At 37.9% G+C, this 144,179-nt stretch overlaps 3 protein-coding genes across 7 annotated transcripts; 1 reads left to right on the top strand and 2 right to left on the bottom strand.

Annotated features, from left to right (window-relative positions):
* Window positions 1-75,456: 75,456 nt before the first annotated feature.
* irak1bp1 (interleukin-1 receptor-associated kinase 1 binding protein 1) lies at window positions 75,457-76,562 on the top strand. Its single transcript, XM_067372016.1, has 4 exons — window positions 75,457-75,752; window positions 75,835-75,900; window positions 75,977-76,107; window positions 76,200-76,562. The coding sequence occupies exons 1-4, from the start codon at window positions 75,459-75,461 to the stop codon at window positions 76,456-76,458; spliced, it is 750 nt and encodes a 249-aa protein (XP_067228117.1). The 5' UTR covers window positions 75,457-75,458; the 3' UTR covers window positions 76,459-76,562.
* A 2,866-nt stretch (window positions 76,563-79,428) lies between these two features.
* On the bottom strand, window positions 79,429-89,000 carry si:dkey-261l7.2 (uncharacterized protein LOC569751 homolog). 3 transcript variants are annotated; one of them, XM_067371914.1, is made up of 7 exons: window positions 88,736-88,964; window positions 88,501-88,631; window positions 81,298-81,387; window positions 81,126-81,217; window positions 80,830-80,993; window positions 80,616-80,732; window positions 79,429-80,489 (listed from the first exon to the last, which is right to left on the bottom strand). In XM_067371914.1, exons 2-7 carry the CDS (start codon window positions 88,623-88,625, stop codon window positions 80,394-80,396), a joined length of 684 nt encoding a protein of 227 aa, XP_067228015.1. In that variant the 5' UTR covers window positions 88,626-88,631; window positions 88,736-88,964; the 3' UTR covers window positions 79,429-80,393. The 3 variants fall into 3 exon arrangements, with proteins under 3 accessions (XP_067228015.1, XP_067228013.1, XP_067228014.1); XM_067371912.1 differs by having other exon boundaries at window positions 79,430-80,489; window positions 88,886-89,000; XM_067371913.1 differs by having other exon boundaries at window positions 79,430-80,489; window positions 88,797-88,964.
* A 3,214-nt stretch (window positions 89,001-92,214) lies between these two features.
* phip (pleckstrin homology domain interacting protein) lies at window positions 92,215-142,830 on the bottom strand. Of its 3 annotated transcripts, none has more exons than XM_067370424.1 (39): window positions 142,680-142,830; window positions 142,510-142,568; window positions 142,396-142,425; window positions 142,185-142,244; window positions 139,715-139,865; window positions 139,054-139,152; window positions 138,613-138,773; window positions 125,144-125,365; window positions 123,969-124,069; window positions 123,544-123,614; window positions 122,294-122,394; window positions 121,648-121,688; window positions 117,249-117,347; window positions 115,933-116,089; window positions 115,713-115,847; window positions 115,445-115,573; window positions 114,409-114,634; window positions 114,135-114,254; window positions 112,104-112,287; window positions 111,679-111,784; window positions 111,315-111,446; window positions 109,944-110,035; window positions 109,625-109,838; window positions 105,958-106,071; window positions 105,727-105,834; window positions 105,519-105,643; window positions 105,341-105,423; window positions 104,730-104,841; window positions 104,301-104,362; window positions 103,007-103,162; window positions 102,786-102,906; window positions 102,447-102,572; window positions 100,502-100,574; window positions 100,266-100,322; window positions 99,978-100,133; window positions 97,304-97,456; window positions 96,993-97,180; window positions 96,438-96,832; window positions 92,215-94,605 (listed from the first exon to the last, which is right to left on the bottom strand). In XM_067370424.1, the coding sequence occupies exons 1-39, from the start codon at window positions 142,717-142,719 to the stop codon at window positions 93,929-93,931; spliced, it is 5,436 nt and encodes a 1,811-aa protein (XP_067226525.1). In that variant the 5' UTR covers window positions 142,720-142,830; the 3' UTR covers window positions 92,215-93,928. The 3 variants fall into 3 exon arrangements, with proteins under 3 accessions (XP_067226525.1, XP_067226526.1, XP_067226527.1); XM_067370425.1 differs by having other exon boundaries at window positions 103,007-103,159; XM_067370426.1 differs by lacking the exons at window positions 142,185-142,244; window positions 142,396-142,425; window positions 142,510-142,568; window positions 142,680-142,830 and adding an exon at window positions 140,174-141,555.
* Window positions 142,831-144,179: the final 1,349 nt, after the last annotated feature.

Here is a 144,179-nt window from a genome sequence, read left to right as displayed (position 1 = left end):
CAAAACTCGCACACAACCGCATAACACATACACCTATGAACAACCACACATATAAATGCATCTACATTTGCATCAAAGATATTTTTCCATTCCATTTCCATAAATACACAGATGTCTTTGTGGTCTCCACTGGTTTCAAAAGGAAAATGCATTCTCAGAGTATGAAGAAAACATTAAAGAAGGAAAAAGCAGTGAAAAACAGCATAACATCTAATCTGCAAAATACATTGTTAAGCATGTCGAAAAACTATCACCGAGCGAGACACTGCAAATACCTCATCTTTTTTTCTCAATTTCACTCATGCGTCTTGTATGCGTTTTTTTTATATAATACTGCCCTTTTTCTTTCCTGTTCTCTGTTTCCTTTTCTTGCTTCCATTTTCCTTTATTGTGTGTTTGTGTGTGGAGAGAGAGAGAGAGAGAGAGAGAGAGAGAGAGAGAGAGAGCATGTGTGTATACTATGTGCTAAGTTTATTTTCTCTTGGTGCTAATGTAAATTCCTCATGAACACCTTCCATCACACACTCAATGATCCACAACACAAGTCTCCACAAGAGACCGCTTCATCACACATCTTACACACACACAAAATACATACTTCTTACACCATTTCACCTCAGGGACGACACACATGCACATATACTGCTATAAACGCTCTCAAACCGGAGTCACATCTGTTTGAACTGAACTGCAGTTTCTTAATCAGTTGCTATTTTTTTCCAGTAATATCTAATATCTAATATCCTTTTAACAAGATAAATGTAGGAGAATATATATATATATATATATATATATATATATATATATATATATATATATATATATATATATATATATATATATATATATATATATATATAAGCTTGTTTCCACCACTAAATGTTTTTTAAAGAAAGGTAATTACGACTTTTAATTTCACAATTCTGACAAGTTTGCATCTTTTATTCTCAGAATTGCGCGATTTAAACCGATTGTGACTTTTTTCTAGCAATTGCACGTTTTTAATCATGCAATTCTGACTTTATAACACGCAATTCTGACTTTTTTTCCCTCAAAATTGCATGATAAACTCGCAATGGTGTCCTATAGTCAGAACTGCGAGATATAAACTCACAATTCTGAGAAAAAACATCAGTCTTTTTTCCCCTCACAGTTGGACATTATAACACAAGTTTACATCTCACACTTCTGAGAAAAAAAGTCAGAATTGCGAGATATAAACTCGCATATATTCTATCTGAAAAGACGTCTTCTTAATATGCAATTCGGCTTCTCTTTGAAATGTATACTGTTGTAAGGATGTGTAGTTATATTACTGGAAAAAACTTGTACTTAGTTGGTCTTAAAAAGCATATATTGCACAAATATATTTTTGAGAGGTTTAAGAGTTTTTTTTAGGAGTGAAAGTTTGCAGTTTGCGTTTATTTGTACGCCTTTGACACCACATCTCCAGACAGACGCGTTAACACGGAGCTTGTGCGTCGTGTGTGGCCTGTGTGTGACCTCTGTCAGTGTGTGTATCTGCCTGTACATGACCCAAATTTAATTTACACCTGATACAATGGCTCCCAAGTTACCTGTTGCCATTCCGCTCAGAGAGACATCTGCATTGTACACACAAATGTGATTCATCTGCATTAAAGATAAAGTGTGAGTCGTGCATTCCTGTAGTGGGAGTTTGACCAGCTCTGCTCTATCACACTAAAACAACAGACCACATACACCACCTTTATTACTAGCCACAAATCACACAGCCAACTCTCTCATTCGCCTTGCCCCTTTGCCCCTTCTTATCGCCATGTCTCATTCGCTCTCTCCCACACTTTCACAGTTCTCTAGAAACCTGGTAATATCTAACAACCCAGAATTTTCGTCCATAACGCTCCCAAGATAATAACCCAGAGCCCTTTGGGAGCTTTGTTGAGTAGCCGACAAATTACTAAGACAACAAATTGCTTCATCCAAAAGATGGACTGGTTTCCTTTGTCTTTTGTTAGAGAAGATGGTATGTTCTATATGTCTATATTTAACTCGTCAAGTCAAAATGTTTTTCAAAGCAGCTTTAAAGAAAATCATGATGTTGATGTTTATAATATTCTAAAGTGCCCAAATTATGCTATATTAAACATTCCTAATTTTGTTTTTGGAGGTGTCCTACAATAGGTTTACATGCATCCAAGACAATCACCTCTTTTCTCAGTGTCTGAAACAGTTCAATAAAGGACTCGGTCTCTCCAAACTCCTCATTTCCGAGAGCCTATTCTGCTCTGATTGGTTGGATGGCCCAGTCTGTTGTGATTGGTCTACAGCTTACAACGCCTGTTGGAAACGAAACGCCCATTACAGTTTTTCTTAGTCGCTTTGGTACATTTCTCAGATCAGAATTGAAATTCTCAAAACTACCTGTTCAATTCTCACATCATTGTGTCACTTGTGCACATCAAAAAAGCAGTTTCTCATTTCTTTGAACAAGTTGCAAATGCTTTGGTACATCCATGCAAATGATTATGTACAATTCTCTGTTGTTTCCTACATTATCAGTTGCTTATGTCATGTTGATCAAAATGTATTATATTGGGTCTCTGTTGAATAGTCTCACCCCCCACAACATTTAGGCACAAGCTCATAGCATAAGTCTTTACATGCAAAATGGTTGAACAAGTTATCATAATATGTCAAGCATATTTCTATACTTTCTATATTTCCATTAGACTTTTTTCTAAATCTGTCCTGAATTGGTAAATTGCTCCCAGGTGAATCTTGACGACATGACATAACTCAATAACGACATGACTCAATGACTCAATGACATGTTCTGTCAATAAAATACAGTACAAACAGTAAGAGAGTAAATTTGAATATTTTCCATTCTCTTGCAATTACACTCACACATACACTAAGATGTAACTTATAATTGACAATAATTGTCATCAAAACTTTAGCCATAGTTTCCATCAGAACGTCCCTCCAGAGTAAACGGTTATATTGAGAACATGACTAAACAATTTGACTGTCTTATCCGTACACAATGACACAAGGACTTGTCATTCTGATGGCACTGACATGTTCATTGACACAGATATTTACTTTTGAGAGATGAACTAAGGATTTTGAGTAAGAGAGTGGCTTTTGCAGGTTATCCATGGTGTTTTGCTATTTGTACAAATTGTTTTGAGAAATGCACTTACTGTTTTGCAAATTGTGAGTTTGATTCGAGAAATGTACCAAAGCGACTGAGAAAAACTGTAACATATCTGAATTTCAGCTCCGGAGACTTCCTCAGTGCCTATGTACACAGTGATAAGAACAGTAACGATGCCATCAGTTTTAACATATCAATCCGAGCCCGAGTCCTCATCCTTTGGAAAAGCATGCAAAGTTGGTTTGCTTTCGCAGTGGAAACGAAGCAAACTCTTCCAGGCCTCAGCTTCAACTACACTGTTTAAGGGCGGGTCAAAGTATACATTGTTCGCAGGCAGCCAATGAAGATCATAGACTGGCATTATGCAAATGTGTTACAAATCTACGAAGGTTTATAACAGGAAGTGAGACTTGAATTGCTGAAGACTTGTTTCAGAAATGATTCTTTCTTTTAGGAGACCATAAGTTTGTTTGATCTTTAAAATTTTGCAGACCTTTTACATTCACAAACTGTAATATTACACACTACATGAAAGGTAATATTCAAAAAAGGATTATAGGGGCACTTTATTTATCATGTCTTATAGTCACATTTAGAAGATTAGAGCTGGGCGATAATATAGTTTACATTTTGTGACAATACAAGCAATCAAACCATTGAAATATTCTATAGAGTATATATCGCCTAACACAAGTATACTGTATGTATGGATAAAGTTGGATATCTAACTTTATATAAAGAGCTGTCTGAAAATACAGTTACATTTTGCGACAAAATAAAAGTCAACAGTTGAGATTTGCTATATGTTGTGTATATGTATTTATACATACATATGTTTGTCTATGTGTCCAGTGCCAACAGAAGGGGACGTTTGATGGACTCTGAGGTTTGTCCATAAAGAGCCACATGTTCGGGTCCTTCATAAAGCGTAATGACAGATTGGGAGGTTTGCGCTGCATTGTTACCACATACATCATGTCATTACAGCAGATCTGAGCACTGTGGTGGAAGATATTTACAATCAGGCAGTTTTTAGATGCCCTCAACCAAACTTAGAGCTTTAACTACCCAGACCCTGCATGGCTAGAGTAGCTAATTTAATCTAGAGAGGAGAGGAATGCTTAAAATACACACGTACAAAACACATCAGAGAAACATAACACACTTCAGTTCCTCAAGCTGGCTGAAAAGGCAGTGTCAGCAATGTTTACACCTGAAAGCTCACGAACAAATGTGTAAAAAACATGGGGAGTATGTGTGTGTATTTGTGCGGGTGGGCGTTCAACGCAGCCCACTATTTTCAAGTGAAGAAATAAGCGAGACAGTGCTGACACCACATGGTGAGCTCTGAGGTCAAAGAATAAAGGTCAGGGCACGAGCAGTGGGTTGCTCTGTTAGGAACATGTATTTACATCAAGGAGTAACCTGCCAGACTTTCCTCAGGTTAAAATAATGACAACAGCAGTCAAGGTCAGTCTATATTCTTCTCTTCTTAAAAAGGATTTATAATTACACAATACTAAAACTGAAACATTTTTACTTGTGGATTTTGATCTTTTACAATTTCTAAAAGTACTTATCCTTATTCGTGTCTGATTATATTTAAACCTAAGGTTTAAACTTTTGCATGTAACCCATTGGCATGACAACATCTAGTATATTTCTTTACCAGCAATATCTTTCTGCATTTGTAAATATAGAGTTATGAGTGAATTTTGATGCATTTGGATTTAGTGAGCAGCATTTATCATCACCGTTTAAATTCCACACATATTACGTTAAAAGGTGCAATATGTAGGATTTCGGTCCGCTAGCGGTCGCTAGAGGCCTATTCAAAACAAAAGCGTAGCTTGATGACGGCAAGTTTGTGTGCGGAATCTTGGGACATGTGGTCTTCACTTCACAGCCGGTGCAAAAGAATAGGGATAGGACTCTGGAAGAAATCGTGTTCATGGATGCGATTATTAACGTTACTGTAGTATGAAGCAGAGCAGGACCGAGTGTTGTGGGAGCTGATCGAGGTCGCTGGAGCGATTGCGCAACACACGCCTCACGAGCAGCGGAACTTTTATTATGACACAGTCGCCAGCGCTGCTTCCGCTTTTCCAGTCATGAGTATGAAGTAACGCAGCTCTGTTTATCATATTAGATACATTTGAGTGTTGAAAATGATGTTATAACGTTACTCTGTGTGTTCGCTCGGCGGCTGAGACACTTGTTTGAGACACACTGCAGTAAGCTAGATCGATTTTAGAATATCATATTAAATGCTGGATGGCTTGTGTTGATCAATGAAATCCAATTAATTTTAAAACGTATTGTATGATGGAGGAAATTCTGTATTACTGTTACTAAAAATAAAGCTGCATCTGATTATGCTATGTTAGCTACTTGACAATATAGTGTTTTTCTCTGAGGCATGGTAAAGCATGGTACTCGCAAAAAAAAAAAAAAGTCAAGAAAATTAGATTTAAAAATAAGACTAAACATGTTGAGCTATATAACAATAATTAGTTTTCTGTCTAAAAATGTAACCAAACAGTTGTTCCCTTGCCAATTAAAACATGTAATATATTAAAGCGTCTTTGGTGTTTCCATGGTTTCTACAAAATAAAACCGGAAACCGAGGGTAACGCGGGTATGACGCAACTGACAGGCGACTCCTCACACGTCCCGGAGCCTTTGTTAAAATTGCAATTTTCTCACGATTTACAAACAGTTGGAAACATTTAGGTTATATCGTAAGTACTCAAGTGAACAAAATATATAACACTGGCCTAGTGGTTTTTGGATATTTTACTGCAAAATTCATGCTGTAAAATAAATGCTGTTCTATTGATCTTTCTATCCATTTAATCATGAAAAAATATATAATGTTTTCCACATAAATATTAAGCAGCACAACTGTTTTCCACATTGAAAATATTAGAATGATATAAAATCCAAATTTCTATACACTGTACATTAAATATTATATATGTTTTCCCATACATTTCTCTCCTATTCACACTCTTTTTTCAGACTCAAATTCTCATTGTTCACTTTCTCTCTTTCTTGATCTCCATATACTATGTTTGCTCTATCTGTCATCAGGCCCACCTCCTATCACACGTTCACAGAAAGGAAAACAGAGTCTCCCTCCATCCCTTTATATGTTTCTCCTGCCATTCCTTCATCCATCTCAGAAACTCTGGACTAGTCAAAATAATGCTATCGCTAAGGAAAACACTACCATGAGGTGCCGCCACGGCTATGGCCGATGACAGCGTCTGCTCGCACATTCCACCCGGGAACTATCAAGGGGGACCATCTTCACACACACAAACACATCACTGAAGACCGAAGTACACAAACAGTACCGCTTCAGTAATACCCTTCAAAGGAATAAATCTAATCAAATGACATATTATTTCAAAAAGGGAAGCGGTTTCAAATGTTAACATCACAAAGAAACTGAATGTCTGAAAGGCAGTATGTGTTTGCATTGTTTATCAGTGTGTATGTGTGTATGGAAGATCAGAGATCAGGAATGTTGCCATCTGAAAATTGATAAACTATAACAGTGTTGATCTGAAACAGGATTGGTATCTCTCCATACTCTAAAAGGATTCAGTCACACTAACAACCTCAAAAACCAACATAATCTGACCTCACTCAGCAAAACAGGTTGAGGTTTCATCCTACAATCACATTTAACACAAGCAAAATAGTAAAATGTCACAGAATCTTAAAGGTGCCATCGAATTGAAAATTGAATTTACCTCGGCATAGCTGAATAACAAGAGTTCAGTACATGGAAATGACATACAGTGAGTCTCAAACTCCATTGTTTCCTCCTTCTTATATAAATCTCATTTGTTTAAAAGACCTCCGAAGAACAGGCGAATCTCAACATAACACTGACTGTTATGTAACAGTCGGGATCATTAATATGTACGCCCCCAATATTTGCATATGCCAGCCCATGTTCAAAGCATTACGCCTGTTTCACACATAATCCGTCTGCAGTGCATGTGCGGTCCGTATGCAGTGCGTATGTGTTGCTGAAGCAGGAAGCGGCCATTGTGCTTTCACACAGCACACGTTTGCAGTGCGTAAAGTTATATTCATTACGCTTATATATTGACAGTTGCTGGAGTAGTTTAGTACACGTAAACATGACACAAAGATTTGAAAACTTACTGTCGACACCAACAGTCAACGAAACTGCTTCCCAAGCCTTTTCCTTCGCATTCAAATATTTATACAATACATTCTGCGGGTCACACAGAATTTTATGTTTTTCCACCTCAACGATGAGACGAGTGTCATCCATGTCACCTTGTTTTTGAATAGGTTGGTTTAGGTCCGCCTGTCACGTACTTGGGTAAAGTTGGTTTTATATTCGCACATTCGGACTTCTGATAAATTCAGACTTTCCAATAAATGTGCAATAAATTAAATGTTTGCGAATTTTAAGCAGCGACATGATATTGACAACCAACGATTGTCAACTTACAACATTTTTTCACAGTCGATCAAAATAGTCAAGTATTGTTTTAATGGCATATTTACTTGTGAATGTCCACTGAATGTCCAATGTAGTGTGATTAACAAGGCTACTGAATACGGATGTCCGAATGTGTGAATATAAAACCAACTTTACCCAAGTCACGTCATTGCCTGCTGGGATGCGAGTTTCCCTCCAACGATGGGGAAAAACATATCTGATCGCATTATGCAAGTAAACACTGTTCATTTTTTTAAAAATAAAATTATTGTTTTGAAATGATACAACTGAACTGTGTATCCAACAATCCATGTTCAATTGAAATGTTTCCTTTTGGCATGAATATAGCTTGTTGCTGGCATGGCGTTAAATCAAAAAAAAAAAAAAAAAAAATCCTTTATGTAATGTACTAAATATACAAAGTAGTTTAAATGTGCATAATTTCTTTTTTTTTTTACAATTTCAGGTCAATCCATGTTCATTTTGCCCACACACAATCTGCTGTGCTGCACTTGCAGTACAGCAAAAATAGACTCGGTACGTAAACGATCGCTGCACTGCTGCAGACGCACCGCTCCTGGAACGCAATGACGGACCGCAACCGCGTGCAGTGTGAACGCTCTAATACGTTAACATGGGTGCGTAAAAAAATACGCAACGCATACGCACTGCAGACGGATAATGTGTGAAACAGGCGTTAGACAAGGGCAGCCAGTATTAACGTCTGGATCTGTGCACAGCTGAATCATCAGACTAGGTAAGCAAGCAAGAACAATAGCAAAAAATGGCAGATGGAGCAATAATAACTGACATGATCCATGATTACATGATATTTTTAGTGATATTTGTAAATTGTCTTTCTAAATGTTTTGTTAGCATGTTGCTAATGCACTGTTAAATGTGGGTAAAGTTACCATCGTTTCTTACTGTATTCACGGAGACAAGACTGTCGTTATTTTCATTTTTAAACACTTGCAGTCTGTATAATTCATAAACACAACTTCATTCTTTATAAATCTCTCCAACAGTGTGTAATGTTAGCTTTAGCCACGGAGCACTATCAAACTCATTCAGAATCAAATGTAAACATCCAAATAAATACCATACTTACGCGATTAGACATGTTGCATGATGAACACTTTGTAAAGATCCATTTTGAGGGTTATATTAGCTGTGTGAACTTTGTTTATGCTGTTTAAGGCAAGTGTGAGCTCCGTGGGCAGGGAGCATGAGCATTTAAAGGGGCAGCAACATGAATCGGCACATTTTTAACTATGCCCCAAAATAGGCAGTTAAAAAAATGTATTAAAAAAATCTATGGGGTATTTTGAGCTGAAACTTCACAGACACATTCAGGGGACACCTTAGACTTATATTACATCTTTTAAAAATACGTTCTGTGGCACCTTTAAGAATGTACTTAATTAAAGGGACAGTTCATCAATTACGCACTCTCAAGTTGTTTCAAATCTGTATGAGTTCAAAAAAAGAAGATATTTTAAAGGATGTTGATAATCAGAGTTGACGACAGCCGTTGACTTCCATAGTAGGAAAAAAAATACTATAGAAGTCAATGGCTACCATCAAATGTCTTGAATTAGGATACATTTATTTGTCATTATTGAGAGAGGTATAGAAAATTAAGAGTTATTGGCACCATTTAATCAACATTTTTTTCATGACACATATTGGGCTCAAAATAAATATTGTGTAGCTAAATCTCAAATTAACACATAAAAAAATCCACTTTGACAGATGATGTCTAAAAATATCTTAATTGATAAGTAAACTGGTTGAAAAATCTATCATCAGAGATCACAAACACATAAAAGCATTATTATTGTTTTTAATTGAACATGCACTCTGATTGCATAATAAATATCACTGACATTTATGAGATCTCTCAACTTAAAGACATCAACAATCTCTCTCTTTCAGAGAACGGCTGAAAGAAAACCACTTCAAAGAACGGCCAATATTAAGTAACGCCTGGAGTTTGTTAGAAGCTAATTGACAAAACCTGAAAAGGTTTAAAAGAAAACTTTGTGGTCCGATGAGTCTAAAGTTCAACTCTATATCAGGAAAGCAAAGCACTATGTTTGACATACACAAAATACAGATACCCAGGAAACACCATCGCTACTGTCAGACATCATGCTCTGGAGTTGCTCTTCAGCATCTTCAAGAACAACACTAATGAAGGTAGAAAAAAAATTCTGTGTTTCAAATCCCATGACTGGGGTGGCCTTTATAAAACACTTATTTTATGTTCCTAGAAACCATTTCTGTGATATAATCTTGCTGAAAGGTCCAATCTGTGGCCAAGTCTGAACCTCCTGGCAGAGGCAAGCAGGTTTTGGGCAATTGTGGTAAAACTTACTAAAAAGAAAATATATTGCCAACGTTTAAGGCATTATGGGATGTCATTTTGGACGCTGTATGTTTTATAGGACATAACCATATAATATTTAATGTTAATATAACATATTTGAACAACTTAGGGTAAAATATACTGATAGTGATAGCCACCATAGTAAAAGTGGTAAAACAGAAAGCCACATGATGACTTAAAATTCATCAAAGCTGGGCTTTCTCTGAACAGAGGCTAATACAAATGCACAAAAAAGAAGTGTTACCCATCAAAGGGTAAAATTCCATCAGGGTAAAGGCCCTTCAACACTTAGAACGATGATTATAAAGATATTAGCGTCCACACCAGCGAACAATATCTTCTGTTTATTCTAAGCTTGTGCTTGTCTGTCACTTTAAATGCTCAAGCTCGTTATAGCAGGGTGGATTCTGATTGGCTGTCAATGTTTTTAGCAGCTGGATAAAATCATTCTGAAAGCAATTCAAACAAGACAAGGTTTCTCTGTGTCATTATCGTTATAGCTGCATGGTGTGAACTTAGCTATTCTTTAATATTGCGAACGATTTTTAGAACTGTATCTTTAATGTTAGCTATATAATATCAATGATATTATACATGGGCAAAAAGGTCATTTTTGGTGTCATCTGACCACAAGACACAATTCCAGTTGAAATATAACTCCTGGCAAAGGCAAAGTTCAGACGCAGCAGTTTGTGGTTTGTGCTCAGTAATGGCTTCATTTGTGCATCCTTTCCTAAGCACTTGTTGACATTGATTTGTCATCTAACAGCTGATTTTGAAGTGTGGAATTCGAAAACTATGACCCCAGTCTCTCTCACTCAGTGTGGGGGCAAAATCCCCATGCATAATTTTCTGGCAAATCTGCAGTTGTTTCAGACTTCTGAAAGGTTTTGATTTTAGCCTTTGTGCTTAGCGGTATTTTCAACTGTTTATGTATTCTTTTATATCTGTTACCTGATCTGAGCCGTTCAACAATCATCTGTCACTTTTCTGCTGAAAGCTCTGCGGTTTAACCCATGGTGATGGACAAAGGTATTTTACATGCGTGCAAACTCATATTTATACCCCAGGGAAATGAGTATTGGAGAAATGCAGCAATATAGTTCTTGGAAATGGAGACCAACTGTAAAGCGTAGGATTTCATAACAGCCGCCACTTTGTTTGGCTTTAAATATTCTTTGAGAGTGCCAATAGTTCTGAACCCATATTTTAGAGCAATAAAAAAAAACATACTATGCAATAAAATACAACTTTCAAAAATTGTAAACAAAACAAAGATTATTAGAGTGTTTTACAAGAAAATGGTATTTCAGTTTTCTCAAAATTTCACATTTAATTCAATCCATTTTTTTATAGTTATTTGTGAAATTTACCAACTTTCTTTCAGTGTACTTGAAATATATTGTGTTCAAAAATATGTTTCTATCTAAAATGTGTTGCTTATTGTTACATTTATAGATACCTAGCATTGATTTAATGAATGACTTCATTCTATGTCCATAGGCACCTGAACTCATGAAATGCAAAGAGACTTGCAGTTTCCCTCTCCTCCCCTTTGTTTAGGGCCAGGTTTTTGGAGACAGCATGGTTCTCCCTGTCATTTCGTCCTCCATCAGCGGAGGTTGTGGCTTTGCACTTCTCTCTCTCTCCTCATCACTCTCTCGGCATAAAGAGGTCCAGATGGAGCAGCCCAGCAGCAGCTGCTAATTGAATGGCACATAAAACAATTTTGCCATTGTCTCAGGAAGTAACCAAATCAACAGCACATTTATGACCACTGATGACCAGTTAAACATACAGGGAGCGCGAGAGAGAGAAACTAATTAGCTGAGCTTACAAAAACACTCTTGATATCCTGGAGAGAGAGCGAGGTCGGTATTTTGTCTGTGGTTGTGGTAGGTAGGAGGTTTTTCTCCAGATTTAATGAGGCTGAGATAGGGAGGTCATGACTGGAGAGAAATGTAATGGCTGCCTGTTTGGAAGCACCTGGATTAACGCTACAATAATGTCCTGAGGTTTATTAGCTGAAGCATAACACATAAAAGTCTGTAAGGATATCAAGAGAACAGCACACATATGTACATAAAACACATGCACCCAACGATAAACACAAACATTTGCATTATCCACAACTCCCACTGAATTTACATGAACACAAGCAAAGGTCAAACATATTGCTTTAATATTAGATCAAAGAAAACATTTCACATGTCTAAAAGTTTAAAAAATACTTAAATAGAAACCCATATTTATGCGATCAATTACATGTGCACGCTCTTGCCCCTTGGCACTGGGTTTTAGAGTGGCATGTGTGTATATAATGATTGTTGTTGCCTGACCATCTACCAACTCAGTTAAAAAACCACTAGTAGAGAAACTGATTAAAGGGAGTAACAATCTGTTTCTGATTGTGAGCTCTAGCAATACAATTAAAATCAATAGGGGTTAAGATGTGATTAACAGATAGAGATGCCTTAAAGGATTAGTTCATTTAAATTACCCCAAGATTTACTCACTCTCAAGCCATCCTAGGTGTATATGACTTTTTCTCTTTCAACTGGAGTTATATTAATAAATATCCTGATGCGTCCAAGCTTTATAATGGCAGTGAACGGGGGCAACGAGTTTGAAGCAGAGAAGCACCGATTGCAATTTTCTTGGCTGATTCCGATTTCCGATTTTTTGTTAGTGAGATCGGCCGATACCGATTTTTGCAGATTCCGATTTTCTTTCTAAGAACTATAACTGACAACATATACAAACAAAAATCTACTTTTCTTCAATGCAGTTTTATTTTCATTAAAAAAAAAACAACAACAAGTAAAACAGCTCAAATAAATGCAATAGAATAAAGAGAGCTATGAAAGTTTTTCAGGTTAACTGGGTTTTTATTCAGGTAAGAAATACTACAGAAATTAATCAAATGTAAAATGACACATTCAGTGTTATTTTACATTGGTTACCTTAATTTCTGTAGTCTTTTTGTAAACATTAATACAGATCTATTCTTACCATTAAAGTTATAAAGCATTCAATCAAGAGCTGAAAGTGTTTTTCTTTGTCTTTTGTTCTTTGATTAACATGGCAGACAGCAGCAGGAATATTGGACTGCTGTCCCTTTAAGAGTTTATGAACGGTGTTCAATGGACCCAATACTGTAACACACAACATGGGTTCACTTTCTTAGCTATTTAACGATTCAAAACTGACTGTGTTTCTCTGTATACTCGCCAAGATTGCCTGTGCCGCTGGTTTTGACATACGTTTGTGTGTATTTGACAGTTTAAGCGCAGTAAGCCTAAGCCACTAATTTTGGTACTTGTGACTCTGTTTGACTTCTCTCTCTGTTTGAGACTGAGCGTGGCTTGATCGAAAGCCTATGCATTTTTCCCATAGACTTTTGGAAAATCGCAGAAAATAAGCTCTGTGTTTAACAAAGGGTTATGACACTTACACGTTTTTTCTATCAAGATAATCTTTACAAGTTAACACAACATTTATAGATTTTGAAGCCTAAATAAAGTCGTCAGATATAAAAGGCTAATAGTAGGCTATAAACGGACTACAGCACACCATGGTCGCGGATCAACGTCGTCACCACCAAGCTTCCTCAAACTGTATTTAAAAAACAACTCTATTTAAAAACATGCTCACTGATTATGATCTGTGCTGTTATGAATACTTTTCCACTTTTTCATGAGAAATGCTGTCCAAATGTCCCGTTTTTAATGATGACGTCTAAAGTCCCCGCCAAAGGAAGTAGTCCCTTTTAGCAATTTGTTAGCAACCGCCGATTTTAAGACACAGTAAAAGTTTAAAAACTCACAAGTTGGTTATATCTGGTGTGTTTTATGTCATAGATCAAAACGTGAAAGTATTTAGAGGCTTTGTTAACCACAGACCTTATTTCAGGCGATTTAGCAAAAACTCATTCAAAAAACCCATAGACTTGACAGCGTTGGAACCGGAACTCCTAAAATGCTAACTCGCTTCCAGGTTTTTCCTACAAAAACTCGTCATCCCTGGGGCACTCTATAGACAAATCCGGCGAAACACGGAAGTAAAGCAGCGCCGCCATTACTGCGTGCCTTGTAGCAGAAGTAGCGTGCTGGTCCCGTTACCCCGTAGGCTGTAGTAGATGTTAGCTATATAGTTTTTTTAGTTCGTATGCTGTCCAGTGATGCCGGGAAGAGCGTGTTGTGTGGTTGGTTGTTTTAACAACAGCACAAAACTACAGGCCTGGAATAAAACCGTTTGTGTAATCCACGAACCTTTGTTGCACATTGACTGCCCATGTTTACGGCCATACGGATTGCACAGAGTTCCTGGTCGAGCGGAGGACCAAGATGTGCGTCAAAAGTGGATGAAACACATAACCGAGATGCTCATCGCATGCCAGATGATTAATAAAATAATCTTGAATACCTGTAAGAACATGTATTTTATTGCTACAACTGGTCGTGGCTAAGGCCATCCTTAAAAATATTTTGGTTTGCCGTAACAGCCAAAAAAAAAAAATGGTTGGTAGGTCGTAAAAAATGTAAATATTTTTATTATTACATCACAATAAGTGTATTGTGATTGTCAAAACATTTTAGTAACTAAGCTGAATTTTATTAGGTTTAGTGACATGTTACAATGTTTACATGGTAGGCTACAATTTCTGGTAAGCTACACTTTTTTTATTATTTTAATTCAATTATTATTATTTAATTATTATTGTGATTTGATTTAATAACTCATTTGGATAAATATTAGGTAGGCTACACAAGGTAGGCATTCATTCAGTATTTATTGTTTGAATTTCGTAATAAATTTGACAGAATCTGAGAGCTGAGATTTTTTTCTATCATAAGTAACCTGCTCTGTCTAGTCTGTCGGTCTCTCTGTCCTCTTCGCGATTTTTTGTGCGTGAGAAAATGGATATGTGGCGTGAGAGCGTGTGAAAAGCGTCAATTGCGTGTGTCTCACATTTTATTGCATTTGTATTAGCTGTTTGAAGAGTAAAAAAAATAAATCCGTGGGTCTTAACGCAATTACAATCGGCAAGTCAGTCGGACTAAAAGGGGGAAAAATAATTAATTTGGTCGGTCCTAAATTGACAGGGTCGGTCGGGTTATAGCAAACAAGAATATTTTTAAGGATGGCCTAATAATTATTTGAAACTTGTGAAGCTTTTGAACATATTAGCAACACAGCTAGTAATTACAGCGTTCGGTTTTATTGTTGTCATCAATTAATACACTTCTTAATTACATTACATTTTTACATTATTACATTATGTTGTCAATAAATTACCTTTATCGGTAAGTTTTGGCCACTGCCTGACATCATCTACCCATGTTCCCTTTCACCAGACATTTTCTTTAATGAGCAGGATGCGCTTTTCATTGAAATGTCATTAAAGGGCACCGGCAAGTGTCACACCGTCACACTTCGCAGGCACGCAGTAATGGCGGCAGGCAAGATGGCGGCGCCCATAGAGTTTGCGGCGGATTTGTGTATACAAACACAATTTAATCGGAGTGAGTGAGGCGAGTGTGAGAGAGGAGGCGCCCGCGCGGGTTAGGGATGGGACGAAATATCGTTTGACAAAATATCACGATACAAAACGTGACGAAACGCATCGAGGTCGGAAAAAATGGATCGCGAAATAAAGATGGCACTGCTGCATGATTTGCGTAGTATATAAATAATTTAGTGTATTACATTTGTGTGTATGTATATGGGGCAGACATACAGTCTATGGTGGCAGGGTAAAAAAACTAAATGAAAAAAAAAAAATTATATCCGGGGAACGGTGCGGTACGTCGTAACGTCAAGACAGGGCATGTTGCAATAACAACACTGCAGCGAGCTAACAAATATTATTAGCATTAGCACCAACTGCCTTGCCCCCAAACAGCCGACCATGGAGTCAAATGAGGTCGAAATTGAGGACACTCCACCTGGATAGTACAAGTCATATGTCTGGCAGTATTTTGGCTTTCTCATTAAAAAAAGACAAAGACGGCAATAGAGTAACTGACAAGACTAAGACTGTGTGTAAGCTATGCCATGCTGTCATTCCGTACACCACATCCAACACAACAAACATGAACCACCACCTTCAACGTCACCATAAAAATGTGAAGACGGCCCCGGAGAAAACGAGCCTACCGAAGGGACAGCTGACCATGAAACAAGCGCTGACACCAACTCTACCTCCGTCAAGTCCGCTTGCAAAACAGATAACCAGGCTCATTGGCGAATTCATAGCGGACTATAAGGCTCCATTTAACATGGTAGTGAAACAAAAATAAATAAGTTGTTGTTATACAGTAATATTTTCTTCTTTTATTTTCTTTTTTGATATCGTATTGTGACGTATCGTATCGTGACCCTGGCATATCGAGGTGCATCGTATCGTGAGTTTAAGTGTATCGTCCCATCCCTAACGCGGGTGTGTGTCACTTCACCGTGACAGAGAAGAAGAGAGCAAGAACGAGCAGCTGACGTTGTTGCCTGTGCCACTGGTAACAAAACGGATCGGCTTGGAATCGGTAAGAAGTGAGACTGATCGGCCGATCATCGATCCGGGCTGATTATGAGGGAAATCTCTAGTTTGAAGTTCAAGAAAGTGCTTCCATCCATCATAAACGTACTCCACACGGCTCCAGGGGTTAATAAAGAGCCTTCTGAATCTGAAGCGAAGTTATGCAATTTTGTAAGAAAATTATCCATATTTAACAAGTTATAAAGTAAAATATATAGCTTCCGCCAGACCGCCTTCCATATTCAACATATTCAAGCTAGATATTTTACTTTATAACTTGCTAAATATGGATATTTTTTTACACAAACGCATCACTTCACTTCAGAAGGCCTTTATTAACCCCCCGGAGCTGTGTGGAATATGTTTATGATGGATGGATGCACGAGAACTTCAAACTCGTTGGTCCTGTTCACTGCCATTATGAAGCTTGGACGCGTCAGGATATTATTAATATAACTCCAAGAAGAAAGTCATATACACCTAGGATGGCTTGAGGATGAGTAAATCTTGGGGTAATTTTAATTTTAAAGTGAACTAATCCTTTAAAGTTGACATAAAATGGAAATTCGCCCCATCTTTGTTCTAGATCTGATTATCAACGATTCATATATTCATTATGTTTATTTTATTTTTTTTAAATTGACATCATAATGTTTAATCAAAATGTCATAAGTTGATCTTTCGAGTGAAAAAGACTTCTACCAAACTTCTCCAATCATTTAGTCCACTTAAACCCCGCCCCTTTCTTACAATCAACTGCAAGCTCACATTCAGTTTTGAGTGCGACAGCCACAGGTCAAAATCCAATCAAGAACCGATGGACGGAACCAGCTCTCTATCCTACCTTTTTTGATAATTTGTTACACTTGGATATATGTCTAAAGATTGAAATTCTGTTGTTCCCATTCAGTCGGTCACGTTCGACGTACGTCGGACAGACCGACGAATAGGAATCTCGCCAGAGAAGCCAATCTACTTCGAGTGTAACTAAACGAGCCAATGCACATTGGCATGCAATCATCTGCATCAGCTGCTCACCTCGCAGCGCGGGTATATAATGAGCAGCAGGTGCGTTGCATCTTCAGCTTTTCGCTTCGGAGCAGAACTACTGCAAACACGGTGGTTTCTACGAGCGAGTGTTTGAAGAACGGACTTCAACGAGCCAGCTCTCTCTCTGACTGCTCTTCTCGTCCGGTGCAGGAGGAACAGCACAGCAGCGGGGCCGATTTTTTCTTCTTTGCTTTGTGTTTTGCCTTTTTTATTTGAGCAAATTAAGCTGTGTATCAGCATAAAGGCCGTTTTCACAGCTGGTGACGGTGCGCTTTAAGAGCGCTAAAAAGCTGTTCTCACAGCTGGTAAGAGCAGCGTCTGCAAAGAGAGTGCACACGACAGGCTGCACATTCCCTGTCTGTGCTGCAGCGGCTATTCCCCTGCGTGCTTCAGCACCTAAAAGAGTCAGTCCTTGAAAGAGCTTACACGAGTAGTTCGCGTCTTTTTAAAGATGTCGTTCTACTCGTGTGCTGCTGGATGTGGTCGTTACCTGGCGCCCCGGGATGGTCACCAACGCTGTATCGCGTGCTTGGGCTTAAGGCACGCTGAGGCGGCGTTTGTGGACGAGTCATGTACCCATTGTGGGATGATGACCGTCGCGGAGTTGCGGTCTAGACTCCAGTTCCTGCAAAGGGGCGGAGTCCCGGTGCCGTTGCCTCGTTCCAATCCTCCTCAGAGGGTTGCTTCGGGCAGGGGCACTGGTGACCTGAGGATCACGGTGAGCGCGCTTCCTTCGGGGAACCAACCCCCTAGGAACCCTCATCCCTCCTGCACTCCGCAGCCAGTAGAGCTGCCGGGGGAGCGCGGTGGACCACCCCAGAGGTGTGTACCATTCGTATCCTTCGGAGCTCCCCAGGATGACTGGATGTCGATCGCTGCATCGGAGGGTGAGCCTGATACTTCCGCGGATGACGATTCGGCGCAGCTGCCTCCCTCGGGAGTGACAACTGTGCCCGATTCAGACCCGGAAATGATGGCTATGCTTTCCCGGGCCGCCAACAGGGTCGGGCTCGTGTGGAATCCTCCACCGTGTCCCGAACCCTCGAGGTTGGACGATTGGTATCTCGGGGTGGCAAGGGCTGGTTCTCAGCCCCCCACCCCAGTGCCTTTCTTCCCGGAGGTGCATGAAGAGCTCACTGGCACGTGGACGGCACCTTTTACTGCCCGAAACCGTGTCGGTGGGTCCTCCTCCCTCACCACCCTTGACGGCGGGGCAGCGAAGGGTTATACGCGCATACACCCTGTGGAACGGGCCGTTGCTATGCAACTGTGCCCTAACTCCACCTGGCGGGGGGAGCCGTTTCTCCCTTCCCGGGCCTGTAAGCACTCGTCGGATCTTACCGGCAAGGCTTACCAGGCCTGTGGGGAAGCTGCCTCTGCCCTACACGCTATGGCGTTGTTACAGGTCCATCAGGCCGAGGCACTGAGGGATCTGCACGAGGGTGGTCATGACCCACAAGTTCTTCAGGAACTTCGTGCCACGACGGACCTCGCGCTTCGTGCGACGAAGGTTACGGCGCGGTCAGTGGGTCGTGCGATGTCCACACTTGTGGTCCAGGAGCGCCATCTCTGGCTGTGTCTCGCGGACATGAGGGATACCGACAAGGTCAGGTTTCTTAATTCCCCCGTGTCCCAGACCGGCCTCTTCGGCGACGCGGTCGAGAACTTTGCCCAACAGTTCTCGACTGTACAAAAGCAGTCTGAGGCCATCAGTCATATCCTGCCGAGGCGGTCAGCTGCTGCTCCACCACCGCCCGCAGCACCTCAGACTGCTCGTCGCCGAGGGCGCCCCCCTGCGGCCGCCCCCCTGCGGCCGCCCCCGCTCCCGCGCCCCAGCAGCAGCAGCCTCCGGCTAAGCGGCGCCGTGGAGCCGGTCGCGGTCGGGGCGCCCAGCCCGTCCCGCCACCCCCCAAGAACTACCGTTCAAGATGCTCACGAAGAAACGCATTTTCGAATGCGTCCGTCCCCGGGATTGGTTTGCAGCGATCGACCTGAAGGACGCGTACTTTCATGTCTCGATCCTTCCGCGACACAGGCCTTTCCTGCGGTTCGCGTTCGAAGGTCGGGCATATCAGTACAGAGTCCTACCCTTCGGGCTGGCCCTGTCTCCCCGCGTCTTCACGAAGGTCGTGGAGGGAGCCCTTGTTCCCATGAGAGAACAGGGTGTTCGCATTCTCAACTATCTCGACGACTGGCTCATTTTAGCACAGTCCCGGGATCAGTTGTGCGAACACAGGGATTTGGTGCTCAGACACCTCAGCCAGTTGGGGCTTCAGGTCAACTGGGAAAAGAGCAAACTCGCCCCGGTGCAGAGGATCTCTTTTCTCGGTATGGAGTTGGATTCGGTCGAGCAGATAGCACGCCTCACAGAGGAACGTGCTCGGTCAGTGTTGAACTGCCTGAATACGTTCAACGGCAGGACAGCGGTCCCACTGAAATTCTTTCAGAGGCTCCTGGGGCATATGGCGGCTGCTGCGGCTGTAACACCGCTCGGTCTGCTTCATATGAGACCGCTTCAGCACTGGCTTCACGGCCGAGTCCCGAGATGGGCGTGGCAGCGCGGCACGTTCCGGGTGTCAATCACTCAGGACTGCCGCCGAACCTTCAGTCCGTGGTCGGACCCCTTGTTTCTTCGGGCAGGAGTGCCCTTAGAACAGGTGTCCCGGCATGCTCTGGTGTTCACAGATGCTTCTGCCACCGGCTGGGGTGCCACGTACAACGGGCATGCAGTGTCAGGGGTTTGGACGGGACCCCATCTGCATTGGCACATCAACTGCCTCGAGTTGCTGGCAGTACGCCTTGCTCTGAGCCGCCTCAAAGGCCTGCTACGGGGCAAGCATGTACTGGTCCGTACAGACAACACTGCGACCGTTGCGTACATCAACCATCAAGGTGGTCTACGCTCCCGTCGCATGTCGCAACTCGCCCGCCATCTCCTCCTGTGGAGTCGGAAGTTTCTGAGGTCGCTTCGCGCCATTCATGTCCCCGGTGTGCTCAACCGTGTGGCCGACGAGCTATCACGAGCTGCGCTGCCAGGAGAATGGCGACTCCACCCCCAGGTGGTTCAGCTGATCTGGAGAGAGTTCGGAGAGGCTCAGGTAGACCTGTTTGCCTCACCAGAAACCTCCCACTGCCAGTTGTTTTACTCTCTGACCGGGGGAACACTCGGGACAGACGCACTGGCACACAGCTGGCCCCGGGGCCTGCGCAAATATGCGTTTCCCCCAGTGAGCCTACTTGCACAGACTCTGTGCAAAGTCAGGGAGGACGAGGAGCAGGTCTTGCTGATTGCGCCTTACTGGCCCAACCGGACCTGGTTCCCAGAACTCTCACTCCTCGCGACAGCCCCTCCCTGGCCCATTCCTCTGAGGAACGACCTTCTTTCTCAGAGACGGGGCACTCTTTGGCACCCGCGTCCAGACCTCTGGAAACTCCATGTCTGGTCCCTGGACGGGACGCGGAGGTTCTAGGTGACTTACCCCCCGAGGTACTTAACACCATCACTTCGGCTCGCGCACTGTCTACGAGACGTGCTTACGCCTCGAAGTGGAATCTGTTCGTCGAGTGGTGCTCTTCTCGCCGGGAAGACCCCCGAAGATGCTCGATCGGTGTCGTGCTTTCCTTCTTGCAGCAGGGGTTGGAGCGTAGGCTGTCCCCCTCCACCCTCAAAGTCCATTCTGCTGCTATCTCCGCTTACCACGACCACATAGATGGCAAATCTGTTGGTCAGCACGACCTGGTCGTCAGGTTCCTTAGGGGGGAGACGGTTAAATCCTCCTCGTCCCCCTCCATACCCTCTTGGGACCTTACTCTGGTGCTCAGAGCACTTCAGATTGCTCCCTTTGAGCCTTTGCTGTCAGCAGACTTAAAGATTCTGTCTATGAAGACTTTGCTGCTGGTGGCATTGGCCTCCGTCAAGAGGGTAGGGGACCTGCAGTCATTTTCGGTCGACGAATCGTGCCTATAGTTCGGGCCGGGTGATAGCCATGTGGTACTAAGACCCCGGCCTGGCTATGTGCCCAAGGTTCCTACCACTCCCTTCAGGGACCAGGTAGTGAGCCTGCAAGCGCTGCCCTCGGAGGAGGCAGACCCAGCCCTGGCTTTGCTCTGTCCAGTTCGCGCCTTGCGACTGTACATAGACAGAACTCGAAGCTTCAGGACCTCAGACCAGCTCTTTGTCTGTTACGGAGGCCAGCAGAAGGGAAAGGCTGTCTCCAAGCAGAGGATGGCCCACTGGATAGCGGATGCCATCGCCCTGGCTTACCAAGCTCAGGGCGTGCCCTGCCCGCTCAGGTTACATGCTCACTCCACGAGAGGTGTGGCATCCTCCTGGGCGCTGGCTCGTGGCGCCTCGCTAACAGACATTTGTAGAGCTGCGGGCTGGGCGACACCTAACACGTTCGCTAGATACTATAGCCTTCGTGTCGAGCCGGTCTCCTCCCGTGTTCTCGCCTCAGGTCAGAGGCACGGAGAGGCCCCGGCTTAGTGTCGTCTTGCTGCGCTACATGCGCGTTCTATTCTCCAGAGAGTCCCTACGGGCAGACCCTGTTGAGTTACCCTTCGGCAGCCGACGTGGCGGAGCGTCTGGCTAGGCCTATACTCCGTTGTATCCTTGAGAACCGGATTTAGGCTGGGTTCCATATGTGTGACCCTACGGGGATCCCATATGGCTTTTCCACGGCTGCTCTTAAACGAAGCCCGTGTCTTTCCCTCTGGGAGAACCCATCTCTATCGAGTTGGAGTCACCCCAGTTCTTCCATATGTAGCACAGCCCTACAGGGTTAGTCCATATGTACTTCTCCACATAACTCCTTCGGGGAAGGATGTGGCTTCCGCAGCGTTCCTTCAAACGAAGGTTACGCTTTCCCAGCGTTATCCAATAGTCTCACTGAATGGGTTTTGGAACAACAGTGATCGACCCTCTCTGTGTGTTAGCCCTGTCCCACCGTCCGCAGGCAAGGGGGTTCAGGTGGCTTACAACAGAGCGCTGGAGGAGGGCAGCTCCTGTGGCGCTTTGGTAGGGATTCCTATTCGTCGGTCTGTCCGACGTACGTCGAACGTGACCGACTGAATGGGAACGTCTCGGTTACAAAGGTAACCCTCGTTCCCTGAAGGAGGGAACGGAGACGTACGTCCCGTCGCCACAGTTGTTGTCCTGCTGTGCTGCCGCCTGCTTGGTTCGGCTCCTCAGCGAAAACCTGAAGATGCAACGCACCTGCTGCTCATTATATACCCGCGCTGCGAGGTGAGCAGCTGATGCAGATGATTGCATGCCAATGTGCATTGGCTCGTTTAGTTACACTCGAAGTACATTGGCTTCTCTGGCGAGATTCCTATTCGTCGGTCTGTCCGACGTACGTCTCCGTTCCCTCCTTCAGGGAACGAGGGTTACCTTTGTAACCGAGACGTTTCCTGCACCCTTGTGTCATTCTTCATGCCACAGGCCTGCAAGCTTCAAAAAGTACCCAAAGCACCATAAAAGAGGTCCATATTTCAAGTCTTCTGAAATCTTACGATAGCTTTATGTGACAAAAAGACAGAACTTTAAGTCAACATGAAGTGGAAGTTGTGCTACACTCTAAAAAATGCTGGGTTAAAAACAACCCAAGTTGGGTTGAAAATGGACAAACCCAGCGGTTGGGTTAAATGTTCATATTTGTTTATTTAACTCGGCTATTTTTAAAAAATTGCTGTATTACTTGCAAAGTGTGATGGAAATTAACATTTATTAATATGTTTAATAAATGAACATTTATTATTACATTTAATGAATAATAATTAAACAATAAACATTTATTACATTGCTTATTTATAAATGTTCACCTTTTGATTATTATTGTTGCTTCTAGTAATTGTGTGTCTGATTTTTAATTTCCAACATATTTTGGGTTCATTTTAAGCCAGCCATATAATAATTTTTGAACAATAGTTGGGTTAAAACAACCCAATCGCTAGGTTTGTCCGTTTTCAACCCAACTCAGGTTGTTTTTAACCCAACATTTTTTAGAGTGTAGTCTTTTCTCCCTTATTATGATGTATATCTGAATGAAAAGGCTTCTCAAACAAGAAAAAATGTGTGGCGGGACTTCGTTGATCGGGAATTGATTGGATCATTGGATTGCTATTGCTGTGATGTCATGTGACTGACAGGTAAGAAGAGATGTTGCAAGTGGGAGGGGAAGTTATTTTGTTTAAAGATTACGTGGGCATATGAATTTAAAAAAATAAAATAATGAAGCCCAAGGATTTATTTATAATAAATACTGGAACATTCCATAAAAAAACATGATGGTGAGTGAAAGCGAAGTTGTTCACGATAACTCAGACTGTCACAAACACTGTGGCTATGGATAGAATAAAATAAATTTGATCAGACTACTTAGGATTCAATATAATTATTGTATTAATTAATATAATTAATTTAAACTTGTGTTAATTTGCCCGGAAACAAATACATACAGATTATAATGTAATTCTGCCAAACAAAAGCAGCAAATTACTTTACATTTTCCCACCTACGCTACTGCCGAAAGATTTTTTTTAAAGAAATTAATATTTGAATTCAACAAGGACACATTAAACAAAAGTGACAGTAAAGACTTTTACATTACTACAAAAGATTTTATTTTAAATAAACGCTTTTCTTTTGAACTTTTTTTAAAAAAAGTATCACGGTTTCCACAAAAATATTATGCAGAACAACTGTTTTCACCATTGATAATTAAAATATTTTTTTCTGAGCACAAAATCAGCATATTAGAATGATTTCTGAAGGATCATGTGACACTGAAGACTGGAGTAATGATTGCTGAAAGTTCAGTCTCAGGAATGAATTATATTTTAAAATATATTCAAATAGAAAAAAAAAAAATTAATTATAATAATATTCTCAAAATTATTGCTTTCACGTCTGAGGAGCAAGTGTATTGGAGGCCAAAGGGGACCACAACTTTTTTTAAACTATAGACTAATTTATTACAAACACAAACTCAACAGCTCTCTATCACAGATCATACACACACCAGATCATGTACTCCCATCCTTTCTTTCCATCTCTTTCTAACTTTCTCTCATAAACATCATCTTCCCTTTCTCCTCCCCTTTCCATCTGTCTGCAGGGAAGACATCTCTATCTTCCTCTGATAAGTGGAGAGGGAAGCAGTGGCGATAATTTATGACATCATGAGACACGAGAACATTCTCTCAGACAGCTGTCCCCATGGCAACGTGCCAAATGTGGGCGGGGCCTCAGGGAATACAACAGGAACTCTGAGCAAAACACATGCAAAAGATAATTGGGATCAACCAAAAAAACAAAGTACGGGAAAAAATAGCAGGAGCCAGTGATAGAGTGATAAGATGGAGGAATAAGCTGACGCCTTCGTTCTTCCATGAATCACATTTATGGCATTTCGTTTGCTGATAGCAGCGGCCCCTCCTACCTTTTCAGACATCGTTACACGAAAAATATGGGATGGCGAACCTTTGTAGTGTGAGCGTTATGTCCGCAGGCAGGCCGGAGGTTATTTATTGGCCGGCAGAGGAGAGGAAAGGGGGAGAGGGAGAGCGAAGGATGGGGAAAGAGAAAAATGAGTGAGTGTGTGATCGGCTGCGGCCTTATTAGTGTGATTTACAGCAGAGCCACATTAGTTCAGCTTCATAAGAGCCCCAACCCACAAACACACACACACACACAGACATTACATACATGAAAAACATCGTTACCACTGTACGTCTGAGTCCAACATGATGGAATTCATTATTTTACCATTTTAAGGCAAATTAAATTAAGCATGAAGATGTCACACACACAAACTTTCAGAGGAAAGCATTTCTTGAAATGTTTCTCATGAACCATAATGACACAGCATGTTTTAGTCTGAATCTCTGTAGGGGGAAACATGGCACAGTATTGACCATATTATCCACACAGAGTCAGTCTCTGAATCTACTTCAGGCAGAGTAAATATGGCCATTTGTGGGTTTGTGTGAAAGAAAAAGCCAAAGGATGAATGGAGAGACAGTGACAGAGAAATAGAGAGGGGAAAGTGTGTGAGAGCTGTTTTCATGCTCGTGTTCTAAAAGGCATCAGGCGCTAATAAAGAGCTCAGACCGAGCGGTTGGTGTTTAACATCTGTGAAAGCTATCAAGAAACAAAGAGGTGGTCTTTGACTTTCGCTCACTCTTTCTCTCGCTCTGTTTTATTTAATTTTTCGGCTCATATTGGCTTCTCACTTGCCAAAGCATTTACAGACTGTGAAAAGCATGAAGAAAATGAGCAAAAGCAAGAAAAATGAAATGACCTCTGCAAACCACTGAGTTAGGTCATTGCTGTTATGAAGTACATTTTCATGTCTCCATCATATATGGTCTAGTACAGAGGTTTTCACACTTTTTGATGCCACTGACTCCTAAATATGACCATCCCCTGGCAAAGCATATATAAATGGTCCAGTTATCAAACTTTTGAATGGTACTGTGAGGCAGCTAAATCTTTTCACGTATGCAGAACCATTTATACTTTAAAAATAAATAAATATTATAAATATGTCCATTGCTATTAAATTTAAACTGTATACAGTTCTATTAGATAACCCTAAAAAGAAACCTAAAACTAGGGATTTTAATATAATAATAAATCACAATTTATCCATTCAAAAAATATTGTTTATTATAAAATTGAAACTTTAGAAAGCAGAATGAAACAATAATGATGCCAAATTTAGTAAATTATATAATAATAGTAAATAACAACACTCTTTCGGTTTGAGCATTTCTCATAATTTTTGCCATGACCACAGACGCTATGCATTAACATACAAATAAATATTGTGGCTTTGTATCAAAGTCCCTTTAAGACAAGTCATTTCACTCGGCGGCCATCTTTGAAACGCCTCTCGGGCATCCTGGGCATCATGCAGCTCCTATCTCTTTGAATGGGGAAACATAAGATTCTCCAAAACTGTTCGTCAACCTTACGATTAAATTTGATATGTGAAATCACCAATGAAATCTAACAACAACCGGCTCATAAATTTAGTTTCTAAACGCTTGAATCATGACAAAAAAAAAAAAAATTTCAGGCTGGATCAAGCTAATGCGCATGCGCAGACTCTTCGGAGGCGCGCGTCTGACTGTTGATTCTAACGGCCGCTGAAGTGACGCGATGACTTTACCACTCGGTCATTGGCTCTTGGCTTTAGAAGGCGGGACTTATTCCGCCATATTGCGCGTTACACTTTCTCCCATTCAAAACAATACGAGTGACACGTCTTGTGTAATTCTATAGTCTTTGTTTGTATCCACCTTATTCCAACACGCTTTGCGCAAATTATGGGTGTAACTTCCGTTAAGCTGCAAACAATCAGTGAAAGTCTCGCTCAATGAACGCAATAATTAGGGCCCTATAATTTCCGCGATCACGGAATCGCGGAATCCGTTCATAAAAACGGAATTTACTATATAATGCGGAATGTCACGGAATGTGTCAAATTTTTGATGAATGAATTAAAAGCAGGTCAGTGCACTTAAATTAAATCGCGATATAGACTAGTGTGTGTGAATATTAAACCGCAAAAAGTCTATTTAAACATGAATCCTGCATGCCTGTGTGACTCTGAAATGAATGATGCGGAAGCACAGTTTCATTTACCTCACACACACTCGTGCGGGGGCGCACGCACCGGGTGTGTCTCATACGTTCTGAAAAGTGAAGCCACGGGCTCTTTGATCGCCCCCTGGAGGCTGGATGCAGTACAGGTCATAAACCCCGCCCTCTCAATGCAGTCGAATGAGACTTCAGTGAAAACTTAAAAATAAATTCTGCTTCAAATAAAACTTTCTGAAAGATGGTTTTGGTCATTTAAGGTAGTTGTTATCACACTGATATATATTCAATTGTTCGTTTTTGTGATGATTTAGATTTTAGCTAGCAATTTGATTCTATAAAAACGGGGCGTGTCGTCATGATTCGAAGTTGATTGACAGGTTGTCTGAGGACTGTCGGAGCTTCGAGGGGAGATTGAAAATGTATTAACTAACTGCTAATTTTCGATTTCTTTGTCACTAACACCAACAAAATGAGTTGTTCAGCAGTAAACTGTACTAACCGACCTACAGGATCTGACGGATCACTGAACTTTTTTTCTGTAACATCAAATATGGGCGTTATAAGCTAATTAATAAATGTTATTAGTTAAGATAACACACCTAATGTTAACCATGTCGGGAAAAAGCAGGTGATCGTTATCTGGCAGTTACTTATTATTTTTATGGGTATAAAATAATAATTAGCAGGACAAAACTAATGATAGCTTACTCTAATTACAGCAATCGATCTCCTGTAACGTTAGTTGAACTTGATTTAAAATGGCAGGACCGTTTCTGATGATTTAGAGTTGTTTCTAGTGGCATATTATATTGATTTTATCAACTGAATTTGCTGTTTCAAAAATATTATTGCTCTAGAAACAGAATAGCCTATTATTTTATAGGTAGACTTTTAAATTGTGTATAATTTTTATAGTCTATTTAAAATACTAGAATGATGACGCAGTCGTCTGGGCGGAAGTTTGATATCGCGACTCCGCCTCCGGCTCAACTGACGATTCCTTCTGCGCATGCCCAGGCTCCAAACTTTTTTTTTTTTTTGACGTATTGCGTAACGTGTCAGCGCCCATTCATCAGCCCATTTTGGCTTCAGTTCAATACAATGGAAGGAAGCGACGTTGCGTCGTCCATCTTTTTTTACAGTCTATGGCACGCACGCTGAAGCACGTGCGACGCTCGCGGTGGTTTCGTCCTCTGTCGCCTCACTCTATGAACGCACAAATTCATCTCCAGAGCTGCTCTAAAGTCACTTCATCAGCATTTAACCGCTTCGTTTGAGAAAACTACCATCATAAACGCAGAGAAACTAAAGCTCTAGGCAAACCGTCAAAATAAAAGTTCGATTTAACTTGACAGAAACATATTACTGTTGTACAGTAGAATTTAGATAATTTAACAATAAATTATTAAAATATATTTTTAAACAATAATCTCAGTGTTTCTTCCATGTTTTAATTTTAACATTAAAGTGCAGCACATTGTTTAACAAAAAAGTTTAATTTCATGATTAAAATATAAATGAAATGATATGTGTTAATTTGATTGCCAGAAAAATTTAAATACACAACAGAACTTCTGAAAAGAAAATCATAAAAAAAAATTTTATAAATAAAAAATATTGTTGTTTTTAAGAAATCAATTAATTAGACATGCTTTTTGATTATTAAAATGGAATTAAACCACCAAAATTTGAGGGGAAAGAATAAAACGTTTATCATAGGGCCATAAAAAAATATTTTTTTTTGTTAAACTTTTATTAAATTGATGACAAATTGGACAAGATTCATTATTTCAATTAATTAGACATGCTTTTTGATTACTAAAATTTAATTCAACTATTAAAATGGAGTCAAAAAATAAATAAAACGGAAAAAACGCAATCCAGAAAAATTAAAACGGAATTTGGGAAAAAATTTAATTAAATTTCATAGGGCCCTAAATAATAAGTTTTTTTAAACTGGGTACAATGAGATGACATTATTCTACTCACCCTTCAGCCATTGAACATTAAAAGGACATTTGTAAGTGTAAAAGCATCAACAAGGTACTTTCAACAGACTGTGAATAACCCCCAAAGTGTGATTCTTTCTACAGTAACAACAGACAAGTTAAAAAAAAAAATCACTGTAGTAATATCTGTATTATGTGACATACGTTGCCTTAATCAAAAACGTTCATTAACTTCATTATTGGATGATACTATTTCAAAGTGATTTCCGTCATTTTGACAGAAAATAAATTGTATTTATCTGTGAAAACAAACCTGGAAAGAGACGTGAGGATTTGAGGAGAAAAACGAGAGATTATTCGTGTATTCCAGTGAATTATTAATGGGGTATATTGTAAATTATATCGGGAGAACAGACCACAAATGTGCAGTATATGTTGTCCTTTTTCATACTATTACAGCGGAATGCAAAGGGGAAAAAGAAAATAATCATGAGGAAAAGTATCCAGCGACTGAAAAGAGCTCTTGCCATAGATATTCTCGTTATAATATGTCACGTTAAAAATACCAAGCGTTACGTTATTTTCGTGATGTCTGAAAATAAAACAGCTCATTCAGTCAAACTGACAGATAAGCTTTATTTGTAGGGCAATCTTGATTTGAAATTATTTGTTTCAGTCTTTTTGAATAGAAGTTCCCTAAACCGGAAGTGCCACCCATAATTCAAAACACAGAAGGAATTATGTGGATTAAGAATAATACAGTTTTTACTTTTTCCTCATCTCTTCACCTCCTGTAAAGTCCACATCCAGATAAAAAAAAAAAGAACATCATTGACATCATTCTTCATCAACATGAGTGTAATAATAGAGTAGAATAATGACACAGTGTTAATGCTATTGTCTTCTCTCTCCCTGTATAACACGCAGACAATTCCTCATTTACTCTGAACCCTCTTAAGTCTTTCAGCAGGAATCTCATGTGTCACACACACACTCAGTGAGGTCAACAACCACATTAACACACACCGATGCAAGTGCCTCAGTGTCATCAGACAGAAAGAGCGGCGTACAGTATCGTCTTTGCTCTATGAAAGAAAGCAGCACTCACTCTGTGCTATCAGCCCCGTGACTCTGACTCGTCTATATGCGATAACTCTACACTTGAACGTCTCCAGACAGCCTCGAAACATATGTATGTCACCCTTTTTTATCTATCTTTATGTGATGGGATGCCAGGAGATGTCCCCCATTATCACATCCACAAAAAAGAAGACTGCATCCATATCACTGCATTGCTGGTTTCTATCACAAACACATCATAAGAACACAACTAGCATTATGAACTTGCTACACAGATTATCACATGATTCTATATGTTAATGTTAAGTGATTCTGCTAGGATAGGTCACTGATATATGCTTAGATATATACAGTAGCTAATACAGTTTGATTGCTTGTGTTGCGTTCTTGCTAATTAATGGGTTATTTATAGGTCAGTTGCTCCATATTGTTCCCACACAAGATTTTAGTGGAAAACCAAACTGTTTGCATAAGTGTATTTAAGTGTGTATTCTCTGTCTCCTTCCCTTTCTCCATATCTGACATGGTTCTTTCAGTCTCCTACAGACAAACAGAGATATTTCATTGAAACGGAGACAGAGGGGAATAAGTAATTAAATGGGGCGCCTGAGAAGCTCAAAACTGTATATTTTTGTGCAGCATAAGTTATCCTTATCATTAGTGTGGAAAACAGTATCCCTCATGCTCTAAACACACACACACACACACACACACACACACACACACACACACACACACACACACAGATAAGTAACGCACATGAAGGTCTATCCACTCTGGCTTACAGTATTTCTCTGTATAATAAAATAATGTGAACGGAGCTTTGAAGATACATAACCAGGTGGAATTTGTCAAGTGGACTGAAACTCCTACATCTGAAGGTCATGAACAGCTTCTGAGTAATCTTTCATACTTTTACTGATGTTCTAGATTATTTAGGGTAACAAATAATCTAGAACCATTAAGGAAATTCTAAAATGCTTGATATTTTTGTTTTTCCATAAAGATGAAGTCTAACAATCCTCTGAACCTTGATGCCCCCTTTGATTTGATGAGTATAACACATAAAAAGATACAGTAGTTCACCCAAAAATAAAAATTATCCCATGATTTAATCACCCTCAAGCCATTCTAGGTGCATATGACTATATCCTTTAAGATGAACACAATCAGAGATATTTTTTTTTAAGTATCCTGGCTCTTTGAAGCTTTATAATGCTATTGAACGGGGGGCGTGTTTTGAAGCCCCCCAGAAATGCATCCATCCATCATAAATATAATCCATATGGCTCCAGGAGGTTAATGAGGGCCTTCTGAAGTGAAGCAGTGCATTTTTGTAAGAAAAATATCCATATTTAAAACTTTATAAACTAAAATACAGTGCACAGCATAAATGAGTACACCCCTCTCAACAAATACAAATTATGGATTTTCTATATGATCACTAATACAATTCATGGAACGATGGCAAAACTAAAGTGTATTAAACATATACATAATAAAAACTGAAATATATGTCATTAATAGCCATAAAATAAGTAAATTAGCCAATTTTGTTTACATTAAGGATTGCAGAAATGAGTACACCCTAGATTTAATTCAACAAATGTATGATATTCTTGCACTTAGTATGCCCTCCATAATTTTGAATATACTGCTCTGACCCCAAGTTCATGACAAATTGTCACATCTGTCCTGTTTAACTCCTGGATGATGAGCTCCTTAAATGCCCCGATCTTTAATGGGGAGTGTTGCTCAGAATCCCCCACAGGCGCTCAAGAGTGTTTAAATTGAGTATAATACATTTCCACAAAAGGTTTTTCACCTTGGGAGAATGCATATCCTCATTGTCATGTTGAAAAAATGCCCAACAATGCAGGGAATGAGGAAAGGGTAACATCTTCTGTTTCAAGTTTGATAAAGCACAACTCCATCACACCTTCAGCACTCATACATCCCTATATAAGAGCTTTACTACCACTGAACTTTACTGTGGGAAGCAGGCACTTCTCACTGTACTCCTCCTCTAGCAACACCATAAAATTTTGGATGCTGTTAGATCCAGAATGATTGATTTGGTCTCATGAGAACAGAGTATTGATTCCCAGAATCTATATTTTGTAAATATGGGCTTTGGAAATGGCTAACTGACTTTAGGTAGTTCCAGTGAGAACAACAACCATGCATGTCATTTCTACAGGCTGCATCTTACTCTGTGAGATAAACAGTCAGTCTTTTCATAGCTTTTGCTGGCTCTGAGACACTCACTTGGTATTTCTCCTGCTCTTTGACTAGCAAAAAAATCCCTCATCACTAAATGAAAGCTTAAAATGAAGGCTTGATTATTTCATTGGCCTTGTCAAAAGTCCACTGTTTTTCAATTTCTGTGTTACTTTTGCTATATTTTCACACTTAAAACAATGATTTGGTAATCCTCTTGTACCACTGTCCTCTTTTGTGCTAAGAAATAAGTCTCCTGACAGTTCTCTCACCAAGTGGTGCCATTGTTGTCAGCATTAAGTCTGAGAATGATTCAGTGGGCTATACTGTATAACACTTTTAATGGTCAAGAAATTACTTCTCTTTAAATGTTTTGGTTCAACATATTTACCTGTTGATCAAACATTGCCTTAAACTTACACCAGAAAATGTTTATTTAGTTTTATTTAGTAACTTTTAGGAGGGTGTACTCATTTTTGGTACACAACAATTTATCATCTTTGGTAATTGATCAAGCAGACTTGCTGGAACATTATATCTCTAAAGAACCCCAACATGTCTTCTAAGTAATTGAGTAATTGCTGACTTTCAGAAGTTTCAGAGGGGGTGTACTCATTTATGCTGTGCACTGTAACAATTTTCTTCAGACAACTGTACAATACTGCGCAAGTCGACTTGCGCCAAATGAGTAACCCCTGATGTGATGTATGACGCAGGATGTTGGAGTATTGTAAGCTTAGACGTCAAACAAATAGGACTGTGTAACAATCTGAAGCTCCTCTTCTCTTATATCAAGATCCTCTGACATTCTCTTTAAAATTTCTCATTTTAGACTTTTAATTTGTGACCGGTGTTTTGTTTTGCTCTATCCTCCGAGCTCCCGTGTCATGAGTCGGGTCAGGGGTTACTCTTCTGCCACAAATCGATGCGTATGGCCGTCTGCAGGAAACTAATTATTATAGTTAATAAAGTTTTAAATATGGCTATTTTTCTTACAAAAATCCATTGCTTCGCTTCAGAATGCCTTTATTAACCCCCTGGATTTGTATGGATTTTATTTATGATGGATGGATGCATTTTTTTGGGGGGCTTCAAAACACACACCCCATTCACTACCATTATAAACCTTGGAAGAGAACAATAATGTTAACAAAAGCACATGTGAGATAAAAACGCATTTACTAAGGCAACCATGCCATTCAGCTTTTTTATTGTGTAATCACGGGACTCATACAGAGCGTTCTGCATCGTAAGTGCATCATAAGCTATACATTTGGAGCTGGTTATATTATAGCCTACAAACATCAAAATGTATTAGTTTACAAATCATCAATTGAATTCATGCTGAATTTGATTACTTGGAAGTGTAAATAAGATTTGAGAGCTACAGCAGAAAGATAACTAACTTTATAACTTAAAAACAACACCGTGAAAATCTCATCAGCATTAATAAAAGTGGATGGAAATTTGACTTGTGCAGATGTTTCTTTGATTCTTTGTTCTCTGCAAACTACTAATTTCAAGACACTTTGTTTTGAGGTATTACAATGGAAACATGTATGATTGGATTACTTATAAAACAGTGGAAAGGATTTTTATATGCAAACGTTCTCCATCAACACACACACACACACACACACGCACACGAGCAGAGGCAGACGCACACATTCCTGTTCTGAAACAGTGCAAAGCCTGCATTTCCCTTTTTAAGATTTTAATTGCATCCGCAGGGAAAAGACTTCTTTTGACACGTTAGCGTTTCTATTCTAAACCAGAGAGAGAGAGAGAGAGAGGGAGAGAGGTGGCATTTGTTAATGGCACAATGCCTGTGTTACCAAGTTTATACATCAAAATAACCAGGCAGATTATAAAGTGGAACAGTGACCACATAAAGACACCAGAAATGTGCAGTAAAGAGAGGCCTATTATGGATTTCATTAGTAAAAAACTCATGCACCCACTTACTTATGCCCTTCTCTTTTCTCTGTCTGTGTGTGTACATGTTGTGACATATCAGCCTCTCAAATGCCTCGTGATGCACAGATGGCCTTCACAAAAGTGTTTCTATGAGCCTGTGATAGGCACAATTCTTCTGAGAAGATGTTTTGAAGTTTGCTATGAAGTTTTGGAGTTTAAAGGCAGGGTTAGGGTTATGCCACAATTGAAGCTGGATACGGTAATACAGTACAGAAAAGTGTTAAATGAATTAATTAATACATTTATTCATACTTAAGTAGGCTACAGACTAGGGCTGGGTAAAAAACATTGATTTCTCGATTTTAATCGATTCTCATTTTTACGAACCCATATCGATTAGTCTAGTCTGTTTTCAGTTGATGAATGAGCAGAATATGTAGCGCTTCCCATCCAATAAATCGCAATAATCTTTACTTTGCTACTTTTGATATGAAGCAAAGTCTCAGATTTCAAATGACGTCCATCTTATTATGAGATTCAAAAAATGAACCGTTTTGGCGCTGTTAAATGTCACGTGACAGATCGCGGTAGCACGAGCGCATGTGAACATCTCAACTGCTTTAATTCCAGTTACAGCGCGAAATAAACATGAATAAACATCTGAAGGTACGTTAAAAGTACAACTTACCAAAATCCGTATCATGTCTCGTGTAATAGCTCAATCAGTGTTTCAACCGCGGATAGACGTCAAAAAAACAGCTTGTAAACAATGTCACGTAACGTCACATTTACCTCAGAAAACATATTGTGACCATAAACTCATTAGACAGCTAGAAAAGTGTGCTCTAGAAAGCAACATTCTGATAAATACAGCTATGCACCATTACATATTCATTATCATTTTTAATGTTCTTCAATATTTAATGCATGTTTGAATAAATCATTTATGACAGCTGCAATTTAAATGTTTATATTTAAAAAAAAAAAGGAATTGGAGTAGAAATATGATCATGTAATTCTAAACTTTATTTATAATAAAAATATAATTGAGTGTAATTTAATTGTTTGTATATAAATAAGTTAATTCAACCTTCAATATTATTATAGTAGTACCAACTGACTTATATGGTTTTGTACAGCATTAGTTGAGAGATTTTTTTTCCTCTAGAAAATTTGCCATGTAGGCCTACTGTAACTGAAATACTACTTCCAAAATAAACGAATCGAAATCGTAATTGAATCAGAAGCATGTGAATAGTATTTGAATCGAATCATAAAAATTGTGTCAAAACCCAGCCCTAGTACAGACTCCACTGTATATACACACATAAGAAAATTGCCATACATTAAGCAACTGTTAAAACTGTTGTTTTTTTGGAGTTGTAAATACAACTAAGATTATTTGAGCAAATATTATAAGAAAATACTATTTTAGTCTTTCTAGATTTAATTCAATGTATTATTGTGTGCTGTTTCTTTGTAATTTTTTATGGAATTTACAAGCAATTTCTGAGTAAAAATGATTTCAAAGTAAAACCTACACCAATTTTTTTCAGTGTAGGTGGTGTGCTATGGTATGTGTGCAAATAGGAGGGTGTGAAACCCATTAAGCAGCTAATTAAGGCTTGTCTTGTATCACCCCTTCACCCCCCTGTAGAGTGTCACCCACTGTCACTCTCCTCTGATGGCTTTACCATCTCAGTCATGCCAGAAAAGACCACACAAGTTCAAACAAAACTGCACACAGACACATTCACAACTAAATTCCATAATCTTTATCACTTCCATTTAAAAGGAAATGAGCATTAGGGAGAGAGTGTTTGGTCCATGACTGAAGGTGCTGATTAAGTTCAAAAGCAGTTAGATCTTCCAGAGAACTCACCCTTCTACAACAAAACCAGATTAAAGCCCAAAAATGACATCATTTGGCCTGTACTAGTTTCAACCTTATTTTTTTCTTCATTCTTTTTGTCATCTGCAAATCATCTACAATCACCCTCAATGCACCCACCAGATTACCATTATCACTATTACAACATTCCCCTCTGCTGCCTGGAGACAGAAACAATCCTCTAACATCCAGTCGGCTCTAGTTCATTGGGCACAGGGGGGAGCTGATGATATTAGCTGCTCTTACATACACATCCCAGAGAAAGAGTTTACAAACTCGACAGCTAATTATGTCCTTGAGGGACCCTTTCATATAATCCTTTTCTCTGAATTAGCCTGCTCTTAACTTCATGCACAGTTGATGTAGTTATATAGCTAAACAAGATAGGAAAAGGAGGAGGGGGAAAAAAACTTGATGTAGCATCTTATTACCAAATCCTGAAAACGTATTAAGTATTAAGAAAAGATATTAAAGGGTTAGTTCACACAAAAATGAAAAGTACTCACCCTCATTTTGTTCCAAACCCATAAGACCTTCGTTCATGTTCGCAACACAAATTAAGATATTTTTGATAAAATCCACAGACAGCAATGCAATTACCAATTTTAAGGCCCAGAAAGGTAGTAAAGACATCGTTAAAATAGTCAGCGTGACTACAGTGGTTCAACCTTTATTTTATAAAGGGACGAGAATACTTTGTGTGCAAAAAAGCAAAAATAATGACTTTATTCAACAATTTCTTCTCTTCTGTCAGTCTCAGACACTGTTCATGCCAGCCAATAATGAGTCGCAGTTTTGACGTAGAATCCGGAAGCACTGCACTGTGTTTACTATGTGAAAAGCATCAAAGACCGACCTTGAAGAGAAGAAATTGTTGAATAAAGTCATTATTTTTGTTTTTTGTTTCTTGCGCACAAAAAGTATTCTCATTGCTTCATAACATTAAAGGGATAGTTCACTCAAAAATGAAAAGTTGATGTTCATCTGCTTACCCCCAGTGCATCCAAGATGTAAGTGACTTTGTTTCTTCAGTAGAACACAAATGATAATTTTTAACTCCAACCGTTGCTGTCTATCAGTCATATAATGCGTGTGAATAGGAACTCCATCTATAAGAATCAAAAAAACATGCACAGACAAATCCAAATTAAACCCTGCAGCTCGTGACGACACATTGATATCCTAAGACACGAAATGATCGGTTTGTGCGAGAAACCGAACAGTGTTTATATCATTTTTTACCTCTAATACACCACTATGTCCAACTGCCTTGAGCATCCGGTGTGTGAGGTCTGAATGCACTCTGACACCGGAAGTGATCTCTCACGCGTATACGTCAATGATTGCGAGAGATCACTTCCGGTGTCAGAGTGCATTCAGACCTCACACACCGGATGCTCAAGGCAGTTGGACATAGTGGTGTATTAGAGGTAAAAAATGATATAAATACTGTTCGGTTTCTTGCACAAACTGATTGTTTTATATCTATTTTAACGATGTCTTTAGTACCTTTCTGGGCCTTGAAAGTGGTAATTGCTTTGCATTCTATGGGGGATCAGAAAGCTCTCAGATTTCATCAAAAGATATCTTAATTTGTGTTCTGAAGATGAACAAAGGTCTTACGGGTTAGGAACGACATGAAGGTGAGTAATTAATGCCAGAATTTTGCGTGAACTAACCCTTTTAAGTATATTTTTCTATATATGTATTTTTTTTATTCATTTTGTCCTATTAATAAATAAAACAAATACTTATTACTTGCAAGTATTTGTTTTAGCACCCAATATGAAATAAAAATGCAATATTTTTTGTTTTTTATTTAATTAAAACAATGTATTGTTATAATTTAAATACCCTTTCAAAAAGTACTAATATGTACACTTCAGAAAATAATACCTTTAAGTTACTAATATGCACCCTTTATGTGTAAATAAGGTGTACCCTTTGAAAGGGTACGGCCTTACAGCTTTTGTACCTTTTTTTCTGAGAGTTTATGTCATGTTAATATTTTTTCATATTGTTGGGCCTATGCAGTTCATAATAATAATTTGCAATGTTCAATTTTAATGATATTTTTGTTTGTTTGATCAGCACCATTCAATGTCACCATTCAATGTCCAATGTAAAAAAAAAAAAGGTCCTGAAGCAATTCCCCAGTTGGGAATGACTGCTGTAATATTCTACAAAACAGATCTAAATGCATTTGCATAGTTCAGATTGTAAACTCCCAGTTAGTTCTCTATTTGTGATGTATTTTTCAGCAGAGATGGACAGTGTGAGAGTAAAGAGAGCAGCTGATTTGGTGGCTTGCATTGTGGGCTGTGGAAAGGTATTTATGATGCTGTCTGCAGGTATAACATCAATACCTTCCCCATAAAGTCAACAGCTCAGAAATGTTTTTATGTTTTCCATTGTGTGTGTGCAATGCATATGACTGATCTCTTCCCCTCAATAAAGCAGATCCCGCTGACCCACTGCAGCCTGACTCTGGCTCTGAGTCATATACTATCACAGATAGAAAGAAAGAGATAAAGAGAAGAGATTATGTCTGAGGACATATCCTGGGGAGTTTGGGGAAATGTTTGGTAATCTGTGATCTGAACATCAGCCCTTAAGAGATTAGTTCACCCAAAAATGATAGTTCAATTAAAAATTAAAAGTTTTTGCTCATGTCATTTCAAAACCTGCATGACTATTCTGTAGAAAAAAAAAGAAAAAGAAGAAAAAATGTTTTTTGGTCAGTGTTTTTTATGTCAGGATTTTTCTTTCTCTATTAAAAAGAATGGGAACTGAAGAATTCAAGAAAAAAAGTAAGAATTCAAGAAAAAAAGTAAGAATTCAAGAATAAAAGTGATCCATGAGAGTAGATCTATGTGAGAAAGAGACCAAAATATAAGTTGTTATTCACTGAAAATCTACCCTAGCATGTTCATGAGATGTTCTATTTGATCTGGTTCAAACTGATCTGAGTGATTCATTTCATCAGACTGATCTGCTCAATTCACTGATTCAATGTTCCTATCACAGTGAATAATCACTTAAATTTTAATCCGTTCCTCACACAAAATTTACAGAATATAGTGCTGAAGTCATACACAGTACCGGCTTTATTTTTTATCTTTAGCGTCCCGCCAGTTTTCTTTGTGTACCGGGACTTCCAACATGTTGCACGTATACGGAGGCCCGCCATGCCTTCCCTTCTTGAGGAACACATTCTGAACCGAGCATTGGGAGTACCGGCTCTTTTATTTTTCCATTTCAAGCACAGCATATGGGCCACTTTTATATGGTACTTTTGCGTCCTTTTAATTTTTCTTCCATTTATTGTAATTGCATGGAAATGTGAAAGTTTTCCTTCTGTGTTCAATGAAAGAACTTAATTCATACAGCTTTGGAACAACATGAGGGTGAGCAAAAGATGACAGAATTTACATTTTTGGATGGATTATCCCTTTAATCTTATGCTTATATGATCTGTCATGGCTAAAAAATGCATGTACATTTAGTCAGACACAATAAGCATCCAGAAATAGCCTATTTTAAGTCATCCAGAGACCGGTGTGTGTATGTATGTATGCGCTCTCACCCTGTCTCTCCAATCCTGTCTGTCCAATATTTGTTATTTAGTCTGTGGCTTTGACAAATCTGCACACCACACACATACACGCTCCCTCTTTCTCTGCACACACACAGGATGTCCAAACAGCCCTGCAGGGCTTTGCGGGCCAGTGTATACCCAGCTCTGTCCAGATAAAGGAGGGAGAGGCCTGACTGAGGGGCAAACAGGACATTAGATTCCTTTGGACAGGATAATTGACAATGATGAACTATTTTCATACATGACTATCAAAAATTTTCATGCATTTCATATATGATTTACCAAAACTAACTTAAAGTGACTGTGTGGAGAATTGATTTGAGATTTAACTCTCTCTCTTGATAAGAAAATCCTATTTGAATCTTAAAAAGATGAATCAACAAAATAACATTGGGCAAAAGGACAGATAAGAACAAAAAAAAGCAGAAAAAAGCAGAAGGCCTGGATGATATTTCAATCTGTGATCTGCATTCTGCAAACAGTCTGTTTATTTTTAAAGGAAATTTGGCAGATCTGTAATTATTCATTATCCATGAACAGCTAATTACAAAAAAAAAAAAAAAAAAAAAAAACCTTACTAGATGAAATGAACTGTTTTTAGAGCGGAGCTTTAAAAAGAATTGATTGACATTTTGTTCCTGATTTTATGATTAGCATGATTATGTTTCCATGTTTTTGCAAATGTTTGATTTCTCTACGGGTCGAAAGCTTTCCATAGAATGTGGCTTTTGGTTGAGGGTATTTTTGAATCCAACGCAGTGAAAAGTATCCCAAACATTTTAACAGTCTTTCTTCAAACGCAACCTCATGTTCCTTTCAGTCTTTTTTAAACCGCCTACATTTAATGAAGTTTCAGATGAAGGAGATCCCTTTTGTGCTTGTTGGATTGTACAACCGTGTTTCCTGGTATAAAAGAAACAGGCAAAGGAAATGCTTTATATTCATTAAATCCCAAAGCAAACTGTAAATCTCAGATGTTTATTAACTCTGTGGTAATTTAAGACAGTAATAAGATGACTGAATTTCCTAATGTCCTCAAACAAACAAAATATATAAAACTACTTAATTAATTAATTAAATAATTATTCAAACTGTTAAACCACTGCACAAGTGTCAAAAACCAAATGCAAGGGCCTTCACGTACTGGCTATTACAGCTTAATATGTTAAATAAGTAAATTCTTTCCAGTATAGTCCACAGTAATGTTTAATACATGTAAATGAATGTAATGCTGCCAATCCACAGGGTATCTGTACCAAGAGTCTATTTGTGAATAAGAGAGAAAGACGGAGACAATGGTGCTTGGCTCCCCCTAGTGTTTCGATATGAAATTTTACCTTCAATTGTTGATAACTGGCACAGCTGGTCTCAAAACTATCAGAGATAAATTATTGTTGTTCATATAGACTATAACCAAAACTATATAGACACCTACATACCATTATTTACTAAAGCAACCTACAAGTATGCTCATACTTCACATTTGTGACAATTAGGCCTACATATAATTCTTCCAGAACACATATTCCTGACATTTTTACACATCATGCTATTCTGAACTCATCTGACATTTTGAACACAAAAGGAGGAATTCATAAGATGGTGCTGTTCTTTCTTTTCAGATAAAGTTTTCAAGCTTCATAAATGACACACCACCAAAAGTGGTCAATATGACTCATATACCAGTTATCTGAAGCCATACAATAACTTACGGAATTTACAAAATATACATATAAAAAGACAGAAACATACAGGCTTTCATTACTAATAATAATATTAATAACAACACTACTTTTATGTTAGTTCACACAGCAAAATCCCCAGAGTTAAATCAGCTCTGCTCAGAGAACATATCTCTATACATAGAGTTAAAACAACACTGAAGCAAAGTTAAAGTTAATGAGATAATATGCTGTTTGTGGAGTTGTTTTATCAGATCTTGAAATTTAATGTCTTTTTTCTTCAGTTGATTTAATCTAAGGCTGTTGCTGGAAGTCCTTTGTAGTTATTGTGTTTCTCTTCAGTGATTATGCTTGTTAACAGCAGGTGTTCATCACTAATGCTCAATCATAACTTAAAGTTAGGTAGTTTAAAACATGATTAAAATAGTCAACGTGACTACAGTGGTTCAACCTTGTTATGAAGCGACGAGAATACTTATTGTGCACAAAAACAAAACAAAATAACGACCTTATTCAACAATTTGAACTGCTGTCATACATAGTGAACTTCCTTGTTTAAGTCCTAATGCCAACTCAGTATTGGCCAAAGCTGGACATGTGATGCAGACACAGGATCCATTTTGTTTTTGCACACAAAAAGTATTCTTGTCGCTTCATAAGATTAAGGTTGAACCACTGTAGTCACGCTGACTATTTTAACCATGTTTTATACCTTTCTGGATGTCAAAAGGTGCAATGACGTTGCAGGCAATGTGTCTCATTCATGAAACATTCGTAAATATACGAGTAAATATGTGAGTGATTTGCGCGTAAACAGACTTTCCCGAAAACTCTCCTTCTGATTCACAAATACTTCGTAAACGTCAGAAGTGATAGTGAAATGTGTGTGTGTTAATGAATTCCAATCAGTCGTAAATGGGACGCGCGTGCACACACATTCTCAATTACCATAAATCCCGCCCATTAAATCCGACTGACAACTATATATGGGCATCATATTATGACCCCAAATGAAGGATTTTGGCCATTTTATAGGAAACAAGTTCCATAGTTTGCCCAGCCCTATTGAAATCAATTCATTATTTGATTAAAGTGCTCCGTTTGCAGATGCTATAGGTGCGTTCACGCAGCCTCGTAATTCCTGTAGTTACAAGATTCTAGCTTGTAAAAAGCGTTCACGTCTTCGTAGAGTTCGTAATTACAGTTTGTAAGCTGGGAGTTTTCTGAAAGCTCCCACATGTAACATGTGGCCGCTGTACCACCTGACCGCTGTAGGCGTTGATAGTGGTGCCATGGAAACGCATAATTTCCAGTCCAAGGACCAAAAGGACGTGAACAGCTCCGAATATAACGTCATTTCAAGATAGCGGTAAATACAAGGTGACGTGAACGCAGCTTATTACTGGCTCTCACAACAAAAGTAAAAAGAAAAAACGTATGTAATTACTATATATAATATTTTTTTCAAAATGCTGTAAATATGTACCTTATTATGGTGAATTAAAATGCAGCCTTATTAATGAACAAAACGTTCGGATGTTAAACGCACTATTTACGCGTGACTGGGAGCAGGTGTAGATTTCTAACATTTGGAAAATACGACATTTTAATGAATCCGAAAATTTACACCAGAACCACTTTACACACGATTTACACAAAAATTCGTTCTGCTCTTGTTTCATGAATGAGACCCAATGTGTGGAACAGATACTCTCGTATTTCATCAAAAATATCTTAATTTGTGTTCTGAAGATGAACAAAGGTCTGACTTATGGGTGTGGAACAACATGAGGGCGAGTAATTAATGACAGAATATTCATTTTTGGGTGAACTAACCCTTTAAAGCTTAAAAGACCTTGTTCACTGTAATTTAATGTGAAAATTTCCAATGATGATAGTAAGTCACACGGGTTTGAAATGTCACGAGGGTGAGCAAATTATCATTTTCAGCTAAACTATCCCTTTTAGCAGGCAACTATAAAAGCCAGCTATTTAATAAAAGGTCACATATTACATTTCAAATCAATTATGTTCCATTAAGATACATACATTTCAATACTATTCCAAACTCTACATTATTTCATCAAAACCGATGCAGCAGACGTGTATGAGTGTAATAGTATTTCAAGTTCCAGGTGTGTGTTAGTTGACCAGATCTCCCTGATTACGGTTCCTCTGGGCTTGGTCACACACATGATATCTCCATCATATTTATATTAAATCCCTTCTGTCTCTCTTACTGTTCCTCTTCAGGAGAGAGACAGAGAGGGAAAAGTGGCCGCTCCTATAAAGTTTCCTCCCAGAGGGGAAAGCTGATCTGGTAAATTTTGACTCCATACATGTCAATGTCACTGACTGTAGCAGTTAACCGTGTGTGTTTGAGCGTGAAAGAATGGTCCGCACATCACAGGATCTGATCGACAGCACAGGAACAACAGCCTTTCAGCACTGCACCCTTGAATGCAAAGTCACATAACCCATTACGGCAGCACAAGTTACATGAGGTCTCATATATTGCAAATGGATTTAAGGCAACAGGAGCCCTGGAGCGTGTAAATGGCTTAACAGGCAAACAGGTATCAAGATGCAAATAAACACACAGAAACACTCAAACTGCAAACAGGAGCTACAACGGAGATAAGAGCTTCTATACTTAAATGAGAAATCTCAAAAACCTTTTGTCAGGATTATGTTTCAATAACATTTTGGTAACACTTTACAATTAGGACAAATGTGTTAACATTTAGATTTTGCATTAGATATCATTAAATAACAATGAACAATATTTCTACAGCGTTTATTAAGCCTAATAAGAATATGTACTACACACACACACACATTATATAATATATATATATATATATATATATATATATATATATATATATATATATATATATATATATATATATATATATATATATATGGTATGATAGATACTGCAGATGGGATTTCTAAGCCACCATATTGACCATTACAATTTCTCTCATTTACTTTTCAACAAGTATATCGTCCCTTCCTCTTTAGATTGTCTTTGGCTTAAGAGCAGCACAACTTTAGAACTCATCAATCAGTATCAAACCAATACTGCGTAACAGTGGCAATGATATCTCCTCAGCAGCTGGAATGAGTGTGTGTGTGTGTGTGTGTGTATAAATTCCATCCAAAGGTCAAGGGTCAAATGTCAGGCTCTTACACATATGTCTTCTCAACAGGAGCCTCTCAACTCCTCTCAGATGATCACACACATACACACAAACACAGTTTCTGAGAATGATTTGCTGACAAGTCCAATTTCAACTTGAAAACAAAAGCTTTTTTGAGGCAGTCATGTAGCTCTTTGTTTCACATATAAGAGAGTTGCATGTTTGGGAGGTCAAGTGGAGCGTGCGTGTCAAGCCCTCAGGTGCGTTTGTCCACCTGCAACATTAATTGGTTGGATGCTCACTCACACATACATTCGTACAAACTTTCCTTTTGTGATCTTTTCAGCCCCTGCAGACAAGGATCCAAGAACCATGTGTGTGTGTGTCTGAGTGTGTATGTGTGTATGTAGGTAGTTATGCGAGTGGTTAGCGGCAAATTGAAATTCCATTCATCCCCTTTACCCCTAGCCCAGTCCAGCACAGCACAGCTGAAAGTCAAAGTGTGCCCTTTTCTCTCTCTCCTTCCACGCTCTCTTTAAAGCGTTTCTTATCCAAACAGGAAGTTGCCTCCTGACCTGCAGGATGTAAGAGAACACCAGTGGAAATTTCATTAGACTGCACTGATCGCTCGTGGACGAATTAACACACCAATTACCCGCCTCACTGCACCTGTAAAACTTTACTATGTGTCACTCTGACCAAGCCTGGCCACACCGACTCTATATGTGTGAGTGTGTGTGTGTGTGTGTGTGTGAGGTACTGGGAGAGTGCTCATGTCTGGATGATCCGTTTCTTACTTTAGATTATATTATTTTTGTGTGTGTTGTTCTAAAATAGCAATGGGAATCATGAAGAACTGGACGATTCCAGTTACTTAATGGTTCCAATAATGATTATTTTAATACTGTTAAAGATTACACAGACTATTTATTGACTTTTCATTAATGCAATCCAGTAATTAAACAAATATGGTGTAATATAATATAATAATATATTTATTGTTTTTATATAATAATATAAAAATATATTTCACTCATTCATATATATTTATATAATACTTCTGACATAATGAATAATGTGTTATAGTTAGTTACAGTGACATATCACAGTTATCTGTCTGTGTTTGATTCACTAACAAGAACTGACTTATTAAAAATCATTTGTTTGGGAATCGGACTACACTGGTGACGCTGCGTGTTTCTGATTCGCTCAAAAGAACCGGCACATAAGAGTCATTTGTTTGGGAATCGGACTACACTGGTGGCTCTGCATGTTTCTGATTCACTCAAAACAACCGCACATAAGAGTCATTTGTTTGGGAATCGGAGTATACTGGTGGCACTGCGTGTTTCTGATTCACTCAAAAGAGGCGGCACATAAGAGTCATTTGTTCTGGAATCGGACTACACTGGTGGTGCTGCGTGTTTCTGATTCACTCAAAAGAACCGCACATAAGAGTCATTTGTTTGGGAATCGGACTACACTGGTGGCGCTGCGTGTTTCTGATTCACTCAAAAGAACCGGCACATAAGAGTCATTTGTTTGGGAATCGGACTACACTGGTGGTGCTGCGTGTTTCTGATTCGCTCAAAAGAACCAGTACATAAGAGTCGTTTGTTCTGGAATCGGACTACACTGGTGGCGCTGCGTGTTTCTGATTCACTCAAAAGAACCGGCACATAAGAGTCATTTGTTTGGGAATCGGACTACACTGGTGGTGCTGCGTGTTTCTGATTCACTCAAAAGAACCGGCACATAAGAGTCATTTGTTTGGGAATCGGACTACACTGGTGGCGCTGCGTGTTTCTGATTCACTCAAAAGAGGCGGCACATAAGAGTCATTTGTTCTGGAATCGGACTACACTGGTGGTGCTGCGTGTTTCTGATTCACTCAAAAGAACCGGCACATAAGAGTCATTTGTTTGGGAATCGGACTACACTGGTGGCGCTGCGTGTTTCTGATTCACTCAAAAGAACCGGCACATAAGAGTCATTTGTTTGGGAATCGGACTACACTGGTGGCTCTGCGTGTTTCTGATTCGCTCAAAAAAACTGGCACATAAGAGTCATTTGTTTGGGAATCGGACTACACTGGTGGCGCTGCGTGTTTCTGATTCACTCAAAAGAACCGGCACATAAGAGTCATTTGTTTGGGAATCGGACTACACTGGTGGCGCTGCATGTTTCTGATTCACTCAAAAGAACCGGCACATAAGAGTCATTTGTTTGGGAATCGGACTACACTGGTGGCGCTGCATGTTTCTGATTCGCTCAAAAGAGGCGGCACATAAGAGTCATTTTTTCAGGAATCGGACTACACTGGTGGCGCTGCGTGTTTCTGATTCACTCAAAAGAGGCGGCACATAAGAGTCATTTGTTTGGGAATCAGACTACACTGGTGAAGATAAAAGTGTTTGAATGATAAACAACCAAAATGTAAACTTGATGGAATTTATTAACAGTGCACGATCATTCGTTAGTGGTCATTTGATTCTGCACCACTTCTGAATAAGAACCTTTTCTTGTCCCCAACCCTAGAATAATGCCAGAGTAAAGCATCTGTTGTTGTCAAATAATACCCGGGCTGCTACAGGAAAGCATGGACTGCTACAGAATACTTTGCAAAGGTGTTAATCTGTCCTCAGATCTAGCTAGAATATATAAGAGTTTGTGCGTGTTTGCAGCAAGCCATAAGATAATATTGCTAACTGACCGATTCGGTCCAGTTCCTCTAATAACTAGCTAACCATGACCATTGTTCAACACTAGACAGCATGGCACAGACATACAAACATATAGAAGCATCTAATAGACAAATGGCGTTGATTATATTACAATTTGCAACAATAGATCTGTTATATATAACAAATGCATAAAAAATACACAACTTAAAAGCCATTCATAAAGCCATGGATTGGGCTTACATTATAATATAATATAATATAATATAATATAATATAATATAATATAATATAATATAATATAATATAATATAATCAATGTTCAACTGTCCTGAATCAAGGTCAGAGCAGAATACGGCGGGACTGTAGTGAATAGCGTTGAGTCAGAGGTGAAGTATAGTGTTGTTCTGCTGGGTCAGCGGTCTCTCTCTATGCTTCTATTCATCTGCACTGTGCCTTTGAAGCCGACTCACTTTACCCGGTTGAAAAGGGCTGATGTGCAAATGAGGAATGATCAGAGAGCCCAAAACTTTAATATTGTTATTGTAGGAGCCCATCGAGGTTTGCTGAATTTCTCGCCATTTGAGTCTCATTCTCTTCCTGTCTCCACGGAACACACTATCTCAAATACACACTGCGCTATTTTTCTCCTAATCTTTTCACTCTGAGAGGATTGTATGTAAAAATTTGGGGTTTATGTGTGTATGTGTGTTTTCAGGGTTCTTGGAGTGTGAATTTGTAATGTATTTGTGCTGGAGTTGTGCAGCGATGTTGGGAAATGACTATAAATACACTCAGGCTTTTAAAACCTGCCGCTCACCACCGGCCTGGGGCCCGCAGCCTGTTGGCCAAACAGAAGTGTTGCCCAGGGAGTGAAATCTAAGTAAGAGCGGCGGGATTCGCTTATGCTTTTATCCCACCAACGCTCGGAAGTCCAGCAGGAATGTCCCGGAATCCTGCAGTGATAAAATAATCTCTGCATCCTGCTGAGAAACCGCAGATTGCCTGTGTGTGTGTTTGAGAGGGTGTGTAAAACCGAGAGAGAGCGAACATGGCCTAACCCCTCACACTCGCGTCACCCACCTGTAGATGTGAGAGCTGCTGTTAGCTTCTCATTTCTCTTATCTACTAGCATGTAGAAACATAATCTCACCCTTAAAGATGCCAAATGCTAATGTGTCAGGGTGGACTAATGATCTAACCAAACAAATGCTGCATTTTTTAAACTCATCCTTTTTAGCACCGCAATACTGCAACTAGAGTTGGGGGTAACGCATTACAAGTCACTCGAGTAAAGCCGGGGACGTAATTAACGATTGTAAGGCTGATTATGAATGTAAATTGATACGTTGCTCAAACGCGTCCAGTCAGAGCCATTTGCGTTCAGACGGCGATTACAGTTGGTGTTCAAATTCCATGTGTAAGTATTTAAATCTGCTTCAGTCGCAGGAAACAATCGCTGTATGTTGAGCACAGTCTAAGAATGTTTTAGGTAGTCGTTAAATGTGTGCCCGGGTTAACGTAATCAGGTTATTTTTTTCAATTAAGTAACGTATTACTTTTTCCATTTACAGCAAAATATTTAAGTTACTTTTTTTCACATTTATTGACCAAAAGCTCTCCTGTCCCCATGTTGAGAGAAATAAAGTGCAGAGGTGTTGTGTGCGCTGTGTGAACATGATGGTTATTGTAGTTCTAGACTAAATGTGAACATGTTTTTACTCATCTCACTTGCACGAAAATATTCAGTATTCCAAAAATGAATAAAAACAGTGAATCTCAGAATTTTATGTAAACCTGTAATAATGAAATATATTAAATTACACAAATATACTTTATGTATTTAATCTCACTTTATTATGTCTTTGCTGCTGACCTTCAATGATCCAATTCAACCATACTAATAAGCAAAAATTACTTTATTTTAGATTTAGAAATAAGAATGTTTAAAGGTGAACTCAGTACTATTTCAAACACACTGTTTGGAAGTTAGTTAGGTGACACCAACAAATGTCTAACCAATCAGCATCAGGGGCGTATGACGGTCGAGGAAAGAGAAAGAGCAAGAGGGAGATTTGAAAATAAGAAAAAAAAAAAGAAAAAGAAAAACAATTGATGGGACACAATAAAAAACTCAAAAGAATAACACTGGAATGAATGTTTATGACTGGGCAAGTGCTTAAGAACCCACGTGTATATTAGAAAAGCTTTCCAGCGCTGGAGAGAGCTAAGTGGGAAGGCCTGAAAACAGACGCGGAGGCTGCTTTGATTCCTTCTCATGTAAGTAACACTGGGTTTTGATTGTCTGGAGCTGCTGTGCTGTTGGTGATTAAAGGGTTAGTTCACCCAAAAATGAAAATTCTGTCATTTATTACTCACCCTCATGTCGTTCTACACCCGTAAGACCTTCGCTGATCTTTGGAACACAAATTAAGATATTTTAGTTGAAATCCGATGGCTCCGTGAGGCCTCAATAGGGAGCAATGGACACTTCCTCTCTCAAGATCCATAAAGGTACTAAAAACACATCTAAATCAGTTCATGTTCATTCAGTAGTTCAATATTAATATTATAAAGCGACGAGAATATTTTTGGTGTGCCAAAAAAACAAAATAAAGACTTATATAGTATTGGCTGATTTTAAAACACTGCTTCATGAAAATTCGGATCATAAATGAATCAGTGTGTCGAATCTGCTGTTCGGAGCGTCAAAGTGATATGATTTCAGCCGTTTGGCAGTTTGACACACGATCCGAATCATGATTCGATACACTGATTCATTTATGATCCGAAGCTTCATGAAGCAGTGTTTTAAAATCGGCCATCACTAAATAAGTCGTTATTTTGTTTTTTGGCGCACCAAAAATATTCTTGTCGCTTTATAATATTAATATTTAACTACTGAACGAACATGAACTGATTTAAATATGTTTTTAGTACCTTTATGGATCTTGAGATAGTGTCCATTGCTCCCTATGAAGGCCTCACTGAGCCATCGGATTTGAACTAAAATATCTTAATTTGTGTTCTGAAGATCAACAAAGGTCTTAAAGGTATGGAATGGCATGAGGGTGAGTAATAAATGACAGAATTTTCATTTTTGGGTGAACTAACCCTTTAACAACAAACTCTTGTTTGTATTTACTTGTGTGTATTGTACGTTCATTTTAAAAAAAAAAACAAACAAGCAAGCCCAGCCCAGGTGAGAAAAAGTAATGCAAAAAGTAATGTAACGCATTACTTTTCATAAAAAGTAACTAACGCAATTAGTTACTTTTTTAGGGAGTTACACAATATTGTAATGCATTACTTTCCCCAACACTGACTACAACTATCAAATCAGCGCTTTCACTCAATGTTTTAAACAATAATTCAGGAAAATTACTGCTGGACCTCAAATTACCAGCTATGAGAAATGTCTTATGCTAGTTTTTATCATTGAAGGTGTTGTCATATTTACCATTGCTTGGCAGAATTTCACAGCCAAAATCATTTCAATAGAAATCCATGTGAAAAAGTTCTCGAAGCAGATTTGGTTACGCAAATTCGTCGTGCTGACCAACAGTTGCTTGGTTTGAAAGTGACATGTGTGAGCTGTGATTCATACATTTCTATGCTATTGACAATGGACCTGTTTTTGTACGCAAAATTTCACTGATGTGAACTTTACGCAATTTCCCGCAAAAACCATCCTACTAGGTCTACAATATAAACACTACATTTTGTTCATTAAATTTGAACCAAAAAAAGTTACATAGTGGACCTTTTGATTACTAAAAACTATTTTGGTTACATTTCATTTTAAGGTCACATTGTACTTACTCAAGATCCATTTTGAGGGTTATATTAGCTGTGTGAACTTTGTTTATGCTGGTTAAAGCAAGAACGAGCTCCGGGGGAGGGGCGCACAAGATTTAAAGGGGCCGCAGCCTGAATCAGTGCATATTTAATGATGCCCAAAATAGGCAATTAAAAAAATGAATTAAAAAAAAAATCTATGGGGTATTTTGAGCTGAAACTTCACAGACACATTCAGGGGACACCTTAAACTTATATTACATCTTTTAAAAAGAAGTTCTACGGCACATTTAACTACGTGTACTTACTATAGAGTTTTGGATTAGGGTTAGTTACATGTAATGATGCATAATTTACTGTAATTAAGCATAATTTACCGTTATTAATATAATAAGTACATGTTGTAACATTAACACCTTAAAATAAAATGTTACCACAAATTGTAATAGTTTTTTAGTTAACAATAACAACACTAGAACACCAACAAATCAAATACATGCACCTCTTTTAAATAAGTTAAAAGAGGTGTATGCATTTTATCATTCAATTGGTATGGCGACAAACTTGTCCAAGTATCTGACATTTCTCTGCTGCACTTTAAACCAATTCTTTTGCCGTTGTTAAAGAGGTTTTGTGTGATCTGAGAGCCAGCAGAGGTCTACCCTGCCCTGAGGAGAGGGTTCCAATCACACGTTTTATTTCACATTTTTCCTTTTATTTTCAACCTCCCTCAATTTTCTCCATATGTCTAACAGCCGCAACTGCCGCTGGAGGGGTATGTGCAGGGTGGAAGGAAAGAAAGGAGGACAAAATGAGTGTTAGAGAGACGGAGAACGCAAGGCCTGTCTGAGCCAAATATGACCCATCAACACCTCGGTCATCTGGATCTGTGGAAAACTGGAGAGTGCGTTAAGTGTAATTTATATATTTGATAATCTAAAACTCATAGCATTTAAATGCTGAGATAAAGCTAAATGATTAAACCAAACCAGGGTTTAAAAGAAATGACACATTTGTCTAAGACATATGCATAGATTTGAACTGAATTACATTATTACGGTTTGCAAAAATCGAGAGAGTTTGTATTTATGATAGCATTTACAATAATACAGCATTCTAACACAGAAGTAGGGTTGGGAAACGAGTTCAGTTCTCAGAGGTGTAAAGAGTGCCTGAAAACCACACTTAAATAAAAGTACAGATACCTTACAGTGAAAATGACTCCACTACAAGTTACAAGACACCAATTCCAATATGACTTGAGTAAAAGTATCTGCTTTTAACAGTACTGAAGTATGATTGAACATTAATTGAACACCTCAATATTGCAATGAATCAAGGTTGACATAACAGCCTCTTAAACGTCTACAAACACTTAAATGCTAAGTTCAAGTGTTAAAAAATGGGCATAAACCAAAAACCTTCAAAAAGGTCTCATCAGTATAACATAAAATAATGTTAAGTAAAATTAAATAGTGAAAGTACTTGCACTGGACATGCTGGTTTTAGCCTCATGTCATCTCATATATATGAAACACCAGCGCTTTAGTAACATTCTGCTAATGTACTCACATTTGTGTAAAGTAGCCTTGTTGACAAGTTTGGGTGAGTAAGGGCAAAACGCGGAAGATATAGTACCTTCAATGCCCTGTAGATGGTGATATCGCTTCTTTATAGCAGAAATAAACTGGTGCAGAAAAAGTTAGGTGCCACCAAAGAGTATAGAACCCAAGAGGCGACACTCTGATACTTTTTGGGTAACAGCCACTAGATGGCGCTCCGGTAGCGCGGCCGCCATTATGGGGTGAAAATACTAACTGGACCATAGAATCCTTCACATCTTATGCACCCAAATTCGGTGAATTTCACTGCCAAATCAGAAGCGCAATAGAACATTTTTTAAATGAAATCATCAGTAAATTGTATGGCTCCTACAGTAAATGTGTAGTAAATGGACTGCGAGTCGCTTTCACCCCAAATTGCGGAAACGCAGGGCCGCTGCTGTTCTATATATTCTTTGGTGCCACTGCATTACTTATTACAAATGTATTGGAGTAAAGAGTACATATACTTGTTCAAAAATGTAGTCAAGTATAGAGTAAAAGTGTCTTTTATACTCATGTAAAACTACAAAGCAGCCAAACAAATTCTTAAAGGGTTAGTTCACCCAAAAATGAAAATTCTGTCATAAATTACCCACCCTTGTGCATGTCGTTCCAAACCCGTAAGACCTTCGTTCATCTTCGGAACACAGAATAAGATATTTTGATGAAATCCGAGAGGTATAGGACTATAGGACTATAGGTATAGCAATATAACCACCACTTTTAAGGTGCAGAAAGGCACATCATTAAAACAAAAGTGGTTGCAGTGGTTCAATCTTAATTTGTGAAGCGACGAGAATACTTTGTGCACAAAAACAAAACAAAAATAACGACTTTTTTTAACAATCTCTTTTCTTCCTGTCATTATCCTTACGCAGGTGATGCAGTATTGGCCAAAGCTGATCATGTGAACAGCACAAGGCATGCGTGTGATGCTGACGCAGGAGCTGGCCAATAACGAGTCGCCATTCTGATGTAGAACATGGAAGCAATGGATGTAAACAACGTATGAGAATGACACAAGAGAAGATATTGTTGCATAAAGTTATTATTTTTGTTTTGTTTTTGTGCACAAAATATTGTCGTCGCTTCAAAAATTAAGGTTGAACCACTGCAGTCACTTCGTTTAACGATGTCCTTGAAAGTGGTTGTTATATTGCTGTCTATGGACGAGTCATACCTCTCAGATTTCATCAAAAATATCCTAATTTGTGTTCTGAAGATGAAAGAAGGTCTTACGGGTTTGGAACGACATGAGGGTGAGTAATTAATGACAGACTTTTCATTTTTGGGTGAACTAACCCTTTAAGTACAGTAACTAATTACATTTACTCAAATACTTTACACCACTGTCAGTTCTTATTCAGGATCGATTCCATTTAAAAGAAAATCGAATGATGTTTGGTTGCATTAACGATTCTAAAATTGGTGGACGGAACACAGTCTAGTTAAAATACTCTGCCAGTGTTTCCTGCAATACTTATTCAGTGGCACTGCAACACCACTACTGAATCTACAGTGTGATACAGACCAGTGAAGTCTAATTCTGGAATAAATGACTCTCATGAGTCAGTTCATTTTAGTGAATCAAAAACATACTGTACAACTAGTGTAATCAGATTCCGAAACAAATTACTCTTATAAGCCGGATCCCTTTAGCGAATAAAAACAAAGCACAACCAATGTAGTTCAATTCCAAATGTTTCGCATTAATCAATCAAAACCATACAGTGTGACCAATTAAGTCTGATTTCAGAACAAATGACTCTCATGAGCCAGTTCCTTCTAATGAACCAAATACAAACAGCTTACCGCTAACTGTGAGACACTGAAATATTAAAAAGTGACTTTGAAATATGATACTACTTTTTGGTTCAGTGGTTGGATTGCATTTATGCCACTAGGGGAAAAAAAGACTGTCGAAAGATAATTGTTTTAAATATATCATCATTTGACTGATGATTTTTTTCCATTTCCTCATTTTTTCCTTAAAAGTATTGAATGATTAGCGTCGCACACCTGTAGGTGATAGATAGGTGCGTAGGGAAGAAGACTAATAAAGTCAAAATATGAAAAAACAAAAAAATGAATCCCGCACACTATCAACTTGCAAAACAATAAGAAAGACACTTTATTAGCAACGTTTCGATCGTAAGATCTTCATCAGGCATAAACATTGTATTCAAACTCCATTGTATTTAAAACATCATGAATCACAAAGAATCATCAATATCCAATCAAGATCAGTGATTAAATAATCATTAACACCACATCACATTATTAACTCAACAATTATATAATAAAATGGAATATATATATATATATAATAAGTCTGTGATATCATTAATAATACTCCTTTACATCTAATGATCATATTTCATAACATCACATTAAACAATGCTTCATCATTCATACCCCTAGGTGATAAAGTCTGAAGAGTAAAAATCCAGAACAATTCACGTTTCTGTAAGAGCAATTCAATATCGCCGCCTCTAGGTGGCACATTCACTTTTTCAATCCCACAGAAGCGTAAGGAAGAAACATCAAGATTAAAAGATAAAAAATGGGCAGCGACTGGATAGTTAACATGGGATTCGTTCTGTTATCACTTGTACGTCTACACACGTTGTTTATCTGATTCGGTGTCCTTGTGGTTTGGGCTATGTGGGAAAAACTTCACGTCAATTGAAACAAAGAATCAGCGAACATAAAAGTTCTATCAGAAGAAAAGATGTTAACTATCCAGTCGCTGCCCATTTTTTATCTTTTAATCTTGATGTTTCTTCCTTACGCTTCTGTGGGATTGAAAAAGTGAATGTGCCACCTAGAGGCGGCGATATTGAATTGCTCTTACAGAAACGTGAATTGTTCTGGATTTTTACTCTTCAGACTTTATCACCTAGGGGTATGAATGATGAAGCATTGTTTAATGTGATGTTATGAAATATGATCATTAGATGTAAAGGAGTATTATTAATGATATCACAGACTTATTATATATATATATATATTCCATTTTATTATATAATTGTTGAGTTAATAATGTGATGTGGTGTTAATGATTATTTAATCACTGATCTTGATTGGATATTGATGATTCTTTGTGATTCATGATGTTTTAAATACAATGGAGTTTGAATACAATGTTTATGCCTGATGAAGATCTTACGATCGAAACGTTGCTAATAAAGTGTCTTTCTTATTGTTTTGCAAGTTGATAGTGTGCGGGATTCATTTTTTTGTTTTTTCCTTAAAAGTATTAAAATGAATTGTCAATAGTAGTGTCAAGGAACTGCAACTGTTAAATTCTTCATGGTTTTCAAATATTAAAGGGATTGAAACACAAATGCTAATGGTGTACCTAAAATAAAATTTCATTATTTTCATCTCATCATTTACTCAACCTCATATAATTTCAAACCCATATGAGTTTTTCTGAAAAAAAAAAAAAAACATGAATAAGATATGAGACCTATGATGGAGGGCAAGATTTCAAATCTTCACAAATAACTTAAATGTTGGTCTTTTCCTCACACAAAGCTATAGTATGGCCTCTTGGAATATAGTATTGGACATTTTAACAGTACAATTTTTGTTTTTTTTGGAAATTTACAACCTCTGGTCACTGTTAATCTTTGTTGCATGGACAAGAGCAGCCATGACATACTCTCTATTCACCTTCCACAAAAGAAAGAAAGTCATACAAGTTTGGAATGACATTCATGTTAACTATCGCTTTAAACTAACTTGCTCCTTTTCAGCTTTTATTTTCCCGTAGCCTCCCTCCTCTGTGTACTTTCCTCCATTTGGTCTGCCGTTCCCACACTCTGTATAGTGAAGCTGTCAGTAAGTCTCTCTCTCATAAACTCGTTGGGTATAGGGTGAGTATGTGAGGATTTTGTGTGTTCGGTGGACCGTGGCAAGCCCTGCACCAGCCATGTGCTTAATCATCAGGGTGTGCCCTACATTTCTCCCAGCCTCCCTCGCTCGCTCCCTCTCCCTCTCCAGGTGTTTTAATGGTATTTGATTTTATATCTGTAGCCAATATAACGGGACCCGTTCTGTATCCATGGCAATCACACGCACACACTGAGGCCATATGTAAAGTTGAAAGAGTGTGCGAGAGTGCACGTGTGTGTGCACGTATGTGCATGTGCCCCGCTGTTCTCCGTCTCTGTGAAGACAGCGAGGCCCTCTTCTGGCGGCGCGTCAAAGCCTGCTATCACCACGGGAGCCGTGGGTATGTTTACAAGGAAGTGAGTGTAAGCTCTAAAAACATCCAACACAATCAGATCAGAGCCGGAGCGCGAGTATGTGTGTGTGTTTGTGAACACTGAGCTTGACTTTACCTCCCTCCGATTTCCCTGGTATAATATATCAAAGCTTCCCTTTATGTGTGTGTCTGTATGTTCGTCTTTCTCTTCAGATCGCCATTCGCTCTTACACACCTGCCACCGTACTCGCCAAAGCATAACCACACAAACTCAGACCCTCATCAGAGTCTGAACACATAGTGAGTGCACAAATCCACACTATTTCAGATACAAGATTTCATTTATTTTACAAGATGTAATATAAGTCTAAGGTGTCCCCTGAATGTGTCTGAAGTTTCAGCTCAAAATACCCCATAGATTTTTTTTTATTAATTTTTTTAACTGCCTATTTTGGGGCATCATTAACTATGAGCCGATTTATGCTACTGCCCCTTTAATTCTCGTGCTCCACGCCCACGGAGCTCACGCTTGCCTTGAACAGTGCCTAAACAAAGTTTACTCAGCTAATATAACCCTCAAATGGATCTTTACAAAGTGTTCGTCATGCATACGGCATGCATGCATCGGATTATGTGAGTATTGTATACTGTTATATTGTTTACATTTGATTCTGAATGAGTTTGAGGCTGTGCTCTGTGGCTAACGGCTAATGCTACACTGTTGATTTATAAAGAATGAAGTTATGTTTATGAATTATACAGACTGCAAGTGTTTAATAATGAAAATAGCGACGGCTCTTGTCTCCGTGAATACAGTAAGAAACTATGGTAACTTTAACCACATTTAACAGTACATTAGCAACATGCTAACAAAACATTTAGAAAGACAATTTACAAATATCACTAAAAATATCATGTAATCATGGATCATGTCAGTTATTATTGCTCCATCTGCCATTTTTCGCTGTTGTTCTTGCTTGCTTACCTAGTCTGATGAAGTCTGTGCTTTGAGGCTGTATGATAAATAGGAATAAAACACAATTATTAAATTGGCGATTTAACTAAATATGCTGCATGTTTCAGAGTGAAAAAACTAGACAATTTAACATTTGGAAACAAATTAAGACAGCCGCAAATAATAGGTCATTTTAATTATAGCTCATTATAGTCTTATTAAAGGTGCTCTAAGCGATGTCACGCGTTTTTAGGCCAAAACATTTTTTGTCACATACAGCAAACATCTCCTCACTATCCGCTAGCTGCCTGTCCCCTAAACACACTGTAAAAAAACGCGGTCTCTGTAGTCGCCACAAGCTCCAAAAACGGCAATAAAAACAAACTGGTGCAGCCTGGACCACAAAACATAATAAACATGCTCCAGCCAATAACCGACAAGAATGATTTTAAATGCGCGTTCATGACTGTTTCAGGAAGCACGGAGGGGAGGGGAGGAGGAGGGAGGGTCTAGCTAGCCTCTGTTTTGTTTGAAAACACTTCGAACGTCAACAGGAAGTTACTCCACCCAGGATCGCTTAGAGCACCTTTAATATACAAAATCACAAAAATTTATATATAAAATCACAATTTTTGGGCCAAATTGATCCGACCTACAAACAAGCACAGAAAATCTAGAGTATTTTTAGTGCATTTTAAAACGCAATTACAGTTTTTAATGAGAATTTTATATTTTCCTTAAATCCTGCAGCCTGGAAGTCAACAATCATCTCATTTGTGTCTATTTTTATTCCTCCAAAGGAATAATAAGAGAACATATGAAACAATGTTGAAACTTTGATAAAACATAACCAGTAATGACTCCTGAGCTATGAAAAAACTACTTCTGGGGCATTAATTGTGATTATCAATGTCTCTATAGCCTATTTATATGGATTCCTCTGTAAAATATTTTTCAAGAGTCTGTGTGTGTCCAAGCATTGAGACCTCCAGTACACCAGCACCAAATGGTGTGGATAGCTGAGGTCATAGGTCATCCAGGAAGACCTAAAGGGCACACAGAAACAAATGGCAGCTCTAGTGGCAGAGTAAGAATTTGCTTGTAATGAGACCTTCCTCCTCAGATGCTGGATGCTTGTTAAATCAGATGTCTGAAGTTGTTTAGCACGGTTTCTTTGAAGCATTTGAAGCATCTTTTGCTGAAGCAGGGGAGATAAGAATAACTAATGCTCAATAAATGTCAAAAACTTAATACAACAAACTCCCTGTGGACATATAAGATATGCACACCCACCACAATTCAATCTTTAAAAATCCCAGAATAACAGACTATTTCAGTTACAGACGTTTTTAAAAGTATTATTCAAATCAAATCCATCCTTCAATATGTATGTTTGCATGTTGTTTCTGGGCCTGATGAACAACTACACAGTCTCACTAATAAAGTCATTGATATTAAAATATGTGTGCTGTGTACAAACTAACATTATGCAGAAAATATAAAATAAAAATGCAACTTAATACAAATTATTCCCACTATATCACATATCACCATTACTATTATATAGCATGGACGAGACATCAGCCTTTCACTGCATCCGAATTTAAGATAGGTAATGACTGCTACTATGTCAAAGATGTTTGAGGAAATTTAACAGAACTGTACTGTATGCTGAACATTTTCTAAATAAAAGAGCAAAAACCAAAAAGTGTTATAATTATCTTTGCTCTCCTTATTTATATTTACATGTCTGATCCTGCATTAAATTACCACTAACTGTCTTTTAGTTAAAGTCCATAAAAAATATTATTTCTGCTGTGTGCCGATTCTCACTGGATATGTGTGTAAAAGCTCATTGATGTGTGTGTTTGAGTAGCGTTCACTCTGAAGAGGTGTTGTGTGGTCAAAATCGAGAATGACAGGACAAGAGGAAGCAGGGGGCGAGTCAACTTCCTACACAGAATGACAGAACCAATCACTATCTCAGACCACACACACTCACAGACGTACATATTTATCAGGTCACAGAATCCCAATAGAGATGGGAATTTCTTTATGAAAAAGAGAAAAACACGAATAACTTAGTTTGACTTAGTGTTTATAAATAAAACCCGTTATAAATTAGTCAACAACAAAAAATGTCTCCAATTTTTCATTCAACCGTTCTCCATCATTTATTAAATACAGTTGGAGACTCAATGTCCTCATTTCTTTCAGTTGACCAGTCTCACCGAGAGAAGCTGAAGGAAACAGATGATTTGAAGCTCAATGTTGAAAATTTGAGTGAGGTGGACCGTAACGAGAAACAGATGCTCGAGCCGCTCTCGTTCCTCCCTGTTTCTCTTTCTTTCTTACTCCACTCCTTCCTCTGGCTACAGATTCAATCTCAAACTGTCTTATTTAACATTCAATTAGATGAAAATATAATGTCTGGACATTAGAAGGAAAATAATAACAGCCAAATTTGTTATTGTAGCCAATGACATTTATATATTAGTACCATTAGTAGTTTTCTGGATGTTTTATATGATAGATAGATAGATAGATAGATAGATAGATAGATAGATAGATAGATAGATAGATAGATAGATAGATAGATAGATAGATAGATAGATAGATAGATAGATAGATAGATAGATAGATAGATAGATAGATAGATAGATAGATAGATAGATAGATAGATAGATAGATAGATAGATAGATAGATAGATAGATAGATAGATAGATAGATAGATAGATAGATAGATAGATAGATAGATAGATAGATAGATAGATAGATAGATAGATAGATAGATAGATAGTTAGTTAGTTAGTTAGTTAGTTAGTTAGTTAGTTAGTTAGTTAGTTAGTTAGTTAGTTAGTTAGTTAGTTAGTTAGTTAGTTAGTTAGTAGTGGCCATGTCCGTGCCTATTTGCAAGTGATGTCCGGCCTATTTAGATCTTTACCCTTTATTAAAAATGTGTTAAAGATTTTGTAAGCATACTGCAAGTTACGCTGGGAATCAAATGATATTTTTATAATATTGCAACGAAACATGCCAAACTGTGGGGACACAATTGCTGACTGTCATACAAAGAAATTATGAACACATGCAAAAACGAGAGAACCAGCGAAATCTTAATAACTGATTATGTTGGTAATGTATGCTTTTTTGCCAAATAATTTTGTCTCATATTTAAAATATTTTAAAAAGATTATCATATTTTGTTGGTTTAATCGAACTTGTATACTCAAAAAAAAAGTGTAAGCCTTTTTTTAAGATTCACACAATTTATTTAATAATAACATTCCATCAAATTTAATTGAATAATCCTTATGTATTTTAATTGAATAATTGATTAAGAATTGTTCAATTATTTCAATTAAAATACGTAAGGATTATTCAATTAAATTTCATGGAAGGTCCCACTTTATATTAAGTGGCCTTAACTACTATGTACTTACAATTAAATTAATCATTTGATACAATGCACTTATTGTGTACATAAATGTTTTTACATTGTATTTATGGTTTAAAAACACCTGCATGTAATTACATCTGTAATTAATTTCTGTAATTACATTTATAATTACACTGTTGACTCATCCCTTAACCCTTATCCCTACCCTAAACCTACACTCTAAAAAATGCTGGGTTAAGTTGGGTTGAAAATGGACAAACCCAGCAATTGGGTTGTTTTAACCCAACTGTTGGGTTAAATGTTTGCCCAACCTGCTGTGTAGTTTTATTTAACCCAACTATTGTTTGAAAATGACTATATGGCTGACTTAAAATGAATCTAAAATGAAATTAAAATGTTCATTTATTTAACATATTAATAAATGTTAATTTTCAAGATATTTTGGGTTCATTTTAATTAAGCAATACTGTAATTTTTAAACAATAGTTGAGTTAAGTAAAATTACCCAGCAGGTTGGGCAAACATTTAACCCAACTGCTGGGATAAAACAACCCAATCGCTGGGTTTGTCGATTTTCAATCCAACTTGGGTTGTTTTTAACCCAGCATTTTTTAGAGTGTACCCATACCACCAAACCTGTCCCTAACCTTACCCGTATCCACCTCAATAGCAGCAAAAGTGTTTTGCAATTCAATATGAACCCAATAAGTACATTGTACCTATTTTTTGATGTAAGTACATAGTAGTTAAGGCCACTTAATGTAAAGTGGGACCGTATATATATATATATATTATATATATATATTATATATATAATATATATATATATATATATATATATATATATATATATATATATATATATATATATATATATATATATATATATATATATATATATATATATATATATATATATATATATATATATATATATATATATATATATATATATATATATATATATATATATATATATATATATATATATGTTATGTTTTCCAGTGAAAGCAAATTTAAAAGAGCTTAAGTTCATGGTTGAAACAAGGAAAACTATTTGGCAATAAAAAATATATTTAATGTAAAATACATTGCCATACACAATTTAGATAATATATAAATTATCTTGTATTAATCTTAATTTTACTTTAAAGCAAGTAAAGATTTTGTATACTTTGTAGACATTGTTGGTAGTCTCAGACAAGGCAGCATGCAAAACCTGGTGTGCATTTCCTGCGATTCAACCAAAATATACAGGACAGGCACAGCTGCTCCAACTAAGCTCAGACAAATCTGCCAAACGGTTATCAAATTAAACCAAATTAGTGAGATAACAGCTCCCCACAATACACATATACTTTCAAACTGACTTGAGAACCCCGAAAAGGCTCTTCAAATAAACCTGCGACAAATCAAAACACACACGTCCGTCTGAGGGGGGATGTGTGCTGTCAGCGAGGAGTCATGGGGAATACTGCATTAAAAGAACAGAAGAGGAAAGTGAAAATTGACACATTATTGTTGTGGGGGGGGGGGGGTGACGTGAAGAAACAAAAAAAGAGAGAGCAAGGAGGAGACGAACCCCAGGTCTAATCGATTCCATCCTTGCTTGTTAAGATACGCTGCTTTTCTTCTGCTGACACATAAAATAAAGAGAGCTGGTAATGCTATCTCTGAAAAGTCCACTCCACCAAGATCTCGCTAAAACAGGCACAGCTGTTAAATGGATTTTCTCTTAATGTAAAGCCAAAGTAAGACATCACTGTAAAAAGAGAGAGAGGGAGGCGGATGATATCATCCATCTTTCACCCCCTCCTCCTCCTATTCCTCGTTCGGCTAATTTAATTGTCAAGGTGAAAACGGGAAGTTCTGTCGTTTCGCTTCATAAACATCGACCAGTCATCGGCTAGTGTGTATTAGCAGAGGCTTATCTCCGGCTTGTTGCGGATGATGATGAATGCGTGTCTCCCTGAGGTCCTGTAGAGAATACGTGTGAGCGAGAGAGCGTGTGTGTTTTTTGTGTATGACGGATGGTGTAACGAGTGTTTATGGTGCATGTCGTGTGGTCTTCAGTATTAGGAAAAGAGTTTGCAGGAGGTAGGGTCTTCTCCAGGGGGCGATCACGGCAATCCATGCCTTTTCCGGCCACAGAAACTCATGTAGGAAGGTTCACTGGAAAACCAGAGGAGTCTAGAATATGACTTCACTGTTTTTGAAGAGAGACGAATCATTTCAAAGTAACGCACAAGTAATTAGAAACAAGCGAGGGCCAGAGAGAATGATGCCAAAGGCATGAGTGCGTAGGTAAGTCATTCATTCTCACAGTGTTTTACGAACACAAGGTCCAATTAGAGCATTGTAAAGATGTGAGGTCTTTAATGTGCCGGCTGCAGGTGTATTTGCACGTAGTGAAAATGTTAAGATAAAACACAGAGGGTTTCTGCACTCACTTTACAAAAAGGGAACACATGGAGTGTGTCAGTGGGATCAGTAAGGTGCTCAGTTTCAAGCTTTATGGTAGTCGGAGTTGACCAGAGGCATATGCTTCATTAAGTGTTGCAACAATGCTTGAAAATAATATTCTGGGTTCAGTATGAATTAAGATCAACTGACAGCATTAGTGGCCTAATGTTGATTACCACAAAAAACTATTTCCAACTGTCCTTGCATTGCTTTAAAAAAAGAAAAGAAAAAAAAAAAGCTAAATTTGGAAATACAGTGTGACACTTATAATGGAAATGAATGCCACCAATAACATGGCTTTATAGTGTGAAAAAAAAAAAATCACTTACTAACCTTCTCTGTGAAACACCACTGTATATACAATTTCACAACTTTGTTGCCATGATAAAAATACGGAAGAGGATTAAGGGCCAAGCAATAATAAAAAAATAAGACCATCTCGAGATTAAAGTTGTTAAATTTCGAGAAAAAAGTCGAGATAAAATGTTGAGAATAAACTCAATGAGTTTATTCTCAACATTTTATCTCGAAATTTAACTACATTTTTCTCATTACTTAACCAATTTGTTCTCGTAATTTAACGACTTTTTTCTCGTAATTTAATTAGTTTATTCTCAACATTTTATCTCAACATTTTTCTTGAAATTTAACAACTTTTTTCTCATAATTTAATGAGTTTATTCTCAACATTTTATTTTGACCTTTTTCTTGAAATGTAACGAGTTTTTTCTCGAAATTTAACAACTTTAATCTCGAGATGGTTTTATTTGTTTATTATTGCTTGGCCCTAATCCTCTTCCGTATAAAAATGTGTAAATTGACTGTAAAAAAAAAAAGTAGTTCAATGTCTTCACAGCTCAAATAATACAGAAATCAATGCAAGTTCTTTTTTAAAATTATAAGCATCATATTTCTGCTTTTAAATCCATTTTTTCTATCCAAGTTTAAAGGATTAGTTCACTTTCAAATTAAAATTTCCTGATAATTTTCTCACCCCCATGTCATCCAAGATGTTCATGTCTTTCTTTCTTCAGTCGAAAAGAAATGAAGGTTTTTGATGAAAACATTCCAGGATTTTTCTCCATATAGTGGACTTCAATTCACACCAAACGATTGAAGTTAAAATCATTTTCAGTGCAGCTTCAAAGTGTTCTACACGATCCCAGACGAGGAATAAGGGTCTTATCTAGAGAAACCATCGCTTATTTTCTAAAAAAAAAAAATAATAATTTTAAACATTTTAACCATAAATGCTCACCTTGAACTAGCTCTCTTCTTCTTCTCTATTTGAATTCCAGCAGTGTAGACACTGCTAAGTGTATTACTGCCCTCAACAGGTCAAAGTTTGAACTAATTGTTATATACTTGCACTAGCATATTGTATATGACAATTTAGTTCAAACTTTGACCTTTGGAGGGCAGAAATACACTTAGCAGTGTCTACACTGCTGGAATTCAAATAGAGAAGAAGAGAGCTAGTTCAAGATGAGCATTTATTGTTAAAACGTACATAATTTTTTTTTTTTTTAATATATATATTTTTTTTTAGAAAATGAGTGATGGTTTCTCTAGATAAGACCCTTATTCCTCGTTTGGTATCGTTTAAAGCCCTTTGAAGCTGCACTGAAACTGTAATTTTGATCTTCAACCGTTTGAAGGCCAGTGAAGTCCTTCAATAGTGGAGAATGATCCTGGAATGTTTTCATTAAAAACCTTAATTTCTTTTTGACTGAAGAAAGAAGCACATGGACATCTTGGATGACATGGGGGAGAGTAAATTATCAGGAAATTTTAATTTGAAAGTGAACTAATCCTTTAATAGTCTATAAGCAAACCATCTATTGATTGATTTCCCCAAAAAGTGCAAACACTGAGGCTCTCTTTGGCAACAATAATTTTGTGACCAGCCTGACACATCAACACAGACTCAACCAATGGTGTGATTTTGGAGGTGGGACTACTTATTAATGTGACCAGTGGCAAAAAGGGTGTGTTTTTTTTTTTTCAGTTCGGGTTGATGACGGATTCTTCAAATGTTTTTATGAGGGCTCTGTGCCACTACCCAAAGTGAAATTACACATATAACATTTAAAAAGTATATACAGTCATATAAATAAACTCTTTTACAGTCCACAACACGGTTTATTCCTCTATTTCTTCCAAAAACAGAGATCAAGATTTTTGTGTTTGTACCTTTCATCTACGTTTGTTGCTTTACTGTCAATAATGAGGTCTTAAACCACTCGGTCTGTGGTGAAAACAAAACAAAGAGCCATAGTTTCCTCTCTTTTGTCTTTTTATGCTCGCATTTTCCGACTGCATTCGGTGACCGTGTGTTTTCCCCCTCTCTTCTCTTCCCTCTTATTGTTGCTGTAAATCCGAAGGGCCCTTTTGCAGTTTTACTGGAACAGAGAGTCATTAAATGGTTGATTTCAGATGGCAGAGTGTGAATGTTTTAAATTAACTTTATTGATCTGCTAGTCCGCCAGTCAGCCAAGGAAAAATTGACACCCGCTTGGCGCATGGGCAGTAGATTTGCACCTCGGCCGTTTAAAACGCCTGCTTAGCGAGGCTGGCCGTGCTCCATGCACTCACACTCGGTGTGGTTTGGTGAATACAACCACACTTTTTAAGGACATTTGAGGAGATTGGCATCAAATAAAAAAGTTAATTGGTATGGATGCTGTTCCTTTAGGAAGCAACAGGTTAACAGAATTTTTTCTGGGTTCAAAATGGATGTCTTCTTGATAGCACCACATAGCCACAAGTGTTTAAAATTCATGGGAAAATCAACCTACAAATGGCTTTAGAGTTGTCTTTGCATAAATAGAAGAAAGTATGAAAAGTTAAAAAAATAAGAAGAAAAAAGTAGCCTAAATTTACACGCTTTGGAAACTTACAATAACCCTCATATAACCATTTTATCATAGTATTTTCAATAATCTCCTGCATTTGCCCGGTGTTTTTCTTGTCCTGGCCCCAACTGCTTTTAATTCAGCCCCAGCATCTGACTGCCAATCACTCTTTTGGGGGGCGGCTTCAGTTGGGGTCAGCTGACACTTAAGGGTTCAAAGACCAGAGGGAGGAGAACTCATTTTGATAGGTAGAACACTAGGTGTGTATTGGGGGAGAAGGCATTTCTGTCAACACCTGATTGGTCTCCTCACAGGAGAATATTCTTACCACACACACACACACACACACACACACCACTCTCTTATTTATAACCAGTTCCATTTTTTAAATAGCGGAATAATGTTTGGTTCCATTAACGGTTCCCATACATGTGGAATAGTGGAATACAGCACTAAAAAATAATCTGAGTTTCCTGCACTATTTATTTAACGGCACCACAACATCAACACTCACACTACAGCATGAAACAGAAAGCATGGTCAGTATAGTCTGATTACAGAACAAATGTTTTTTATGAGGCAGTTCTTATTAGCGAATCAAAAACATACAGGATAACCAGTGTAAACCATGGTGTAAACCGACTCCTCAATCAGACGCCCATAACTAATCAGTGATGTTATTGACTGTTTTTTATATGACAATATATATTTTTTGTTTGTTTAATATTGATGTTTAATACATATTTAGGCCAATTAGTGGAGAGCGTTTTTTTGGCATTAAACATTATTACTTCATTTCATATATATATATATATATATATATATTTAAGAAATATATTTAAACCTTAAAGTTGCAATGAAATGGAAGTAGAGAAAAAAAACATTCTTATGTATTTTGAGTACATTTGAGTGAAACTAATTATTGAAAAAGAAAAAATATATAGGGTGGGACATGGTTTTATCCATCAGATGTTGATGGATGGAGGCAAATCTGAATGTGAGCTTGCAGTCAATTGTCAGAAAGAAGCGGACTAAGGTCTCTATTGAACTGTATTTGTACCAAGGTTGGTACAGTGGAACACTAACAGGTTAAGCAGAGTAAATGATTGAAATCTGTCGTTTCATCAGAAGATCAAGTTATGACAATGATAATTTGATTAAGAATTACGAGGTAAAAAAAAAAAAAAAAAACATATGCAAGGATGAATTTTTGCCTTATAACAGAAAATAGATAGGGTTAATTTCTATTTCATGCCAACTTTAAATGCACTAAAAGAGCCATAAAATAGAAGAATTAAGGATCTGGAATCATTAAAAGGAACCTGAATCATTAAATTCTCTGCGATTCCCATCATTAAACACTATAATATTCCCACTAACTCCTTGACATTCACAAACACTACTGTACGCATGTAAACAGATAAATTTTAGCAGCACTTTTATCCAGAAACCAACCTAAACATCTCCGCCAACCCATCTAAAATACGCCACTCATTCACTGCAACCTCACCAGTCACAAAGTACACACACACACACAAGGCCATTTTCCTGTCTACTCGGTCTCCTGTGTGTCCTGGATGTGAATAGGTACTTCATTAATTTCATCTGTTCGAAGCTGAAGCCCAGAGAGCTGACTCCATCATTACACCAATAACTCCACACATTAATCTCTCTCCTAGACTGCCACAATTTACCCAAACACACACACTCCCATTCCACTCTCCTCAATCTGTGGGCAGAAATATCACGACTCATCCTCTAAATTTCGCCACGATCCATTACAAAATACCGGGCCTGTTTAAATGAGACCCCAGTAGAGGCTCAGTTCTACTGCAGGGGCGCCATGTTGGCTTGGGGAGTCTGGGCTAAAGCTTCACCGTGTCCCAGAGCAGCGCTGTGTTGGCTCGACTTTGCTGTGGCAGTTTCCTGTAGATCATGGAGGTCTGGGTTTTAGAACTGGCATGTACTGCCCTGTAGAGCCAATTGCTCAGTGAGGCTAAACCCAAAGCATTTAAATGAGTGAGAACTGGACGTTTTTAGCCATGCTGAAACAAGGGAAGGATATGTGCGGTTGAGAAACGAACATTAACTTGTGAATGAGCACTTGGGACATCACTTAGGATGGTTTTGCAATGATAATTTAACATGTATGTTTATAGAGTTTGGAAATACTGCAAGTGTTACTTGTGAAAATGCCACCTAAAACTTGAAAAGGTTTACTTTATATGACAAGTTACACAATTAAAAAAAAGAATAACGTAATAAAAAATATATATATATATATATATATATATATATATATATATATATATATATATATATATATATATATATATATATATATATATATATATAAAATAAAAAAATAATATGATGAAAACTGCCAAATAATACAGAAAACAAACAAAATAACTGGCAAAAAAGTTAATCATCAAAATAAATGTTTGAATTTACAAACAAGTTCAAATTTATATAAGTTTAAAAAACAATATATTAAAATATTATAATAATAATACAAGTGAAAAAAATTAAACCTGCCAAATAATGCTGAAAAAAAAAATGTATAAAATATTTTTAAAGGACAAAAAAAAAAAAAAGACTAAAACAATCCTGACAACAAGAATAAGATGATTATGACCTTGAATCACCCTACAAGGGTTATTTTGCCAAAATGACCAGCTGATTGCTCATTCTGTCCTCTTTATTACTTGGTTACTTACCCAATAATAAATAAATGAACATTAAAAATTGCTTTAAGTCTAAAATTATTTCATTGTGTAACAAAAAAGAGATCATGAAGTGATACAAGAGACTAGCACAATGCCAAAAATTGGTTGTCAGGGTCATTATACAAACACATTTGAACACAGAATGCAACAAATGACCAATCCAGAATCAAGTATTCAAGTAATCAGAATAAAGTGTAGATAATAAATCAATACAACTCTTACTGGATATTTTGCTATAGCGAGTGAAAATGCAAATGTACCAAAATCTCCTTAGTTGGTCAAATAAATTCTGGCATTAAAAATGGCCCAGTCCAAAAGAGAAGTCCAGAAGTTCATTCCTCTCAGCCCAGATGGTCTCACATGTGTATTTTCCTCTCTAACATTTTATTTTTATATTTAATAATCACATAAAAAAGCTTAGTGTGGTGAACCAGTCTTATGAGGTTACGGGGACGGAGAATCTCAAAACGGCCTCTTTAATTCCATTCCTCACTCAGCAGGTCACGCTCAATTTTTCCCAATAGAATCGCGGCCAGCCAGATCACACGGTTCTCATCTTATCATCCTCCAAGACGGCTGCCAAATAATCACAAGGCCTCTGTAAAAGTGTTTATTTATTTGTTTGTGCCGTTCTGGAGCAATAATTCGCTCTTGTTATTGATGGGCAGTGGAATAATATACTGCTTAACTATTAATGGATCTCCTACCGCAACACTCACAGGATTCCGTCTGTGGTTCAAATGTATCAAAAAGAAAGATGGAGTCCTGCAAAGATTTTCCATTATCAAAAGGATTTACAACTTCAGTCTATCAGCAGAACAGAAGAGAGACAGAGTCAGATGGGGGACATGGTGAAAGAACTATTTAAAGATTGACAGATCATCAAGTGAAAGAAAAAAATGATTACGATCTATAAAACGGTTCCTTTATCCACACAATACTGCATCAAAACACATTCATATACGGGTGCCACAGGCCACAGGGTGGGAGGTGGGGGGTGCAGCTGGCTCTCTCTCATTAGCCGAGTGTTTGGATCAGGAGTAGCTCTTGTTACAGCAGTAAACTGCAGCTTTGAACTTTTAATAGAGCTCTGAAATCCAAGCAGCCTTTAAAATACACATTTCTGCATAACAGAAAGAGATTGAAAGAAAGACTGAGAGAACGAGGGCGACAGAGATGGAGAAAGCACAAGGGAGAGCTAAACGTACGAGGGACAGAAAGCTGAGAGCTTACTAAAAGAGATTTCATAGATCTTAAACCACTTGAATACTCAGTAGTCAGAAGTCCCAACAGCACATCAGCGGTCTGCCCAGATGTGACTCAGCAGCGGCCCTCGATAAAGAGCCCTGTGGGTCAGAACCAAAGGTGAGGCCTTAACAAACCAGTTCTAATGAGGCAGAACTGGATAAACAATGTAGTTATCATGATTGACAGGTTGACATGATTGACATGATACTGCGAAAGATGCAAAGAGATTATGTTTCTTTCATTTCACATACTGACAAGCAAAACTTTTTTATGGTTGATTTTTTAAAAACTACACCAAGCTTAAAATATGTATGCGTAAAATAATAAATAAAATAATTTCTGAGCTTTAGCATGAATTAGGTTGGGTTATAATGTATGGGAAGTCAACAAGCCTGTTTAGGGGTAAAAATACAATGTATATATATAATATTTATTTATTTTTCTAAAGGGGAAGCAGAAAAGCAGTTCTGCCATTTGTACAATCTAAAAAATGCTTGGTTAAAAACAACCCAAGTTGGGTTGAAAATGGACAAACCCAGCTATTTGGCTGTTTTAACCCAGTGGTTGGGTTAAATGTTTGCCCAACCTGCTTTAACCCAACTGTTGTTTAAAAATTACTATAGGCTGGCTTAAATAGAAACCAAAATAGGTTAAAAATTAAAAATCAGACATATAATTACTTCACTCTAAAAAATGCTGGGTTAAAAATTGACAAACCCAGCGACTGGGTTGTTTTAACCCAGCAGTTGGGTTAAATGTTTGCCCATCCTGCTGGATAGTTTTATTTAACCCAAATATTGTTTAAACATTACTGCATTCCTTGCTGAAAATGAACCCAAAGTATGTTAAAAATGAACATTTATTCAATAATTCATGTTTAATAAATTAATATTTATTATAAAAAGTTTAATGAATAATTATATTAACATTTATTAAATTGCTTATTAATAAATGTTCATCTTTTGATTATTATTGTTGCCTCTAGTAATTATGTGTCTGATTTTTTTTAAGTTCATTTTAAGCCAGCAATACAGTAAATTTTAAACAATAGTTGGGCTAAATAAAACTACCCAGCAGGTTGGGCAAACATTTAAGCCAAATGTTGGGTTAGTACATTTTCAACCCAACTTGGGTTGTTCATTTTTAGAGTGTATTCACCGTGTCATTCACTTCCAGTTATTTTGGCTGTATAAACGGTCCATTATGCTGCTTTATATTGCACACTGATTTTTATCATCATATTATTTGAAATTATTATCATAACCATACACTCTAAAAAATGCTGGGTTAAAAACAACCCAAGTTGGGTTGAAAATGGACCCAGCAATTGGGTTGTTTTAACCCAGCGGTAGGGTTAAATGTTTGCCCAACCTGCTGGGTAGTTTTATTTAACTCAACTATTGTTTAAAAATTACTGTATTGCTTAATTAAAATTAACCCAAAGTATGTTGGAAATGAACATTTATTAATGTTCAATGAATAATTATTAAACAATAAACATTTATTAAATTGCTTATTAATAAATTTAGATTAATAAACTATTAAATGTATATTAATAAAATATTAAAGCTTATTAATAAACATTCACCTTTTGTCTATTATTGTTGCCTCTAATTGCATCTGGTTTTTAATTTCCCAACTATTTTGGGTTCATTTTAAGCTAGCCATATAGCAATTTTTGAACAATAGTTGGTTTAAATAAAACTACCCAGCAGGTTGGGCAAACATTTAACCCAATCGCTGGGTTTGTCCATTTTCAACCCAACTTGAGTTGTTTTTAACCCAGCATTTTTTTTAGAGTGTAAACACACTGGTTTGTAGCACAAACAGTTTTACTGTTACTGCACTTTGTTTTTGTTAGTTGTTCACCTATAGTGTTTGATGAATCAGAAGTCTTGCACATTCAAAGAAACTAGCTTACTATCATGTTACAAAATAAGGTGGATAATGTGGTGTATGAAGTTTAATAACTCCAACATGTATTCTCGTAACCCATCATTACAAAATTAACAAATATTATGTAGAACAATATAGGACTTTGATCTGAATTTGATATCTTGAGGTAATATGTATATTGCAAAGTTTTTAATGTATACAAAGACTGTCATTCACACATCTGAAGATGTAAACAAAAAAATGGGGCGAAAATTGAAAGCTTGACCAAATGACATGCTCCACTGAACAGTGTGAAAGTTTGTTTATTTGAACTAATAATGTAGGATATACAGGCCATTGAGAAAAAGCTATAAGCTACAAATGTTGTGATTTTCAAGCAGAACTCATTTGATATATTTTCTAGCCTGTATAGTCTCTAAATACAAGATAAAGGTGTTTTTTTCTAATTTTATCTTCTAAGGTAAGACATAATATTTATGTAAATGCCAAAATCTGCATCTTATAAAATTCAGATTTATAAACTTTAGCTTAATTTGACACTGTCCAAACAAGTAGGATTTTAGAGCTTCCCAATGTCACTGACATATCCGAGTTAAACTGGAGCGCCACAGGGCTAACACATGGGAAAAGACACACAAATACATATACATTCATGCCCTCGGGCAGACGCAGCACCCCCTCTCCCCTGCTGAAGTCTCTAATCATGTCCAGGAACACGAAAGACAAGTCAAAACGCATTTTCCCAGGGTTCACAGCAAGCGAGACCAACCACTGCCAATCAGTGAGACAGAGGTCAGGTGGACGGAGGTGTCACATGACATCACAGACAGGTGATCTCTGATGAAAATTAAACGACTGACAATGGTTTCTATTTTCCTTATTTATAATATAATACTACTGAGCTACATAAATTCACCAACAAAAATAACAGCAAAATAAATGCAATGCAGTGCAATAAAATTAAATTTGAATATTAAGATGTTAAAGCCTTAAATAGCACACATTCACTATGACCGACACTGAGGTCATTCCTTTTAACTCCATGTAGGCCACAGAGAGAGAGGGATAAAGAGTTTATGTTATTTTTCATTTCCTGGGAATTGGCCTTGTTTCCTTGTTTCCACAGCTCGACTGCTGTGCTTCCGTACGCAACTTATCGGATCGCTTATCAGTCCGTTTGAAGAGCTCAGTGTCTCCAAACCCCACGCCTGCACCCACGATCCCAGCTTGAACATTAAATATTCCTTCCTTCAACAGAATGGCGGAGATCCAGAGTCAAAGCCTACACGGCTAAGCAAATAAAAGAAGCCATTGCATGTATCTTGGCAAAGACACATCATCAGATAAACAGTTTCAAAAAGCCAACATAGAACTATGCGCAACCCGAGACAATATCAACAAATACGTCCTGCACATTTTCAGAGTGGGATTAGACAGAGGGCTTCACGGTTTAATACAAACAAACAGACGGGCCTTGCTTGAATTGTAGTAGTCTGCCTTTAATTCTCTCTAATATGTATAATATATATTATATATATATATATATATATAATTTATTTGGTGTCACAATTAAATATATTTTTAAAAAATGTGCATAATAATACAAACATTTATGAAATATCTTTCGAATTTGTGTATGCATTTTGAAATGAGTAAACTATTAAAGGTAGATATAGGCAAACTGTTAGGTCAAATGAAAAGGTTATTTCTAAAGGTGTTTTAGAAATAAATAAATCAATAAATAAGCTATAAAACAAACAACATTTGCAAACAATTGCAATCTTAAAAATAACAGCCTACAATGTCCATATGTCCAGTAACAATTTTTTTTTTTTTTTATAAATATATATTTTTATACATACATACAAACACACACACACACACACACGTATTATTATTAACACAAATCAAAATAACAGTTATGGTATACTTGATCATAAAAAGGATGATGAAACTGTTAAGAGATGCACTGCTGTAAAATTATTAAATATATTTCTAAAACTAAACAGGTCAGTCTAAATTAAAATGTATTGACTTTTTATAGTTGAATAATAATAATTACTTATTATTATTATTATTATTATTAATTATTATTATTAGGGCCTCACTCTAAAAAATGCTGGGTTGTTTCAACCCAAGTTTGGGTCAAAAATGGACAAACCCAACCATTGGGTTAAATTTTTAAATGCATTTTTTAACCCAACGGTTTGGTTTGTCCATATTTGACCCAAATTTGAGTTGAAACAACCCAGCATTTTTTATTATCATTATTATTATTATGCATACATTTTCCTATGGTGATAATAATCACATACTAAGCGCTTACTTTTTACACATCTAAATTAATTCAATCGAAGCTTTCATTCTTTCATTTTATTTAATTTTATTAAAGTTTTTATTATTATAATCTTCCTTATATTATTATTATTATTATTATTATTATTATTATTATTATTATTATTATTATGCATGCATTTTCCTATGGTGAAATCACAAGTGTTTACTATTGACACATCTAAATCATAAATCAATTCATTTGAAACTTTAATTTCAAATAATATAGTGCTTTGTAATTGACTAATTTTTAAATGTTTTATGTAACAAAATGAGGTCTATCTGTCTCTGTGCAAACAGTCCGTCTATGTGTAGAGTCAAGCCAGTTTGTTGATCTGTGCTGCCCTCTGCTGGTCAGTTCTCGAGAAATAACTTGATTTCACAATCTATGAGAGTAAATGAAGCATCTTAAACTATTCGAACGATTCTAAGTATTTGGAAATAAACAGATTTAAGTAAGTTTGTGCCAACACAAAATCTTCAGACATTGCTGTTGTGACGTATAAAAAGCGACTACAACGACATTTCCCGACATGCACTGATCAAGTTGCCATAGCGCCACGTTGGTTTACCAACAAATATGGCGCACAGCCCGTCTCGTGTCTTCACTGCAGTTTCAATGACTGCTGGTGATGTTTACCGAGACGAAAACGAATCGGTGCTCAATCGGGGCCGCAAGCAAACACCTTTACACATTCAAAGCAGCGTAAGAGTGGTTCAGGTGACGGGCTGTGCGGAGTTATCGTGTCCTCCGGACCGCGCGACCGTGACCATCAGCGTCAAAAACAGTAAAGAAAATGTTAACGACGTGACTAACAGCGTTACGCGAAGACTTGAATACATCCTACAGACTGCAAGACAGCATGATGTCAAGGTGCTAACTGATTAAAAGGTGTGTATTTCTAAACAAAAAATGTATAAAGAACGAGTAATTCCAGTATCTTCTTTCCAAACAGGAAGAAAACATCACTGTGGCCAAGCATTTACAAAGAGAGGAGGAGCTCTTCCACATGCAAGCCGAGGTAAGATGGATAGAGGTGTCCTATAATGTAAGGTTATGATACGTTTACTCTTTATTTATCTGCTTTGTCTCTGCAGGTGCTTGTTGTGTTTTCAGACTTTGAGAAGATGCAGAGCGCACGCTCAGTTTTGATTGAAAAACTAGACAAAAGCGTGTGTGTTGGTGACCCTTACTACAGTCACAGTGCTGAAAGCCTCAATTTGTTAAGGTAAACAATATCCGTCTTCATGTAAATCTCCAGACCAGCCATCTTCCGTATAAAATAAATTGATATACCTGTTTGTAATGGTTTGAATGCAGGCGGCGAGTATGTTTGGAAGCTGTGGACAACGCTCGGCTAAAAGCCAGTGAGGCGTGTGGCATTCTGGGACAAGCTCTGGGACGCCCGCTGCTTGTACGCGAGGAGGAATCACGAGAGTGGACCAGCGGCCAGCATGAAGTCACTGGCTCTCCTTTATCACTACATCAGAGGACTGGGGTTACATTAGCCTCTGCCTCTTCACGTGTGTTTGTGACCTTTGAATTGCGACCAAAGGACAACAACAGGAGGAAATTTTGAAGTTTTTGTGTAGCAATTAAAAAAATAATCAACATGTAATTTTATTTCAAGTATCTGCTGAGTAAACCTGTTAAAGGGATAGTTCACCCAAAAATGAAAATTTGATGTTTATCTGCTTACCCCCAGTGCATCCAAGATGTAGAGGACTTTTTTTCTTCAGTCGAACACAAATTATGATTTTTAACTGCAACCGCTGCCGTCTGTCAGTCAAATAATAGCAGTGATTGGGAACTTGAACAATAAGAGTCGAAAAAACTTCCATAGACAAATCCAAATTAAACCCTGCAGCTCGTGACGGCACATTGATGTCCTAAGACACGAAACGATCGGTTTGTGCGAGAAACCGAACATTATTTATATAATTTTTACCTCTAATACACCACTATGTCCAACTCCGTTCAGCTTCCGGTTAGTGAGGTCTGATCGCGCTCTTACAGCGGAAGTGATGTCTCGCGCTCATTGAAGTATATGGGCGAGACATCACTTCCGTCATCACAACGTGTTTTTTGACCTCACTAGCCGGAAGCTGAACGAAGTTGGACATAGTGGTGTATTAGAGGTAAAAATTATATAAATAATGTTCGGTTTCTCGCACAAACCGATCGTTTCGTGTCTTAGGACATCAATGTGTCGTCACGAGCCGCAGGTTTTAATTTTGATTTGTCTAAGCAAGTTTTTTTTACTGTTATAGTTGAAGTTCCCATCTACTGCTATTATTTGACTGACAGACGGCAGCGGTTGCAGTTAAAAATCATCATTTGTGTTCGACTGAAGAAAAAAAGTCACCTACATCTTGGATGCACTGGGGGTAAGCAGATAAACATCAAATTTTCATTTTTGGGTGAACTATCCCTTTAATACTTAGTCCTATGAAGTGAGCACCATGACCACCAGTATCACAAAAGTGCCTAAGATAAAGATACCACATGTTTCTACTGATGTTTTAACAGACTAAATACATTTTCCAACCCAGTATATGGAATTGCACTGTGTGCAACTCAAAAGATAATGCTAAAAACTTTTGGTCCAAGCCAATTAATCGAGCAGTACTCAAGCATACTGGTAAAATCACATTTGCATGTTAGAAAACACTTTTGAAATCTGAAAGTCTAATAAACGAGTTAGATGAGACATTGGATGACATACTTGTTTGGTTATTAAATTAAATAATTGTTCTCATATCCTGAGTTTGGGGAGGTGGATGGATACTGAAACAGCTGAGACTGAAGAGAGGTAAGCAGCTGCTTATATACTCTGGCTGTTGATTGGAAGATTAGATGGGCTCGCTCCTACCTAAATTACGTTTAGGAACTTCACTTATAACTCTATTAGCATGATGGGCAGACTTCTTTGCCCCTATGTTGCTTGTTATAGCTGGTAAAATAATGAAAATACTAATTTCTGTAATGCTTGATCTGTCTTCATATTCTATTTCACTTGTCAGACGATCTGTCTTCATGACACTGAACAAGACACTCATACCTTGCTCTGCCTCCTTTAAAATATGAAGAGTGTTTACTATCTGCCATTGTAATAAATGTCCATTCTTGCATGATTAGTTTTGGGCTTTGTGAAAATCCATTAGGAGAAAAAGCTGGATAAAAAAAAAAAAGTAGGGTTTGTGGCTATTCTCTAGATAGAAGAGGAAATAAACTAATGGCAAAGAGGTCTGCATAGAGAGAAGAGCAGACCTTATGATTGTAAGTAAGGTCTCAGTTATTTGATTTGGAGTAAGTTAAGAAACAAGGTATCTTTATTCAATTAAAGGCACAATATATTTTTTTCACCGCTAGGAGTTGCTAACCTCTTCAAAACAACAAAGCCGTAGATTGATGACGCAGTGAATGAGCGTGGAATCATGGAACTTGTCGTCATGCCAATGGATCTAATAATGTTTATGGGGAAATAATGTTTATGGATGAATGAATGCATGATCATGTTCTTAACATGATCATGATATGATGCAGGACGTGTCCCAGGGGATAAGGAATGAGGACATTTCATTCTACCAAACTAACGTTACTCGCAAAGCTGAAATACTAATACAGGTCAATTTATTTGACTAATTAAAATTGTGAGGTAAAGCAGCACTGTTTCATTTGATCTCATGTTACACTACCATACTAAACTGCATTTGAGTATGTTGAAAATTGTAATATTCTATGTATTAGATTGTTGGTTGTATGAGACTAACAGTAAGCTAGATCAACACTGGAATATAATACTGATGATATTCTAAAATTTCATCATGTTATAATGTTAGCTATAGGCTACAACATTAATTTGTCTTATGTAGGCTACATTTCACATTACCTGTCTCAACGTGCAAGAGCAGCGTCGAGTTCTGTCGAGTCAAAGTTGCCGGAAAGAGCTCACCATTTCGGAAATGCCTTGCCGATATTGATCCTCGTTTTATTTCTCATTTTGTCCCAAAGTTTGCTTGCCATGATCCATAATGTATGAACGAAACAACAACAGCTTGCCACTAGACGATACGCAACTGAAAACCAGGGATAACGCAGATATTACGTAATTGCCAGGCGACAAGTGACAAGGGAGGGACGGGCACTATTTAAAATTGTGAATTTCTCTGATTTTACAATTCTTGGAAACATTTAGGATAATGTAAGCACACAATTGAACGAAATATATAACTGTGAAAGTGATTTTTTGGATATTAAAAATCTTACATATTGTGCCTTTAACTTAACTGTCTAAAAGAAAAAAAAAACGCAAAAAGAAAAGCCTAAACTCAAGCTATTCAAACAAATTAATAATCAATTAAATTATTAAATAACCCACACAGCTGGCAGGTAGGCCTATGTCAAAAAGCATGAGCACAAAATCAGGATATTAGCTAATAACGAACAGTAAATATATCAAAACAGCAGACAACAGGCTTGGGTGCTGAAAATAAAAGACTAAAATAAGGGATTTAAAACACAATACAAGCCGATGAATATATACAGGTGAAGTAGCCTACAAAAAAAGGGCCTACGAGCGTTTTGAACCTAGCGTACAACTGTAATCGAATCTGTGCTTGCTTGGGCGACAAACAGCGAGATACTGACAACCATCTGCTCTTAGCGTTTGAAATCAACACAGGATCATAACGAGCGACCACATTACTCTTATGACTGCCATTTCTGATCCATCACTCCAAAAACATCTCACTTGAAGGAAAAAAAGACGCCACATACCTGTAACTGCCGAGCAAGTGACGATCGGTTCGGTTCACCTCTTATCATTTGCTTTTTCATGTGGCGAAAATATCTCGATGAATTATTATTAGGGGTTCAAGCACGAAGTGCTGAAAACCTATTGTAATTATTATTATCATCATTATTATTATGTGTTTTAGAGCACTGTCTTAACACACTCTCGGTGTCTCTCAAGGTATTATGGGAATGACACAGACTGATGGACACAACATTTCGAGAAGGCATATTTTAAATAAATTAAACTTTATTAAGAAATAATGTTTGTATTTATGGCTTTACTTTGAACACTGTTTTTATCACATTCTCAATACTGTTTTATACAACAAATCCTTCTGTTTTATTCTAAATAAATAGGCTATATCATATTGATATCTGAATTCATTCATCCTGGAACACATTTGAGTCAGATCAACATGCAGTCTATAATTTTTCTTTGACATCACAAATAATTATGTTCATAATTTTACATATCCCTTGCAACATCTTTAAGATGTTAAAAAATATAAATGTGATGAGGGTTTTTTAGTTCTTTGGTTTAATAACTGAAATTGCTCAGTGTATATGCATATGGGGGTATGTGAACAAGATATATCTCTCAAATTTACTTGCCTCCTTTTTTTCATGGCTTTAAAAGAATCAATACTGTCAATGAAGAATAGCAGGCATCTTGTCTGTGATTCCAGGTGTTTTAAAACCCCTCGTTTTTTTACTCCTTCAGTCGTGAGGGTAGATTTCTTGCAACCATTCCTCCATAACAAACTTTTCCCCATCGAAGTGTGAAAAATAGCGCTCTAGAGTAGGAATGTCCGGCTATGGCACAAGACAGACACAAACACTGATTAAGATTAAGACTGATAAAGTCCAAACAACCTTGAAGACAAGGTTAACACAAAAGTAAAAAATATAGGGGGGAAAAAACAAAGGATTTCTCTGCACCTCAAAGCCTTGAAAGAGCTTCAAGTTAAACTGGGGTATGTATCCGATCAGTATTGATGAGGAATCAGGCCCCATGAACAGAATTCTGTAATGAGGAGTGTCCTTGGCTCTCTCCAGCTAAACACAAATACACCTTTTTAATGGACTACTGTCATATTCCTGTGGTTTCAGGTTATGACATTTATGACAAACAGCGATTATCGGTTTAACAAACCTCTGAATCCGAGAATTTCTTTCTCTTGGTCCACTCTGGGGGAGCTCGGAGTCCTGCATCCCAGCCCACTATCACCCCAATCATTTTATTCTGCGTCTCCATGATAACTTGACCTACACGGTGCAGCACGTATGCTGGCCGGGGGCTTCGCACCTCCTTGGAGACTGATCACATAGAAACACATCTGTTATGTTCTGTTACTTCTATTTTTTCCCCTAATCAAACCAACTTTAAATGCCAGATTACATGAATATATTATCTAAATGACTGCTGTGAGATAATTCAGAGACATGTACCTCCAAAGTACCCTTGCTCATTATCATGCATCAGCATCTCGATTGCGAACGCTTCTTCCAGAGTATAGTGTTCCTCTTCCTCTCCGAAAGACCTGTAAATTCACACAACATCCCACTTCAGCATTTAAGTACATTTAGAATGACTTTAAAAAAAGAAATCGCATACACTTACGGTAGTTTGGGAATCCAGGTATTTAGCCAGTCGACCCAAGCAGTCGTGCTCAAGTAGGATTTTCTCATGGAGTCCCACATGTCAAGGATACTGAATATGCAATATAGAATGGGATATTTTAAAGAGCAGCATATACTGTGACATGTGACACTCTATACTATTAAACACTCTGTCTCTTTAATTAAGAGACTATGAAGTACAGTACCAGTCACACTTTTGGACATGCTGTTACTGTAGCTCTAAAAGCTTAAGCTTTAATGCTTGAAATTTCTTTTGTAGACAAATATAATTTTTTTTTAAGAATTTCTTTTCAAACCTCTAGTAATGCATTTGTAGTCTCACTCCACACGACCATTTAAATATATTGGAAAAGAAGCTAAAAGTTGATTAAAAATAGTTAAAAACATAAAAGATTTGGTGACCAGACCTGTCATACAGACATTTGACCATGCCCATGAAATCATTTTCAGGTTCTTTCTCGTGTTACGCAGCACGTTTGAGCTTCCATAAGAACCAATGAGGTTCTTTCTTGTGTTACGCAGCACGTTTAAGCTTCCGTAAGGAACAATGAGGTTCATTCTCGTGTGTTATGCAGCACGTTTGAGCTTCCGTAAGAACCAATGAGGTTCTTTCTTGTGTTATGCAGCACGTTTGAGCTTCCGTAAGAACCAATGAGGTTCTTTCTTGTGTTATGCAGCACGTTTGAGCTTCCGTAAGAACCAATGAGGTTCTTTCTTGTGTTATGCAGCACGTTTGAGCTTCCGTAAGAAACAATGAGGTTCTTTCTCGTGTTACGCAGCACGTTTGAGCTTCCGTAAGGACCAATGAGGTTCTTTCTCGTGTTACGCAGCACATTTGAGCTTCCGTGAGGACCATTGAGGTTCATTCTCGTGTTACGCAGCACATTTGAGCTTCCGTGAGGACCATTGAGGTTCTTTCTCGTGTTACGCAGCACATTTGAGCTTCCGTGAGGACCATTGAGGTTCTTTCTCGTGTTACGCAGCATGTTTGAGCTTCCGTAAGAACCAATGAGGTTCTTTCTTGTGTTATGCAGCACGTTTGAGCTTAATTCCGCAAGGACCAATGAGTTTCTTTCTCGTGTTACGCAGCACGTTTGAGCTTCCGCTAGGACCAATGAGGTTCATTCTCGTGTTACGCAGCACGTTTGAGCTTCCGCTAGGACCAATGAGGTTCTTTCTCGTGTTACGCAGCACGTTTGAGCTTCCGTAAGGACCATTGAGGTTCTTTCTCGTGTTACGTAGCACGTTTGAGCTTCCGTGAGGACCGGTGAGGTTCTTTCTCGTGTTACTCAGCACGTTTGAGCTTCCGTGAGGACCGTTGAGGTCCTTTCTCGTGTTACGCAGCACGTTTGAGCTTAATTCCGCAAGGACCAATGAGGTTCATTCTCGTGTTACGCAGCATGTTTGAGCTTCCGCTAGGACCAATGAGGTTCTTTCTCGTGTTACGCAGCATGTTTGAGCTTCCGTAAGGACCACTGAGGTTCTTTCTCGTGTTACGCAGCACGTTTGAGCTTCCGTTAGGACCAATGAGGTTCATTCTCGTGTTACGCAGCACATTTGAGCTTCCGTGAGGACCATTGAGGTTCTTTCTCGTGTTACGCAGCACGTTTGAGCTTCCGTGAGGACCGTTGAGGTTCATTCTCGTGTTACGCAGCACGTTTGAGCTTCCGTGAGGACCGTTGAGGTTCTTTCTCGTGTTACACAGTACGTTTAAGCTTCCGTAAGGAACAATGAGGTTCATTCTCGTTTTATGCAGCACGTTTGAGCTTCCTTAAGGAACAATGAGGTTCTTTCTCGTGTTACGCAGCACGTTTGAGCTTCCGTAAGGACCAATGAGTTTCTTTCTCGTCTTACGCAGCACGTTTGAGCTTCCGTAAGGACCAATGAGGTTCTTTCTCATGTTACGCAGCACGTTTGAGCTTCCGTTAGGACCATTGAGGTTCTTTCTCATGTTACGCAGCATGTTTGAGCTTCCTTAAGGACCAATGAGGTTCATTCTCGTGTTACGCAGCACGTTTGAGCTTCCGTGAGGACCGTTGAGGTTCATTCTCGTGTTACGCAGCACGTTTGAGCTTCCGTGAGGACCGTTGAGGTTCATTCTCGTTTTACGCAGCACGTTTGAGCTTCCGTGAGGACCGTTGAGGTTCTTTCTCGTGTTACGCAGCACGTTTGAGCTTCAGCAAGAACCTATGAGGTTCATTCTCGTGTTACGCAGCACGTTTGAGCTTCCGTGAGGACCGTTGAGGTTCTTTCTCGTGTTACGCAGCACGTTTGAGCTTCCGTGTGGACCGTTGAGGTTCTTTCTCGTGTTACGCAGCACGTTTGAGCTTCCGTGAGGACCGTTGAGGTTCATTCTCAAGTGTTACGCAGCACGTTTGAGCTTCCGTGAGGACCGTTGAGGTTCATTCTCAAGTGTTACGCAGCACGTTTGAGCTTCCGCTAGGACCAATGAGGTTCATTCTCATGTTACGCAGCACGTTTGAGCTTCAGCAAGAACCTATGAGGTTCATTCTCGTGTTACACAGCATGTTTGAGCTTCCGTGAGGACAGTTTAGGTTCATTCTCGTGTTACGCAGCACGTTTGAGCTTCCATGAGGACCGTTGAGGTTCTTTCTCGTGTTACGCAGCATGTTTGAGCTTCAGCAAGAACCAATGAGGTTCATTCTCGTGTTACGCAGCACGTTTGAGCTTCAGCAAGAACCTATGAGGTTCATTCTCGTGTTACGCAGCACGTTTGAGCTTCAGCAAGAACCTATGAGGTTCATTCTCGTGTTACGCAGCACGTTTGAGCTTCAGCAAGAACCTATGAGGTTCATTCTCGTGTTACGCAGCACGTTTGAGCTTAATTCCGCAAGGACCAATGAGGTTCATTCTCGTGTTACGCAGCATGTTTGAGCTTCCGCTAGGACCAATGAGGTTCATTCTCGTGTTACGCAGCACGTTTGAGCTTCCGCTAGGACCAATGAGGTTCTTTCTCGTGTTACGCAGCACGTTTGAGCTTCCGTAAGGACCATTGAGGTTCTTTCTCGTGTTACGTAGCACGTTTGAGCTTCCGTGAGGACCGGTGAGGTTCTTTCTCGTGTTACTCAGCACGTTTGAGCTTCCGTGAGGACCGTTGAGGTCCTTTCTCGTGTTACGCAGCACGTTTGAGCTTAATTCCGCAAGGACCAATGAGGTTCATTCTCGTGTTACGCAGCATGTTTGAGCTTCCGCTAGGACCAATGAGGTTCTTTCTCGTGTTACGCAGCATGTTTGAGCTTCCGTAAGGACCACTGAGGTTCTTTCTCGTGTTACGTAGCACGTTTGAGCTTCCGTGAGGACCGGTGAGGTTCTTTCTCGTGTTACGCAGCACGTTTGAGCTTCCGTGAGGACCGTTGAGGTTCTTTCTCGTGTTACGCAGCACGTTTGAGCTTCCGCAAGGGCCAATGAAGCTCATTCTCGTGTGTTACGCAGCACGTTTGAGCTTCCGTGAGGACCGTTGAGGTTCTTTCTCGTGTTACGCAGCATGTTTGAGCTTCAGCAAGAACCAATGAGGTTTATTCTTGTGTTACGCAGCACGTTTGAGCTTCAGCAAGAACCTATGAGGTTCATTTTCGTGTTACGCAGCACGTTTGAGCTTCCGTGAGGACCGTTGAGGTTCTTTCTCGTGTTACGCAGCACGTTTGAGCTTCCGTGTGGACCGTTGAGGTTCTTTCTCGTGTTACGCAGCACGTTTGAGCTTAATTCCGCAAGGACCAATGAGGTTCATTCTCGTGTTACGCAGCATGTTTGAGCTTCCGCTAGGACCAATGAGGTTCATTCTCGTGTTACGCAGCACGTTTGAGCTTCCGTAAGGACCATTGAGGTTCTTTCTCGTGTTACGCAGCACGTTTGAGCTTCCGTAAGGACCATTGAGGTTCTTTCTCGTGTTACGCAGCACGTTTGAGCTTCCGCTAGGACCAATGAGGTTCTTTCTCGTGTTACGCAGCACGTTTGAGCTTCCGTAAGGACCATTGAGGTTCTTTCTCGTGTTACGTAGCACGTTTGAGCTTCCGTGAGGACCGGTGAGGTTCTTTCTCGTGTTACGCAGCACGTTTGAGCTTCCGTGAGGACCGTTGAGGTTCTTTCTCGTGTTACGCAGCACGTTTGAGCTTCCGCAAGGGCCAATGAAGTTCATTCTCGTGTGTTACGCAGCACGTTTGAGCTTCCGTAAGGACCAGTGAGGTTCTTTCTCGTGTTACACAGCACGCTTGAGCTTCCGCTAGGACCATTGAGGTTCTTTCTCGTGTTACGCAGCACGTTTGAGTTTCCGCAAGGACCAATGAGGTTCTTTCTCGTGTTACGCAGCATGTTTGAGCTTCCGTAAGTCCAATGAGGTTAATTCTCGTGTTACGCAGCACGTTTGAGCTTCCGTGAGGACCGTTGAGGTTCTTTCTCGTGTTACGCAGCACATTTGAGCTTCCGTGAGGACCGTTGAGGTTCATTCTCGTGTTACGCAGCACGCTTGAGCTTCCGTGAGGACCGTTGAGGTTCATTCTCATGTTACGCAGCACGTTTGAGCTTCAGCAAGAACCTATGAGGTTCATTCTCGTGTTACGCAGCACGTTTGAGCTTCTGTGAGGACCGTTGAGGTTCTTTCTCGTGTTACGCAGCACGTTTGAGTTTAATTCCGCAAGGACCAATGAGGTTCATTCTCGTGTTACGCAGCACGTTTGAGCTTCCGCTAGGACCAATGAGGTTCATTCTCGTGTGTTACGCAGCACGTTTGAGCTTCCGCTAGGACCAATGAGGTTCTTTCTCGTGTTACGCAGCACGTTTGAGCTTCCGTAAGGACCAGTGAGGTTCATTCTTGTGTTACGCAGCACGTTTGAGCTTCCATGAGGACCGTTGAGGTTCTTTCTCGTGTTACGCAGCACGTTTGAGCTTCCGTGAGGACCAGTGAGGTTCTTTCTCGTGTTACGCAGCACATTTGAGCTTCCGCTAGGACCAATGAGGTTCATTCTCGTGTTACGCAGCACGTTTGAGCTTCCGCGAGAACCAATGAAGTTTAATTCTTATGTGTTATGCAGCACATTTGAGCTTCTACAAGAACCAATGAGGTTCATTCTCAAGTGTTACGCAGCACGTTTGAGCTTCCGTAAGGACCAATGAGGTTCATTCTCGTGTTACGCAGCATGTTAGAACCAATGAGGTTCATTCTTGTGTTGCGCGGTAAGTTTGAGCTTCCGTAAGGACCAATGAGGTTCATTCTCGTGTTACACAGCACATTTGAGCTTCTGCAAGAACCAGTGAGGTTCATTCTCAAGTGTTACACAGCACGTCTGAGATTCTTCAAGAACCAATGAGGCTCATTCTCGTGTTACACAGCACATTTGAGCTTCTGCAAGAACCAGTGAGGTTCATTCTCAAGTGTTACACAGCACGTTTGAGCTTCTGTAAGAACCAATGAGGTTCATTCTCGTGTTACGCAGCATGTTTGAGCTTCCGCAAGGACCAATGAGGTTCATTCTCGTGTTACGCAGCACGTTTGAGCTTCCGTAAGGACCAATGAGGTTCATTCTCGTGTGTTATGCAGCACATTTGAGCTTCTGCAAGAACCAATGAGGTTCATTCTCATGTTACGCAGCACGTTTGAGCTTCCGTAAGAACCAATGACGTTCATTCTTGTGTTACACAGCACACTTGAGCTTCCATAAGGACCAATGAGGTTTGTTTTCATGTGTTATGCAGCGCGTTTGAGCTTCAGCTAGAACCAGTGAGGTTCATTCTCGTGTTACGCAGCACGTTTGAGCTTCCGTAAGGACCAATGAGGCTCATTCTCGTGTTACGCAGCACATTTGAGCTTCCGCAAAGGCCAATGAAGTTCATTCTCGTGTTACACAGCACGTTTGAGCTTCAGCAAGAACCAGCGAGGTTCATTCTCAAGTGTTACACAGCACATTTGAGCCTCAGCAAGAACCAATGAGGTTCATTCTCGTGTGTTACTCAGCACGTTTGAGCTTCTGCGAGAACCAATGAGGTTCATTCTTGTGTTACGCAGCACATTTGAGCTTCAGCAAGAACCAATGAAGTTCATTCTCACGTGTTATGCAGCACATTTGAGCATCTGTGAGAACCAATGAGGTTCATTCTTGTGTTACGCAGCGCGTTTGAGCTTTCGCGAGAACCAATGAGGTTCATTCTCATGTGTTATGCAGCGCGTTTGAGCTTCCGCAAGAACCAATGAGGTTCATTCTCGTGTTACGCAGCACGTTTGAGCTTCAGCAAGAACCAGTGAGGTTTATTCTCGTGTTACGCAGCACGTTTGAGCTTCAGCAAGAACCAATAAGGTTCATTCTTGTGTTACGCAGCACATTTGAGCTTCAGCAAGAACCAATGAGGTTCATTCTCGTGTTACGCAGCACGTTTGAGCTTCCGCAAGAACCAATAAGGTTCATTCTTGTGTTACGCAGCACGTTTGAGCTTCAGCAAGAACCAATAAGGTTCATTCTTGTGTTACGCAGCACGTTTGAGGCTTGTTCTTGCGCATCAAGCAGGTTCAGTTGAGCTTGTTTATGTTCACTGATCAATGTTTATTTGTGAATAAAAGGCTAAATTCAATATGTTCATCATATAAAGCGATCGAGTCTCTTCAGAAAATTTGGACTAAACCACTCAATTCATATGGATTAGTTTTATGATCACTTTATGTACTTTTTGAAGCATCAAAGTGTCAGTTGTGAAGGCAGTCTATGGAGGGACAGAAAGCTCTCTGATTTCATCAAAAAATTGTGTTCTGAAGATGAACGAAAATCTTAAGGGTTTGGAGCAATATGAGGGTGAGTAATTAATGACAAATTTTTGGGTGAACTATGCCTTTAAGATTAAAATTTATATGAATACATTAACATTCAAAATTTTACAGTTGGTAAGATTTTTTAACGTTTTTGACAGAAGAACTTATGCTCACCAAGGCTACATTTATTTGATCAAAAATACTATGAAAACAGTAATACTGTGAAATATTATTACAATTTGAAATAACTGTATTTTCAGCATCATTACTCTAGTCATCAGTGTCACATGATCCTTCAAAAATCATTCTAATATGCAGATTTGGTGCTCAAGAAATGTTTATTATTATTATCAATGTTGAAATTTTTTGATACATTTTTTCAGGATTCTTTGATGAATAGAAAAAAAAAAAGTTTGTGTTTGTGTTTACCTCTGAGTGGCGATGTGTCGTTGTGCTGCGGTGCCGCTTGTCCATCTGGAGATGAGATACTGCGCAGGTAAAGCGGACAGCAGCAGCGTCAGCTGCATGATCACACCTGACGTGATTTGAGGCATCGCTGCCTGTACATTTAACATGACAGAGATTTCAATTCAGTACCCGAGCATAGAATGTTACTGTTGTAGTTTTAAAATGTTTTTAAAAAAGTATAAAATAGCCTATGTACATTATATTTAGGCTCCGATATTTCTTCAACACACTGCAGAGTTAAAAGTTGGCTACCTTACCTTGTGCAAGAACTTCAGTGAATAAGCACTGAGTTCACTATTGTCAGAGATAGGCTACTATTTTTAACTTGATAACAGGAAGAGCTCACCGAAACTCTTAGCTTGTTATGCGTTGTGTAAGCATTGCCTTGAAAACTGAATTTGAAATTTACATGCCGACAGTTTCGGTTTGGCACCTGCGCCTCTAAGTTGAACATTATTAGACAGTGCGCGTCCAATAGCGGCTGCCCACGAGAGGAGGTGTGTGTACGCGTCTCGCGCCGCCACGTCAGGAAAGGACACCGCGCGCGCATGTTTGTTTTTTTAAGCCAAATATCCTGAACCATAACGACATTTCAGAAAATAAACACATTTTCAAAACTATGAACACCGTTTGTAGTAGACATTCGCTTTCACAAGTCAGGTTTGTAGCATAGCCTACAGCTGATTTAGTAGCCTATATTTCATTCTGAGAAATGTGTTAGGTATCTTAGCAGTAGTTTTTCTTAAGATTTGATATGTTTATAATATTCATATATGTAATATAAAAATCATCAGGAATAGTCATACAACTATGTAGCCTATATCAGCACATTATAAAATATTTTTTTAAAAAATGAAGACAGCCTGTGTCAAGTGAGCCTGATCTTTAACATTTTATTACAAAAAAAAAAAATTATATCTAATATATATCAGTTTTGTTACTTTTTTAATCTCAATATATACTTTTTAATACACATTTATCATCATTAGCCTTGTACATTTTCTTATCAATAAAAATGAGTGATTATTTCACGCGCAGTCGAATCCAAATAATGCACGATAGAGGGCGCTGCTCTCCACGAAATGATTTATTATCCACCATTCAATGGTTTTAAATAGTATCTTACCCTTCATAAAGTTCAATTTTGTTTATTTTTAGTTGTCATAATTTAGGAATTTTCATATAATATCAATCTGATGCATGCAAGGTACAAATCCTACTATTATATTTATATTATATTTCACTCAATACAGTAACGGAAGAAACGCTGTAGTTAAGTTCTAAATTCACAACAGAAATGTATTCATTTCTATGGCTTTTTCAGGCCTAGAAATCAGTTTAAAATTTTGCCAGATACTGCAGGTTTGTGAAAGAATGAAAGAACAAGAGTTTGTGGAAACACAAATGTTTATTTCCTTAAAATATCAGTATGAACTAATGTGACAGCAGTACACCCTACACATACATTCTATTTAACATCTTTATTTACACTTTTTTTCCTTTATATAAAAGTATACAAACTAACATAGAAAGACCTCTCAGTCTGAGGATATAAGACCGGAGAGGGGGAAAAAAGACCCTGACCCCACAAACATGACTGTACCTTCAGATTTAAAAGACCGGAGATTATACTAACATGCATCCATCTTTGATCTCCCCTCTAAAACCTGTCAATCAGTCCGTACGATGTCACTTCCTGTGCAGTATGATGGTAATAGAGGGGTCGTGAGTCAGATATAATACAGATTTCATGTAGCAACAGATTATAAACACCAGCTCAATAAAACATGGGGCTTGTACATAAACACAAATACAGAAATGGACTCAGACATGCGTCAACTGCATATAAAACAGCCACATACATACCCACCAAACAAACAGTCTCGTACATAAACTTCCACAACCAGACACATTCAAAGGCTTTGGTTCAGCAAACCAGTTTTAAAGCTATGGGCTGGATTAGCTCTGTCGTAATGGATCACCCAGACCACAACTGCTGAGAGTACGCAAGAACCTACAAAATCACATGGCAAAAAACCAGACTGAATGTCTCCCTTATAAAAGAGACTACGCTGCATATGTGAGTCCGGACTTTAAGGTGGGATACAATACCTTAATTCTTTAGTTGTACATCACACAGACACGTACAAACACACAAAAAGTCAAGGCACATTCAAAACACAGAATACGACATGCACACTGCCTCTTGTGTGATTCGCTGCCCTGTGGTATCTACTGAGTCAATGCATCAGAATGGGAAATATCAAACACAGTGTTCCAATGTGATCAGGCAAAAAAAATAAATGCTAATGAAATGAGCAGTTCCACAGTAATTCAATGACTTTTAAAAGAGGCCTGCTCTCCGGGCTAGATGAAACGACAGGTAGAGTGTTGAAAAGGTGAGGCAACGAACGTCGCTACACACACGTATTAATAACTCTGTCAATAGTGGTTTGTAAGAGTATACAGTGGCATCAAAAGTATTTGGGCACTTGAGAAACATCCAAAAATGTATTAATGACATTGAAATATCAAACTAAGTGGGATCTATTTTAAAAGAAAGCAAATGGAGATTTTCTGGTTGTTTAATATGTTGGTAGTTAATGACTGTAGTTATTCTGCTAGGACACCTGAGTGAACATCCACTAAAAATCACCTCAAAGTAGGGCTGTCATTTAGATTAAAGATGAATTGTAATTTTATTCAATTTAATTTAATCACATTTTCCAATGAATTAATCACAATTAACTGTACACTGCTGTTCAAAGGTTTGGGTCAGTCATTTTTTTTTCTTCCAATAAATGCTGGTCTTTTTAATCTAACTTTAAGAATCCTGATAAAACGCTGTATTACGCATGCATGACAAGTAGATGGCGATGTCACTTTGTAAAGAAAGATTACGCTATTGCCTATCCACCTTATTTTTATAGTTTACTGCACTTTGATATTGTTCTCATAATTTCCCTGTAGCGGCTAATAAATTGGAAGTCTCGCATATTCACAGAAACACCTTATTTTCGCGTGGACAAATAAGGTGGATAGACTAAACACGTAATACGCATGTGCATGTCGCCACCGTTTTCACAGATTCACGTTTTTGCAGTTTACACGATGACGACAACGGTATTGTTTTCAAATACTTGCACTTTGGTACGTTCTCCGTCTTAAAACGGAGAAGTTTTTCATTTGAGATTTCCGCGTAGAGACGGCACCGTTGTCAATAAAATTCCCATTCACACGAATCCGTGAAAATTACTAAAAAAGCTGTATTTTTGCATCTTATTTCAGAGGCTGCGTCCTCCGGAGGACGCATTTGAAGGCTGCATACATCTTATATAAGGAAAGTAATAAAATTGACTGTTATTCCTCTTGAAGTGTAAAATTAGGGCTGCACGATATATCGCATGAGATTGTCACGCGCATTTCGTCAGTAAAGCCGGTTCCCTGATTACCGCTAAATCGCCATCACCTGCTTTCAAATGGAGCGGCATTTAATAGACAGAGCCGTAGTTCACTGACAAGACACGCAATATCGCGTTCATTATCGCAGATGAATCGCCTTCGATAATGAACGGGATATTGCGTGGCTTGTTAGTGATCTACGGCTCTGTCTATTAAATGCCGCTCCATTTGAAAGCAGGTGATGGCGATTTAGCGGTAATCAGGGAACCGGCTTTACTGACGAAATGCGCGTGACAATCTCATGCGATATATCGTGCAGCCCTAAAACGCTGCAATTTCTTTCTTACTTTGCAACCTAACGGTTACTTTTCTTAAATGAGACCGCCTCGATGACGTATGCAGCTTTAAATGCGATCTCTGGAGAACGCAACTACTATAGACCATAGACTGAACATGTAATACGCAAGTGCAAGGCGTCATCGTTTTCACAGATACGCGTTTTTTTGTTTACACGGAGATAGTTTTCAAAAACTTGCACTTTGAAACCCGTTTTCAGGCCACCAAAACGCTGTTTTCGTGTAAATGAATGGCTAAAACGCATAAAAAGTTTTCAGTTTTGGTTGAAAATGGCGTCATGTAAACAGCCCCGAATTCTTGAAGGATCATGTGACACTGAAGACTGGAGTAATTAAGCTGAAAATTCAGCTTTGCCATCACAGAAATAAAATTACATTTTATAATCTATTAAAATTGTAATAATATTTCACAACATTACTGTTTTTACTGTATTTTTGGACAAATACATGTAGCCTTAATGAGCATAAAAGACTTTTCAAAAACATGAAAAAAAATCTTACGGATTCCAAACTTTAGAAAAAAGTATTGTTTACTGTATATTAATATTTGTTGAGAAAAGCCTCAAAATGAAGGTGTTGCTTGTTTTAAGACCTTAATACCTTGATTTGTTTGCAGATGCCCTCTGATTTGTATTTCATTCTCTAATGCAATGACATTCAGACATTTTAAAACTGTGGCTTAAGTGCCAAAACAATTTGTGGTCACTGTATTTATCTAGTTAGGGATCACAGTGCATTCTGGGAGCCCGATAAAACAGGCACGGAGTGATGTCAATATTATAACAACTGCATGAACTCAATACACACGCACACACACACACACACAGTGGTCATGTGGAGATATGCTGCTCACTAATCTCTATCATAACAACAGATCATTAACACACATTTGTACTGAATTAATCAATACGTTAAAGCATCAAACACACACAAATTGGGGAGTACAAAGGAGCCATAATGTATTGAACGTATGAAAAGGCACAAGGTATTGCTAATTATATAAAAACATGCGTGAATTACCACTGCCACTGATCTTGACTTGCAGAGAAAGACGTTAAAAAGACAACACGGGCAATTTATGAGGTCCTTCTCTGCACTCCACTGCAGCTTTACAGCCACTTACACAATGATCTGTTAAAAATAGATTTTTTTTGAACAAGTGTTTGATTTGTTGCCCTTAGCAACAACGGTGTAAAAATAATGCATAAAATTAACAGTTTAAAGAAACAAGACTCAAGTTATTTCACACTCTCACACACACACACACACACACTCAACCATCCTCACATAAGTGCTTTCTTGAGAGATGAAATCAGGTATTTGGATTCATAAGACTGTGTAAGTACCTTTTCTTCACTGGCATTCAAATATAGTGCATATGAAAATCAGTATTTAACTGCATTTGTGATTTATCTGTGGAAGAAAATGTATAAGTTGGGGGATTTCAAGGGGCTGTGACTCTTGAAGTCACCAAAAGAGTCAAAGATTCAAAACTTGATAATCAATTTAGAAAGTCAGAATGAAAGATTCAGATAATCATGACAGTCTGATAGCAGCAGGAATGGTTCCCCCTCCCCAGCGGGGCGAGGATAAGGGGGTTGTGTCGCATAGGACATGCAAAGTTGGCATTGTTACCAGCCAATAAGGTTGGCTTTGGCCTTCTCGGTGAGCTTGCGGACTCTCCCCTTGCTTGACGTGCCAAAAGTAATGGAGGCGTCCTCAAACAAAAGCTGTCTTTGCTCTTCCTCTGAGTCTTCTTCGTTATAGAAAGCTGTCCTTCGGCCCTGGTTACGCGTTCTCATCTGCCCTTTCGAGCTCCCATCCTCTCCCATATAAATTTCAGGCTCCTCCCTTAGGGCAGGGCCTGGCGTAGGGGCCGTGGTCTCCTCATTTCCACGCCGACTGCTCCTTCGGAGAGTTTTGGGGCTTGAAGGAGGTGGAGTATCTGTCGTTCTGGTGATTCGTGGTCTGCCTCGCGGTTTCGGACACTCTGGAGTCACTACCCCTGAATCTGAAAGACTACTGTCCTGGGCTGTAGAAGAAGCCCCGCCCTCATCACCTGTAGACAGAAGCATCTCGTCCTCATGGTCGGAGTCTCTTCGTAGGGAGTCCAGGTCTTTCTTGCTTTTCCTCCCTCTCTTTTTTCCAGAGGCCTGGGGCAATGGGGGTGGCGGTACCACTACTGGCGTCTGTATTTGTGCGTCTAATCTGGGTCTGCCCCGGCCTCTTCGTACCACTCCCACAGTCACCTGACTATGACCATTCAAATGCAAACTGTTCTGAGGAGGAGAGTTGTGATCGACTGGACCTAAGAAAGAACAAACATTTACATTTTCATTTAATATATGCTTTTCCCCCAAAGTGACTAACAATGCATTTATGATTTAGATGTACATTTTTTCAATCAGCATGTGTTCACATGGGAATCAATCCCATGGCCCATGGAAAGATCCACAGATTTCCGCGGTTGACATGTTTGTTTGTTAAATTGAATTGACTCATTTTATTATATTTTTAGCTATATTTAAAGAGTGTAAAGCTTGGTTTATACTTGCTGCATTGAGTGCACGAGACCCCATTGCCAGCAGCCATATCACCCTGAAGCCCAAGACTGGTTGCCCACTGAAGCTAAGCAGGGCTGAGCCTGGGTAGTACCTGGATACGTACCTGGGCGATTTCAAAACAATGCTTCAAAGCTTTTGTTTCGAATCAGCGGTTCAGATGCTGAAATCACGTGACTTTGGTGCTCCGAACCACTGATTCGAAACAAAAAATTTGTAAAGCTTCATGAAGCAGTGTTTTGAAATCGCTAGATATTGTTGAAAAGTCATTATTTTGTTTTTTTGGCTCACAAAAAGTATTCTCGTCACTTTATAATATTAAGATAGAACCACTGAACGCACATGAACTGTTTCAAATATGTTTTTTAGTACCTTTATAGATCTTGAGAGGTTCGGTGGCTTTGCTCTCAATAGAGGCCTCATAAAGTCATCGGTATTTCATCAAAAATATCTTAATTTGTGTTCCGAAGATGAATGAAGGTCTTACGGGGGTGTAACGACATGAGGGTGAGTAATTAATAACATAATTTTCATTTTTGGGTGAACCAACCCTTTAAACCAACGTTCTGACACTCATTAAAAATCCTAGGATGTCCTTCGAAAAAGAGTAGGGGTTTACCCTGGCATCCTGGTCAAATGTTCCCATTGGCCTCTGTCCATTATGGCCTCCTAACCATCCCCATATACTGATTGGCTTAATCACTCTATCTCCTCTCCACCAATAAGCTGGTGTGTGGTGGGCGTCACATTATCCAGGTGGATGCTGCACACTGGTGGCGGTTGAGGAGATTCCCCCACCTCCACGTAAAGGGCTTTAAGTACCCTGAAAAGCGCTGTAACGAATTATTATTATTATTATTATTATTATTTCACATGGCGGTGTGCACAGCAGTTTTTTGTAACTTTGCACGCGGCTCTACTTCTGAAGATGCTCGACTTTGAGCCAATTCTGGCAGAGCAGGTACGTCCGTACCAGCATCTTGTCTAAATTAAGAGCTTACATTTACAAAATGAGCCTGAAATATGTCTGTTTGGGGAGGACAGTGCGCAGTCAGCGGAGGCTCACGGTTCGGTACCAGGCGAAAATATAAACAAGGCGTGATACACAGCACATTTTTATCAAATTTAAAGCACAGTTCAGCACATTTTACCATGTTTAAATCTAGACAAATCCACAGATTTTCCCTAACATTAGTGCAGAAAATGAAAATAAATAAACAAATACTAAAAAATTATTAAATTAAATCTTTCCAGATTTTTTTTTTTTTTTTAAATACACAGCAGTACCTTCAGTTTGTTTAAATCTATATAAACCAACCAATGTTTTTCCAAATCATTGCAGAAAATTAAAGAAAAAAAGTTTAAATCCATTCAAAAATCAATGCAGAAAAAAGAAAAAATTCATGTAGGAAAATGTTTAAATCTACAGAAAAAAAAAGATCCCTGATAACTTTGGGCCTGCAGAAGAGCTTCGGTGTTTGTGATTTGATTTACAGAAAACACTCAAAACTCAAAATCCCCTTCCATGTAATAACATCAGTTTTAAGAAAAATAAAATCTTTTACCATCTGTTACTGACCTGGTGTGAGTTTAACAGGTGTCCGAAGCTTCCTGCGAGACTCTCTGGCTCCGCCCTCATTGCTGTGGGAAACCGCAGAGCGCTCTGATTCCCTAGAGACACCAATGGAGTGAGAGTTCTGTGTGCGCAGGACTCTGGAGGAGGGCTCTGCCACCTTACTGTGGGCAGCGGGAGGGGGAGGAGCTGACTGTGCAGAGGGTGCATCTGTGAGTTGTGTTCCAAAACGGGCCGAGCTGCGGGTTCGACCAGGGACAACAGGAGGCTCAGCCTTGCCGTTGATTTGTGGATGTGTTTGCCGTAAAGAAGGAGCCCGGGAAGGTCCAGCAGGAGTGGGCGGTGCTGTATTGTCCGATCGAGGAGCAGAGCGTGAGGAGACCCGCCGCTTCCTTTCTGGACTGCAAATCAGAAAAGAAAGCAAATGTTTTATTGTTTTGGTTTTGCTGTAATCAAGTAAAATGTTTTACTTTTCTGAAGAAAAGTGTATGCAAAGTTTAGAAACAGTGAAAAATTCTGTAACATAATATCCTGCAATGAGCAATAAGATGCTGTCTGTACCTAGAGGCGGAGCTTGAAGGTGAAGAGCTCCTTCTCCTCTTCACAGACTGTCTGGTCAAGCGCTCCGTGTGCAGACGCTGACGGGTGAATCGCTCACTCTGCAGACTTTGAGCAGCTTTAAAATCAGTCAGGATCGAACTGATATGTTCTTCAAACAGAGCGGACAATCGCAGACTCATGCTGTAGATCTGCATACAAAACAACACACAAGCAAACAAAAACAGGCATGTATTAAATAAAGTAGATGAACTGGTTTGACTACTGAGATTACAATATGTTTTAAAAAAAAATATTTGGACATGATCTCATACCCTGGACTTTTTGCTGGGTGTGTAGGCTTTGGAGTTGCTGAAGATGAGACGTACATCTTTACAAAGATCCATAGGAGTGTCATACTCTCCTGCTAACAGGCGGTTCAAGACAGTCCCAAAGTCCATAGGAGTGTCCACAATGTCCAAGTAGTCCTGAGAGAGGTATTTTTGATGAACAGGGGATATAAGCAGACAGTGCACTGCAAAAAATCATTTTCTTAATCAGTATTTCTGTCTCGTTTTCCAGTACAAATTACTAAACATCATTAAAAACTAGATGTTTGTTACACTCCTGTTTCTGAAAAGTCTCTTATGCTCAAAAAGGCTGAATTTATTTGATCAAAAATACAGTAAAAGTAATAATGTGACATTAAAATAGAAAACTGTTACTTTAAAATAGAAATATAATTTAAAATGTAATTTAATCATGTGATGCAAAGCCAAATTTTCAGCATCATTACTCGTCTTCAGTGTCACATGATCCTTCAGAAATCATTGTAATATATTGATTTGTTCCTCAAGAAACATTTCCTAATATTATATCAATGTTGAAAACAGTTGTGTTGCTTTATATTATTTTCCTGTTCAGAAGAAAAGCATTTTTTGAAATAGAAAACAAATGTTTTTAGTCACTTTTGATCAATTTGTGTTATAAATGCATTAATTTATTTCTGACCCCAAACTTCTGAATGCTCATGTACAGGTGCTGTTCATATAATTAGAATATCATCAAAAAGTTGATTTATTTCATTAATTCCATTCAAAAAGTGAAACTTGTATATTATATTCATTCATTACACACAGACTGATATATTTCAAATGTTTATTTCTTTTAATTTTGATGATTATAACTGACAACTAAGGAAAATCCCAAATTCAGTATCTCAGAAAATTAGAATATTGTGAAAAGGTTCAATATTGAAGACACCTGGTGCCACACTCTAATCAGCTAATTAACTCAAAACACCTGCAAAGGCCTTTAAATGGTCTCTCAGTCTAGTTCTGTAGGCTACACAATCATGGGGAAGACTGCTGACTTGACAGTTGTCCAGAAGACTACCATTGACACCTTGCACAAGGAGGCCAAGACACAAAAGGTCATTGCAAAAGAGGCTGGCTGTTCACAGAGCTCTGTGTCCAAGCACATTAATAGAGAGGCGAAGGGAAGGAAAAAATGTGGTAGATAAAAGTGTACAAGCAATAGGGATAACCGCACCCTGGAGAGGATTGTGAAACAAAACCCATTCAAAAATGTGGGGGAGATTCACAAAGAGTGGACTGCAGCTGGAGTCAGTGCTTCAAGAACCACTACGCACAACGTATGCAAGACATGGGTTTCAGCTGTCGCATTCCTTGTGTCAAGCCACTCTTGAACAACAGACAGCGTCAGAAGCGTCTAAAGACAAAAACTACTGCTGCTGAGTGGTCCAAAGTTATGTTCTCTGAATAAAGTAAATTTTGCATTTCCTTTGGAAATCAGGGTCCCAGAGTCTGGAGGAAGAGAGGAGAGGCACATAATCCACATTGCTTGAGGTCCAGTGTAAAGTTTCCACAGTCAGTGATGGTTTGGGGTGCCATGTCATCTGCTGGTGTTGGTCCACTGTGTTTTCTGAGGTCTAAGGTCAACGCAGCCGTATACCAGGAAGTTTTAGAGCACTTCATGCTTCCTGCTGCTGACCAACTTTATGGAGATGCAGATTTCATTTTCCAACAGGATTTGGCACCTGTACACAGTGCCAAAGCTACCAGTACCTGGTCTAAGGACCATATCCCTGTTCTTAACTGGCCAGCAAACTCGCCTGACCTTAGAAAATCTATGGGGTATTGTGAAGAGGAAGATGTGATATGCCAGACTCAACAATGCAGAAGTGCTGAAGGCCACTATCAGAGCAACCTGGGCTCTCATAACACCTGAGCAGTGCCACAGACTGATCGACTCCATGCCACGCCACATTGCTGCAGTAATTCAGGCAAAAGGAGCCCCAACTAAGTATTGAGTGCTGTACATGCTCATACTTTTCATGTTCATACTTTTCAGTTGACCTTCTAAAAATCCTTTCTTTGTATTGATCTTAAGTAATATTCTAATTTTCTAAGATACTGAATTTGGGATTTTCCTTAGTTGTCAGTTATAATCATCAAAATTAAAAGAAATAAACATTTGAAATGTATCAGTCTGTGTGTAGTTTCACTTTTTGAATGGAATTAATGAAATAAATCAACTTTTTGATGATATTCTAATTATATGAACAGCACCTGTATATAAAATTAAGATAAGACTTTTTAAGAAATATATCTGCAGTTTTTTCCCACTATCTCACTGCAATTTTGTTTTCTGGTTTATGATTAAAAAATTATTTACCAAATATTATCTTATTAATTTAATTTGTTTTAAGGATGTTTCAATATTTTCGCTGGACAACGAGACAAAAATACTGATCAAACTAGATTTTTGTAGTCTGTGTGTGTGTAAACACATTGTGTGTATGTGTAGTTGTGTTACAGTATTTCAGAAATCCCTGAAAAAATTGCAGAAATTGTATACTTTGTCATGAGAATTTATGAAGAATTTATGAATTTATGAGACTATGGCACCCTTCATAATTCCCACCCGATGCTACAGATAAGAAGTACAGTTCTGTGTGTATGCATTTTCTCCATGTGTCTGTGTTACCGGATAGTCCTCCAGATCCACAGGTTGTCTGAAAGGCTCTGAATCTTCACATTGAAAGATGAGCTCCAGTAGCTCTCTGCAGCGCCCCTTCCAGGCCTGGGGGTCTGATGAAGGTTTACTGCGCAGACTCCTCAGCATGGGCTGCTGCCGCTGCCTCTGAATCAGAAATACACTCTCAATTAGCCATGATGTGCATGTATGTTATTGCCAGACATAAACAGTTCTTGCATACAAAATCCTCTTTTCTCTGGCATGGTTAGAAAGGTAAATGATCACTTAAATGTATACCTTCTTATTTCTGCTAGATGTACAAGGTGCTTCATGCTCTTCGTCCTCATCTTCATCCTGAGTTGGGAAAGAAAAGTGTCAAAGCATGTTACGCAATGACATATAAATATACACTTTTACTGAATACCAAGTGCTTGCAAGGCAGCAAAAGAACAGTTGTTAAAAGTACTGAAATAATGTATTAAATTTTGTTCAATATGAGTGATTATGAGTGTGTGCGTTTCAATGACACTTACATCACTTGAATCTGAGAAAGCGGTTTTCTTCATACTGTTATATAGTGGAATAATATCTGTACAACTTTGGTCCCTAAAGAACATAGACATAGAAACAGGTAATCAAAAAGCATGCATGACTTTAAATGCTAGAGACGCACTGATATTAAAACTAATAAAATGGCAGATATTAAAATGTATACTACTTTGAAAAAAAAAACAAAAACAAAATAACAGTATAATAAAAAAATAATTTTATCCTATCTATTTAAATGCTACATGTAAGCAATAAGGCACGAGAGGCTGTGCTGTATCGTGAATAAGTCACGGCTGAAGGGCGTTGTTAGGCACGACGCGAAAATGGTTACCACACAATACAAATATTAAAGTAAAAAAATATATATCTATCAATGCAACTTGCAATGCAATGCAACTAGATGGCGGCAAAGACTGTCTTTATGAATTGTTGTGAACACGGAACAAGACGCAACTGACAAATGCTTTGACTAGCGACTGTCAGTCACAGAAAACCCCTTAACTGTTAAAAGGACAAGAGAATACATTGGACATTTAAACAGGCTTTTTATTATGAAAATAGGACTGACCTGAAGGAAAATGCTAAATATGAATGCAGGTAATAAACTCGCTCAATCGATCACTTTCTCACAATACTCTTCTACATAATACAGTAAGCTTCAATGAACAATATCAATTGTAGTGATGGGTCGTTCGCGAACGAGCCGACTCTAAGAGCCGGCTCTTTTATGTGAACGTCGGGAGCCGGCTCACATATCTGAAGAGCCGACTCTATTTTTCAAAATATAGCCTATAGAAATTAAATCATTATGTAATGAATGACTTTAATTTTATTTAAAACAATAGACTAATAATTCAAAGAACAACACAAAAATTATAATTAGGCTATGTAAGCCTAGGCACACACACTCTTTCGTTTCGACTGTCTGATCAGCCTCACGGTCTGTAGTCGAAACTCGGAGGAGAGGAAAAACAGCATTTCTGAATGCAAATCTTTCATAAAATAAAAATATGGCCAGCAGTGTGTGTGTGTGTGTTCATTATGAATAATATATCCTAACTAGTGAGAGCTCATATGGCAATAAAAAAAGAGAAAAAGAGGGACCAGTTTAATCCTTTCAGTTATTTATTTTTCTTTAATATTTAATATGGGTTCTATTATGTTGTTCAGATTTTATTTGTTTTGAATGTTGGTTCTATACATTAAAAAGTTGTAATTTAAATACAAATGTTTAATAGTATTCTTTTTTATAACAAATCAATGCATTTTTAAAGAAATTGTGAGACATTGTGAGTATGAGTTCATTTAATAATTTAATTAGAACTGTTTTCACACCTATCATAATCAAAGTCATAGTTAAAACATGTATTATTTAAAGAGCCGTTTGTGAGCCAAAAGAGCCGGCTCTTTTCCGGGAGCTGAGTCAAACGAGCCGGCTCACGAAAAAGAGCCGGAATGCCCATCACTAATAAATTGAAAAACGGTTTATGTTGCTAAGAGTGGTTGCTAAGGGTGTTGTGTAGTGATACGCAGAACTGTTGGGTGAAGCGGTCAAAGCCGTGTTTTATCGTGAATAAAACTAAGCTATTGACCAATCAGAATCAAGGACAGGAACTAACCGTTTTATAAGTGAATTTAAGCATCACAGCATTTTAATATAATGTGAATAATGGATATTCATTTTGAGACTTCTTAAATAATAAATTTAACAGTGTTAAATCATTAGTGTTTTAAGGATTAAAGTGAGCATTAGATGATGCAAAAGCAATATAAATGTAAAAATACAGAAAATATGCATGCATGCATAATTGAATATCCAATATCGGACATTACAGATTAATTAAAATAATAATGACCATTAATCGATATGCTACCGATATATTGTAAATCCCAATGAAATATCATTGGTTTTATTTGTGACAGACTTACTTGATGAATTGTAGCATGAGGTCAGATACGAATTTGGCAGTTCTGACAATGAAAGCTCCTGGTTCATTGAAGGTTTGAGCATTGTGTTCAATGTAGCGTACCTCCCACATCAACGACGACATTCGCCTGTCCAAAAAAAAAAAAAAAACACCAGAAAACAAACACACATAAATTCAATATCATCTACATTAGTGTACATTGATTTTTTTGGAATTAATCCTTGATTGATATTATTTCAATCCAAATAATATCAATCAATAATATTTTGCTTAAAATTACTTGTATATTTGATTCATTTTATGGATTTAATTGTCATGTCTATTCAGAGTTTGTGCTGACCTATAGAAACGGTTCTCTAGTCTTTGTCGGATGGTGCTCAGATCTGTGACGTAAGCAACCACGGTGCAGTACGTAGGATATGCCTGCAAGTCCACTGGCAATTCAAATGGTACAGCCACGTCTGGAGGAGAAAAAGAGCCTTGTTTATATCCCTTCAGTTTCGGACACAGCCATAGTAAGGCTTCTCAGTTATCATGTAATGCTAAATGATAACATCATACCCAAAGTGCAAAGCTGGTCGATGCCCCTGATGACGCGTTCACACTCTTCGTCACGTGTGCGTGAGCCCCACTCTCCCTCTAGGGGCTTGTACAACAAGGCCTTCTGCTCCTCCTCAGTTAGAGGCACACTCAGGCCTAACTCGTCAGGAAATACTGCTGCAGACAGACGGAGAAAATGAGATGGAGGAAAAGAAGAGACAGACAATCACAGCTCAGTTTGTATTTGTTATTAAAATAATGCCAGCTGGACATCAGAACAGTTGATACTCTCGATCCCATAGTTGCCATGACGACGACCATGTTTGTGTGTGTGTAGGTCATGTTTTGCCATGATGGACCAAATGTCTTCACAAGGACAGTAAAAAAACCTGAAACCTCCAACATTGTGGGGACCAGTCAACAGTTCCCAATATGAAAAGTATGTTCAAATAAACATACTCAATGCTTATGTGCTTGCTTTTATTAGTGCTGTGAAAATTAATGTGCTATGAGATTAATTAAATATTTAGCATCATTAAATTTAACATTTAAATGCATTTACCTAATGTGAACTTACAGCAGTTTCATTCCGTTTTGTGAGATTTCTAAAGACTAATTAGGAAAAAATTATTTAGCACGTTTCAATACATACCCAAAACAATATTTTATTTGTAAATGATGGGAAAAGAAATGGCAAATTATACACTAATGTTTAAAAGTTTGTGGTCAGTAAATTTGTTTTTAGTGTTTTTGAAAGAAGTCTCTTATGCTCACCTGCATTTATTTGATCAAAAATACAGTAAAAATAGTCATTTGCAAAATATTATAACAATGTAAAAGAATTGCTTTCTATTTAATGTTGAATTTCCAGCATCATTACTCCAGTCTTCAGTGTCACTTCAGAAATCATTCTAATATGCTGATTTGCTGCTCAAGAAATATTTCTTATTATCAATGTTAAAAACAGTTGTGCTTATTAATATTTTTGTGGAAACCGTGATATAGTTTTTCCCAAGATTCTTAGTGAATACAATGTTTAAACGGCATTTATTTGAAACAGAAATCTTTTGTAACAATGTATAAGTGTTAACTGTCACTTTTGATCAATTTAATGCAACCTTACTAAATTAAAATATTAATTTCTTTTAAAAAAAATCTAGGCAAATTAAAGCAAGTTTAATTTAATCATGGTAACTACAGAAAAATCTTAAAATATTAACTGAATCCTAAATAGACTAATCAAAGTTATTTTTTTCCATTGACAGCTGTGGTGTTTATAAAAAAATACAAAAATAAATAAATAAAAACACCATACCTTCATTGGGAATCTCTTCCATGTCCCATGGGCTCATCTTTTCTGTATCTCCATTATCCCAGCTGCATCACACAATAACACAAAGCTGTCAACATTATGTCATCTACTATTACCAAAAAACAAACAACACAACAACAACAACTACTACAACAACATGTAAAACCACACTATGCTCACAAAAGATTAATTTATAAGCCTCCATGTAAACTATTGTTAGTCTTAAACATAAAAATCAAAGAGGGAGTGAAGTTATGGAGCAATTAAAGCCAGAAAGATTTGTAGGTTTCACTATTTGTTAATGTAGTTAAAGCATCACACAATAGAGGTAACATAGAATCAATATGGTGTATTGATTTGTGGCCACAATGTAACAATAATTGAATTACTCTATAATGTGTAAAAATGTGTAGATGGACACTGAGAACTGACCAGACGTTGTAGCATTGGAACAGAGAGTCCGGATATTCAGCCTGATAAGGCTCCTGACTCTCAATCGTACCAAACCACCAGGCGTCATCTATCACTGACCGGAAACGATCACCTGACAAAATAAATGCATGTCAAATCAGACACAATTACACATGCTCATCAACTCTGTATCAAGAAGAAGCCGTCATTAATAGAAAGCAAAAAATTCATTTGTTTTTTAAATGTACTTTTAAATAAACAAGTCATTTAGACAATTACTTGAATAAACCTTTTATTAAAAATGTGTAAAAGTGATGCAACTCAAATTTCATATATAATAGAAAATATCACAGAAAGGACCCCTGTGATCCCTTATGACTGTGTGACTGTGAAGTGGTCAGTAAGTTTTTTTTTTACGATTTTTTTTTTTTTTTTACGATTTTTTTAATGAAAGAGCAAGGTTAAATTAGGTCAAATGGTGTGTGTGAACAATCATGTCTGTTCAAGGTCTAAGGAAAATATTTGAATACTTTTACTTAACGCATGCAACTAAGATGAACACAAAGATGTCATTTCTAAGAATTTAGCACTTACATTTTGAACTAGATTTTCCACTCAATTCACACACTAACCTATCATCCAGTTCCTCTGTCTTGCATTATCGAACTGCTGCCGAAGTACAAGGAAGTCAATGACATCAGGCATGTCGTGGTATCTAAGACAACAATAGAAATGCGAGTCACAGGTTAAAAGCCACTCAGCAAAGATCATCATGAGTAAGTCACCGTGACACACGCAGACAGCACTCACTTCATAGAGAAGGAGCCGCCCGTCAGTTTGCCAGTGTCTGGGTCCAGGAAGGCCAGCTTCAGACAGCACAGAGTTGGCAAACCGACCTCATATTTGAGGCCCACTACCTTCAACAGCTCCTGCTCCTGTAGGCACACAATCACAAATCATTTTTTTTTTCATGTATAAAAATACTGTGAAGTTAAAGTTTGTTTCATTGAAGACTTACCCTAAGTTCTAACTTGTGCCATGGCTGTTTTTTAGGATTTATACTGAAGATCTTGTTTTTTTTGGCCATCTCCACGTAAGCTTCATGGCCTTGACGGAAATAATATACCTGTTCACAAACACAACAAGCAACTTAATATGACAAGTATGTTTCCACACAACACATAAATTAAAATATTCCACATTTTAATTATTCTCAGACAGATTATTTCCCTGAGGAATGTGTTTTTACCTCATCGCCCATCTGTGGGGTGAAGGGGCATCTCCGTGGCATGGTGTCAGTGATCCAGGGTGAGGGCAGCCATTCCTCTAATGTCAAACCCTTGTTCTGCAGTTCAGGTATCCTCTGAACGTATAAATACACATTTAAGTTTAGGGTAACTTTAAAACAGATCAGCACTCTCACATACATCTGAAAGTGAACTGAGGGAATTTACAGAGAGTTATGTTATGATCCACTGGTTGATCTTTATTAACTAAAATCAAACAGATTTCAACATCAATTCATTTTTTCTACTTTTTAAAAGCAATTTATCTATAGATTTTCTTGTTGCACCCTTTTCCCACATGTAGACTTTCATCCCCATCCCTGATGTGTATGACTTTCTTTCTTCAGATAAACACAAATGAAAATGTGTTTCATTGAATAGGTGGTGATCGGTTGAAATTTGAAAAACAACACACAGCGATCATGATTTGTGACTGTAATCCATATGACCCCGGTTGATAAATTAATGTCTTCTGAAGTGAACTGATAGATGTGTGTGAACTTTTTTAAAATATAAATCATTGCTTCGGTCTACTGTCAAATGAGTGTTGATGAGAAAGACGCTGAGACACATGACGCGAGTGCATTGTGAAGCTCATCGGAGAAGTGGCGGTCCACTGGGCTTCCGCATTACTTCACCACACACTTACGTTTATGTCAAGCTGAACTTGTGAATGAGGGGGGGGGGGGGGTCTAATGCTATTTCATGCAATCTGACTTATTTACACTGATAAAGAGTTGGATTCTCATGCTAAACATGGCCAAAGTTTCAAAACACGAGTTGGACGTATGACGAAGTATTTCTGTGCCAAATATACTACTTCTGGTTATGGACATGTCTTGCAGAATTTTTTGTCCCTTTATCACATAAGTAGGGGCACTTCTCCCTGATAACATTCGTGCTTCGTTTGGGTTATGGAAGCAGAGAGATGTTTCAACAATGGCTTTGTCCCAATTCAGGGGCTGCACCCTTTGAAGGCCGCATTTGAAGGCTGCATATACATCATCAAGGTAGTCTTATTTAAGAAAAATAACCATAAGATTGCAAATGGATATCAGTCAATTTTATTACTGTTACTTTTCTTAAATATGACATCCTTGATGAAGTATTCAGCCTTCAAATGCGACCTCCGGAGGACGCAGCCTCCAAAATGAGATGCAGCTCGTGTCACCTAAGGAGTGTGTTTTTGGTTGTGAGGGAAAGATTACTTTTTCAACTTCCCAAAGAATCCAGCGTTAAGAGAACAGTGGATGAAGTTTGGTTTTTTTGGGGCAGCAACAGAGTTGCACACGTGTTTGTTTGTTCCCGGAATTTCGTTGATGAATACTTTGTAAACAAGTCCCAGTTCAGCACTGGATTTTCAGATCGCGGGCGGTGACTAAAAACTGCATCAAATGTCTGTGTTTTGTTGGCAATCGGTGCGCAAGTGCATAAAATGTAAACAACACAAACGTTTTTGTTCCCTTTATTTATAATGATGTTGCAGCTTGCAGACGATCTCTACGCTCGTGACTCTTTAGCTCTGCCCACAACAACGCCTCCAGGAGCTCTGCTTTTTTCAGAAAGACTCGGCATAGCGCATCTATCTTTTATAAATATGATAAAACTAAAGACTTTTTTGAGATATAAAGGATACAATACTACTCTACAGGTACTCAAGATTAACATGAGATTGGTAGAAACTGTGTGTGTTACCTACCCTTTTAAAAGTTAATATTAGTATTTTTCTTACACACACCTATCGTTTCACTTTAGAAGACATTGATTCATCCACTGGAGTCATATTGATTACCGTTACAATCGCTGTGTGTGGTTTTTCAAGCATCACCTGAGTGGCACCCATTCAATTACATTATATGGACTCAAAGAGAAAGAAAGTGTTTGAAGAAAGAAAGAAAGTCTGAAGAAAAAGTTATATACACTGCTCAAAAAAAATAAAGGAACACTTTTTTCAGAGCATCAAGTCAGTTAAACTCCTGGGATATTGATCAGGTCAGTTAAGTAGCAGAGGGGGTTGTTAATCAGTTTCAGCTGCTTTGGTGTTAATGAAATTAACAACAGGTACACTAGATGGGCAAAAATGAGACGACCCCCAAAACAGGAATGGTTTTACAGGTTTTTCCCTGCTCATCTTTTCTGACTGTTTTTCACTAGTTTTGCATTTGGCTAGGGTCAGTGTCACTACTGGTAGCATGAGGTCATACTTGGACCCTACAGTAGGTTGCACAGGCAACTCCAACTCCTCCAGGATAGCACATCAATAAGTGCCATTGCCAGAAGGTTTGCTGTGTCTCCCAGCACAGTCTCAAGAGCATGGAGGAGATTCCATGAGACAGGCAGTTACTCTAGGAGAGCTGGACAGGGCTGTAGAAGGTCCTTAGCTCATCAGACGGCCCTTCTACGGCCCTGTCCAGCTCTCCTAGAGTAACTGCCTGTCTCCTGGAATCTCCTCCATGCTCTTGAGACTGTGCTGGGAGACACAGCAAACATTCAGGCGATTCTGGCATTCACACCAGTGAATGTCTCTGACCAAACAATCAGAAACAGACTTCATGGGGGTGGCCTGAGGGCCAGACGTCCTCTAGTGGACCCTGTGCTCACTGCCCGGCACCGTGGAGCTCGATTGGCATTTGCCATTGAACACCAGAATTGTGCTTTTCACAGATGAGAGCAGGTTCACCCTGAGAACGTGACAGACGTGAAAGGGTCTGGAGAAGCCGTGGAGTATGCTGCCTGTAACATCGTTCAGCATGACTGGTTTGATGGTGGGTCAGTGATGGTCTGGAGAGGCATATCCATGGAGGGACACACAGACCTCTAGACAATGGCACCCTGACTGCCATTAGGTATCGGGATGAAATCCTTGGACCCATTGTCAGACCCTACGCTGGTGCAGCGGGACCTGGGTTCCTCCTGGTGCACGACAATGCCCGACCTCATGTGGTGAGAGTATGCAGGCAGTTCCTGGAGGATGAAGGAATTGATGCCATTGAATGCCCCCTACGCTTGCCTGACCTAAATCCAATAGAACACCTCTGGGACATTGTTTCGGTCCATTCGACGATGCCAGGTTGTACCTCAGACTATCCAAGAGCTCAGTGCCCTGGTCTAGATCTGGGAGGAAATACCCCAGGACACAATCCGTCATCTCATTAGGAGCATGCCCCGACATTGTCAGGCATGCATACAAGCACGTGGGGGCCATACAAACTACTGAGTACCAATGAGTTGCTGCAATGGAATTTCAGTAAAATGGACTAGCCTGCTGCATCATTTTTTCACTTTGATTTTCAGGCTGTCTTTGAATTCAGTCCTCTGTAGGTTGATCATTTCCATTTCCATCAAACGATGTGGTATCCTTTCGTTTCCTAACACATTACCCAGTCCATATCAGTAGAGATATTCAGCATGATATTTTCCCCATTGAGATCTGATGTGTTTTCAAAGTGTTTTTTTGAGCAGTGTACATCATGGATGGCAAGAGGGTGAGTAAATAATGAGAGAATTTTCATTTTTGGATGAACTACCCCTTTAATAATATTTGTGCACTTGAATGGAGACAACAGTGTCAGTGAAAAGTTTCAATACTAAAAGTGTCCATATTAAAATAACACAGAATGGACCACTGACCTTCCGTTTCTCCTTTGGCTTCTTCTTCTTTGGTAGAGCTCCATCTTTGTCCTGCTTTTCTTTCCTCCTCTCCTTCTTGGAGTCTTTTTTCTTCTCTCCATCTTCTTCTGAGCTGCTGGTATTCTTCTTCTTTTTCTTCACACTGGTCTTCTTGGGCGGTTCGAGGTTTATGCCAGCATCTGCTGTCCAGTCCGAGTAATCGCTGGAGTAATCACTGCAAATATAAACAGACCCGGTATATACGTGTGGATCTAACTTAACTGAAGTATGTGTTTAAGGACTATGTCAGATACAGGGTTTGAGGGTGATGAACATTTACCTGGAGCTGCTGTTATCATCAGGCCAGGGTTCTTTTTCTTCTCTCTCTTCATCTGATGATTCTCTGCTCGGAGGTCTTGCTTCAGTCTCTCCCTAAAAACCAACAGGTACAAAGAGACTGAGGATTACCACACTCTTTTTATGCCATTCCCTAAACACACCAATGGTTCTAACATAAAATTGTAACATAGTTCAAGGGATAAAAATGTGGGTTTGAATTCAACAGCAAGTCTGATGTCACTACTCTGCAAATCTCTTGCTATATTACTGATCGAGAAAGTATAAAATATTCACAAACTTTTTTTTTTCTTTTCTGACATCAAACCAAACTGACCATTGACTGCTTTGAACCCCAAGTTAAAAACAACAGATCTTCACAGTACAATATTTCTGTTGCAGAGTGGAGTTCCTTTCATTTTAATGCATGATTTCCATGGTGAAAATTATGATTTGGTGTTAGTTGGCTGAGAGTATGAATCTGTATTACTTGTTCTATAGATTGAGAAACCTGCTTTGGATGCTACACTGACACTACAAATGGACCACTCACACTTCTAACAGGGATTTTAACACTACAGATGGAACAATAACACTTTAGACACAACGGCAATAAAAAAGACAATCCCCACAATAAATACAAAAATTTCAGTTTTAAATGTTCAAGTCAACATGAACTCAAAATTGACCTCATGTAGTTTCATAACACACATTCCTGTATAGTGAATGATTAATATATGGCAGTCATATGGCAGTTTTTTAACAAAAGGTAATAACTTGCACTGCCTCTGAAATGACTTTCCTTTTCAATCGGTGTCACCAGACCCTTTTAGTTTTCAACCACCTGTCTTACAGAAACCACTTTTCATTATTCAATTCCTGATGACAGTCAAATACATTACTTTTTTTCTCTCAGTGAATATTGTTTCTCTCTTAAATCATCCACATGTACACTACCATTCAAAAGATCGGGGTCAGTAAGATGATTTTTTTTTCTAAAATATATTAATACTTTTATTCAGCAAGGCTACATTAAATGGATCAAAAGTGACAGTAAAACATTTTACATAGTTACAAAAGATTTCTATTTCAAATAAATCCTTTCTATTCATCAAAGAATCCTGAAAAAAAATGTATTACGGTTTAGACAAAAGATATTAAGTAATGGCTGCTGAAATATCATCACAGGAATAAATTACGTTTTAAAATATATTAAAATTATATTCATTCATTATTATATTCATTCATATTATATTCAAAATATTACATAAAAAAAAAAAAATACAAAAAAAATCATACAGACCCCAAACATTATTATGGGAGGTTACATTGCCTTTACTATTCCTTAAAGGGACACTGCATGTTTAAACATTACCTCAGAGGCACTGTGTTCTTCCTCATTTTGTTCACTCTGACGACTCGTTTCCTCCACGGCCAATCGTGTATGGTAGTTATGCTGGTTACCCTGGTAACGGCGCCCCTCCTCCACAGCATTTTCTATAGCATGCTGGTATGAGAAATACAGACTTCACTACACATACTGCATTTAATTTGCATGTTAAACAGCAAAAATTGCTTTAGCAACATGTCATCAAGACACAATTAGCTGGATGTAAAGGTTTTGCAGTGTATGATGCTGCACACATACAGTATATTTCATTCAACCGCTGACTAATCAATTAGTGAGGATGACAAGCTTATCTACATTTTCAAATTGATGTTCAGATATGACGATTTACCCGGTTTTCTCTGTGGTACTGGCTGTGTAAGCTACGTCTCCTCCTCTCTGATCTGTAGATGTTGATCTCCTCCTCCCCTTTAGCTGTACGCCAGTTCTCCTGCTTACTACATTTGCAAACAGACACACACAAGTGTCACAAACACCTCATCTAACTGGAACAACATGCTAAGTTAGACTGCTAACATGTCTAACTGGAACAAACTGCATTATATTGAAAAAAACTATAGAAAGACATGAGGTCTTGAGTACCAGGTGTCTATCAAAATAACAGACATCTGTATAATGAAGTGGAAACAGTCATAAAGGTTTTTTTTTTTTTCCTTTTTCTTCTTGTTTTATTCCAGGTTTAAATTAGGTTTTAAAAGCCAGATTTGCAGTGTGGTCTCAAACTTTTGGAAACAACTGTATTTGTGTGTGTTTTACCAAGCTATGGCTGGTGATAGTTCAGGAACGAGGACCCGTCGACTCCACGCCACCAGGTCTCTCTCGGTAGCGATTTCACTGCGTGGAGCGTTACTGTGCATCTGTCGAACACCTTCGATCTGTCCACTCCGTCTCAGACCCACGTTAGGTGGAGAAGAGACTTCTGTGGGAGAACTGACAGATCCTACAAACACACAAACCAGACATGCAACCTGCATCAGCATTACTGTGAACACAATAACAATCACCACCCACCAGTTTATAGAGATCATCTGATGACATTTTTAGATTTTACAGTAGCGATAACGTCATCTTGCTCACTGGGGGTTTGTAAGGCACTATTCATTGTCAAGTCACTTTGGAACAACATGGACTGTGAAAAATGCATGGTTTTAACTGTAGACTGTTGAATGTATATGTATAATGCAATAATTTATATTTTACATTTTGATTACTTTGGTATTTTCTTTAAAGGGATAGTTCACCCAAAAATGAAAATTCTGTTATCTGACAGTTTCTTTCTTCTCTTGAACACAAAGGAAGATATTTTGAAGAATGTTGGTAACAGACGGTTGACAGCAGCCATTGACTTCCATACTATTGACTTCCATACTATGGAAGTCAATGGCTACCATCAACTGTCCGTTACCAACATTCTTCAAAATATCTTCCTTTCTGTTCAACAGAAGAAACTCATGCAAGTTTGGAACAACATAAAGGTGAGCAAATAACAGAATTGTAATTTTTGTGTGAACTATCCATTTAAAGGGGTCATATGATACTTTTTAATGTTTTCCTTTTCCTTTAGTGTGTAATGTATTGGTTTGTTCATGTATACGATCTGTTTGTTCATGTATACGATCTGCCTTGGAAGCTGAATCTCACATTTATGGTAAGGGGTGTTACATTTCTGACACATGCTTGAGGTGGTTGAAAAACTTTAAGCACAGTTTGCTATTATAATTTGTTATAATTTAGTTTAATTTTAGGGCTGGACGATTAATCGTTAAGTAATCGAAACCGAAAATCAGAACCTCTAACCGACGTAATTTTCCCATGTTGGTTATTTTGTTTTTTTAATCCTGTTAATACATACCACTTACTTAAAAACATACTACCGCGTGTGTAGCCACGTGACTCCGCCCCGTCCAGTCACCACGCATGTGAACGCTGAGTCAACACACAGACACGGCACTTTGTCAGTTGTATGTGTTGTAAGGTTTGTCAGTTTGGACATTCAAGCGATTTTAGACGATCGATTGTGTATTATATCGATTTATATGTATTATATCGAGCTACCGTGCTCGCGCAGCTGCATTGTGGCACGAACACTCATTCAAAGTAGCTGTGCAAAATGTGAAGATCGCGTGCACAGAGAGGAGCAGAAACTAGTTGTCAGCGTTGTCCTGTGATTTATCACTAAAGTAGCTTACAAACTCAAAACTTATTATAACATGTATCAAAAAATACCCCACCTTTAATAGTCAAGCATATTTACAGTACAAACCTAGTAAGTGAACTATAGGGGCAAAAAAACAACAACAACAACCACCCAAAAACATAATCATTCATTAGTCGCAATAGAGGTAAAATGTTTAATTAATCGAGGTTTCGATTTTAGGTCATAATCGTCCAGCCCTATTTAATTTAATTTGAACTAAAACTATTAAAAAAGTTTTTGGTAACTGAAAGCTAAAATAAAATATAAACAGATTTAAAAAAAAAAATGAATGAAACTAAAATTAGAAAAAGTATATAATGTATAAATAATAGATAACTGTATTCTGCTTGCTGCCAATTACACAAACGCGCACACAAAACTGTTGAATAAGTATTTTAACTTGCAAAATTTCATGGTTGAAGCACAATACAAGGGCAATCGCAGGCTTCATTGCACAGGATATGCGCAGAGCGAAATGTGATCTGTGCTTGACAATGTGTAGCCGTTTCAGCTGAACCTGTTAACTGAATTGAGAAATACCTGGAGACTACTTCACAAAAAACAAACTAAAAACTGAGAGTGTGCATTACCTCTGTTGGATCTGGTGTCAGACCCCAGTCTCTGGTCCTGCTCTTGCTGTAGTCTCTGGATCATACTATCAAGAGGACTAGAGCCTTCTGCAGCCTGTTGACTAACCACTTGATTCAGTCCTGAGTGAGGAAATAAGAAACAAATACACCTTCTTAGTGTTCAGTGACAGATTAGGTGTATGTTTGTGAAAGCTGTGAGTATAAACAAGTGGCCAAAAATTACTTTAAGTAATAAAAACACAGAAAGGATACAAAGAGAAACTGCATTTCTTACCCGATGACGTAAGTCCCATCTGGGGTATGAGCTGTTCCTCTCTACAGTTCTCTCTGCCGGGAACCAGTCTCTGGTATCGTGGAGGGTGAGGGTTCCCATCCACGTCCACCAGGAACGGTGGGGGCATGAGGTGGGGTGCTTGCTGGGTCTGTTCGTCCAGCACGAAGTTATGGGCATCACGGATCAGCGGCCGATAATCAGTGTGGAAGAACATCTGATCTGCTATCTGAAGAAAGAATTAATAGATACATTCAAGATACATTTTATGGTATTTGAAATAAAACAAACAAAAATAAATAAATAAATAAATAAAAATAAAATAATAATATATATATATATATAATGTTTTTTTTGTTTTTTTTTGGACACGCTCAAGTTCACAGAGACGGACATGGCAGAAAGTGCATCCTGTTGCTTTATTTTACAATGGCACAACATTTTCCTGTTATTGTGAGTTTACACTAATAAAAGTACACTCTTTGCAGTTTCAAAATATGTATTACTCTTATCTGTATGACCAACAATATTTGGAGCATATAGTAGAGTAATATAGTAGAGCAGAGAATATAGTAGAGTATTTCAAGTTGTTTCCACTGTTATCAGGAAAAAATGCAAGTGACCGCACCTGTAAGCAGTAAGCGTGCTATACTTTAGTTTCCACACTCTGCACAAACACTTGGATATTTATTGGGTATTGGACATTTATCTAGTTTAACAATAGAGCTTGCAGCAATGTTAGAGCAAACAGCCAATGTTTCAATTAATAAGCCATATTACCAAAAGAACCGCAGTAAATGATCTGTCCCTCACGGACTGCGTGACTTTGCCACAACTTTTTTACTATTACATTTTTTGGTCGTCTAAGCCTCTTCTAGTCATCTAGTCAACTAACGATTAGTCAAATATTAGGAGGCGGCCCTAGAAATCACAGACTGAATTAAACAAGCAACGTGATGACAACAATGTAGCATGTTATTCAATCTAAATTTATTTTATTCTGAACATAGTGTCAGAGACAGACATAGGCTTACAGTACCTTATCGTATCTGCTGCTAGAGCCAAAGCCGAAGATGAGCAGGTGACCGTGAGAGTCAGTGCAAGCAAAGTGCTGCCCGTCTGGAGAACACTTACAGTCAAAGACCGCACCGTGTCCCTGCCCCTCGATCTACACAAACACACATCAAAGTAGACAAACAGTATGTGAGACACAATAAACACCAATAAATCAATAGATTTGCATATTAATTTAGGTCAAATGTGATAGGATCTGATAAAACAAATGGAAGTGCAGCTGGTTGGTTTACCATATTGAAGTAAGAGCGTATTTTGACTCCTCTTGCCAGATCCCAGACAATTGCATTCCCGTCGTGACCAGCAGAGAAAAGCACTCTTGAATCAAATGGATGTGGCTCCAACACAAACACCTCATCCTCGTGGCCCTGTGAGTGAAGGGTCATGATGACAACATGATTCATCACATATTGTCTTCTTACAATCATTCTGGAGAGATCTTCACACTCTTACCATCAATACATGAATAAGGTTCCCTGTGTAAGAGTTCCACACTTTCAATGTCAAGTTGTTTGCAGCGGTGATGACCGTGTTGTCATTGCAATCCCAGGCCACCATAGTCACCTTCAGTTTGGTAACTTTGTCTTCTAAAGGTGGAGGGTTGTACTTGCTAAAAAAGACAAATAAAAGTTTTTAAAAGGAACAAATAGGAATGGCATTTCTAACTTTGCTTTGCAGCTGGCCTACTTTTAAAGAGCAAAGCATTGAGAGACCGACTAATAAAAAGAAAGACAAACTAAATGCTTCTATTTTTCTAATTTATGAAACATGTATACAAATGACATTATCAGCATAACAATTTGAGTAAAATTTTTAATTGAAATTTAACATGAATATTCTTAATAGAAATTCTGGGATTGTAAATGTCATTTAAAGCTGAAATATATAAATATATAAAATGTTGGCAAAACATCAAACTTTCTGCTTAATTCCAGCTTTAAATTTCATTTGAACTTTTGAACATTCAACTTTTGTGCCCCACTGTAATTTGACAAAAGCTGCCAAACTAAGTAAACAAGACAACATGCAAATGATTAAATATGTTCATGTTACTACAGATAGATAGGACCTTTAGAACTAAATGATAGAGATAAGTGCATAAAAAGGCATCAAATGGTATGTTTGCTTATCCGCTTGTTAAGTGGTGATGAAAGAAATGCCATTTCTGGGTCCAAGCCCCGGCTCGTTTCACTTGAGAATGCAATCTCGACGGCCGTTTATGAGCACTATTGATTCATATTAAACATTTAACATTTTAAAAAGTTAAACATTTAAAATACTTACAGTCTACACAACAGTCTCCGTGCTCACAGTGTCACAGACATTAATATATTAACGATTTATAAGATGAATCACTGTCTGACCATCTGGGATTTTGGTATGGAGATAAAGGTTATTATTATAATTTTTTGGTAGTATTACACCACATCGTGTGTGTATATTAGCACAGTTTGTTGTTTTCTTGTGGTATGACATAGAGCGTTAGGACCCGGAAGCGCTTAACAACCGAATTGTTTTGTCTTGTTTTATTAAGAAGATAATTGGCTTTCGAAATTGAATATGTATCCATTGGTGGAGTTGGATGGTGATTCTGTTGTTGGCTTTACATTGTTGCATCTCAGTCGCTGCTGTGTGGTCAGAATCAATTGATCTCGCGGGACTCCAAAGTAATTATGTTACAAACGATCAATTGTTTAGCAAACAAAATGTAACATTAATGCACAATTAATTGAGCCATACTTTTAAACCATGATTAATGTTTATCATACCCAGGTAATTTGGTGGCCATGTCCAGGAGAATGCTCCGCCAGTCTTGCTGCTGCAGCTGCCATATCCGTGCTGTGCCATCTCTACTGCCGCTCACAAACCTACACACAATTTATGGATTTAGGTTTGTGTTCAAAAATCTCATCTAAAAGAATACATACTCTGAAGCTTCATGAAAAGGAGGCACACTGTAATAAACTTGTAATCCACTAAAATGTTTCAAGCATTTAGTAAGCTTTACAACTTGCAGTGATAAATTCATTCCACCTTTTCTACCATTATACATTTATTTTGAAGGAAAATTAGTTGAAACTGAAAACTTGTCAAATTAAGTTAAGAAGAGAAAACTTATGGGTTAGTCTGGAGGGGCCTATGTGACAGCGAGTATATTTAATATGGTCCCAGTGCTTTTCAAAATGGACACAATGTTTTCCACCCACCACAGGACTGATTTTGTAAAGTTCATTTCTATTACACTGATCCCATTTGGCTTGCCATTCCTTTAGCATATGCGTTCATAATGGGTTTTACTGAATGGCTTTTGTTTTATGTGCAATGAACGTAACTTGTATTGTTGACTATGTATACACAAGGCAGTGGTGTGTTAAGAGGCCACAATTTTTATCTGTTTATTTTCCCCGAGATAAAACAAAAAAAAACCTATCAGTCAAGGTTTTTACCATTAAAATTATATGGGCCATTTTTGCTACTGTGTCTTTAAGACTTCTTTGTAAACATGATTTGCATATAAAATAAGTGAAAGCAGAAGTATTGAAATGACAGTATTTATATTTACATAATGTTTGTGTATGTGTATTGCACTATAAAACAGTGAGGTTTATTGAGGTTTAGGTGTCCTGTATTGTGAATTACACAGCAAAAAAATATTTTCTTAAACAGTAGTCTTATTTTCCAGTAACAGCATCTAAACATCTTTAAAACAAGTAGAGAAGGAAAATTTCATTATATATTATGTTTTGTTTTCAGAGAATATATACTAAATTACACCATGGTCTGTCTGAATACTCAATTCTGATTGGCTAGAAGGTAGTTCCAAGCCAGTTTAATCACCACTCAAAATGTATGTGCTGCTTTCATTGAAGCACACGTCACACACACAAAGAGATCGAGATCGTGCTGCACACACAGAAACAGGAACAACAGCTGCCCTGTGATTTTTATTAATAAATTAAATTCACTACCGAATTGCTACATTATATTACTCACAAATAGGGTTGCAAAATTCCGGGAATTTTCAAAGCTGGAAACTTTCCATGGGAATTAACGGGAATATATGGGAATTAACGGGAATATACGGGAATTAATGGGAATAAACAGAAAATTTGCAAAATTCCTGGTTAGTCTATGACAGGGTACTTAAATGGAGTTGAAAAGAACATCTTGCAACATAATTTTGGTTAAAACAACCATATTTAATATAATTTTAGTTGAATTCTTACCCTGAGATTCACACAGCACACTACTTACTGCTGGGCCATTGAGGCCACGCCCCCTGCATGCACTGTGCATTCTCCCAGTCCATAGCATGCACATTTGATCAAAAATACAGAAACTGTAATATTGTCAAACATAACTAAAATTTAAAATAATGATTTTCTATTTTGATATACATAAAAATATAATTTATTTCTGTGATGCAAAGCTACAATTTCAGCATTATTTCTCCAGTCTTCAGTGATCCTTCAGAAATCTCTATGATATGATGATCTGATCCTTTGTTATCAATGTTGGAAACATTGGTGCTGCTTAATTCTTTTATAACCTGTGATACTTTTTTTTAGGATTCTTTGAATAAAAATTTAAAGAACAGCATTTATTTAAAATAGAAATCTTTTGTAACAATATACATTACCATTCAAAATTTGGGGGACAGTAATTTTTTTCTTCTTTTTTTGAAAGAATTTAATACTTTAATTCAGCAAGGATGTGGGAAATTGTTAAATAAAAGTGATATTAAAGTGATATTGTTAGAAAAGATTTCTATTTTGAATAAATTCCATTCTTTTTAACTTTTTATTAATAAGTGAATCCTGAAAGTAGTATTACAGGCTCCAAAAAATATTCAGCAGCACAACTGTTTCCAACAATGATAACGGAGCATCAAATCAGCATATTAGAATGATTTCTGAAGGATCATGTGACATTGAAATAAATAACACACAATTGTTGCAATAAAAATATATTTATTTTACATATTTACTGAATTAGAATTAATTGAATGCGAAAAATAAATAACTTATGTTATGACCAAGCAAAATGTTTATATTTGTTTTTATATGATACTTTTTATGTAAATATTATACATTTATATAAATTTCCAATTAATTCCCATAAATTCCCATAAATTCCTGTTAAGTTTCCAAATTGGAATATTTCCAAAATTCCCCAGGTTAAGTTCCCGTGGAAAGTTTCCGGAAATTTACCGGAAACTTTCCACCCCTTTGCAACCCTACTCACAAAGGAGTTTATATCATTGCGGTTTTAAACTCACAGCTTTATTGCTAGTAAAGATCTGCACATGCACATCTCTCTCAACAGGCTAATTCATTCAAATAAATGTTATAAATAAAAAATATATAACCTTACCGCACTACTTTATCTCTGTGTCTAATTTAAAGCAGACAGAATGCTAGATCTAACGAGTCGTAACTGACGAAATTAACCGTACTTTTTACCTTTCCAATCAAATTTCAAAACACTGTTTCATGAAGCTTTACTAATCTTTTGTTTTGAATCATGGTTTTTTTCGGAGCGTGTATCAAACTGCCAAAGTCATGTGATTTCAGTAAACGAGGTTTTGTTACATCATAAGTGTTTCGAAATTTCAATGGTTCACATGACTTTAGCAGTTTGACACACGCTCTGAACCAGTGATTCGAAACAAAAGATTTGTAAACCTTCGAAGTTTCATGAAGCAGTGTTTTGAAATCGCCCATCACTAGATATTGTTGAATAATATTTTTTTTTTATGGTGCACAAAAAGTATTCTCGTTGCTTCATAACATTAAGGTTGAACCACTGTAGTCACATGAACTGTTTTAAATATGTCTTTAGAAGCTTTCTAGGCATTTGAAAGTGTTAATTATGTTGCCGTCAATAGAGGCCTCACTGAGCCATCGGATTATCGAAAATATTTTAATTTGTGTTTCGAAGATGAACGAAGGTCTTACGGGTGTGGAACGACATGAAGCTAAGAAAATAATGACAGAATTTTCATTTTTGGGTGAACTAACCCTTTAACTTATCAGTCCTGGCAGATGAACGTGGATTAAGCATGGTATAAATGATTTGAATGCACTCCACGTAGACAACCACCCTTCGCTTCGTGTTGGGTGGTTCTTTGTTGTCCATTAAAATCATTTAAATCATAGCTAGCCATGGATTATCCCTTACTACTTATCCCAAAATTTTACCACTTTGGGTTTTTTTTTTTTACATCCACAATTTGTATTATCCTAAAATTTAAGAGTATCATAGATTAAAAATAATTTGCCAATGGGGTAACAAAACTAATATGTAAGATGCTAAAATGCAATTTTGATTCAAATAAATGTATCTTGTGATGTTTAGATATTTGTGCCTGAAAACAAGACAAAAATAATGACTAAGCAAATTATTTTTGCTGTCTAAAAAAAGCAGTGACATGGCATTAATGTGAACTGCAAGGTAGGGAGGATGTGTGTGACATGAGTTGATAAATTTGCATTAACGTAAAAGTGTATTACTCTATGAGGTGTGGTTCTACAAATGAGTCAGAGTGTAACTCCATTAAATAAGACTGCACACAGTAACACAATGCCCACACAGTCTACTCATTTGTGGCATGGACCACATCTTTTTGACAGTACACTCTTCTGCAGTTCTATTGATTGGTGAGATTTCTTCCCTTCTTATATATGTAACACTGGATGCTGTCTCCTCCAGTAAAAAGAATCTGTTCATGTGAACATCAATCTTTTTAAATCCTTAGGGACCTGTTACAGAGCTCTCCCGCTTACTACTCTCCTTCTCTCTCTCCTCCTCTTCTCCCGTCACACTCTCTATTTCCCACCCTCCCCCAATGCAAAAACATTTGCTCATTAAAGTAGAGCGAGTGAAAAACATAAAAGAGCTTGCAGAGACTGAATAAAAAAACTAGTGTGTGGGTAACTGTCATGTGCCTGTTGTTTAAGTAGAAAGACATATCATGCACCTGAACTCTTGTACAAGGTGTATCATAGGCATCGGACATGCATGTTTGTGTGTGATGGGAACAAGGGTATTTTTTCTGCTGACAACATAAGCTCATAATAATTATAAAAAAAATGTGTTCCATTAATCCAACAAACCTGACATACAAACACACACTCTCTCACATTGACACATCACAGTGTTGCTCACCTATCTCCACTATGGGAGAACTGGATGCTGTCGACTTTATCCTGAGGAAAAAAAAAAGTCATTAAAAAACATGAGGGGAACCTCAAAACAATTATGTATTCCTGCAACAGTAAAGCTAGGTAAGAGAATGAAAATGAGGTGCTTTAAAGCAAAAGATCAATATATCAGTGATATATTGAGAAAAATATTTTTAGGTGGACACAATTATACATACATACACATACATAAACTGGGGAGTTGTTGAATTGTATTACATATATTGTTATAGTTATGTATATAGTTAACATGATAAAATTAATTATCTCTTATAATGCAAATATTATATTAGACCATTATGAAATTTAATAGTATATATGCAGTTTATTATATATTGTATATTACATACTAACTTACAAAATAGCATCAATCAATCTGAATCAAATCAGTTTGCATTTGTTTTTTGTTTTTGTTTTTTTGTTTTTTTACCTATTTGGTAGCAGAGACACTGGACAGGGTGTTAGAAAAGGTCACAAACCAGATTCAAACTTGGGTCATTTGTGCAAAAAAAATATCAATACACATATTCTACCTTTTTCAACATCTAAATTGCATTTTTTGTTTATTAAGGTGTAAATAGTCACAAAAAGCAAACAAACGCATTACATACAGTGTGAGACTCCAGTTCTGATATCTTCTCTGGTTGTCCACCTCCAAAGTAATAAACCCTAATGATGTGATCAGTGCTGCCTGTCGCAAGGAACATCCCACCTGAAATATCATCAAAAATCACTTAGCATTACATAAATTACATCATCACAACGCAGTATTAATGTGCATACAAACCAGGAGAAATCCATCATTAACAAAGGCTTTGTCATCATTTTCAAACAGGCGCAATCTCGCAAATATAAGCAATAACCACAATATGGTGTTAATGAACAAGAAACTCAAACAGCTCAAATAAATTCAGACCGTGTAGTACCAAAAAAACGTAGAGGAAAGAACTAGAAGCTGAGTGTGCGTGTCAATCTGGGTGAATGCCAGTAGAGTGTTTCTTTTCTTCAGTAATGTGTATTTGAAGAGCTCCTGCAGCGCTGAACACTCTCTTTTAAAAAGTCTGTGATATCTGTCTGACAACAGGATATTTATAGCCTTACTTTGCAGAAAAACGTTTAAGCCAAAACGATCCGCCGTCACTCTATAATCTGCTATCAGCTTTCAGAACAATGAAAACATGGGAATATTCACTTAGTATCACATTTCTATGTAAGCACACACATTCAGTTAATCATAGGCATGAGTCTTAAATATTATGGCTGTCAATTGACTACAATTTGTAGTTGAATTACATGATTTGCAAGTGAAATAATTAAATTAACTGCAATTAATCATACATATAAATATTTGTTTAGAAAAGCCCACAAATTAAGGTAATAATGGCAAACAAAAGCATTGGAAAAGCAGCTTAGAAGTTAATCTTGTTTGTTTTATCAATGGCTTACAGGCCACAGCAATAAATTTATCAAACATTTGTCAATCTGTCCAATAACAATTTGGGGCTATTCACACAAGACTGTGCATTTCATTAACAGCCCTAATAAATACAGATTTTCTCAATTCACATACTAGTTTTATTCCATTTTCTTTCTTACATAATATAAAAGATCTGTATCATGTCATATGGTAAAGCAGTTTAGCAAACTGGCAGATGCCACTGATCAGTGTCTATAAACTCCAAAAAGAAGAAGTGTCCCAAGTGTCCCATTTCTCAACACATCATGTTTTACTACAAGCTCGGTGTTGAAACAAAAGCATTGTGTCACATGGGTTCCGACGGGAGAGGCTGTGAATGGTAAAAGATAACTTATAAAATGGGAGCAGGTAGAGGTGAGAAAAGAGCTGACACTTTTGGCCTACCTGCACTAAAAGAGGAACAGATCATCTGCACGCCTGGTCTGGGCCGCTCGATGAATTTGCTGGGTCGCTGCCTGCACACACATAAAAACATATAGAAACGTGATAAGTGCGAGAATATAGTCTCTTAGTGGTCTTTCGTGACACTTTTTAAAGGTGAAGCTAGTAATTTCTGTACCAAATGGATTTGCAAAAATGATTATTGAAAAATTAAAAGTCTCAGCATATTAAGCTGGGATAAGAGAAACTTTTTAGCACTGAAAAATATGACATTTCAGCTCTGTTCAAAAGAAAATTACATGTTTCTCCTTTACAGTAATCCAACTAAACAAAAAAAGAGAAAGATTGAAATGCTTGAACTAAATGGCAAAGAAAACACTCCAAATCTTAAAACCCCACAGATGTGTGCAAGAATAAAGGAAACTTACCCAAATTTGAGCGTGCGTGCATCCCACTGCCAGAAACAGATGGTGCCGTCAGCTCCAGTCGAGGACAGGAACCTCTTATTGCCACTGCACAGAGGAGAAAACTGCGCACACACACACACACATACACGCATTAATGAATGCGCACTCGCTTTTCAGTTTGGCTTTTGAATTTGCAATCACGTGTAAAGGGCCTATAACTTGCGGACATCTACATGTCATGTGGTGTATTGAAATCATCAAATTTGTGATCATGAGCAGGCAACTCTGTGTATAGGGAGAGATTTTTTAAAGGATTAGTTCACTTTCAAATGAAAATTACCCCAAGTTTTATTCACCCTCAAGCCATCCTAGGTGTATATGACTTTCTTATTTCTGATGAACGCAATTGGAAAAATATTAATAAATATCCTGACCCATCCAAGCTTTAATATGGCAGTGAACAGGGTTCACAAGTATGAGCTGAAGAAAGTGTCTCCATTTACATCCATCCATCATAAACGTATTCCACATGGCTCCAAGGGGTTAATAAAGACCTTCTGAAGTGAAGCGATGCTTTTGTGTAAAAAAATATCCATATTTAACAAATTATGAAGTAAAATATCTAGCTTCCGCCAGACCGCCTTCTGTATTCAATGTACGAAGAAATTGTAAAACTCTTGCAGTTCAAAACGCTTACAGTATGTCCTACACCTTCCCTATTCAACTTACGGGAAAAAGTGTAACTGACGCAACGACAGTTTACACTTTCTTTGTAACTTTGTTTTAATGTAAAACATTGTTTTTTTGACATTTTTGAACTATAATATAGAACAGCCAGTCATAATGCTTAGTTTATTTTCTCCATGTACATCCAATTGTGTTCTGTGACAAATCGGCTGGGAGAAACTTAATTTAAAAGGTCCAAGTTTCCAGCCGAAGGGACTATGAATCACCATAATGGTAACTATTTATACTATTATCCTACAATGGTGTTCAATATGATTGTCTTTTACAGTAATTTAGTGTATTAACACAGAAAAGGACCTAGAATGGAATTGATTACGCAGTAAAAATCTAAATAGGCTATTTTACTGTAGGAAAAATAGCTGTTAAATCTTAAATAAAATTCTTAATACTTGTGAATTTCTCATGCATATCCCTGTGCCTCTAAGCGTGAATGTAAACGTGTTGCGCACCTGTAATGACGTGATGGATGCAGCGTGGCCCTCCAGTACTGCCAGCGGGGCGCAGGTCTGCAGGCACCACACTCTGATCATTTTATCACAGCTGCCGGCTGCCAGCAGGGTGTTCTCATAATTCACAGCCATGTCTGAAATCTCTGCCGCATGACCTCTCAGTGTCGCCAGCAAACGCCCGTTATCCGTCGCCCAGATCTTCACCAAACAGTCGTCTGAACCCTGAGGAAACACACCACAAACAGTAACTTCTCTGACACTGCTAAAGTCGAACATCAGAATGAGCTACTTTTCAGACCGAGTCTTCTTTCAGAAGTTCACATCAGAACATTTTAGCCTCTTTTCAGCCAAATAAAATACACAAGAATTTAGTCAAGTGTTTTGCAAATTAATTAAATTAATGCAGAGATTCCAGCCAATTGTTTGAAGCTAAACCAATGCCCACAGGGTCTCTAAAGACAGGCATATTGAGTCATTTAAAATGCACTTAATACAATTAAATAGGCTCAGATAACAAGTTTGGTCTGTGCCAAGAGAAGCATATTACCTAAGAGTGTTTTAGGGTGATTTCAACTTTGTTTTTGGTTACTGTTACTCAACCCATTGTTTTATGTATCCAAAACCACTTTAGAAACCTACCTTGCTCATAAAGTCAACATGAAATCAAAATGGAATCTATTTAATTAATTACTTTGAGAACAAATCATCAGTGCACTGCATAAATAAATAACTAACTTTCCTTTCCTACTTTAGATATTTAGATTTCTACAGTAGACTGGGCCTGTGGATAAAGTCTTGTTATTTATTATGAAACATATCTAATACTTATGCTTTGTTTTTGAAAAAAAAAAAAAAAAAAAAAATTGATTATTGGTTTAACGACATGTATAATGTTACAAAAGATTTCTTTGTCAAATTAATGCTGCTCTTCAAACTTCATAATCAAAGTGTCCTGAAAACCTGCTTTCCACAAAAATAATAAATAGCACAACTGTTTTCAAAATTGATAATAATAGATGTTTCTTGAGCATTATGTCATCATATTAGAATGTTACTGTATTTGTTAATATTTGTAAATGTTAGTTAAAGGTGCCCTAGAATCAAAAATTTAATTTACCTTGGCATAGTTGAATAACAAGAGTTCAGTACATGGAAAAGACATACATTGAGTTTCAAACTCCATTGCTTCTTCCTTTTTTATGTACAAACCCGATTCCAAAAAAGTGGAAAAAATCATTTTAAGGGAAAAATAAGTTGATTTTAAATTTCATGGCATCAATACATCTCAAAAAAGTTGGGACAAGGCCATGTTTACCACTGTGTGGCATCCCCTCTTCTTTTTATAACAGTCTGCAAACGTCTGGGGACTGAGGAGACAAGTTGCTCCAGTTTAGGAATAGGAATGTTGTCCCATTCTTGTCTAATACAGGCTTCTAGTTGCTCAACTGTCTTTGGTCTTCTTTGTAGCATCTTCCTCTTTATGATGCACCAAATGTTTTCTATGGGTGAAAGATCTGGACTGCAGGCTGGCCATTTCAGTACCCGGATCCTTCTACGCAACCATGATGTTGTAATTGATGCAGTATGTGGTCTGGCATTGTCATGTTGGAAAATGCAAGGTCTTCCCTGAAAGAGACGATGTCTGGATGGGAGCATATGTTGTTCTAGAACTTGGATATACCTTTCAGCATTGATGGTGCCTTTCCAGATGTGTAAGCTGCCCATGCCACATGCACTCATGCAACCCCATACCATCAGAAATGCAGGATTCTGAACTGAGCGCTGATAACAACTTGGGTTGTCCTTGTCCTCTTTAGTCCGGATGACATGGCGTCCCAGTTTTCCAAAAAGAACTTCAAATTTTGATTTGTCTGACCACAGAACAGTTTTCCACTTTGCCACAGTCCATTTTAAATGAGCCTTGGCCCAGAGAAAACGCCTGCACTTCTGGATCATGTTTAGATATGGCTTCTTTTTTGACCTATAGAGTTTTAGCCGGCAACGGCGAATGGCACGGTGGATTGTGTTCACCAACAATGTTTTCTGGAAGTATTCCTGAGCCCATGTTGTGATTTCCATTACAGTAGCATTCCTGTATGTGATGCAGTGCCGTCTAAGGGCCTGAAGATCACAGGGCATCCAGTATGGTTTTCCGGCCTTGACCCTTACTCACAGAGATTATTCCAGATTCTCTGAATCTTTGGATGATATTATGCACTGTAGATGATGATAACTTCAAACTCTTTGCAATTTTTCTCTGAGAAACTCCTTTCTGATATTGCTCCACTATTTTTCGCCGCAGCATTGGGGGAATTGGTGATCCTCTGCCCATCCTGACTTCTGAGAGACACTGCCACTCTGAGAGGCTCTTTTTATACCCAATCATGTTGCCTATTGACCTAATAAGTTGCAAATTGGTCCTCCAGCTGTTCCTTATATGTACATTTAACTTTTCCGGCCTCTTATCGCTACCTGTCCCAACTTTTTTGGAATGTGTAGCTCTCATGAAATCATTTGGCATGAAATTTCAAAATGTTTCACTTTCAACATTTGATATGTTATCTATATTCTATTGTGAATAAAATATAAGTTTATGAGATTTGTAAATTATTGCATTCCTTTTTTTATTCACGATTTGTACAGTGTCCCAACTTTTTTGGAATCGAGTTTGTAAATCTCATTTGTTTAAAAGACCTCCGAAGAACAGGCGAATCTCAACATAACACCGACTGTTACGTAACAGTCAGGATCATTAACCCTCAGGGGTCTGAGGCTGATTTGGGGCCTGGAGAATTTTTGACATGCCCTGACATCTGTGCTTTTTTCAGTTGTTCATAAACATAGTAATGGAAAAAATGTCATTACATTGTATTCAGCACAAACTAGGCTACAATAATATGTAAGGAACATGTATGTACATGTTTGTATTTTTGAAGGAATAACGTTTATGCGTGGTTATTGAAAAAACAAAAAACTTAAGTCACTGAAATAAAGCCAAAAAAAACATTAAATCTGTGTTCACAAGACTTCTGGGTATTGGAGGTTGTAGACTACAGTTTTTGCTTCAAAATTATGTAAAAATTATCATTCCTACTCCTTCATATAAAACAATAGAGAGATTTAAATTTTCTAAAACATCTTTGGTCAAGAAACGCAGTATGCGTGGAGGCGTGAATCCTCATGAATAATGGGTGATTCTCACCTGAGAAGACAAAAGAATCGCATAAAGAGCTCTAATGACCTGCATAAATAATGAGGCGTTTCAGTCAGATAGGCTATGAAAAAACCCTCTGTTGATCATGTCTCAAGCTCATCATAATGTAAATCAAACATACAGAAAAAACAGCAATACTGTGAAATATTATTACAATTTAAAATAATGGTATTCTATTATTAAAATATAATGCAATATTAATGCATTACAAAGTGTCTGAGCAGTTATGTTACCTCTATGGCATTTCATATAGGCTTTTAGCTTAAAAGCATGCACATTTGGAGAAATATTGATGGATTCTCATGTTTATGTCAATTTTCTATACAGCGGAGTAATATTTATTCAATATTTATTGTCATCACTGTGAACGCTGGATACTGTTTTCAATTCATACTTGCAGCCGGAGGGTGCTCTGTGCACTTTTAGTCCACAAATGCCAATGCTAAAGAAGAATAGGCAATCCAGGAATAACTGAACTAACAGAGGCCAGAGATCGCTAACTATGGCTATTCAAAACACTTCAAGACAATAAATACACCATTGAGACGATGTATGCATGTATTGACTCAGAATTTGCATCTGAATAGCGCTGACTGCGTGGGCGTGGCCGCATTAGTGGATAATGAGCTGAATCAAGGACTTCTGACATGGCTCTCTTTTCATACAGATATTTTCATTTTTAAACACTTGCAGTCTGTATAATTCATAAACAACTTCATTCTTTATAAATCTCTCCAACAGTGTGTAATGTTAGCTTTAGCCATGGAACACCATCAAACTCGTTCAGAATCAAATGTAAACATCCAAATAAATACTGTACTCACATGATCCGAAGCATGCATGACGAACATTTGGTAAAGATCCATTTGAGGGTTATATTAGCTGTGTGAACTTTGTTTATGCACTGTTTTATAGTCGAGAGCTCGGGGGGCAGGGAGTGCAAGATTTAAAGGGGCCGCAGCCTATTTTTAATACATTTTAAAGTGTGTGCAATGCTTCCCACTGGTTTGAAATACACTTGCGGTGGTAGCCCCGTGAAAAATCCTCCTATTACCCACGGCACAAAAATGGTCTACTACATGTGACAAACAAATATTGTGCTGCATAAGTGCAGTTCATTATTAGTTCATGTTAACTAATGTAGTTAACTAATGTTAATTAATGAACCTTATTGTAAAGTGTTACCATATTTTTAATTAAATAAATATATGCTCACCAAGGCTGCATAAGAGACTTCTTTTAAAAGCATTAAAACAATCTTTTTGACCCCAAACTTTTTAAATGGTAGTGTACATACGTCATGCCAACGCTTCCTGCAGAAACGTTTTAAATGTCTAACACAAATGTTACTTTTTTTTTTACTAATACTATTTCTAGAGTCCAATGTGAATTTATTGCAAGGTAAATCAAACATGCTTTTAACCTAAAAATGCAGCACTGTGGCATTGCATTTCCATGACAACAAGCAGAGGATCATAAAAAGCAAGTGCTACCTACAGCAGTCTTTCAATCACAGCTTGATTGAAAGATGCTTTTTTCCCCTCAGATAATCAGCTTGCCATTTACCTCCTCATTTCGTAAACTCAAATTTAACAACATGAAAATATCACTGTTGTTTCGAGAAACACTAGAATTAACTGCGATAACAACATTGATTTTAGCAGGCCACACATGCATATCGAATTGAGCAAAGAAAAATGATCCCCAAGCCACACACAGAGACGAACATTCCCGAAGATCTGTTAAACACAGACAGAATGCCAATGACACATTGGCTAATGGCTCAGGAATATGAAAGAGATGATTTTATTCGTGGCTCGCAGCCAAATCCATAAAAGAAACACTTTTTTCAACATGCGCGCACAGACACGCCCCCCTACGCCGGGAGAAAAAGACCTATAGAAAGAAAAAAAAAAGGGTAGGAAATACACAGAGAGACCAAGATCGAAAGAGGAAAAGACAAAGAGAACAGGAGTAGGGGAGAGAGAGATAGAGGGAAAAGGGAGGGAGAGGCAGAAAGAGGGGGAGTAATCCTTGCTGTTCAGCCATTTTTGGAGCATTTAAAACTTGCAGAGTAAAATGGAACCCAAGAGTGCACACTCAAAAAACACACATCAGCAAAGCACACACACAATCACGATCCTACAGGCCGCTTAAAACCAGAGCGCTGACAAATATTAACAAAAGCTCAAGCCACAGGATGAGAGTGAGATAATGTCAGAGAAATGCCTTAATCAAAACACTTCCACTCACACACACACAGAATCTTTAGCAAGTTTGTGGGCATGATCATGTCACAGAGCCACAGTATGCTTGCCCAGATGGAACATGTGAATGACCTTTAACCTCTACACTTATCCCAGAGTCAAAACATTATCTGTCCATGTGAGCTCAGAAGGCTCACTGTCTAAAAATACCCTTTTAGTCACTAGGAAATGAAGACACAGTTCCCAGTGAAGTACAACATTGGTCAAATGAAAAGAACTACTCACTGAAAACCCAACAAAGGCCCACAGAGCTGAGTCCGATTTATTAATGACATGCACTACTGTTCAAAAGTTTAAGATTTTTTTTTTATATTTTTGAAAGAAGGCTCTTATGCTCAGCAAGGCAGCATTTATCTGATAAATATTCTAAAATATTATTACAATTTAAAATAACTTTTTTCCCCCTATTTTTAATACATTTTATAGTGTGTGCAATGCTTCCCACAGGTTTGAAATACACTTGCGGTGGTAGCCCCGTGAAAAATCCTCCTATTACCCACGGCACAAAAATGGTCTACTACATGTGACAAACAAATAATGTGTGATTTTTAACAGTATTTATATTTATTGAAATTAATTTTAATTACATAGCATACTATTACATTTAATTACATACTAATATTATGCATTATTATGCACTGTAAATTATGCAAAATTACAGCATTTAAATGGTTCACCTTTTCCTATGTTTTCTTTGCTGTCATATATTATCTCTCTCAGTGAATGGGACAGATTTTACTAGTAAAATTTATAAAATGAATAATATATGTGTCAAATAATGTTCTTAATCTTTTCTTCCTGTGGGGGAGACTACAATAATTTACTATGAATTAAATGGAAATCAAATTAAATACAATTTATTGTGTAACCAACATACCAATAATGCCCAAAAGAAAAAGAAAAAAACTTAGCGTGTGACTTTTAATTATAAACAAGCCCGAAATACAACGGGACTCTTATTTTGAAATGTATGTACTATTGCAGGCTGATCCTTCAGATTCTTACAACCGTCTAAAACATTTTATATAAAAGGCCATAAAGTAAACATTGTAATAATTCATCAACTTGAGTTCATTAGCAATCGCTTAAATCTGCGCTTTTCATTGATTGAGAATCACTTTGAAGCAGACTGAAGCGCTGTTGCGCGAGCTTGTAGAACGTGCAACAGCGCCCCCTTGTGACTTTGCAAAATGCAGCTCCTGTGGGAATGTTAGCGGGAATAAACAGTTCTGACGCACACGTAACGAGCAGGTATGAAACGACTAGTTTATTGATCGCGGATGTTTCCATTATGTTGCGCGGATATAGAAGTATAAGAGGATAAATATAGCTGCGAGCAGCGATGGCGGGCCCAAGCCCGGTGGCACCGCCACCCCGGTGGCTTCAGGGCAACTGTGCACAGCGGGCAATAGGCACTTAAAACGGTTAAACATCAAAGGACTATGTCAAATTCACTCCACATTTACTGCACTACAAGGTGCCGTTATAGAGCCCCTCCTCCCTGCCCATTTTCAAAGGATTACATGTGCCAAGTTTTAACATTATTCTGATGAATTTTGAAGCAAATCAGGTAAAAATAAGAGGGTGATCTCAATGTATGCTGAAAGTGACACATTTTCTGCTTCCAGTTGGTGGCGCTATGACTTTGAATCACAATAGTCAAATCCATGTGATCAGCCTTGTACAACGAAGACTAAGCCAAAGTTTCATCAAAATCAATTAATGTATGCAGAAGTTATAACACTTTGTTTCCCTTTTCTTGCCATAAATTTGTTGCCTCGCCACGGCCAAACCGTTTGAGATATCCAAAATCTGTTTGCAATTAAACAACTTCAATGTGTTAGCAACAAGTTAAAAAAAGCTTGGTGTAAATTGGATAAACCCTGTAGGAGTAGTAGTATAAAATTCATAGCCTGTTTTTTCAAAAAATTAACATTCAAACCAAAATAGCTGACTTCCTGTTGGTCGGAGCTAATGAATGTAAATTAGAAAATTGTCCGGCTTGATGAGAATAATGTGTACCGAGTTTGGTGACTGTAGGAAAAACTAACCCCCCCACTTTTGTCAAAAGGTGGCGCTACTGAGCCCCTCCACCACGCCCATTTCTATGGCTTTGTCCATGTGTACTGGTTGACAATATTGATGTGTGTGTCGAGTTTCATGCAATTTGAAGCATGTTAAGAGCCTCAAAAACACTCAAGAATATTATTACAGTTTGACCTGTTGCCATGGCAACAATATTTCAAATATCAAAAATCCTGTCATAGGTCTACATCTGCTGTGTATTGACATTACACTGATGAAGTTTGAAGCAAATCAGGTAAAAATAAGAGGGTGATCTCAAAGCATTTTAAAAGTGATACACTTCTTGCTGCCATTTGGTGGCGCTATAACTTTGACTCACAATAGTTACATCCATGTGATCAGACTACTACAACCAACACACTCCTGAAGTTTCATAAACATCAATCAATGTATGCAGAAGTTATAACACATTTCCTGTTTCCCTTTTCTCGCCATAAATTCGTTGCCTCGCCACGGCCAAACCGTTTGAGATATCCAAAATCCGTTTGCAATTAAACAACTTCAATGTGTTCGCAACAAGTTAAAAAAAGCTTGGTGTAAATTGGATAAACCCTGTAGGAGTAGTAGTATAAAATTCATAGCCTGTTTTTTCAAAAAATTAACATTCAAACCAAAATAGCTGACTTCCTGTTGGTCGGAGCTAATGAATGTAAATTAGAAAATTGTCCGGCTTGATGAGAATAATATGTGTACCGAGTTTGGTGACTGTAGGAAAAACTAACCCCCACTTTTGTCAAAAGGTGGCGCTACTGAGCCCCTCCACCACGCCCATTTCTATGGCTTTGTCCATGTGTACTGGTTGACAATATTGATGTGTGTGTCGAGTTTCATGCAATTTGAAGCATGTTAAGAGCCTCAAAAACACTCAAGAATATTATTACAGTTTGACCTGTTGCCATGGCAACAATATTTCAAATATCAAAAATCCTGTCATAGGTCTACATCTGCTGTGTATTGACATTACACTGATGAAGTTTGAAGCAAATCAGGTAAAAATAAGAGGGTGATCTCAAAACATTTCAAAAAGTGATACACTTCCTGCTGCCAGTTGGTGGCGCTATAACTTTGACTCACAATAGTCACATCCATGTGATCAGACTCCTATAACGAACACACTCGTGAAGTTTCATAAAGATCAATATATGTATTAAGACGTTATAACACATTTCCTGTTTCCTTTTTCTCGCCATAAATTCGTTGCCTCGCCACGGCCAAACCGTTCGAGATATCAAAAATCCCCTGGCAATTTTTAATCATCAGTGTCTTGACTTCATGCTGACCGAGTTTGGTGGCGATCGGATTAATCGTCTAGGAGGAGTATATCAAATTCCAGAGCATGCGTTTTTCAAACAACCCTTAATAGCTGACTTCCTGTTGGCGTGGCGATTAACTTAGAGCGCGAAAGTTGTTCGGCCCGATGAGGTCTATATGTGTACCGAGTTTCATACTAATACGTGCAAGCATGTTTAATATATGGACCAAATTTTCAGACTTTTTTCAAGGGGGCGCTGTCGAGCCCCCCTGCCACGCCCGGGTACCAGCCTCTCCGGCGTCCTAATGGCCGCGGATTCCAATGTGTGTGCCAATTTTCAAGAGTTTTTGAGCATGTTAAGGCCCCCAAAAAGCCCCGGAAGACGGAAAAAAAAAATAAAAAAAAAAAATAAAAATAATAATAATCCTTAGAAGAACAAGAGGGCCCTGCGCGAATTTTCGCTTGGGCCCTAATAATCCTTAGAAGAACAAGAGGGCCCTGCGCGAATTTTCGCTTGGGCCCTAAAAATAATAAAAGCAAAATGTGTCTCAAAATATACTTGGGCGTCCGTTATTATATGTGGGCGGCCCGCCCAAGTAAAGTCTATGTGTGGGAAGCACTGGTATGGCAAACCTGAATTTGCAGCAGCCATTACTTCAGAAATTACTCAAATGGTACGTTTACATGACAACCATGTACTAAAAAAGAAAAAGTTTTTCATAGATGGCAACACTGTGACAAACTTCCTTTTCACAAGGATCCACAAGGATCCACGATTAGACTAAAAACGCGGTATTATGCTGCCAGGCCAGTAGATGGCGATGTGACTTTGTAAAGAAACACAGCGAGCTTATAGACCAAACACGTAATACACATACACATGACACGTTTTCACATATTCACATTTTTGTAGTTTACACACAGATAATAATGGTATCGTTTTCAAAAACTTTGCGTTTTCAGGCCCCCAAACGCCATTTTTGTGTAAATGAATGGCCAAAACACATAAAAAGTTTTATGTTTTTAGTTAGAAATCAGTGTCGTGTAAACGGCCCCTAATATGCAGATTTGGTGCTCAAGAAACGTTTCTTATTATCAATGTTGTAAACTATTTATATTTTAATTTATAATAGTACAACATACAACATAGTATAACAACAATATATTTCTCGAAACTGTTATACATTTTTTTCAGAATTCTTTGATGATTGATTAGAAAGATCAACTGGCAAAATCTTTTTTAACATTATTAAAGTATTTACTCTCACTTTTGATCATATTAATGCATCCTTGCAGAACAAAAGTATTTTTTAAATCTTGTAAAGAGGCATCAAAAAGATCACAATACAAATCTGCATATTTTTATTTAAACCTATAATTGAAAAGTCTCAAGATTTTGAAAAATGTAAAAAAGCACAAATTATGACGTAAAATGAACAAAGTATTCTTCACTATTTCTAGGTCACTAATAAACCCAAGTAAATTTTGACACTGATCATGTGAGTCTTGATGTTCTTGCTTCCACTGACACACAAGACACTCTTTGGATCATCCTCAAATCATACAAGTGAAGATGATCATCAGGTTTTACAAAAACGTGTATCTTGAGTGCTGCTATCTTTAAAAAAAAAAAAAAAAGAAGAAAAAAAAAAAAGGGACAAACCTAATACAAAAAAAAAAAAAATCACTCAAATTGTTATGCAGATAAAATAAGCTGTAATTAAAAACCGTATTTAACTAGAAAAATGCATAATACAATCCTTTTTGTTAGTGGTCCCTGACTCTTTAAATCAAAACACACTGAACACACTTTCTGTACATGATGAATTACTCAGACACATTACAACAGGCCAAAAAAATCGATAAGGAGCCATGTTTTCATGCATTAATTTATGATTTTATCCAAAGTGTCTTGTCATGTAAAATAAACACAAGTTAAGTCAATGGCCCTGTTAATGATACTCTCAATGATAAACTACAGAATAGTTCATTTGAACCACTGTAACTACATCCAGTGTGAACATAACTCTTACAGGCAAGTCTCTGCTCAACTCATAAAACCACAGCTGCTTTCAGAACCTCAAACCCACTCAGACATCTGGACCAAACAGCGATCACATCCCACCATTCAATAGGCCATTTGAGACCATCATGTTCTTTGAGGTATTTTGCAACGTTAAAGCTCTTGACCGAAACGGTTTTATTATTTGACACTTTAACAGCACCCTAAAAAGTTTAGTGACATCCCTTTAAATTCCATAATGGGTAGGCATACAGTTGTATGTATACAGTTTAATGAGGCATACAGTCTAATTAAAGCCACAAAAGGCTTAAGTGATTTAAATCAGCTACATTGTACTTGTACTTGTCAGTATTTGTATATTCTGACTGCTTAATCAGTTCACTACATTTATGTATTATACATACATATTTCTGAATTTATTTTAATTAAATATACTGGATATTTTGTAATACTTTACAATAATAACAATAATAAGTTAACATTAGTTAAATACATTAGTTAAACTAATAATGAACTGTACTTATACAGCATGTATTAATCTTTATTAATGTTAATTTCAACATTTACTATTACATTATTAAAATCTTGTTAACATTAGTTAATGCACTGTGAACTAACATGAACAAACAAATGAACAGCTGTATTTTCATTAACGTTAACAAAGATTAATAAATACAGTAACAAATGTATTGCTTATGGTTAGTTCATGTTAGTTAATACATTAAAGGTGCCATCGAATGGAAAATTGAATTTACCTCGGCATAGTTGAATAACAAGAGTTCAGTACATGGAAATGACATACAGTGAGTCACAAACTCCATTGTTTCCTCCTTCTTATATAAATCTCATTATATAAGTCAGGATCGTTAATATGTATGACCCCAATATTTGCATATGCCAGCCCATGTTCAAGCCATTAGACAAGGGCAGCCAGTATTAACGTCTGGATGTGCACAGCTGAATCATCAGACTAGGTAAGCAAGCAAGAACAATAGCGAAAAATGGCAGATGGAGCAATAATAACTGACATGATTCATGATATCATGATATTTTTAGTGATATTTGTAAATTGTCTTTCTAAATGTTTTGTTAGCATGTTGCTAATGTACTGTTAAATGTGGTTAAAGTTACCATCGTTTCTTACTGTATTCACGGAGACAAGAGTTGCAGTCTGTATAATTCATAAACACAACTTCATTCTTTATAAATCTCTCCAACAGTGTGTAATGTTAGCTTTAGCCACGGAGCACTATCAAACTCATTCAGAATCAAATGTAAACATACAAATAAACACTGTACTTATGCGATTAGACATGCTGCATGACGAACACTTTGTAAAGATCCATTTTGAGGGTTATATTAGCTGTGTGAACTTTGTTTATGCACTGTATTATAGTCAAGAGCTTGGGGGGCAGGGAGTGTGAGATTTAAAGGGGCCACTGCCTGAATCGGTGCATATTTAATGATGCCCCAAAATAGGCAATTAAAAAAATGAATTAAAAAAAAAATCTATGGTGTATTTTGAGCTGAAACTTCACAGACACATTCAGGGGACACCTTAGACTTATATTACATCTTGTGAAAGAATGTTCTAGGGCACCTTTAACTAATGTATAACTAATGAACCTTATTGTAAAGTGTTACCAGATACTAAATATGTTAAAAAGAAAAGCATCATGGTCATGGTACTTCTCATTATAAGTGAAGAGTGTAAAAGCAAATTTATACTATGGGATATATGGAGTTGCCCACCACACACACTGTAAAGAAAACAAGGTTCCCACACATTTTGACCAATACATTTCTATTTCGTTCCTAGTCGTTTGTGATCAACTGGATAAGGATTTAAATAAAATATTATATTATATATATATACATACATACACACACACACAATTTCATAGAGATTGTATATCAAACATAGAGCAACTTCTAGTCAATGAACAAAATATTAACTAAGCTTAGCTAAAAAAAAAAAAATGCAATCAAATCAATCAAATCTAGACCAGGAAATCACAACTGTCAAATTGCCTGTTTTTCCCCCAGGTTTTCCATGTCCTTGAGACTCCAGTAAAAATATAAACAAATTCAAAATTTAGCAATCGTTTTCGGATTTTTTTTTTTATCTGTCAGAGAAATCATTAGTTTTCCAATTTCTTGAAATCTTTTTTTGAAAAGCTGATACTGAAGTCAACTCTTAAAACCATTCAATTAACACTCACAATAAAACAACAATAAATTAACAGATCATCTTCTCCCTGAATACATTTCCAGATACACATGCAAGCACACACACACACACACACACACACACACACACACACACACACACAGGCAGGCAGTCTGACAGCACAAGAACATAACGAACAAATTAAAATTCCATAACCTGATGTAATAATACACTCCAGAATACTATACTCAAACAGCAGCCAAGGAAGGGCACACAACACGAATGTCCATAAATCTGTTCTAAAAACCTGCACATTTCAGTTCTATCATTCATTCATACATTAGATTTATATATTTTAAAATATTTTTCATATTCATTATATTTCAAAAAAGGTAAGCACATTCAAAAACATTGTTTAAAAAAAAAAAAAAAAAACGTCATAAAACCAGATGTCTTACTGTGAAGATGCGACGACCGGTGCGGTCGAAGGTGACACAGTACACAGATGACAGGTGGCCCAGAATTCTCTTGTGCATCTTCATATGTTGGTAAACAGCTGTAGGGACCAGCTGACCCAACCGATATGAACCATTCAGCCTCCGACTGTATACTGTTTCCACTATAACACGCAAGACATATCCAGCAAAACAACATGAGAATCTACAGCATTCTAAGAAAATTCTTATTATAATCATTTAATTTACAACAAACACTATTTTTAATGTATGGTCCACATTTTTCTAGATTTCTAAAACACTTAACACTAAATGCACTAAAGACTCTTATTTCAACCAGCAAATCAATACAAATCAGTTTTAAAAAAAGGTCTAAGAATTTGGATGAATGTTGCTTCTTCCACTGGAATACATCGACATAGCAACCAATAAGAGGTGACTTACCAATATTGGGCGGGCTTCCATAGATGACTGGCGGCTCTGGTGGCCTGCCACAGTGCAGGGCAGCGAGGGCGGACCCCTTCCATACCACGTGCTTACAACCTGCCAACAAACACGTGGGACTGTCACTAAATATACACACGAGAAGTGATTGAACCCTTAAGCACACATACACAAACTGGTATCGATGCAAAACACACATTTTTACCACAAAACAAAATGTAATTATATGCTTTTGTTTTATTCCTTGGAAGGGAAGTAGCAATATTCTTGAAAATATTATAGAAAAGTTTTAATTGCTATGAAATGCTATTATGGAGGTAAATCACACCACTACTGATCAATTACCAATCCTTTCTTTTGCATACTTATACATCAGACACAACAGTGAGATGCAATTTGTAAATATTAAAAAGACTTCCAGTTAAATCCTTTATAATGAACCTGCCAAATGTGAACATTCCCCCACCCCATCTTCAGCTTTTTCATTCAAAAAATGTATCTGATCTTAAATTTCTTTGCAGCAGTTATGGGATTAATGCTGTAAAAAAAATAAAAAAATAAATAAAATCTCTCTTTTGCTTAACTTGGCTGTTAACAGGTTTCTTTGCTTATTATAAAAACGGATGATGAACACATTTAATGTTCAAACAGAAACACTCACTCTTGTTTGTACGCAGCACCGACTGTCGTCCGGCTCCCAGCAGTGAGTTGACTCCAGGTACGCTGGCTGGCACTTCCCTCTCTAAAAGAGGGCTCACTCGCTCACACACCTGCAACAGGTGATCTGAAGAAATGTGCCTGTACAATTTGACCTATACACACAATCACAAACATGTATTAGGGCAAATGTATGTTTAACACACCTATATATACTGTTTCACATCATGTTCAATACACTTAATTATTGCGTTGCAATAGTGTATGCATAGAAAGTAGATTTAAACAAAAAGGTACAAAATAAAAAACCTTAACATTTACAAGTCTTAACATTAATCTACATAAATACCTTCTTAAAAACACTTACAATTATATAATTAAATAATTAAATTTTCTACCACAACATTCAAATTTATTCAAAGCATGCATGTGAAGGCTTTAATTAAAAAAAGATCATTATCACCATGAAATAATTTCATATAATGAAGGTGTGCTAAAAAAAATAACTCAACAATAAAATAAAAGGACATATTTAAAAACAGCCATTTGCCAGACATTATCAATGCACACATAAAAAAACATTCACATAATAGCATCATAAAAACCATTAGAAGATTATAGACGACACTTCGTTTCATTACAATACAGTTTTACTGCCTTTTTTCAAGGACTTTTTTTTTTTTTTTATCTTTCCATATTCTCCCTAGAGATGAATCTAATCTACAGAGTAAAATGCGCGTCTCCCTGCGCAGCGCGTCAGTACGGGTATCTTTTATCAAGCCTGTTCAGCACATCCAGCTTCCAACTGCAGGCCAGTAATTAATGTGGCTTTAATTGCATTTAGCGTCGTCCTATTGGTCGCCACACACACACACACACACACACACACACACACACTTCATATCCAGCCACACATACACACAAACGCGCGCGCACACAACGCTTAGCTAATGATTTTATACACAAGGCCATGTTTAACAGTGAGTAAATCAGAGGATATGAATTAAAAACATTAATTATACAATTAAAAATCAGTATTTAACAACGGTATCCTAATATAGCTAACAGTTGTTAATGAATTATCCTTAATTACTGTTATTACATTACGTGAAAATTATTTTGCGAAAAAAATAGTAATTAATAAAAATGTAAAATTATTCAAATAAACATTTTATTTAAAAATACACGCATTTATTTGATAAATATTAACATTTATAATTTCAATTTTAATGCAATGCTGTTATTTTATTAATCTTATGAATAATGATAATTAATGCAGATTGCATAGCTCATTAACATATTGATCGAGGGTACCTCGAGACATGACAAAAAAAATTAATTGACAGCGCCAACATCAGGCGGTCAAGTCTCGTGCGCGTTATTCCTACCCACAATCTGCAGGCACGGGCTTTAACATCTTCACACACGGTAGTGAAATCATGCACGAACGATCTCTCACACACACACACACACACACGCATTCACTCAATATAATACGGGGATCTACTGGCGTAGCGGCGCGCGAGATCATCCGCGAGACAATCGCGAATACAAAATAACAGATTATCGCTACAATGTGTGTGAATTTCTCCCTGTGCAAGAGACGACGGAGAAGCAACGGTAACAGGCTGTGTGATTAACAGACTGTTGTTGAGTCTATTAGTTACGCAACTGATATATATATATATTGGGGGGTGGCCATAGCAGGGGCTGGATCAAAACACACTTAAGTTTTAAAATCAAGATATTTCGCTACATCTCACTTCGATTGAGGACGCAAACTGTCTTCCCGAGTTATATTCCTACATGGATTAGCGAGCTACTGAAAAATGCAAATAATCCGATTAATAATTTATTTACCTTTTTAAATATCGTAATTAATAAATTAATCAATACGTACTCATTTCGATGTACCTCTCATTTGTGTTATCGGCCTCAAGTCTCACAACACTGTCTGTTCAGAAATAACTTCCTCCGAAAAAAAATAAAAATATTGTCAGGGCAACTTAAAAGTCCCATTACCCTCCTAAGATCCTCTACGTCTCCGGCTTGTTGTTTCCAGCTCCAAAAGCTTACTTTAAGTGAAATAAAGTGAGGTAAAAGGAGTATTTTACCCTGACTATGGTTGTATTACATGGAGCAGAGCGCCTCCATCCCGCCCCGCTTTCAGTCTCTGCGCACTGGTCCCTCCTCCCTCCGCTCCCTTCCCCTTATAGCACCACATTCATGACGTCTCTTTATTTCTACATCAATTTTAACATCTATTTACACCTTGTGCACACCACTGTGTCCAAACTCACATCCCTGAGGTCAGGCCAGGCTCTGGGTTCATCTGATGGCAGTCCTTTCTAACCCTGAGGTTGGTTTTCCCCGTGTGCTCGGGTTAAGTTTTTTCCTGATTTAAAAATTGCGGGAAATTCAATTTCTTATTTTGCTCTCTAAAAAGTTTTCTCTCGGTTATAGGGATCCCTTACCAAATTTTCGTAACTCCCTGGGTGTTCTTTGCCAGTCCAGTCAATCCTTTTGGGTAACAGCTGTAATGGAAAAACGGTGTTAAATAGGTTTGGGTAAATTCTAAGGGGTCAAGTTTGTATTTTTAAACCATAAATACGAAATCTGCGTTAAATTAGCAGCCTAAAGTGCAGCGCAGTGAGATGCGACGCGAGTAGGGCTCGCGCTGCTTACCTCCTTCTCCTGAACCTCCCGTATCAAGGTCTGAAAAAAGCACAAAAATAGCAAATTACCGTTCAATCTTCTTCAGAAATGTCGTTTACAATCCTATATTACAAAATCACCCACCTCTGCCGCGTCCTGACAAGGTCCAGCTTCTAAAAATCGGGCTATTAGGAAGTACAGTTCTGCGAGATGGGGGAGAATGAGCTACATTAGCTTTCAAGAAGGACGTGGTGGGAACGGCAAATGTATATAAAAATACTCCAGCGTCACCTTTATCAATTCCTTTTACTCACCGGATTTCAACTGCGCGACGTGTTTACGCTCAGCAGCCATGTTTAGGGTTGTTTTGGGGGTGAAGGAGAAGGTGTGTGTGGCCGTTCTGGGAAGCGGGTATCGCTGGGCTGCCCTATAGTTGTCAGTGTTTGTTCACCAGGAAGAGCTGCGCCTCCATTCACCCAACACACACTGAAAGAAGATCCGGCGCGTCGCTCGAGCCTTCCGCGCTCTCGCTAAATAGTCCCCTCTTAAGCACAACGTGCCGCGCGTCGATGCGGACAAACATCTCGAGCACCGGGGCGTTTGTGGTTGACAAGAAACGATGTTTCTAAAACATGCAGTTTAATGCACCTTAAGGATGTTCGTGAATATTTTGGGTTTCAGTTTGCGCTCCACACCCCCCCCCCTCCCTCTGAAAGCACAACCCCTTTGCGCAGGAATACACGAGGAGAGTCGAGTACGTACGCGCAGGACTGTGTGTCAGGGAGGCTGTGATGCTAACGCTGAAGGGAAAAAAGCAGGCAATGGTGGCTCGTTGTATGCACAAATGTAACTATTTATTCGGGCTACGGTTATTTGTTTGCTAAATCCCGGATTCTGAGCTTTAATGGCGCCTCTTGTTCCTCGGTCTGTCGACCTTGCGGGCAGCGAAGCTCGGTTCTCACTCCATGTTTCTCCCACAACAGCATATTGAAGCTAACTATCAAACACCCGAATTTTACCACTGCTTTTGCGTGGTTGTGATGTGTATAATAAAGTCAAATTATTTCGAGCATAAAACAGACTTATTCCAAGGAACCCACCCCCTCTCTTGGTTGTGCTTTGGATTGGGAAGTCCTCCATTTCTTTCCCAAAAGCGAGCGGGCAGTAAAATGGGGGAAGGGTAGTAAACAGGGAGAATGTAATGAATTAAACCTTGTGAGTTACAGGAATCCAGTGACTAATGGCAACACCAGACAAACAGGACAGCGGTGATTTTATTTATGTATTTATATGTCACACAGTATATCTATATTAAAGAAACAACATGCAGATTGTGTACACAGTTGAACTGGGCAAAATATTTTCCTATACTCCTGCCTATAATATTGTACTCATTATAAACAAGTATTGTACATATTTCTTCCTTTTTTTTTATTTGAATGGTAAGCAGTTAGGGGCATAAAGAGTGAAGATATTGACTTTAAATGAGCCCGTTGAAGTTTTGTCATATGAAGTCTCATCCTACGGCCTTAAAACTGATTTAGGAGGCAGTCGTACAACATTAAAATGCCTTTTGAGTCCTAACCTTCTGCTGGAGTATAGTTGACCTGTAGATTATGTATAGTCTGACCAATCTAAATTCTAAGATCCCTTAATTAGTTATCCACGTCAAGTAAACACCACCAGTCTTGTATTACAGTCAGTGCAAGAGGCTAAACTTTCTTTTTGCTTCGACCATATATCGCAAGTAATGAAAATGAGAGTTAAAACTGAGGCTTAATAACTCAGCACCCATTGAACAATATAATGGCCTG

Source organism: Chanodichthys erythropterus, chromosome 20 (genome assembly GCF_024489055.1).
Source record: "Chanodichthys erythropterus isolate Z2021 chromosome 20, ASM2448905v1, whole genome shotgun sequence".
NCBI classification, from domain to species: domain Eukaryota; kingdom Metazoa; phylum Chordata; class Actinopteri; order Cypriniformes; family Xenocyprididae; genus Chanodichthys; species Chanodichthys erythropterus.
Note: the sequence above shows the minus strand (reverse complement) of the source record. Positions and strands in the feature narration are given on the sequence as shown.

Excerpts from the sequence above, each read along its gene's own strand:
- irak1bp1 (XM_067372016.1), top strand. The coding sequence starts at position 75,459 with ATGGCGCACAGCCCGTCTCGTGTCTTCACTGCAGTTTCAATGACTGCT. Across the intron at positions 75,901-75,976 it reads TCTTCCACATGCAAGCCGAG|GTGCTTGTTGTGTTTTCAGA; the intron begins GTAAGATGGATA and ends TTGTCTCTGCAG. Across the intron at positions 76,108-76,199 it reads GAAAGCCTCAATTTGTTAAG|GCGGCGAGTATGTTTGGAAG; the intron begins GTAAACAATATC and ends GTTTGAATGCAG.
- si:dkey-261l7.2 (XM_067371912.1), bottom strand. The coding sequence starts at position 88,993 with ATGTTCAACTTAGAGGCGCAGGTGCCAAACCGAAACTGTCGGCATGTA. Across the intron at positions 88,632-88,885 it reads ATAACAAGCTAAGAGTTTCG|GCAGCGATGCCTCAAATCAC; the intron begins GTGAGCTCTTCC and ends TTAAATGTACAG. Across the intron at positions 80,490-80,615 it reads AGCTCTTTCAAGGCTTTGAG|CCGGACATTCCTACTCTAGA; the intron begins GTGCAGAGAAAT and ends CTTGTGCCATAG.
- phip (XM_067370424.1), bottom strand. The coding sequence starts at position 142,719 with ATGGCTGCTGAGCGTAAACACGTCGCGCAGTTGAAATCCG. Across the intron at positions 124,070-125,143 it reads CATCCATCACGTCATTACAG|TTTTCTCCTCTGTGCAGTGG; the intron begins GTGCGCAACACG and ends GTGTGTGCGCAG. Across the intron at positions 112,288-114,134 it reads TGACACCAGATCCAACAGAG|GATCTGTCAGTTCTCCCACA; the intron begins GTAATGCACACT and ends GTGTGTTTGTAG.